Source organism: Dreissena polymorpha, chromosome 12, assembly GCF_020536995.1.
Source record: "Dreissena polymorpha isolate Duluth1 chromosome 12, UMN_Dpol_1.0, whole genome shotgun sequence".
Classification (NCBI taxonomy): Eukaryota; Metazoa; Mollusca; class Bivalvia; order Myida; family Dreissenidae; genus Dreissena; species Dreissena polymorpha.
The window spans coordinates 73,320,880-73,428,003 of NC_068366.1; the positions used below are offsets into that span (position 1 = coordinate 73,320,880).

The 107,124-nt window shown below is 35.2% G+C and overlaps 3 protein-coding genes and 2 long non-coding RNA genes across 5 annotated transcripts; 4 read left to right on the forward strand and 1 right to left on the reverse strand.

The window, feature by feature from the left end:
• The first annotated feature begins 1,456 nt into the window (after positions 1-1,456).
• LOC127853957 (uncharacterized) lies at positions 1,457-31,852 on the forward strand. The gene is made up of 3 exons (XR_008036812.1): positions 1,457-1,572; positions 31,183-31,221; positions 31,816-31,852. It is a non-coding gene; the product is annotated as an uncharacterized LOC127853957 (long non-coding RNA).
• A 513-nt stretch (positions 31,853-32,365) lies between these two features.
• Positions 32,366-33,799, forward strand: LOC127852869 (uncharacterized). Its single transcript, XR_008036321.1, has 4 exons — positions 32,366-32,417; positions 32,682-32,765; positions 33,050-33,095; positions 33,527-33,799. It is a non-coding gene; the product is annotated as an uncharacterized LOC127852869 (long non-coding RNA).
• A 24,378-nt stretch (positions 33,800-58,177) lies between these two features.
• On the forward strand, positions 58,178-67,452 carry LOC127854302 (spore coat protein SP96-like). The gene is made up of 14 exons (XM_052389394.1): positions 58,178-58,239; positions 58,824-58,989; positions 59,460-59,662; positions 60,149-60,244; positions 60,594-60,708; positions 60,968-61,103; positions 61,565-61,643; positions 62,131-62,217; positions 62,570-62,712; positions 62,946-63,095; positions 63,432-63,581; positions 64,375-64,522; positions 65,134-65,253; positions 65,362-67,452. The coding sequence occupies exons 2-14, from the start codon at positions 58,890-58,892 to the stop codon at positions 66,010-66,012; spliced, it is 2,178 nt and encodes a 725-aa protein (XP_052245354.1). The 5' UTR covers positions 58,178-58,239; positions 58,824-58,889; the 3' UTR covers positions 66,013-67,452.
• A 7,450-nt stretch (positions 67,453-74,902) lies between these two features.
• On the forward strand, positions 74,903-87,589 carry LOC127854303 (peptidoglycan-recognition protein SC2-like). Its single transcript, XM_052389397.1, has 5 exons — positions 74,903-75,070; positions 82,623-82,817; positions 85,696-85,866; positions 86,413-86,548; positions 87,473-87,589. The coding sequence occupies exons 1-5, from the start codon at positions 75,019-75,021 to the stop codon at positions 87,489-87,491; spliced, it is 573 nt and encodes a 190-aa protein (XP_052245357.1). The 5' UTR covers positions 74,903-75,018; the 3' UTR covers positions 87,492-87,589.
• A 3,462-nt stretch (positions 87,590-91,051) lies between these two features.
• On the reverse strand, positions 91,052-104,065 carry LOC127854304 (26S proteasome complex subunit SEM1-like). The gene is made up of 3 exons (XM_052389398.1): positions 103,932-104,065; positions 95,201-95,297; positions 91,052-92,180 (listed from the first exon to the last, which is right to left on the reverse strand). Exons 1-3 carry the CDS (start codon positions 104,014-104,016, stop codon positions 92,123-92,125), a joined length of 240 nt encoding a protein of 79 aa, XP_052245358.1. The 5' UTR covers positions 104,017-104,065; the 3' UTR covers positions 91,052-92,122.
• Positions 104,066-107,124: the final 3,059 nt, after the last annotated feature.

Below are 107,124 nucleotides of genomic sequence, written 5' to 3' on the forward strand. Positions count from 1 at the left end.
ACGCAATCAAAAAGTAACTTGTAGACTAAATGTGACAACTTGTTTTTGAACGACATAAACGGTAAGGACACAATTACATGTATACTAAACGAAGTCAACGCAGTCGATACAGCTGTACTGCTTTCGCGTTTTAGAGCAATGTCACGTGTCAGTTAAGTACACTGTGTAATCTACACCCTTTTGTGTAAAAACCGGATTTATCTTGATCACGTAACAGGCGGAGTATGTATGCGTGGATTACGTTGGATTTTAGTGCCTCATGCCTTTGGTAGTTCAGTTTTAATATGTTCAAATTTGGAACATAATTGTTCGTTAGGATCTTGAATTCGTCAATCGGTCGACTGACGAAATATACGAAAGTTAATGCCTGACGATATATAATGGTTTCACAGTATTAACTGTACGCATATCTACGATCTCCCTAATGGTGGTGCCATCATACAGTTATGATGTATGTGAAAATTGAGGTAGAAATTGCCAACATGACGGGCATTGTTTCTCATCCAATTCTAAAACGGTAAAACATTGAACACCCGAGGAGCAGCACAGTTCTTCTAATTGCACTTAGGGACAAATCGTTCGGATGAAATCATATGCTTCATTTATTGGACAAATACTTAATGAATACGGTGGGAAATTTAAGACCTGTTCCGATGTTGTGTCCTAAAGATTAAATTTCAAAGTAAATATTTTTATTCAATGCACAGACAGGACCGTTGCCGATATGGATAAACGCGATTGAAAATAGCAATACTCATAGCAGATCCTTTGTTTGCCAAAAAATGTTATTTTAAGCAAGATGTCCGTTTCAGTACGTCACCTGTACATGAAAATAATTGGTTTGATCCAGTTTGTAAAACAGCTCGCAATAGTTATTTGCATGCCCTCAGGCAGTTCAATTTAGATATGTCGCAAGAAAATCCTATATGTTTATGTGAACGTAAAAAGCATTATAAAGGTATTATTCGGAAAAAGAAAAACGCAAGTTACAAAAGGAAAATGAATGAGATTGAGGATCTTAGAAGAAAAAAAACGAGAGATTTTTGGAAACACTTTAGAACAAAAACAAAAAATAAATCTGGAAATACCTTTAGATGATTTTCGCGACTTTTTTAAGAACTTAGGAGGAAATGTTTTTAATTGTGAAAATGATGAATCTGAGTTTTTTAATGAACATAATAATTTTGATTTGCCGAATAACGTTTATCCGGAGCTAGATAGACCTATCTATGTCGAAGAAATTGTTAAAGCCGTTAAACTACTCAAGCGGAACAAAGCCCATGGACTTGATAATTTGTTGAATGAATACTTTATAGAATCTATTGACATTTTAGCTTTGCCTTTGAGTGATATGTTCAATAAGATAATATATATATATATATATATATATATATATATATATATATATATATATATATATATATATATATATATATATATATATATATATATATATATATATATATATATATATATATATAGACTCTTGAGTTTTATCCGAAGCGTGGACAGTCGGTATTATTGTTCCAGTACACAAAAAGGGCTCCGAGTCAGATGTAAACAACTACAGAGGTATTACACTTGTAAGCTGTCTTTCTAAACTGTTTACCTCAGTTATTCATAAGAGAGTTGAAAATGTCTGCAATGAAATAACAATATTTCGGACGCCCAATTCGGATTCGAAAAGGACGTTCTACTGTAGATGCAATATTTATACTTCAGTCATTAGTTCAGAACTATATGTTTGAAAATAAACGTCTGTATGTTATTTTTGTCGATATGTTGAAATGTTTTGATTCTATTTATAGAAACGGCCTTTGCTTGAAAAAAAATATATATATCGGGAATTCAGGGTAAAGTTTTACGAGTTGTAAGAGATATGTATAACAATGTTGAATCATGTGGTAAGTCATTTTCTTGTTTTTTTATATTATATCTCATACTCAGTAGGCTTGCGTCAAGGGGAGGTAATGTCCCCTTTGCTATTTTCTCTCTTTGTTGAGGACTTGGAACTTTATCTCCAAGATGATATTAATGCAGGCATAAATTTAGATGATGTTATGATTGTATTACTTTTGTTTGCTGACGACATGGCTATTATAGGTAAAAATCCAACAGAAATTCAAAACCATTTAGACCATTTGTACACTTACTGCAATAATTGGGGATTGCAGGTCAACATAAATAAGACCAAAATTATGGTTTTTCGTAAGCGAGGTGGATTACTGACCTCAGAGAAGTGGACCTACAATAGTCAGCCAATAGAAGTTGTTAGTGATTTTAACTATTTAGGAGTTGTTCTAAATTATACTAGTAGTTTCAATCTTCAATCAAGAATATTTAGGTGGTAAAGGGCTTAAAGGGATCTTTTCACGCTTTGGTAAATTGACAAAATTGAAAAAAGTTGTTTCAGATTCGCAAATTTTCGTTTTGGTTATGATATTTGTGAGGAAACAGTAATACTGAACATTTACCATGCTCTAATATAGCCATTATATGTATCTTTTGACGATTTTAAAACCTAAAAATTATAAAGCGTTGCAACGCGAAACGATTGAATAATTTGGAGAGTTCTGTTTTTGTCGTTAAATTTTGTGAAACTACGAAGATTGCTTATATAAGGTATAAAATACGTTTAGAATGTGTTCTCGGCGGAATAGCTCAGTAGGTTAAAGCGTTTTTACTTCAGGAATCTGGCAGGACTCCAGGGGTCACTGGTTCGAAACCTGCTCCGGGCAATGTTCTTTTCCTTTTTTAATTTTATTCTTGATTTTTTACTGGAGCTTTTACGATCCAATGTTTACATTTATCAATATAAAGCATTTAATGAATAAGTTAAAAAAATGCCAAAATCTGTGAAAAGGCCCCTTTAAGGCAATGAATGTTTTACTTTGTAACTGTCAGGATTATGATTTGAAGCCTAGTACTCTTTGTCGATTGTTTGATGCCTTTGTTGGCTCTATAATCAATTATGGAGCAGAAGTTTGGGGATATACTAAGTCAAAAGAATTAGAAAGGCTGCATCTAAAATTCTTAAAACGTCTATAAAAAGTTAGACTTAATACATGCAATAATATGGTGTATGGCGAACTTTGGAGATATCCGCTTTATATACATAGATATGTACGTATACTGAAATATTGGATTAAGCTGCAGTCAAGCGACAACATCATTTTAAAATATGTATACAACGAAGCCGTTAGATATTGTGAAAAGGGTTGCACAAATTGGGTATATAATGTTAAAAGATGTTAAATGATTATGGTTTTTCAGATGTATTCGAAAATGTGCATGCTTTTGATATAAAATCTTTTTTGTTTGTATTTAAATGTAGAATTGCTGAATCTTTTAAACTTAAATGGTACAATGCTGTGAACGAAAGCTCTATGATGGATATGTATAGGCAGTTTAAAGCATCTCTAGTATATGAACCGTATCTAAATATTTTACCTAAATCATTAAGAGCATATGTTAGTGGATTACGTTTATCTGTACACCCTTTGAGAATTCAAACGGGTAGATACGCTAGAAATGTAGAGGAAAGATCTGTAAGATACTGCATGTTCTGTGTTTTAAATGACATTGAGGATGAATATCATTTTGTTTGTGTATGCCCTTTGTATAATGATTTTAGAAAAAAAATACATAAAAAACATTATTATATCAAACCATCTGTTTATAAATATTTGAATTTGTTAAAAACGGAGGATAAAATGGAACTTATTAATCTGTCACTGTTTGTCAAAAACGCGCTATCTATACGATCAAGACTGATAAATGATATGTCATAATATATTCATCTCCTGTATACTTATAATGAATGTAATATATTACCAACTGCATTTGTAACAATCTTATTCTAAAAACCACGAGTTTTGCTATCTGTGTTGTTGGTTTTTTTATCTAACATATTTTGTTCTGCTTATTTATTTTTTTTGTATAAAATCACGTGACAATATATATGTACGATTGTATATATATAGACGATGTACTTTGTATAAGTCTGGAATAAAAAATCTGTCTGTCTGTCATATTAACGTATTGTGCTCAGGATACGAATTAGGCACAGTTGGAAAGCTTTTCTTTCTATCTTCAATTACGAAGTAGCTTGTTGAATTTTATTATAATGCATGGTATATAAAACTGTTTCTCAAACGTGTGACAAAGGTTTTACAAACTTACTAAATGTTCTGAAACTGTTTCACATATTTCGTCTTTACGAAGTAAACAGTTCCAGTATGAAAACCATCACGAATATTATGAGTCATAGTATCTGACATTAATAGTTTACTATGTTCTTACTTAGATATACGACGTACATGTTTTAAAAAATATTTTGAAACCAATAACTTTATCGAGTAGGATTTGTTAATATGTGAGCGCTATACTATAATGATCATATGAACCTATGACATAATCTTCAGAGTAATAAAATATTAGCGTTCTATTATATTCAGTTATGCTCAGTTTTGCATATAAAATAATAAGCTAAGAAATCGTCTTATTAATATCTCGCAAGGTTTATTCACGTGATAACATGTCATGGATGATTCGAAGATGCTTTGATGTGTAAATAAAAGAAGAAAAAAGTAACACAATATAGAAAACTTGTTTGCAAAATCGGAAATATGTAGAAACAAAACAATTAAAAAACATACGTAATACAAATGTATTACGCTAATCAATTGTTCAAATAATACGTAATTTAACAAGTCATATTGTTTAGACTTAGATAAAAGACTTACTTGGTTTTGAAAAAAAGTGTGTGATGTCGTACGCAGATTTTGTGTGTGTAGCAAATTACTATATAAAAAGTTTTGAATAGAGATGCTTAATTCTTTATTGATCATCTGAATAAATTAGCGTATCTCTGGTAAACATAATAACATGTTCTTATTAAATTTCGATTCACTCTTGCATATAAAATAATCAATGGGAAAGGTTCTTTTTTAAATCATACAAGGTTTATAAACGTGATAACAACAGGCCCGTACGCAGGTGGGCCTGTCCCCCCCCCCCCCCCCCCAGCTGGCTGTCAAGTTATGATTTTTTAAATAAAGGACTTTCTGCAATTGTTCTCTCATGAAATTGCCCACGGTACACTTCCCCTCAAGACAAAAGAGGAGATGTGTTTTATTTTCCCTTATAAACAAGGGGTTTAGCGCTATTTTACTCGCAAGTGGAGATAAGCCCCTTGGCAATGTTTTTTTTGGCCTTGTACACAAATCCTTTATCAGTCAATTCCCCTTTGTGATCCTGAATGCTTCATCTATCGATGGTTGATGTAACACTTTTTTGATTGGCCAAGGAAAGAGAAGCAGCGAATGGAAGCAAACACTACAGGAGGTCGTAGGCCTGAATATTGCTGACGTTAATAATTTGTGAAAAACAAATAATGTTGGAAGCAATTAGAGAAAATTATATGATATGGAAAATTATTCATTAATTTGAACCGGCAAGTTTCTTCGTCAAAGACCAAGGCCCATAACTTCGCCAAAAATCAATGAACCGGAACGAAAGGCATACTTTATCCGAAAGTATTGTAGGTAGACTCACACACCAAATATCAGGTCAATATCTTAAAGCGTTTTGAAAAAAAGTCTAGATAATAAAATGCCGCACAGCGGGACAGTCCAACTTCTATATGCCACCCTACCGCGGGCATAATAATAATCAGCTGAATATCTGAAAGAGTTGCGAAAATAACATCAGGAAAACAGATATTACAGTAAAAATTTAGCCAAAAGTCCAAGGCCCATAACTTTGCCAAATAAAATGGGCCGGAACGAAGTTCACACTTTATCTTTCGGTCACATAGGTAAACTCGCATACCAAAAATCAGCTCAACATCTGATATATTTCCGTAAAAAATCCTACGGAAAACGGTTATTATAAAAACTGTTTCAAGGTTCAATCTAATGTCACAGTTGTTGACAATGTTGATGGTTTATCTGTGTTGATGGTGGTGAAAGTAAAAGGTGTAGTAGATGATAGACATTTTATAAGGTATTTACTTTGAAACTTTAGAGAAGGCTTGAATTCAAAGAGAAAATAGTATTATGGCTATATCATGTCAGTCATATTTTGTGATACATTTCTTTATAAAGGTGATTTTCAAAGTTTGCTTTCCTTCTTCATCAAATATCATACATTTCTGAAAATTCTGTTCACTGCAATATTAAAAGCTTTAGACTTCAGAAAGGCTGATTTACTTTTTATATTCCATAAATTTATATTACAAAATAAGTTTTGTTAAGCATTAAAATTAACCTTGAAAAGTGCCAAAATAAAAAAAATGGTAAAGGAAGACCCCTCTCGCACCCTCCCTGGATGAGCTCCTCCCTCCCCCCCCCCACCCCCAGGCAAAAATTCCTGCGTACGGCTCTGTTACATGTATTTGTGAAGGTGTAATGACATTATTCAGTATGTTTTTACGGATGTTTTGCTATGCTCATAGGCACACGAGGTACTGAAATGTTGCGTCCATGGAATATCCATTGTGTGATAATATACCTTTATAGTATTAGCGCGAACACTCGTATCAATTATTTTGTAAGACCACAGTGGTGCATTTTTGACGATGCTGGAACAGCAGCGTCTAAGGTTTGATAACCAGTAAAAAAAAATCTTCACAATGGCAACCTATGTAAAAGACCGAGCCAGTCCGATTTTTCAGTTACTTCCCTTGGCATTCGCCACAGCGTAGGAGATTGCTCGTTGATTTTCATTGATAACATTCTCCTAGCTGATTTGTCGTTCGTGTTGATAAAGGTAAATATTAATAGAACAGCATATCCTGGGGAAACAGATTCAATAAGTGTATCAGAACGTTAATTTCAAATTAGTAATTTTACATCCATTTTATTTTTATGGACCAATGAAACAACTATATATTTTCTTAATTTTATTTGATATTTGCTCTCGATTTAGTAAATAAATTGCGAATAAAAACATGTAAAATTAACTTTTTACGTGATCACAAAACTAAAGAATGCGAACAATTTCGAACCTGCAAATTGTAAACGCTGCACTGCTAAGATATATATAGATAAAACAACATTACTTCGTGTAATTGTCCGTCTCGCTAGCGCAGTGGTATGGACGTTCGCTTTTTCACCTTTACGACACCGGTTCGATTCCCGCTCCCGGCGCAATGTTATATTTTGTCTGTTTTGTGGTCACCATTCCGGACAGGTGTTTTTTTCCGGATAATCTCATTCCCCCGCAGCATTTGACCATATAAAAAATTACAAAGTATTTCAGTACAAAACAAATAGCTGGAAATTGCAGCATTCTAAATTCGTTCCAACTGTCGTCAATCTAATCTTATTAGGTAGGAGATCTGGACACACTCCGGGTCCCAACATTATGCAGTCTCAGCGCGGAGGTAACTCATTACCTTGGAAAAACACAAATACACACACTGGGTGCAGCCTAGGCGCGTATTGACTCAAACAAGGCAACAAACTCAAGTGCGGGCACAATCATTTAAAATTTACATATTGAATACGATATTCTAACAGAAATTACACAACCACCTAAGTGTACATACCATGTTTGATATTTCGTTCGATTGTTAGATTTTAGCATATACATGTATAAGGTCATTTCGCTATTAGTTAATCCATATGTTCGTGGGCGAACTCGGATAGTCAAGTGCTCATACGATTGAGCTCACATGGTCCGGCTATGTGCTCATACCTACTTTCGAGAATCATCATGAAGGTATTGCCATACTTAATGAACAAGAATGTGACCCGCCTCCCAGTTTCGCTCAATGGGTCAAGTTACCCACGGGTACTACTTCCCCGTGCCCCTAAACTTTTTTTCGTACCAAAAATGTTTCGTACGCAAATTTTTTTCGTACCAAATTTTTTTTCGTACCCAAATTTTTCGTACCCAAATTTTTTATCGTACCCAAATGTTCGTATCAACATACACAATTGTGGTGATATAGATAAACTTAAATTGATGTTTTATATCCATCCTTTTCAAAAGCATCGTCACACCAGTACTGCCAGTACTTTGATTATCACATCCTTTCAAGAGTGCCAATGGGAAATACTGGCTCTTCTTTTTAACGTTTGATTACGGCAGATTAAAAGGTTGCGTCCATGGAGAATTCATCTGGGTTCACACTTAAATTACCAAATTTTCCCAATAATCTGATGACACCAATCTGTTAATGGTTTTACATTTTGTATCTAGGCTTTGGGACACAGACTATTGTCAGAGTTTGAGTGCTTAACAGCGATCTCAATGTGTTTGTGATCTCAAAGAAAAGATTGTGTCTGTGACTAAGTATACCCCCTGTAAGGAAGTAAAAGTGGTGTACTAAAATCACAATGGACGTCTCACCTTCAGTCTGTGCGTACATATAACATGCATTTATGTTAAATTTTTACTGAAACTGATGCTGATTTCCAAGGTCAGTTAAGTGCTCGAAGCAAATGCTTGCTAGCCCTCAATTGAGGCAGATGTTGATGGCACTCGTGCAGTCAAAAAGCCTTGCCAAGCGACTGGAGCTTTCCATGCAGGAACACATCTTCACTGAGTTTGCTGAAAACTGTCTAGCGGTAGAGAAAACACAAAGGGTTACAAAGAATTTGCAACTGTGATCAGTTTATGTAACAATGAAGAGTGTCAATGAACAGCTTGCACTCCATTGTGAATACAAAGTCTTGGTTACTGAAATTGTTGACATGTATCCTATAGTACTATCGAAAACAGAGTGATGGTAGTTTATTAGTTTATCTTAGTCTCATCTACAATTCTTCATAACAATTATTACAATCAAAGATACATAGCATGTATGAATGTGACCATTCTTAGAGGATTATAAGAGACTATCTGTATAACAATCTCATAAAAACTGACATAAAATACAACATAACATAAAATATCACACTTCTCAAACTGAAATGTATCTATTTAAGGCTATATAATTATTATGTTTAATGTAAGGCTATACTACTTTTATTTACATATTAAAAACTTGATTATTTTCTGCTTATCAGGGCATTAAGGTATTTGTTTAAAATGGTATTAAAACATGACATTAAGAGTTAATGTTTTCATGTAGCTTTACAAACTATTTTTCGGTAGAAAAAAACAGTATAAAAATATAATCTGTTATTTTCCCTAATCAGATATGAAAAGAATAGATTAGCAGACATTTTCAGATATAGCATAAGAATTATCATTATTATAAACACAAATTACATGCAGCATATAGATTAAAATATGTGATTCAGTTAAAAGATCTACTGTACAGAGTAGTATTTCTTATTTTCAGTATGTTACAGCAGGCTTTGGCCAAAGTTTTTATCATATCTGGATGGGTGAAAAAAAAACTAAGTTTATCTCCTTCACACAAAATTGAGAAGTTTACATCAATCTGATCGGCTTAATAAATTAATATGTTTCATATTCATAAATTGGACATTCTAACAATACTTGTGCTTCAGATTCTACATTAGATAAACATAATGGACATAATCTATCCTTTTCTGGTAAATTTTTATAACGTCCAGTTTCTATTCTAAGCGGGGCTACCCCACATATGAATTTGGCTAATGCGGATCTATGTGGAAATGACATATTCAATTTACAATATTTTTCTACAACATATTCATTTATGAAAGTTCAATTGGTTCTAATGGGATATAAGTACAGGTATCGTCTTAGAAATGTAGCTGAAAAGTGAATACACAGTGTGTTAACAGTGGATTATAAGTCATAGGAGTTTGTTAATCATCTTTTGCTAACCAGTCTTGGGTTGGGCTGCTGAAGTGAGAGATGAATCATTTTCAGCGATATGGTGAAACAAATTATTTTATTGTGGATTAACACATTTTGTAAGGAAGGCTGTTGTCCAAGACCAAATCTATGTACGCTAACTTTTATGGTGCAGGGACATTACATCCATATATTTTCCATATTATTGTGTTAGCAGTGTTAACATAGGTTATTCATTCATAACAAGTTTTCAGAAACTAAAAATTTCAGTGAGAAAAACTTTATCATTCTTTTTAACAATGTTTCATGCTTTGTTCAATTTACGGTTTCTCGTAAACAATGTGTCATATATTTTTATCTTTTGCTTCTTTTTCAAAATATAAAACCTTCATTCTATTTTAAAGGGGCCTTTTCATATTTTGGTAAATTGACAAAATAAAAAATAATGTTTCCGATTCGCAAAGTTTCGTTTTAGTTGGTTATTATATTGTGATGAAACAGTAATACTGAACAGTTACCATCTTTTGAGGATTTAAAAACCTGAAAAGTATAAAGCGTTGCAACGCGAAACGATTTAATAATTTGGAGAGTTCTGTTGTTGTCGTTATATTTTGTGACACTTTGAGGATTGCTTACATAAATTATAAATACTTCGTTCGTTGTATGAGCACGGATGGCCGAGTTGTCTACGTGTGAGACTTTTACTCCAGGGGTCAGTAGTTCGAGCCCAGTTGAGGGTTACTATTTTCCCTTTCTTTAATCTTATTCCTGTATTTTAACTGGGGCTTTTTAGATCCAATGTTTACATTAATCAATATAAAGCATTTAATGACAAACTTCAATACATGGCAAAATCTGTGAAAATGTCCCTTTAAAATGTTAATAAATAATAAGAATTAATTTTAAATGATGTCTTTCACCAAAATGGCATCATGCAAGCGGTGAGTCATAGAAGTTGTAAGCTAATACAAATGCGATAGCGTTAGAAATGGCTGTTTTACATGGAAAACATTAAGCTGCATTCGATCAGTGTGTTTTGTGTTTATCGGTTGTAAGAAGTACAATTGCTTCCAGAAAATATCCGGATACCGACCCCTAAACGAACTCCCGCTCACGGTCCCGTCGTCTGAAACAGCAATTACTGGAAACAAATTAATGTTTTAGAACTGTTAAACGTTACTCAATTATTTGTTCTTTCATTTCCTATTACCAGGGTAGTCTTCATCCAAGTCAAAGTGTAAGAAAAAATACCGAACAATAAAGGATTACGAGACCTTTCAATTTATCAAACCCAAACGTGCTTTCCCTTGTTTCATACAAATTTAATTTCCTATTTCACTCATGTGAACATAAATATTGATACAGCAAACCTTATTTGGTATATGTTTACACATAAATGCATTGTATATGAGATGTATTAAATGGAATAAAGAAAAAAGCAATAACACCAGTGTTATTATTCCTTTGTGTGTGAGACAACAAAGAATGAAAAACAAATTAATTAAAGTTATGCATTTATTTGTATCAAAAAGCATTACTTTAATAACACATTTTTCACTTAAAATAAAGTGTATGATCTAATTTCTTGCCATTTGATGTTATTCATGTTCATGTATTTACAGTAAAGTTTTACAATTCGATTGTGGAAGGTCGCATTTAGCATATAGTCAGCTCCTGGTTATTTCACCAGCACATAGTTCCATCTGTGGAACAATCCTTTTCAGGTATTGTTGGTATTAAACCCAACCTTTAACACCGCCCTCTTATGAATTCTCTTCACTGATTGGACATTAGTTTAGTTTAAACCTATTTATTTTAGCTCGATTGCATCGAAAGCCTAAGGCTTATATAAACGCTCTCGAGTCCGTTTCCTGGGCCTAAAACCAGTACTTGGTGTCTTTGGGGCAGACCTAAAGAACGCTCCCACGTTGGGGATCGAACCCGTGACCTCCCGGTCGCTAAGCGGACACCATATCCATTACACCACGGCGACAGAATAATTGGACATTGAACATTACATATTGGCGAAAGGAAAGTTACCCGAGAATTTATCGTGATGCATCTGTATCGACATACGTGACTGATATCGCGTTTGAATATTCCATATTCGTGTCATGTTATCTCTAATAATCCTTAACTGCTCGTGGTGTTTATGGCGATTACATGTGGAATACCGTATCGATTGATGATCGTTTAAAGCGGGCAATAATGATAGAATTATAAAAATATATTGCTTGTATTTTTGGAAATCGCTATTTTCATTTACATTTTTAACTTAAAGTCGATAACTGGTAGATTCAATCGAATTTGACGATTTTGGCGATTGGAAACGTTAACAAAATGATGTTCTTGCGCAGAAATTTCCTGATCCTGCTACATACAGTTGTATGTGTGCATTCAATGCTTTTTAACGGTAGCTATCCTGGTGAAAATTACACGTTCATTAGTACGTTTGTGGAGGAATATCGGAGACTTTGTCCTTACACAGACACTTGTTACTCGGCGGCGAATGCATATTGGACCTTAAATGGTTTAAGTGAAAAAAGACCTTGTTGTGGAAACTGTCTTTGTAACGACTCATGTGGAAACGCTTGCTGTCCGGACCGCTTAATTTCACCGTTGACCAACGACCAATTGGCTGTCAATAAATATGCTAGTTGCGTGTATCCGCAGTTCCGTCAAGTAGTCCGTTGTGTAATGCCGAATATCCATATCCCATGATTGCTCAATGTCCTCCCGAATATCAAGACGTCAATGAAACTCGAATGAAGTGCGAGAGGGTTTATCATTAATTTGACTTAAATGACAGATTTGAGATGATTCTGCCAAGATTATCTGTTCGCACGACTATCGGAAATATACTGTTACATATAAAAACGGACACTGTGCAGTTTTCCACGGAGCGGCAGACGCATTTAAGCTATGGATCCCGTGATTGCATGTTTGGAACCTTTGCCTGATTTTGTATTTACTAATCCAAGAGACTTATCAAGGTTTGTTGAGTCAGAACCACACTGTAATGTCGTCTTCAGATACCCGGAATACACTTATGCCGACCTTGTGCCTTGCAAAGTGATGATGATCGACAAATGCAATATGACTGGCAATTGGTGAGACTATGACCGTTACATGCAAGAAGCATGCCTATCGTACGAGTCTTTGTGTGAAGGCATCTATAAAAACATGCATTGCTTTATGTGTAATGGATATGAGAAGGCTAACATAGAGGATACCTGTATTTGGACAGGTTCGGGACAGTCATCCTCGTTCATACCTAATGCCGCTCCTATGTTCTTCATCGCCGACAAAGACACGAATTTCGACATTATTGAAACAGTCAGACGGTGAAACGAACGCAGACATTATTGGAACAAAGTCAGAAAGCGATGCAAGATGCTCTTCGGACTCTATGTACGATCATTTCATGGTAATTTACTCGATAGATCTGCACATAAGCTTAGTCTGTCTTAGCTTTATCGTAATTTTCACAAGCAAAAAGTTTAACATCGGAAGGTGGCACAACATTAAGGAGTTAAAATGGTAGTTTCATGCGCTTTATTATGCTTCATTTTAAAACAGTCTGTACTTTTAGTGACTAGATCTAAAATGCGGAAGTTTGTTTGTTCATTTGACCTGTTCAATGTATCAAACAAAGATGTAAGTGAATTCGATGAATACCTCATAGCCATCTACAGGATATCACCGTCTATCATGCTCATTATTGTAACAACTAAAGTGAACGCAAACTTACAACCCCTATTCAGAACTACTACGATTTTACTGAATCACACGATTCACGCTCGACACATTAAATGGAGATGTTCACAAGTAGGTCAATTGACGAAATGGAAAAAAAAGTTTCAAATTTGCAAATTTTTGTTTAAGTTATATTAGTTGCGAATATACAATATTACTGAACATTAAGAATTCTCAAAAATATCCATTATATAAATCTTTTGGTGATTTAAAAACCTAAATATTATAAAGCGTTACAAACGAGAAACGATTGTATAATTGTGAGAGTTCTGATTTTATCGTTGTATTTGTGACACGACCAGGATTGCTTATATAAAGTATATTATACATGGCATATTGAAATAGGACGGATGGCCAAGCGGTTATTGCGCTAGTCTTTTACTCCAAAGTTCAGTGGTTTTAGCCCAGGAATGGGTAACCTTTTTTTCTTATATTTTATTCATGTTTTATACTGGCGCTGTTTAGTTCTGATGTTCACAGTGATCAATTTAAAGCATTTATTGACAAATGTCTTAACATGCCGAAATATGTGAACAGGTCCCTTTAGGTTCCGTTTGGAGCAACCATATAATTTTAAAATAAAAACATTACCTAATAATAAAATGTTAAGAAACTCTAATGTGATAGTCAAGCGACATTTAAACAACTAACGTAAACAAAGTACATGTATATGCAAATGAATCGTAGCTCAACTATGAAAAGAATTGAAATGAGACCATTATTTGAACGTGTTGACATTTTGATTACCACAAAATAGTTCTTGTCAGTGGAATATCTATTTTATTCGATATTACAGAAAATGTCTCTGATCATTCGTACAATAAAATTGATGTTCTACATAAAAATATATTATCTTGCATTTTAAAGATTTAAGTATAATGTTTGTCATAATAACAATTACAATGTCATAATAACAATTACAATAAAATGTGTCATATAGTGTAGGGTAATGCGTAACATAAGAAATTGTAATTGTAAGTTTTATTCATTCTATTAGTTTGGATAGTTACCAAGCAGCACGACTGTGTTGTATAATTTATACACATTGTATTAATCATGTGTTGTTTTGTACAAGCGTGTTTCCTCGATAAGCGCTAACGTCATATACATCCGAATATTTTTGAGGCAGTATTATATTCTCTCTTCAAGACAGTCGTGTTTTGATTATTAGTTTGAATATGTCCATAGGTTTGAGCTCGTTGTGGACGCGCCTTTGGTATGTCATTAATTCTGGGGTAAGTGAGAGGTTCGGCGCGCCCCAGGAATAATTTCAGTCATACCGATATCACTGTATTTGGCCGTACAATTACTTATAATGTACTAGTATGTTGGAATAGCATTAATAAATATGTAATTGCATATTGTGTTCTATGAATGTGACCACTGTTTTTTTTTTATTTTCGCCTGTATGAACTGCAAATACAAAAACGTTCACTGCTTTCTGTGGCATATCAAATCTGACCTAACCGACACATTTATTGTGGCTTTACTCGTTAAATTCCTCCGTCCACCACTGTTCTTGACTTAAAAAAGAAAAGACGATTTAAACAAAGAAGACATCGATGATAAGTTACTAATACGTGTGTTTCAGACTCGGTTTTGGATCCGTATAGGGTTTACATTATCAACATGTATAACTCACAAGATCAATTACATTTTTAGATATATCAATTAAGAGGATACTGCATAAATAAATACATACATATGTATGTGTATTTGTAAATGACCAGTATACGTACGTGCAATCTGTACTGGTTAACCGCGAATTAAAATAGGACAAGATAAGTATTGATGCAAAGCATCAAAGGGCGTCGGGAATTTCAGTGTAAAAGGAACTCAATGAAGTTACATGGAACACTTTTTTCTACTGTAAATATTAATATATTGGCCAATTATTTTAAACAAAATAAAAAAAGATACTGGTATAACCATTATCTATGATTTTGTGTTATAATCCCCCAATTAACCATTATCTATGATGTTGTGTTATAACCCCCAAAATAACCATTATTTATGATTTTGTGTTGTAACCCCCAAATATTTCATAGTTCATTTTATTTACTTTGGTTTCCTTTTTTTTACTGGCACCCGTGTGCAGTTTTCATTAATGGAACAGAACTGTGAAGGTTTTAAAAACTCTGCTTCATCTTGTAAGCGTAATTTCATATTTTTCTCAACTTCAAGGGGAGATGATTCTAATCTTATTCTTACGTTGCTCATTTACGATAGTGGTTGAGAACTGATTGATATGGAAACACTGTGAAAGTTTTAATGTGTTTACGACCCCCCCCCCCCCCACCCTCTCACACATATATTTCATAGGCATACTAAAATCTAAAAATGGTTACAATAAAACAGTATATTTATTTAAACTAAAATGTCTACATAAAAACAAAAAGTTAACATAGAACACAAATAAAAAAAAATAATTCTACTGGGGCTCGAACCTTGGGCCTCTCACATGTGAAGCGAGCGTGTAACCACTTTACTACGGAACCGCTTGAATATCACATTCTAACTAAGATATTAATAAGCTATTAATAGTCGGTTTAAATGTAAACCCGGAAGTTTAAACGCTGGATAGTTAAAGGTCGATACCAAAGGGTCCATACCACTGGCAAGATACGGGTCAGGCCTGCGGTCTTCTATATGTGGTTCTTAAAAAAACCTGTAGGAGGACTTGATAGTAATGAGTCTGGGGTGCTGTGATGGTGCTCTTCATTGATAAGCGGCTGCTTCCTTTATCAAGACTCATTATTACAATTAATAATACGTGTCGCGCTTCGCGCTCTATAGCGCCTTTATTAGTAACGAGGTGGTTGCTATGATAGTGGAACAAAGAACTTTTAACCAGAACGTTTCACCGGTTCGCGTATTTGCCCAGTCCCTGTGATCTTTTATTATTGTCCAGTCCCTGTGATCAGTTATTAATTAAAAGAATTAGCTTTGCATTATTAGCAATAAATGTTGTAGTAAATGTAATAGGCACAAATGCAGTACTTATTTACAATAATTTACACACTAAAAAAAACACCACTATGCAAGATATTCTGACAACAAAAGTATATGCATTGATCCATAAAATAACTTCTCCTCCCATAAGCGAAAAAAAGTATTACATACTAGTCACCGCACTTCAGTGCGACGCCAATAAGCTTGTCCAGGCATATTGTTAGTAGGTGACATGACAGTTGTATTGTAAAGCACGGGGTACAACAAGAAACCAAAATGTAGTCGGTGCAAAATATGTATGCATGCAAAACGTTTATTATTCATTTAGGATTGTATAACTACGCAAATGTTGAAAACGTGATTTTATCACCAAAGTGTAAAGAAGCAATATTGTATACTTCATACTATTTCACCAAACCTCATTTAAACAATGAAGTTTTACGGATTTTACAATAATTGTGATTAATATAATCAATAAATTTACAAGTCAATTTATATTTATTTGTAAATATATAAAATGTTATTCTTATAGCTTTCGTTGTGTTTAATATTTATTTCAGTGAATACTTAAAATATGACACGCTGACATTTAATTTTTATTTCAGTCGAACGCTATATGTATACCTAGATTTCATTTGTATTTTGGCGATATCAATTGAATTTCTTATAAACTTTCAAAAATATTATTGTAAAACATTGAATGATAAGCAATTTATATTTTTCAGAAAATGTGTCGCCAACTTTCGTGTGCAAAAGGTTTTGTTCTGTCAAAGACGTATAGCAGTCGATGCGTTGTGACAGACTCAGGTTTAAATTTCCTCAATTTACAACTTCAAATAGTTCCCACCACAACAACGTGGACGGCGTTATATGAAAGCACCTATTTCGCGGATGCGGTTCTTCCGGACTTTATGCGTGACCAAACTCTATTGTTATAACACGTAATTGAATCCTGCGGAGAGGAGTCATTCATTAAGTTGAAAAAACCTGTGATGTCTTCGGTGGAAGATATTCTAAGAGAAGGCAAATTTGATGAAAACATTGAAGCATTTCTCTTGAACATGTATTTTTATGCTGAAAACTTCCAAAATGTTACAGAATTAATGGGGGAATGCGGCAGTTAAAAGTAATGTAATTGGACATTATAAAATTGAATTTATATATTTTGATCCGGCTTGGTTCACGCATAGTATCAATAAAGATATGTCAGCATCTACATTAATGAAGATTGAGGACATACCTGATCGCGTACTTAAAGAGGCGTTCAAATACTCGCTCAATGATGCATCGAGTGGAAATGCTATATTGCCCCTTTATCCAACATATGCACATGGTTGCCATAACACTATAATTATCACACCTTCACCATTCTGTTCTCGAATAGAAATTACTACAGACGACGTATCTGAGCATAAACCCGTTTTCGGCGTAACATTACTTAACAAATTCACTATTGGTATTTTAAACATCTGACGAACATCCAATGCACAGCTTTGCATTTGTTTTTTAAACATCTGACGAACATCCAATGCACAGCTGTGCATTTCTATTTTAAGCATCTGATTAACACCCAATGCACAGCTGTGCATTTCTATTTTAAACTTCTGCCGAACACCCGATGCGCAGCTATGCATTTCTATTTAAGCATCTGACGAACACCCAATGCACAGCTATGCATTTATATATTAAACATCTGATGAACACCAAATGAACAGCTGTGCATTTAAATTGTAAACATCTAACGAACACCAAATACACAGCTATGCATTTCTATTTTAATCTTCTGCCGAACACCCGATGCGCAGCTATGCATTTCTATTTTAAACATCTAAAGGACACCCAATGCACTGCTGCGCATATCTGTTTTAAACATCTGACGAACTTCCAATGCATAGCTATGTATTTCAATGTTAAACATCTGACGAACACCCAATGCACAGCTATGCATTTATATATTAAACATGTGATGAACATCCAATGCAGAGCTGTGCATTTGTATTTTAAACATCTGACGACCATCCAATGCACAGCTGTGTATTTCTATTTTAAACATCTGATAACACCCAATTCACAGCTGTGCATTTATATTTTTAACATCTGCCGAATATCCGATGCGCAGCTTTACATTTCTATTTAAAACATCTGATGAACACCCAATGCACAGCTGTGCATTTGTATTTTAACATCTGACGAACATCCAATGCACAGCTGTGCATTTGTATTTTAACATCTGACGAACATCCAATGCACAGCTGTGCATTTCTATTTTTAACATCTGCCAAATACCCGATGCGCAACTATACATTTCTATTTTAAATATCTGATAAACACCCAATGCATAGCTGTGCATTTGTATTTTAACATCTGATGAACACTAAATGCACAGCTGTGCATTTAAATTTTAAACATCTTACGAACACCCAATGCACAACTTTGCGTTTCTATTTTAACATCTGACGGACACCCAATTCACAGCTATGTATTTCTATTTTAAACATCTGATGAACACCCAATGCACAGCTGTGCATTTCTATTTTAAACTTCTGCCGATCACCCGATGCGCAGCTATGCATTTCTTTTTTAAACATCTGACGAACATCCAATGCACAGCTTTGCATTTGTTTTTTAAACATCTGACGAACATCCAATGCACAGCTGTGCATTTCTATGTTAAAAATCTGACGAACATCCAATGCACAGCTGTGCATTTAAATTTTAAACATCTGACGAACACCCAATGCACAACTTTGCGTTTCCGTTTTAACATCTGACGGACACCCAATTCACAGCTATGTATTTCTATTTTAAACATCTGATTAACACCCAATGCACAGCTGTGCATTTCTATTTTAAACTTCTGCCGATCACCCGATGCGCAGCTATGCATTTCTTTTTTAAACATCTGACGAACATCCAATGCACAGCTTTGCATTTGTTTTTTAAACATCTGACGAACTTCCAATGCACAGCTGTGCATTTCTATGTTAAAAATCTGACGAACATCCAATGCACAGCTGTGCATTTAAATTTCAAACATCTGACGAACACCCAATGCACAACTTTGCGTTTCCGTTTTAACATCTGACGGACACCCAATTCACAGCTATGTATTTCTATTTTAAACATCTGATTTACACCCAATGCACAGCTGTGCATTTCTACTTTAAACTTCTGCCGTACACCCGATGCGCAGCTATGAATTTATAAATTAAACATCTGGTGAACACCCAATGCATAGCTGTGCATTTAAATGGTAAACATCTAAAGTACACACAATGCACAGCTATGCATTTCTAATTTAAACATCTGACGAACACCCAATGCACAGCTGTGCATTTCTTTTTAAAACATCTGATGAGCACCCAATGCACAGCTCCGCATTTGAATTTTAACAATTAACCAATATCCAATGCACAGCTGTGCATTTGTGTTTTAACATCTGACGAACATCCAACGCACAGATGTGCATTTCTATTTTAAACATCTGATTAACACCCAATGCACAGCTGTGCATTTCTATTTTAAACATCTGCCGAATACCCAATACACAGCTATACATTTCTATTTTAAACATCTGATGAACACCCAATGCACAGCTGTGCATTTGTATTTTAACATCTGACGAACATCCAATGCACAGCTGTGCATTTGTTTTTTAACATCTGACGAACATCCAATGCACAGCTGTGCATTTCTATTTTAAACATCTGATGAACACCTAATGCACAACTGTGCATTTCTATTTTAAACTTCTGCCGATCATCCGATGCGCAGCTATGCATTTCTATTTTAAACATCTGACGAACATCCAATGCACAGCTTTGCATTTGTTTTTTAAACATCTGATGAACATCCAATGCACAGCTGTGCACTTTTATTTTAAGCATCTGATTAACAACACCCAATGCACAGCTGTGCATTTCTATTTTAAATTTCTGCCGAACACCCGATGCGCAGCTATGCATTTCTATTTTAACATCTGACGAACACCAATGCACAGCTATGCATTTATATATTAAACATCTGATGAACACCAAATGAACAGCTGTGCATTTAAATTGTAAACATCTAACGAACACCTAATGCACAGCTATGCATTTCTATTTTAATCCTCTGCCGAACACCCGATGCGCAGCTATGCATTTCTATTTTAAACATCTAAAGGACACCCAATGCACAGCTGCGCATATCTGTTTTAAACATCTGACGAACCTCCAATGCATAGCTATGCATTTCAATGTTAAAAATCTGACGAATACCCAATGCGCAGCTATGCATTTATATATTTAATATCTGATGAACATCCAATGCAGAGCTGTGCATTTGTATTTTAAACATCTGACGAACATCCAATGCACAGCTGTGTATTTCTATTTTAAACATCTGATAACACCCAATGCACAGCTGTGCATTTATATTTTAAACTTCTGCCGAACACCCGATGCGCAGCTATGCATTTCTGTTTTAAACATCCGATGAACACCCAATGCTAAGCTGTGAATTTTAATTTTAAACATATGACGAACATCCAATGCAGAGCGTTGCGTTTCTATTTAACATCTGACGGACACCCAATACACAGCTATGTATTTCTATTTTAAACATCTGACGAACACCCAATGCACAGCTATGCATTAATATATTAAACATCTGATAAACACCCAATGCACAGATGTGCATTTGTAAGTTTAAACATCTGATTAAAACCCAACGCACAGCTGTGCATTTCTATTTTAACATCTGCCGAACACCCTATTGATAGCTGTGCATTTCTATTTTAATCATATGACGAACACCTAATGCACAGCTATGCATTTATATATTGAACATCTGACGAACACCCAATGCACAGCTATGTATTTATATATTAAACATCTGATGAACACCCAATGCACAGCTGTACATTAAAATTGTAGCCATCTGACGAACACCTAATGCACAACTATGCATTTCTAATTTAAACATCTGACGAACACCCAATGCACAGCTGTGCATTTCTTTTTTAAACATCTGATGAACACCCAATTCACAGCTGTGCATGTGTATTTTTAACATCTGACGAACATCCAATGCACAGCTGTGCATTTCTATTTTAAACATCTGATTAACACCAATGCACAGCAGTACATTTTTGTTTTAAACATCTGATGAACACCCAATGCACAGCTGTGCATTTCTGTTTTAAACATCTGATGAAAACCCAATTGTGCATTTGTATTTTAAACATCTGACGAACACGCAATGCACAGCTTTGCGTTTCTATTTTAACATCTGACGGACACCAAATACACAGCTATGTATTTCTATTTTTAACATCTGATGAACACCCTATGCATAGCTGTGCATTTGTATTTTAAACATCTGACGAACACCCAATGCACAGCTATGCATTTATATATTAAACATCTGATGTACACCCAATGCACAGCTGTGCATTTGTTTTTTAAACATCTGATTAACACCCTATGCACCTCTGTGCATTTCTATTTTAACATCTGACGAACACCCAATGCACAGCTATGCATTTATATATTAAACATATGATGAACACCCAATGATCAGCTGTGCATTTAAATTGTAAACATCTGACGAACACCTAATGCAGAGCTAGGCATTTCTATTTTAAACACATGACGAACACCCAATGCACAGCTATGCATCTCTATTTTAAAGATCTGATGAACACCCAATGCACAGCAGTGCATTTGTATTTTTAACATCTGACGGACACCCAATACACAGCTGTGCATTTCTATTTTAAACATCTGATGAACACCCAATGCACAGCTGTGCATTTGTATTTTAAACATCTGACGAACACCCAATGCACATCTTTGCTTTTCTATTTTAACATCTGACTAAAACCCAATGCACAGCTATGCATTTATATATTAAACATATGATGAACACCCAATGAACAGCTGTGCATTTAAATTGTAAACATCTGACGAACACCTAATGCACAGCTATGCATTTCTATTTTAAACACATGACGAACACCCAATGTACAGCTATGCATTTCTATTTTAAAGATCTGATGAACACCCAATGCACAGCTGTGCATTTGTATTTTAAACATCTGACGAACACCCAATGCACAGCTGTGCATTTCTATTTTAAACATCTGATTAACACCCTATGCACCGCTGTGCATTTCTGTTTTAAACATCTGATGAACACCCAATGCACAGTTGTGCATTTGTATTTTAAACATATGACGAACACCCAATACACAGCTTTGCGTTTCTATTTTAACATCTGACGAACACCCAATGCACAGCTATTCATTTATATATTAAACATCTGATGAACACGTAATGCACAGCTGTGCATTTCTATGTTAAACATCTGCCGAACACCCTATGCAAAGCTGTGCATTTCTATTTTAAACATCTGACAAACACCTAATGCTATGCATATATAGTTTAAACATATGACGAACACACAATGCACAGCTATGCATTTATATATTAAACATCTTATGAACAGCTATGCACAGCTATGCATTTATATATTAAACATCTGATGAACATCCAATGCACAGCTGTGCATTTAAATTGTAAACATCTGACGAACACCCAATGCACAGCTATGCATTTCTAATTTAAACATCTGACGAACACCCAATGCACAGCTGTGCATTTCTTTTTTAAATATCTGATGAACACCCAATGCACAGCTATGCATTTGTATTTTAAACATCCGACGAAAATCCAATGCGCAGCTGTGCATTTCTGTTTTAAACATCTGATGAACAGCTAACATCTAACAGCCAACTTCACATACCTGTAAAACTGCTGTTTCTTTTGACTCGTATATTCGCTCGCTGAGTGGTAATATATCGGTTTGCTGGGAAGATAACGTGGACAAACTCTCGAAATATTTTACTAAAGTGTCATCAAACCCTTCAAAAACCAGTACTATATTTGGCTATATCTCGTTGATATGCGTATCAATGTCAATAGCATCGCTGATAGCCACGCCTATCGTGTATATGCTTGTACCAAATCTAAGAACTTTGTCTGCCTTAAATTTAATGGCATTGTCTGCATGGTTACTCATGTCCAGTTCGCTGCTGTTTGCTAACAATTTCGTTATTGTTGATATCGAATTGCTTTGCAAAACACCCGGTCTTCTTTTTCATTTCACGTTGCTTTCTGGATTCTGTTGGATGTTCATATGCACGTTCCACATCACGCGAACTTTAACCACTGTGGCTATCTCTAGCAACTATGCCCCCAAACACAGAATATACATAAGATACATGGCCGTCGCGGAAATTTCGGCGATTATTTTGACTGTGTCTCAAGTAATACTGTCAATGCTTACGCATTACACACTTGGCTATGGTGGTCAACCCTGCTATCTCACCAATCCTCTGATGAAAATGTTCTTTGTTGCAATTCCCGTTTCTGTAATAATGGTCACTAAATTAGGTACATGTATGTACATTTCCGTGCTTGCGAAAATGATGCGCCTCCCGGAATTGGGCGAAAGCAACCCTCGGAAGAAAAATAATCTAAAAATAATCATCAAAACTGTCTACAATCACTGGCCTGACGTGGATATTTGGGATCCCTTATGAGCTTATCGACGTAGAGGTATTTGGTTATCTGTTCATCCTTCTAAACGCAAGTCAAGGGGTTTTGATTATGTGGTCAACAAACGGGTTGCAAGCTTGCTCTGCAAAAAGACCTCTGCGTCGAAAGGCTGATCCGCACAGACGTAAACTCGTCCCATCAATGAGATTACCGAGACATACCAACACATGAAGAAGGTGATAACAAGAGTTGTGGTAACGATTGTAAGCAATTTTGTTTAAAAAAAACAACAACATTGTATTGTGGTTTCTTACTTTATTTCTTGCAGGGGGAATTGAAAACAGTACAATTGTTGTGAGTTCGTGTGCTTATCATGGTTCGTCGTTTATGTATATTCGACTTAGCAAAATTATTTGACATTTCTTGTTTTAAAAACTTTTCCAGAATTTTATTTGGAATTCAATCCTGAGAAACGCTTATCAAGTCTAAATGCATTTTATACAGATTTGCATCTAAGAAATTATTCTAAGCATTATTGAACTTTTTAATGTTATTATTTTACAATTATTTTCTGCAAATGACTGCCTTAATGTATGTTTTGTTTTGATTTATTGTAGAATATTGTCAATAAACACGTTGTTTCAAGTAAATCATGCATTTGTGATCCATATTTATATTACAATGCAGCCAGTGCAGTACACTTCTCTCATCCTGTGCCTGCACTATGGGCTGTTGCTATTTGTGTATTGATACTCGTAAATATAAAAAAAACGAGATATGTGTTTTTGTGCATGCATTTAAAAGTGACGCGTGCGTTTTTAATGGTAAAACTGTAATAAAAATATAAAAGTAGGGTTACATAAACACTACATAAGAGTATATTTATTTCGCGGAAAATGTCAGCAATTTATTTTAAAATGAAAGTTTAAATTTATTCGTAAATATTCGTCTTATACTAGCTTTTGTAGTCCGCACAGTCCAATCAGGGACGACGCCATCCGCTTTTATTGACTTTTTTGTGTGACGGGAGTCTCGTCTAAACGAAAATCTATTTTAGTCGGAAAGAATCGATAACCGTCCATATTTTAGCCCTTGCGGACTTGTACTACAATGGTATCAATGCTCAATGGCAAATCAAAGATCTTGTCAGCATTCGTAAATGAATTTAGTATGCAATTATAAGCACAAAACTTTTTGTTTCTTAAGACGTACCGTCATCGAGAGAATAAAGCAAGTAAGATATATACGGAATATTACGCTAGTCAATTGTTCCAAGAGTTTGTATCACTCGAGTGGCTTGTGTGATGACGAAGAGCGCAAGCCACGAGAGTAATACAAACTCTTGGAACAATTGACTAGCGTAATATTCCTTTTATTATATACAACAACTAACGAAAACAGTTAACAATTGTATTTTTTACTTTAACAAAACTGACACAACAACGACTACAACGGTACGGCATAGTTTATTTAAGACGCGCATGAATACAGTTTATGTAAATTAACGTGTAAACATTCGAACCGGGAAAACAAAGGTTTCCGACACGCTTACTTTAATGCCATCGTTAATCCAATGTTTGTAACAATTAAGTTGACAACTTTAATCCGATGTTTATAACAAAAACGTTGAAACAATATGCACTTCCACTTCTATCTTCCATGTCTTTATCGAAACTTAGTTTAAACCACCATATTTTATTGTATTCATATCGAAATATACATTTATGCATGATAAACACACACTCCAAAATACGTTTTGAATTCGTTCGCTGTTTTTAAAAATAGTTTACTGTTAAAAAACACCACGTCCGACAGGTCCTTAAATTCCATAGAGTTTAGATAAAACTATTGTGTTTCGTCACAGAAATGACGTCACACGATGTACTACGTAATATATTTCGTAATATAAAATATTTCCATTTTCGGTGCGCGTAATGTGACGTCATTAAATGGGTCGAAGTAGTCCGGCTAGTATGGTAATACGGAATTGGAAACAGCGAGTAGCGTAATACGGGATTTTTTATTTCAACGATGGATAGAACCTTTATTTTGTTAAAAGCATTAAACAGGTATATAATAAAAATAAATATTTATTTATAGGTTTAAGGATCAGAGCGTCAAGTTATCTACTTTAGTAAACTACGATTCCAATTTAGGATCTAGGATATTCGGTGAGAGGGTTGGCGTAAACGTTGTTTTTGTAAAAACCACTTTGTCACATATTTATTTCAAGTGATGTATACATGTATAGAATATGACGCTGTAACTGTGATGTCAGTGTCAATATCGCGTTTTAATACTTATGTTACTATATATAGTAACAAAATTGTTTACGGCCTTCGGGGCGATTATTCACTCTGCGGGCCGATTATCACTTCTGGCCCTCAAGCAACGAGGTATTAACCTCTTATTAAAGACGTTTGTCAGATGAATATGAGACTACTGTGGTCTAACTGTTTTATCGAAATACGCGATATAAAAGGTACATCGTTGTCACATGTTTATAATATACACGTGACCCGAATGGTATTCTTGCGTGAAATCTGGCAGTACTGATCACTCTTACTTCGCATGAGCCGAAAGGGAAGATGGAACCCGGGTATTCGAAGTAAGAAGACGGAGTACGAACCACTGCGCGTTCCGGACAGTATACCAACAGAGAACATTCATATGTTGTAAAATTCCTCCACTAAATTATCAAGCGTTATGCCTTGTTTATGTAACTTAAGCTTTAAATAATAATTTAACGTATATAAATATTTGTTCGCGTGCGTGTATGTGTGCGTGCATGCAAGCATTTGTGCGTTTTTAGGTGAGTATCTGTCTTTAATGATATTACATGGGTTTCGAACGTGTGCAGCGAACCTTTAAACACGAAATTCAAATGCAACTTTTGCTGAAAACATGAATCCCGCATTGTCAAACAGCTTACGACGACATCAGCAGGGGTGATCCGAAAGATGGATACCAGAGCTCTTAAATCATCGATATGGACGTGCTCAATACCGATTCGAATACCAAGTCGTTGTCGGCATCATGAAGCCCGACTGGCGATCGGAGGAATTTACCAATATGACATAATCGGCAAAAGTGTGGGGTGGGAACAATCTGTTAGTTCTTAAGTTTTAGTTTGAAGACAATGACAAAAAACGACCTTACATTGTAGCGGCGATAGAATCTCTCACCTCTCTTATTCTCTATTAATGTATCTCTATTATTCGTGTTGAAGCCATCAGATTTATATATTTTCTTCTTTCGTGTTTGTTTTGCTGACCATACTTGCACCCATTTCTATAGACCTCAATTGAGAGAAGAATTTTGTCAACCCGGACAAAGAACAATGTGAATTGAAAATTTGTTTCGGTACTCATTTAGCGTTAATTACATAATTATTGCGTTCATTTTTTCCATGAAATTGTAGAACAAAAAAGTTCCTTCGACACTTACTTTATGCCGATTAACCTGTTATTTTATTGAAACCATCAGGAGGCGATATGCTACTGTCGGTATTGTATTGACTAGAAATAAAATACTAGTATAAGCATATCTATCGTGGCAAGTGTATTATTTATGATAACTCTCTAAAAGAAACTCGGTAAAAGAAAGCTTATTTATCTTCAATCCATCGACAAAATAAATAAGTCTGGCTGTCCCACGGGCTTCGTAGATGGAACCGTCACTCTAACACAGCCCCAGCACGCCGGCAGCGGACCCGTGGGATTGCATCTACATCTAGACGGTAAGAATGTGTTTTGTAACTTGTGTTACATGGCAGTATGCCTTTTTCACGAGTTCAGACGACACTATTATATTTTTCCTCTACTGAATGATATTCCTTCTTCGATTCATTGCTATTTATCCATCAGGACCCAGTTGTTCGTACACTGGGTTATTTTATCCCCTTGGTTAGCGCTTAAACCGCGGGTTAAAGTTATCCAAGCTGGGTAACTAACCAGGCTGGATAAATGCGTTGCTGGAAATATTTACCAAGGCTGGATAACAATCCATGTTGGGTAAATTTATCCACTGGTTAACTTGTAACATATCCCATAATCCATTGTAAAAGCAAAATGGCCGACATGTCGTCAAGCCAGACGTCAAATTCTATTAATATGGATACGGCAGCGAAAAAGAGAAAAAGAGGACCAAATTATACGGCCTCTGAACTTTCAGTTTTGGAGGAGGAGTTTGCCGAGAACCGTCCCTTATTGGAAAGTAATTTTTACGATAAGGTGACGCAAGCAAAACTAAAACTTTGTTGGCAACAAATCGCCGATAAACTAAATTCGGTTGGAAACCACTTCCGATCCGGGATAGAAATAAAAGAAAAGTGGCGTCAAATGGTGAAAAAGGCTTAAAAAGAATTTAGCGAGTACAAGAAGGAGTCCGCGAAAACGGGTGGCGGAAGACCCCCAAGTGACCCGCCGTCCACATCCTCTAGAATTATAGAGATGTACCGAGACACGGCTGGTTGTTCCGGTATCTCAGGTGCGGCGGACCTCGAAACCTTAAACATGTAAGCCGCTCCGATTATTTTTGTACAAACAATACCCATAGAAAAACACAGATACATGTACTAAACAGACTCCCAGAGCATGTAATCATTGTTGAAAGGGGTTATAAAGCTGAGCGTTGCATAATTGCAACTAAAAAGTCTGTAGACATACCTCATCGTAATTAAATCCCAAAAAAATGAACAACTGTATAATATTGGATTTACACTTTTCCACTGTCGATGTAATTTTCTGTCAGCACGTTTACTAGATCTAACATCTTACTAGCCCAACAAATATATCTACGCTATTAAGCAAATTCTGGGTAGTAAAATGCCACAACTACGTGGATTTTGTTTTCATTTATTTAGTTCCAATGTATAAATTTGGTAATGCAACAACAGTTTACTGTTTTGAAATCTTTATTTTAGTTGATATGTACACAACATTTGCAGGTTGTTGTTAACTTTAGAATCCGACAAAAACAAACGTAAAACTTTTTTTCTATGTAACTTTAAAAACTATTATCGGTGTTGTCCTGCGTTATTTTTTGTCGGCCACGGGACTGATTTAGATAATTATATTAGACCATTGGGCCCGTATTCATCAACGTTTTAAGTCTAAAATATAGACTCAGATTTAAGACAGGAATCGAAATAGTGTTATACCAAAGATTCTTATCACACAACAATCGCATTCAACGGAGAGATAACTAAACAAGGATCGCTTTTCACATGATTTGCTTTCTCTAGAAAATTGATCATTGTGGTTGTATAAGTTACTATAGTAACATTTTGTGCATCGAACATGTTACCAAGTATATTGTTTTGCAAGTAGATCTTTGATAAATGTATAACTCTGAGAAATAAAAATGATCATACATTTATAATACTAGTTGAAATGTGCATATTATAAATTCATCGTTGTATATCCCTTTTCTATACATATATAGATTATATACATCCTATACATATGTATTATGTATGTTTGTCAATACAATTATAATGTTCGTCGAGTAAAACTTCGTTTACATATTCCTGCAAACTTCAACAATTATAAAAACTTTTATAACTTCGATATTTTCTTCACAAATCAAAATATTTAAATTGCAAAGCAATGCGACAAGTCTTCTCGTGCACTGTTCACGTAACAGTCTTTCACTTAAAACCCACACTGCATCGTTGCATCGGACCCTTACGACCAAACTTAGACGGGCGGTCTTTCGCCTTAAAATATAAGGCGCCGTCTACGAACCTGAAGACAATCCCAAGCTTAATTGCATCTTCTTTTCTGGCATAGCACAGTTGCCTGTGAAATGTTGCATCGCTGTAGACTTTTTTTTGCGGTTTTGCGGCTCCCGGCAACAAAAGAACGGTGTTCCGATTTCCAACTCGCTAGAAGCCCAGCGGTGCATATGGCCCTATTCCACTACGAAAACAAGCCCACGATTCGCTACGATTTATCACATTTATTGAATCGGGAATACTCTTGACGGTCTACGATTCAGTTACGACATTGGTACGATTGAGTTACGACGAATCGTGGGGTTCGGTTGAAGTCAATCGAATAGGGTCGCGCCTTCACTACGATGTGTAAGAATCTAGTGCGATTGTACTACGAACGATGTAGATCGGTCACGACAAAGCTAGGACTTCAACGAACGCAGCCATGAATTAGGCGCCAATATCTATTGATATTGATCTAAATCGCGAGAATCATAGCAGACTCGCAACTCACTCGGGGTGAACTCGTGTCGGTGAGAGTCTTGAAAAAGTAGTAGCTGATTCGTAGACATATCATGTGATCACCGATGTCCCGATTGAGTAACGATTTTATTACAACACCCAAGAATGCACTACGACGCTGTTACGAGTAAACTGCGATTAAATTTAGTCTTGGAGGTCCAGGCCGAATTTTAAACACGTCTTGCCACGATTTTTCGGGACCTCACGAGTTCCATGAATCACTTACGACCGGCCCACGACAAGCTACAAGTGTGAAAGGACCGTCGCCGATAGAGCTACGATTGTCCCCGATCGCAAAATATTGGAAATCGAGACAAATCTTGGGGAATCGGGTCGTAGTGGAATACCACTAATACCGAAAAATGTATACCCCATACACAATTACGTTCTTCGTTCTATAAAAAGTAATAATCCTATCATAAAAAATATTGGGTAAAACATATGCACACTAATTTGCAATGAAAAATATCGATGAAAATTAACTTATTGTAGCTAAAGATATAATGGCAAAGTAAAGCTAGGAAAAGGGAAACAACTCGCATATGAATGAGAACACCAAGTATAGTCTCTGCAGCCTTAAGACTCTTCTAGAAAAGAGATTGTGCGAGGCAACGAACTTTATTAAGCGGGAAAAATTGACTGTCCGACATTTTCCTGAACGATTTTTCAACAGGGATAACTCGGACAGTGCATTTTTTTCTCATTTAATGTTAATAACATTCAAGTTATCCATGAAAATGTGTATCTTAAATGCTCTCTATTGAAAAAGGATCACTTTTTATACAAAATTTGGTATTAAAGTGTTATATTACCTATAGGAAGTAAAGTTTTTCCTTGAACGGATTTTAAAGTTTTGGATGGCGTTGTTTTGGTTTATATTCGATAATTGAATTACTGTTATGTACGTCGTTACAGATCTAAATGAATCACTTTATATATTTTTTTAATTGTTTTCAGTCCTACAGGACGGTGAATTATTGACCAATTCGCAGACTGGTAAGGCTCATAGGAAGCAATATGCCATATTTTCCTACTACTTTTAAGCTTTTAGCACGAATACAAATATTGTAGTCTTGCTTGTATAAAATGCTATTTTACATTGTATGATTGTGTGTTTAAGACTAATAGACTGCTTTAAAAATTGAACAATAATATACTAGTAACTTTATTAATGAACGTGCAATCATGCTCGTGTGTGTCAGTTTGGTGTGGTTAACAAAATCATTATGGATTCTTCAGAAGTCACTGGAGAATTTATATTGGACTTCATTCTGGAACAAACAGGCGAAGACACCGTCAATGGTATTTTTATTGATGTAACTGTTTGTGTTGGCTCAGATAATTGTTGTGCCTCCTTTGCGTATCATCTTATTCATTCCACTCGTATATTGTTCTATTAAGATATTCATAGTGGTATTAATGTTTCATCGTTCTTGCGCACAATCGTCGCAAGCTGTGTTTACTCATTTAAATAAGCAATATACGCAAATTTTTTCACAAAAACACCCTTTTTTGAATATCATTCATTAAATTACATGAAGATGCCTGTAAAAGTGTGATGAGTGAATGCTATTTTGTATTGTGTTTTAGAGAAAACTAAGTCACATACAGTTACAAGGAAACCAGTAGGTGAGAAAGAGACAGGGTGAGTATCAACGTATAAATAGGATGGCTTCATTAAAACACATTTTATACAAATCACTGAAACTCAAGTTTAAATTGAAATTGTTACTTATTGCGTGTAATGAACAGACTGGTGTAGTGATTAACATTTAATCAAATAACTTCTATTTAACCTACATCAGCGCTCATTAAGTATCAATTAATGACCTCCAAATTTACTGCGTAGATGTCGATTCAAACATACACATGCTGGTTAAGCTCGCGTCAAGGCTTTCTTTCGACCGTGTTAAATGAATGCTGAAAATATACTAGTATATCTGGCTTAAACAATCCATGTGCATTTACAGCTGAAGTGTGGTTGTGTGTTGTTTGTTTTTTTGCGAATTAAGAACAGTTATGCCTTTTATCAACTTCTGCTGTAGATGATGTCCAAACCATAATTTTTAACATGCGTTCGTTTCTTGTTGAAAATACTGATAGTATGATGTTTAATATTTCACGGTCATCGTTTATTCCAGCGACAAAAAAGTCTCATACAATGACTTGTGAATCCGTTGACCAAATGACGGGTAAGTTTGTAATAAATATCTAGAAAAACATAGTTTCTTGGATACAAATGTGCATTTTCCCACATAAACAGAACACATTTAAAATAGTCGTCGCATGCATTAAATATATGGTGACAAGTCTATTAATGATGATGATAAGATTCATCTTGCCCGTCCGTTTGTGCGTACACCAAACCTTACATTACTAAGGATGCATGATATGATTTATTCGTGTTATTGGAAATGTTGTTCGATGACATTTTATTAAATTATGGTGTATTTCAGAGAAAGAAAAAGTGCAGAAGTCAAAGCAGGTCTCATCCGACAACAGCAGAACCAGGACGAACGATCACGACCGCTTGACATACGGTAAAACTTTTTTGCGTCGATTAAATATGTTTTAGAAAAATGTTCTGTTACTTTTCAAGATCACTGATTACGAAGTTGTAGTATACTAGAAGTAGTAGGAGGAGGAGGAGTAGCAGTAGAAGCAGCAGCAGTAGCAATAGTAGTAGCAATAGTAGTAGTAGTAGTAGAAAATGTTCTTTATTTCTTGTGGATATATAAGTCATGAAGATATGATTGTTGATAGTGTTAGCAGACAGGTTTATTGATAACTTTAATATTAAACTCTCTCTTTTTTTCTTGTTAAGATCCATGTTCCAGCAAGCCAGTGGATACAAAGAAAAAAATGAAAAGGTATTTATGATTTGAATATCCAGGTGCAGTCAGCCCCCTTGTCAGGTATAGAGACTATCAATCAACTAAAAAGTCGCATTCGACGGAATGTATCAAAACAAGTAATCCCGCAGGACAGAATTGTGTCTGTATCTATAACACCATTACTGCTGCAGAAAACTCATTGTCGCTAAAAAGCCAATATGAAGTAACATCGCCAAAAATTAAGGGTTGATAGGGCGACATTTCTATATAATTCTAAGATGGCACAATCATACTTCTGATAAAGTAATCCTGTTTACAACATTGCTTTAAAAACAGTTAGTTTTTGGTTGTAAAATTGAATTCAACTTGCCCAAAAACATTCTGATCGACACAAAATTACGGTCGGTCGGGTTAGTGGAAACAAACAACTTTTTTAGGCCTAATCTTTTAATGCATTTATTTTACAGGAGCGATGACCTAAAGGCATAACAGAAGCAGTACTTTGTAAGTAAGTTGAGGCTGCATGATGAAAAAATGAAGCTGATAGCAGCGAAGATGGAAAGGGTGAAGAACCAGGGGGATTTCTACCGGAACATGACTAATGTACTAGCGCAGACCAGACAGATGACGGAAAATGAACAATAGTACGCTTTTATTAAACTTGTATGCATTATGCGACGGTTAGTTCTTTTTATGTGATCAATAACCACTGTCACACACATGGGTAACTGTTGTTCTGTTTTAATACACATATATATATAAATGGTATTTCAACTTAAGTTTGTTTGTTTTTTCCATGTTTGCTTTCTATTCATGTGCACATTTCATCGTGCAAAATAGTTGTTTGCGATATGGTCTCGTATGCCACGACCATCCTGATGTCCGATGTATGCCGGGGTTTCCACGTAACGCAGTTCGTCTTCAGGCAGTACTTCCGGCTCACCCCATAGTTTGGCAAGATTGTGATATACAGCACACGCTATAATCTCCTTGCTACATTTTTCTGGTTTCAGTCTTATCTGGATGAATGTAACATAAAAAAGATTGATAATGACGATCAACTAGAACACGTTGAAAAATGTGAAAATATGGTTTTCCAATAAAACTTGATGTAATACATCATCACACATTTTGCACATAAAGGAAATATCACTTGTAAATATAGAATAAGTTTATGTGAGGCTTAGACAACGTCTCTGCGTATAAGATATAATTGTAATATTCAATCAGCACTTTCATCATATGCTACATATAAATATAAGATTATTTAACTGCTGAGACATAATTATGAGATAAATTCCTTGTATGTGATTAAACGGGGAGCACCTAGGAACGGTCAGTACAAAGCATCGAAGGTTGCGGTTTTGATTGTCCAGTGTCAGATAAAAACCTATTTCTTTTATAGAAACAGTTCTAGCATCGATAGCTTCGAATGTATACATATTTTATGTCTTAATCATTTCAAACATGCTAAAACACACGAATCGGAAAAAATGTATTAATACATTACACAAATAATAAGAATACGAAACTAAATGATATTAAAATACACCAAATGATAAGAACACGAACTTGAATGAATATATGGTCACGTTTAACATTTTCGTATTAGCAGAAATGATAAATACAAATCATTTTTATCACGCATACACACGGAATAGCTCATGTGTCCCATAGCTCATATGTAATTACTGAAAACTATCGCAAGCAGGGACGCTTTTTCGAAAGATAATTGCAAATATAGAAGCTATTTTTAGTACAGAAATAAGTTTCATTTTCTGAAATCTTGTGCTAAAATTTTAACCGGAAATCTTGAAGGAAATCGCACTTGCTAGGTATTCATAATTATGACCACCAGCCAAGCTCATTTGCGCCGGAAACGGGGGCCGAAATGGGATAGTTAATGGGCGAAGCGCGAACAAAACTACTAGTGCTGCACCGAATCAAAAATTTCAATCGGATCCGAATTCGAATCCAAAGGCTCGGATATCGAATATCGGTCCAAATCCTAATTTGAAAGTAAAAATACTCAAAATAAATTATAATTTATATTGTTATAACCAAAATTATGTTTTGAAACACCAGAACGTATACAGTATATGTCTAATGAGAAAAGTAATTAACTTTTATTATTATTATAAACTTTACAGCTACTAATATTTATACTACTTTAGCAGCATTGGTAGATGCAGCTGCAGCCGCAACAGCAGTAGTGGAAGCAGAAATAACGACATCAAAAACAAACAAATACTAAGTAGATGACAAAATTGACTTAAGTTGTTCGAACAAAAAATATACCCGGGTCCAGATTCCGCAAATTTCTCAAAATCGCACATACACGAAATAGTGTTAGCATTTTAACGACAAACATTAATAATAATGTTTCATATTAAACACATCTATGTCAGTCAGATATAATATGAATAACGCTGTATTTAAACAAGCAAAAAAACGCATCACACGCAATCTGCAATAAGTTTCAATAAAATACTTCGTAACGACCACTTATAAGCCAGAATTAGTATGCTGATAAAACCCGAAATGCTTCCACACCAAGGATTTTAATTGTTTAGGTGCATCGCGATTTTTCTTCTGCGCCATTTTGCACCATCGAAAACGAAAGAAGACTGTGTAGTACCACGTTTATGTCGAAAAAGTAGCGATAATTGTTACAAACTACATACCAGTCAGCCTTTCAAACAGAAAGAAACAATTTAAAGAAACGTATTAGGGCGAAAGAAACAATTAACGCAAACGAAAGGTTAAACTCAAATAAGATCCGGATTCGAAACCGATTTTACCAATCACGGTTAGATCCGCGAATCCTCGTTTGGATCCGCGAATCTGCGCTATTTCGGATATTCGGTGCAGCCCTAAAAACTACAACGCTAGCCGGAGTCAGTAGAATCCCGGTACAGACAGGAATAAAACAAAGAACGGCTACTTCTAAAATTATTGGAGTGCGGCTCCATGGGCACGGTTCCGTCGCCTTTGTACCTTTGACACGGTTTTGTCATCGTCAGTACCAGTATGTGTATCGGATAAAATATGTTAGCATACAGTAACCTACAGATCGCCCATACCTCAGCGTGAAGGATGTGAAAGCGTCTCTTCCAAACACCAAAGAGGCGCTCAATGCAGCATCGTGTCTTGCTGTGACTGTCATTGTACCGTTCTTGCACAGCGTTAGCATCGTTTAGGTACGGTGTCAGCAGGAACGTGCGACACGGGTACTCACTGTCCCCAAGAAGAAAACCATTTTTCAAACCTGCAAAATGGTATTAATATATTGGTGAAACAAAGCCCTAAACCGATTATCGCTTTTTTTTACAATACACGCTTCATGCTAGAGACGACAGCAAAGTACTCTTAAAGCAATGGGCGAAATGAGGGTTTCACTCGCATACCTCCGTGATGCCGATCTAAGTACGTTCCTATCGCTGAACTTCTGAAGACATGAGCATCGTGTGCAGCTCCCGGCCACGCTTCATTGATGCTGGTGATAAGACCATATATTGCAGAAACCAACAAATTAAAATATTTTTCAACGATAAGGATGTTGGTCATGTAAGGTTCTTTGAAATGTTTTATCTTAAAGGGGCCTTTTCACAGATTTTGGCATTTTTTAACTTATTCATTAAATGCTTTATATCGATAAATGTAAACATTGGATCGTAAAAGCTCCAGTAAAAAATCAAGAATAAAATTAAAAAAAGGAAAAGAATATTGCCCGGACCAGGTTTCGAACCAGTGACCCCTGGAGTCCTGACAGAGTCCTGAAGTAAAAACGCTTTAGCCTACTGAGCTATTCCGCCGAGTACATATACTTGAAGTATTTTATACCTTATATAAGCAATCTTCGTAGTTTCACAAAATTTAACGACAAAAACAGAACTCTCCAAATTATTCAATCGTTTCGCGTTGCAACGCTTTATAATTTTTAGGTTTTAAAATCGTCAAAAGATGCATATAATGGCTATATTAGACCATGGTAAATGTTCAGTATTACTGTTTCCTCACAAATATCATAACTAAAACGAAAACTTGCGAATCTGAAACAACTTTTTTCAATTTTGTCAATTTACCAAAGCGTGAAAAGATCCCTTTAAAGTAATAAGCTCAACAATAAAAACTTAACATTTGTTAATTCAAGCATAGTTCCGACAGGCACTACGGTTCAACGAGCGCAGAGCTAGTCTTTTGAGGCAGGCTGGCACTACGGTTTAACGAGCGCAGAGCTAGTCTTTTGATGCAGGCTGGCACTACGGTTTAACGAGCGCAGAGCTAGTCTTTTGATGCAGGTTGGCACTACGGTTTAACGAGCGCAGAGCTAGTCTTGTGATGCAGGCTGGCACTACGGTTTAACGAGCGCAGAGCTAGTCTTTTGATGCAGATGAGTACGTGACCATGCATGACCACGTGGTAATGTTTGAAGTTCCGTAAATCTTTAGTGTTATCCATTTCGATTTATGTATATGTATTCGTGTTATTTGTTATGTCCCCCAGTCTATACTTGGGGACATATTGTTTTTGCCTTGTCTGTTGGTTTGTTGGTTTGTTTGCGTCAAACTTAAACATTTGCCATAACTTTTTCAATATTGAAGATAGAAACTTGATATTTGGCATGCATGTGTATCTCATGTAGCTGCACATTTTGAGTGGTAAAAGGTCAAGATCATCCTTTAAGGTCAAAGGTCAAATGTATGGGGGAATAGTGTTTCACAAACACATCTTGTTTCCTTTTTTTTATATCTCAATTGAATTGAAAAGCGTACGCTTATTGAGATCTCGCTAGCTCGTGCCCTAGGTAGAACCATTGCTTTAGGCTTTTAAGTAGATCTGGAGAATGCTAACAGAGTGAGGATCAAACCCGGGACGTCCTGTAGGATGATGTGTAAGTCTATTTTGTTCTGATTTCAAACTGTGCAGGCTTTATATTTATTTAGCGTTCTCTAATTCATTGAACGACACGAGATGTTCATTCCGACAAATAAACCTTTCTCCGTGTTCCGGAACAAAAATGACTGACAACTGGTCCACGGCATTGTGGTCTCCGATGAGACGCTGAAATTGTAAAATGCCATTGGAAGTACCGGTCTGACTTACCTGACCAGAAGTTACCAGTTTGTGGAGACGGTCAGACAACAGTCTAACTATGGCGCCCTGCAGTACAAGCTGCAATACCTCCAGTATATCACTTTTTAGTAATCTTCGTATGGAATGTGTTAATATAGAATTAATGGTAATAGTGAAAACCACGATAACGCGTTGTCAAATGGCGATAATACAATGATGATAATAGTGATGATGGTGTGTAGGAGGAAGAAGAGAAAGATTAACGTTTAAATTCAACCTCGGTATTATTATAAGTTAAAGTTTTATTTGTGTTTGGTAAATTGGCACGTACCGGTAGGTCATAAATGTAAATAAAATGATGCTGGTCTATTCGATAAACCAATTTGTCAATGTCAATAAGATTCCTTTTATTGTTGTTTGACTTAATCGTTTCGACTCCGATACACGCGAAGACCTGATCAAATAAAAAAGAAACATTTTCGTAAACATTAATTGGTTAACCTTGCTAATCCTTAATATCTTATTAACTTCCCAAGTTTAAAATGTTGGCGGATTTTTAATTGCACTGATGGATTTAAATAGACAAACATTAATCATTAAATTTATTGAATGAATTAAATGCAAACCGAACAGTAATTTATGGGATACCAAAGGGGTCGAAACTTTAACTTCTGCTCGAGCAGAAAAAATGCTGCTCGAGCAGCAATTAAATGCTGCTCGACCAGCAAAATACTGCTCGACCAGCAAATTTACTGCTCGACCAGCATTTTTTCTGCTCGAGCAGAAAAATCCTGCTCGACCAGCATTTATTTTTAGATTATGGCATTAGCCAATCAGAACTCTTGTTATATTTGCCATTTGGTGCAAAACTGGTTTGTTTGGAAAAAATGGCTGCCGCCGTGATGGTGCCTTTTTCACATCTTCTGCAAGTTTATGTGACGATCTGTTTAAAGTTTAACATTGACACGCGGTAAGTGCTTTATATTTTGGCTGCAAACTAGTCGATCAAAAAATTGTTGCCATTCGCTTAATGAGAAAATCGATCATAAATGTCTAACGGCTGTTAAAACTTTTGCGAAAATCACGACGATGACTGATAAGAATTGGTCAATGGGTGGGTTCTCTGTTTCTATCGATTTACTTTCTTAATGATGTTTAATTATTGCTTCCGACACAGGTGCCGATTGCCTGTGATTGTGCCTTTCTGGTTAACATTGTTTACGTTTCTCGTTCTCCCCATATATGTATATCTGCTGTCCTAACTTTTACAATTATCCAAAATATCATGTCTGTTAACCAGTTCTCAGTGCCCCAGATAAGCTGCGTATCTGCGTCTTTCACCCTATTAAAATATTTAAAAATGCAAAGAAAAACAATATCATGAGTATTGAAAAGGCAACCAATTTGACTTTTACGCAAATTCATCAAATTAACGATACAAAACTTCGATTAAAAATGCTATGCTCATTTTAGGTATTTTCTCTTTGGAATTATTATCATAACGCGGTGACGCTTACACTCAGTAAGCTTAGCAAACGGTCATAGTTATTCAAACGCTATGCGTTTTCAATCTGACCTAATTCGTCGCTCATTGTGCATGTATTTGTAAAGCGTCTGTAGTTTCAGTTTCTATTACGATGCGAAATAAAAATAGCTAAGAGAGGTCGAAAGACGTCCGAGATTGTTGCGCCAAAATATCAGCCGATCGCAAACTTTTTCGAATCAAGAAAGCAAGAGCCAATAAGTGCCGAATCATTCGTGTTATCGATTTTGTTAGAAACTGTGCATACAGCATTTGAGTTGACATCCAAAAAACATGATGGAAAGTCTGTGACTTAACAAATCTGTCAAAAGTATAAAAAGGCATGTCATTGGTTAGAATTCTCGACATTTTTTAAAGTTTATATCATGGACAGTTTCAAGGATAAAAGATGTTACAAAACATCAGTTTATTAAAATGTATGATGATAGTTTACAGTTCTATTGAATCAATACAAGAGTGCAGCGTCAACGGAAGTAAATCAGCAATTATTTAAAGGTATGCATTTTTATTACTCATTTCACTCTATATGAAGAATGGAATCACCCTATTTTTTAAAATCAATGGTTGAAAACCCAATTTTCCCAAATAATTATCTGGGGCACTGAGTTCTCGAGGACTTTTCTCAATTTCAATGTAAATTATTTTTCACCGAGGCCTATTAGCTTGTTCAAAGCTAACAACAGGTAAAATGTGAGTTGTGTCTGAATTACAAGTTGTTTAATTTTTCATATTGAAATGTTTACAATTTACTATTTATTGAATAACTTGGCAGTGCATAATTAAGTTCTGGGATGTTATTTTCAGCTCTGAACTGCGAAAAAAATGCATAATAATTACATTGGTGGCACTATACTGTAATGAGTTACCTTTCATCTGTCCTTCCATTATAATGTCCCTAAAGCAGACTTCCCAAACTCTGCAGAAAGAGATTAGGCATTGTATTACACACTCATTTTAACCATGGCATGCTATTGTACAACATGTCTTGACGGAAATAATTTCGCTAAAAAATATTTGCAGGAAATAATTTTTCCATGGCGAATCGTTTGTATCTTTTTATCTTTATTCTGAAATGCCCCTCTTAAGAATAATGTCATGTATAGCTGGTTTAGAATTAAGGATGATGATATGTCCTAACAGGATTTTGTCATGTCATTTACTGTACTTTTTAACCTACATGTTTTTGAATATTCAGTCCCCATGTAACTACGCCCATATGTTGTGGACATTTTCATACAAGAATACAAACAGGAATATGTATATGAGTTTGCTGTTTAAATTTACAGTCAATCGGAGGGTAACAGGTTTGTTTTTAACCAGAAGTGAGGAACTAAACGCAATTTGCAGGGAAAAAAATATCTCTTTATACCACTTAAGTATATTTGCATCACAGGAGCTCTGGTGTCGTGAGGTTGAGGAAACTAGTGTTGAATCTAAAACATTTAGCATCATGGACTCAAAAGTGAGAAGCCAAGTCAGACACCGCAAAATGTAAAATAATCTGTCAGATGTTTGGTCTGACAGGCTACGAAATTCTGTCAGACTGAAGGATAATTTCTGGATTCCACTTATTAGCATACCTGATAATAGCATATTTCTGTAATTAGCATATAGCAGTGCTCCAGATAACATGTGTAAAGGCGTAAAAACAAATAAAATTTCTTAAATAACGATTTAGATTTAAAATCTTTGCATAAAGTTACGCATTGAAAAAATAAAACACGAATTCGACATTTTCGAACGTGCGTAAAACTTCCAGTAGCAAATTATATATGGTAAACATTTCATCCCGGTTCTGACAAGTCAAGGCGCTCAATTAAAACTACAGCTTTAAGTCAACGTCTCTTTGCTGTTAGGAAGGGCCACACTTAAGAACGGTCAAAAGGCCAAACAGTCTCGATTCTGTTCTCCTGGTATTACAGGCGAGTCATTACTGTTTATTGTACCTTTTTAATTACACTTATCGTAATTTTTATTCACAAGTAATAAACAATATACCTATTCAAAATGTCATTAAAATTAAATGTTAAATATATATTTTTGATATGACTTTAACGGCGCCCAAAATGCCATTATGACCTAAGCCGAATTGACAGTTACTGTTTTAAATAAAAATCAAAATGGCCAACCAAAGCGGTGTATCGAAGCGTGGAAGGCAAAAAAAGCAAGATGAGCAAGATAGATGTGGGGTCTTTTGAGCCAGAAAATCTGTCCGATTATGGGAAAGCAAGAAACAGAAAAGAAAGCCAGGCTTTTCCAAGACTATAAACCAAAATGTTGGATTGTTGATGTGTCAAAAACAATGCATAAAAATTATTTGGTAATATAGTGTTAAGAATTAATTTTATAAATAGGGGGTAAAATAAGAATTAATTTTTGAAATAGGGAGTAAATAAGAATTTGACCAAATTTTTATCTGGAGCTCTGATATAGAATGTCGAAGCACAGATTAATTCTTAAATTTTAATGTATTTTTCTTCTATTAATAGCATAATTTTTAACCCCAATATTCAGAATTCACTTAAAGTCTTTATAGCATAGAACATTCTCAGAATGCCAAGAAAATATGCTTTAAATCTGCAAAAATATGCTCAAATGCAAATACCTTAGAATACAATTCCATTTGATAAATAGTTATCTTAAACATCAATCATATACAATGTTGAATTTAAATTTCACTTTGACGATCAATTATTAACAGATTTGACTTATTGTATGCCCCCAGTTGCTATATTTATGCTAAAATGTGTGTTCCTGTTAATAGCATATTCCTGTTATTAGCATAATTTTTGCTGACATGGTATGCTAAGAACAGGAATCCACTGTAGCAACATATTAATCAAGAATTATGGTTTGAATCCGTGAACTATTATTTTTTATGGTGAAAGAAAATCTCCATGGCGCGTTTTCAAAAATTCCTAATCAAGCTTGGTAAAAGAACACACAGAATAGCAAATTTATTACAGCGCTAACTTCCGGGTAAAAATGATTGATTTTTTTTATATTCCTTAAAGACAAGTGCCGCATCATATCCTATGGGTGATTTAAAAAATAATAAAGCCTAAATAAAACATGCATTTATTTTCTTACCATTACAGGGGTTTTTATCTGATTTTGGGGAAAGGGCCTGGCCTTTTTTTTAGGGGAAAAAAATCGCGCGAAACGCCAGATTTTTTGGGGAAAAATCACACGAAACGCCGGATTTTGGGCAAAATAAGGAAAGTCTTAAATAATCAATAAAGCATATTTTACTTTTTTTAAAACAAATTCAAGGAAACAGAAAATTTAATTATGCAATATTTTTCTTTTTTCTACACTGGATCAGATTAACTTATATATTGAAAGGTTAAAAAAAAAAAAAATTTTTTTTTTGGAGGGGAAAATGAAATCTAGGGGAAAATTTACCAGCTGAGGGGAACAAAAAATCGGAGGGGAAAGGGCCGATGATCGGCGGGTCACAAAGAAGGGGAAAAAAACCTGCATTAAGCATGTTTTGAGTTCTTTTTCTATCTTACAGAAGTGTTTCCATGTGATTAACTTAAATGTGAAAATTCTTCTCAATAACTTGCTTCATTTACAAAATATATTGAAAAATATCCTTAAAAGTGTACTGGTTTTGCGTGACATTTTATGTAAAAGGCAATTTTCAATTCTATACTTCAATAAAACTTTCAGAAATATTAGGTATTGCCATCATTAAATGAATATAAAAATGCATATGCTTTAAGAAAAATAAAACAATGCTTCTAACTTAGGTTGATATCTCTTGTAGCAAGTGTTCAAAGCAATGATGTTTTTGTCAATTTTGTGCCACAATTTTCAACTCTCTTCACGTATATTAAGAGGTGGCATCATAAAGTGCTTCAATATTTATAGGCAAAAAGTGTCCCAAGTGTACATTTTGCAAGAAAGTTATTTTAAATTTTTCATAAGATAGAATTTTCAATGTTTTACATCATTTTCTTCAAACCATTAATGTTTATCACTAGATGTACTGAAAATTTGATGCCAAAACCTTGTGAACTTTTTTTGCAAGACAAATATCGCATTGTCCCAAGTGTACGAAATTTTTATCACGTTTGATAAACAGGTGATAGCTTTTAAAAAATAAACAAAGGCACCAATTTTCTGGAAAGAAGTACACAGAAGGGTGTAATCTCCAACAGAAAAAGGTGGTTTCTTCACTCTGGGGGTGAACTACTCTTATTATATGGGTATGTCTCCATATTTTGTCTTCAGAAGAAAAATATAAGCATATAAATGATAATGTGTGGGAACTTGGGAAGTATATTTGACTTTACCATAACATTATTACAAAAATGCATTTCCTCTTCTCAAATTAATGTCAATTTTAATCAAAATGTTTCTCCAATAATCTTCAATGTTAGCCTGAAGTTGGTTAACAAATGTTGTAAATGTACACTTGGGACACAAAATAAATGTTTTTCTTATAAACCTCCAGAAAGTGAAAACAAACTTACATTATAGCAGAATTAATGATTAAATTTCGATTTAATAAAGCATTCAAAAGCAACTGAAAAAAAAGCCAAAATAAAAGTTGAACATGGTCAAATGTCAAATATGATTGATGACAAAGTCTTTCAGACACTTATAATTAAACCACGCAGACTGTCACCCTTGTGGTACAATTCCTACACATCTAAACTAAAAACCATGTTAAAACCTTCGATAAACAAAGGTACAGCACTTATTATTATTTCATTCATTTTTAATGACACATTACCTAAATATATAGAGGATATATTGTATTACAGAGGAAGGTCAAGTAAGAGGACATCGTGTTTAATGTATAAAGTTTAAAAAGAACAAGGTCTAATTTATAAAGAACAAGGTCCAATATATAGAGAATATAATGTTTAATATATAGAGAGCAAGGTCTAAATATAGAACAGTGAATTATATGTGTGTTGTTATGAGAAAACTGGGCTTAATTCATCTGCGGAAAGTCTAGTCCCTGATTAGCCTGTGCAGATTGCACAGGCTAATCAGGGACGAGACTTTCCGCGTTTACAGTATTTTTAGTTTGAAGGAAGTCCCTTCTTACCGAAAATCAAGTTTAAGCGGAAAGTGTCGTCCCTGATAAGCCGGTGCGGACTGCACAGGCTAATCTGGGACGACACTTTACGCACATGAATTTAGCCCAGTTTTATCAGAACAAGACACATATTATAGAAAACGAGGTCAAATATTATAAAAAAATATAAACATGTATCATAAAAAAGAAACTTCACATATATTTGAAAGCCATCCTATATTTTGATAAATCTGAGTTTTTACTTTAAGATACACTGCTTTGAGGCCAGGAAAAAAACTTTTAAGAGTATAGTTTTGAAAAATATGTGTTAAAAAACATGAAAATTTCAATTTTTTCCATATTTTTTTTTAAAACACTTCTGATTTTGTATTTAAATTTTTCTTAAGAACATACTGCATGTTGACAAAACACACAAAATATTGATAACATGTTTTAATGGGTTTTTATTAAGTGCAAAAGACATGTACATTAATAAAAAAAAATTCAAAACATTTGGTTAACATCTTTATTTGTGAAAAAGTGATCACATCTGACAGAGCGGCCCTACTCATTTATAAAACTTGAACCCTTTCCCTATGCAATACAAACAAAACTGTTGCCATAACTTAACATCTAAAATTTGAGAAAAGTTTTCATTTAGGCTTCATCATCCCCACGCTTTTCGGAGAAAAAGTGGGGATATTGTGGTTATCTCTGTTGTCCGTCCGTCCTGGCCACTTTCTCCTCCTACACTTTAAGCACTAGAACCTTGAAACTTACACACATGGTAGCTATGAGCATCTGTGCGACCCTGCACTATTTGGAATTTTGATCTGACCCCAAGGTCAAAAGTTATGTGGGTTGAGGTGGAGCCGGGTCAGAGATTTTTACTCATTTTTATGCCCCCGGATCGAAAGAAAGGGGGTATATTGTTTTTGGCCTGTCTGTCATTGTGTGTGTGTGTGTGTGTGTGTGTGTCCCAAAACTTTAACCTTGGTCATAACTTTTGCAATATTCAAGATAGCAACTTGATATTTGGCATGCATGTGTATCTCATGGAGCTGCACATTTTGAGTGCACCATACTACACTGAATGTCTTCAAATTGATACTGAACCTCTCTTATGGCAATACGGATAATCTCAACTATGCATGGCCCCATTACCAACCCTGGGGTGCCCCGCCCACATTGGCCACGCACACATAGACCACGCCCACCCAAAATTGCCTTTTACTATAATTTCTTCATTTCTACACCGATTCACTTCAAATTGATACTGAACCTCTCTTATGACATTATGGTTAATCTCAACTATGCATGGCCCCATTACCAACCCTGGGGCGCCCCGCCCACATAGGCCACGCCCACCCAAAATTGCCTTTTACTATAATTTCTTCATTTCTACAACGATTCACATCTAATTGATACCGAACTTCTCTTCAATGCGTTCAATTTCAACTATGCATAGCCCCATTACCAACCCTGGGGCACCCCTGGGTCAAACATGCGGCGTGGGGATACACGTCGGCCTCTGACGCGCCATTTCTAGTTTAATATTTTTGAAATCACCCATTTTTGTGTAAAGTTTGGAGAAAAATCAAGAAAAACATATTTTAACAATGAAATACATTTAAGTTGTATGATGATATTTTCATGTATTTCGACGTTTCCAATGTTCAGATAAATACCCTATTTGTACCCATTGAAAACCTTTAAAACTTTAATTTTGAATTGTTATTTTGTGTTGGGCTTGAAGAAAAAAGATTGATCTGTATGCAAATGTTTACATTATATCTCACAATCATAACAATTTCCAATTTATCGACAGTGGTGACCGGGTTTTATCATTATTATATGATTATTAGTGCTTGTGATCATATTTCAGATGCCCAGGGGCCTTTATGGTTGGGTAAGGGAGGGGTGCTCCCTCCCTTCCTGAATTGATTTTTAGCTCCACTGGCCAAAGGCCAGTGGAGTTTATGTCATGGTCCTGTGTCCGTCATGCGTGCGCCCGTCCGTGCCTGCGTGCGTCCGTCAGTTTATTAACTTTTCCTTTAAACATCTTCTTCTCCTAAACTACTGGTCCAATTCTGATGAAATTTCTCAGTAATGTTCCTTGGGTGAACCGCAGGGGTGGCGAAATCTCAAAAAACTATACTTGTCCACGGACAACCATTTAGGAAATTTAACTTGTCCGTTGCTTAACTACACTTGTCCGTTAATGTTTATATAAATTATTAACGCATTTATTGATTAATGTAAAACAATGTGGAATATACCAAAATAAGTTTGATTTGCTAGTTTTATTTATAGTTGTATTTCAATAGTACATTCATTATAGCAGTATATTATAAACAATATAAATACTTTCTAAAACTTTAAATCTTGCAAAGCTAGTGTTATTAAAACATGTGTTGAACATAAGTACATCGTAATCTTAACAAATTAAACTAGTCCAATATGTCGACCTCATCAGACTGAGGCTCTGTGCCGCTACTGGTAGCAATTTGATTATCATCAACTGGTAACCATTGAAAATCTGTGAGCCAAGTTTCTTGAAAAGTTCTGGTGCGTTTACTTAGATCATATTTTTTATCATAATCTTTCTTAGTTTTTTGGGAGGTGGACTGCTCAAAGCTTCGGGTTTCTGCCCCGTTGTTGAAGATTTAAAATAACTAAATGTTCCATTTTTTACCATTAAAGTCGTCTTAAATAACAAGGTAGACCGTGTTTTGATTATCTTACTTTGATACTTTTTATTTCCGTCTGATTGTAAAAATAAAGAAACCAGTCTGTACACTGTGACTTTAGTTGAACCTCTTTTAAATTTGTTCAAATTATGCGCCTGGGGTCAAATTTGACCCTGCTCTGGGGTTACAAAATTGAACATATGCTTATATAAGGCCTATTTTGTGAAATCTTTCAAAATCTTCGCATCCATAACCATTTGGCATAGGGCTATCAAATTTGGTATGTAGAGACATCTAATAGTCCTCTACCAAATTTGTTTAAATTATGCCCCTGGGTTCAAATTTGAAACTGCCCCGGGGGTCACAAAATTTAACATATGCTAATATAGGGTCTATTTTGTGAAAACTTTACAACTCTTTTTGTCCATAACCATTGGGCCTAGGGCTACCAAATTTGGAAGATAGTGACATCTTATAGTCCTCTACCAAGTTTGCTCAAATAATGTCCCTGGGGTCAAGTTTGACCCTGCCCCGAGGGTCACAAATTTGAACATATGCTTGTATGAGGCCTATTTTGTGAAAACTTAAAAAATCTACTTGTCCATAACTGTATGGCATAGTGCTACCAAATTTGGTATGTATTGACATGTATTAATTCTCTTCTTAGTTTGTTCAAACTATGCCCCTGGGGTCAAATTTGAAACTGCCCCGGGGGTCACAAAATTGAACATATGCTTATAAATGGCTAATTTAGGGTAAACTTTAAAAATCATTCTTGTCCATAACCATTGGGCCTAGGGCTACCAAATTTGGTATGAAGTGACATCTTATAGTCCTCTACCAAGTTTGTTCAAATTATGCCTCTGGGGTCAACTTTGACCCTGCCCCGGGGGAGGGGGGTCACAAAATTGAATAAACGCTTATAAAGCGCCTATTTTGTGAAAATTTTAAAAATCTTCTAGTTGAAAACCATTCGGACTATGGCTACCAAATTTGGTTTGCAGTAACATCTTATTGTCCTCTACCAAGTTTGTTCAAATTATGCCCTTTGGGTCAAATTTGACCCTGACCCGCGGGTCACAAAATTGAACATTATATACACTTCTTTCTTGCTTATTTTGTGAAAACTTTTAAAATATTCTTGTCCTTAACTCTCGGATCTAGGGCTACCACATTTTGTATGTAGTGAGATATAGTAGTTCTCTATGTGTCCAATAATTATGTTGATGAAGGTGGCAGTGGTAATGACTTGATATGTCTGTGAGATATGAATGCCAAAGTCTTCGATTTACATAACATGAATTTTTATGTAAAAGTGGTGGTTCTTCATAAATTCTACATGTTCTTTGTAAATGATGACCTCTACAAAGTTGTTCCAGGAGTACCATATTGCCTGACAATCTTTTGTTTTATTGTTAACTTAAACTGTACTTGATTCTAGCATGCCACTATACTTCTTTGAAGTAATTTGAGCAAAGTTCTCACTGTTTAGTAATGTATACATTGTTTAAGGTACATTTTAATTTCACATTTTGTAGGTGGACTTCAATATGTATGATCTACTTATGCTGCCACAATGTAAAGGCAACAATCACTGGGTTTTGCTGGTTGCAAGTGTTATGTCCAGGACTGTAACCATTTACGACTCATTGGGTGGTAACAACAAGGCCTTGTTCGATTTGTTCTGGTAAGGTTCAAAGCTGAAATTCATTTTTTGTCTTACCTGCTTGATATAGCAGTCACAGTAGCAGTTGGTGTATGTGCATTTTATGTGTGTCTCTGAGCTTATCCAAACTGTGATTCGATAATTGAATATGCAATTTTTAATATACACTTCAACACCGTTATTTCGAAGTCGTCGGGACCGTTAAAAAAACTTCGGATTAACGATAATTCGAAATAAACATTTGACAGAAGACTTTTCTGATTCTGTAAAAATAAAACGTTGTGGAATTCGCATGGTTTTGTTACACGCTTACTTAAAAGCGTAAACTAGTCAGATAGCAAATAGATTTCCACTTGTAACAAACGGAGGAATAAAACGATTCTTTTTCTTGTTTTTATATTTGTCTTATTACAGAACATATAAAATATAAAGAATAGCACAAATTATCAGACATACATACATATGAATACATTTTCGGAAATTAAACATTTTTTTTTAACTAATACGCGATGTATCTCTGAACAACGGCGTTCGCGCAGACGACAAAGGTGTAATGATCGGCTTTTTACGCGCCACGACAAAGGTGTGAATTTACGCACCTTATTTTGCAGTTTTGACTTCGGATTAAAGATTGATAATTAGGTGCGAATTATAGTGTTGGGACCGACTGAATCACTTCGAATTAACGATTTCTTCGGTTTAACGAAGTTCGGATTAACAATGAAATTTTACATTAAACAAAGGAGAACCAAAATCGGGACCTGAAAATTACTTCGAAATAACGGTGACTTCGGATTATCGGTGTTCGAAATAACGGTGTTGAAGTGTAGCTTACCACATATGTTCTCCATGTAGAGAAGCTGCAGAGCATGCGTTAACAAGAGATCAAAGGTCACATTTAGGGAGCTTTTTTGGCCAGTTCCAGTTATCATTCATCAGGCAATATAGCAAACAAGATATTCAAAAAACTTTGTAAATCTTATTTGTTTTCTATATTTGGATTTTTATCTTAAATATTAACTTGTAATGAGCACCAACACTTAAAAATGATATAAATATATATAAATTTAAGCTTGCTTTCTTAGTTCATTCTTATTTATTATTGTGTCCTATCTCTCACACTTATGTGTTTCAAATAATGTGTTAATAGATTCACATATATATATATGTTTGAAAACTGATTACCAAAACAATTTGGTATAGATAAAGTACCGCTTAAGTATATAGGCACATGATTTTTGTTGATTTTTACCAACAAAATATTTGTTGCAGCCAGTTCATGTGTCAACGAGGGCAAATTGTGAAAGATGGCTTGGAAAAAATCAGTTCAGAGTTAAAAGCGCCACCTTGCAACAAACAGCGCCACGGAAACAGCTGTGGAGTGTTTGCATTGATGGTAATAAATAAGCTTTATATTTCTATATAGGTGTCACTTTGTCGTACTGTCGGTCGGTCTGTCTCGAAATTTCATCCGATCTTCACCAAACTTGGTCACAAGTTGTATCTTGATGATGTTTAGGCCAAGTTTGAATATGGGTCATGCTGGGTCAAAAACTAGGTCACGGGGTCACTTAGTGTGTTTTAAACCGAAAGTTTGTCCGGACCATAACTATGTCATTTATCGTTAGATTTTAAAATAACTTGGTACATTTGTTCACCATCATGGAACGGTGTGTTGCGTGAAAAAAGTACGTCGATATCCCCAAGATCAAGGTCACACTTGGAGTTCAAGGGTCAAATGCTTGTCCGGGCCATAACTTTATCATTTATTGTGAGATTTTAAAATCATTTAGCAAATTTGTTCACCATCATGGGGCGGTGTGTCGCGCGAAAGAATAACTTCAATATCTCGAAGGTCAAGGTCACACTTTGAGTTCAAAGATTAAAAATGGCCATAAATGAGCTTGTCTGGGCAATAACTATGTCATTCATAGTGAGATTTTAAAATCATTTGGCACATTTGTTCACCATCATTGGACGGTGTGTCGCGCGAAAGAATTACGTCGATAACTCCAAGTTCAAGGTCACACTTTGAGTTCAGAGGTAGAAAAAGGCCATGTTGATAACTCCAAGGTCTTGGTCACACTTGGAGTTCAAAAGTAAAAAAAAATGGCCATACATTTGGACTGCATGTCATGCTAAAGAATTCAAGAGTTCAAAGGTCAAAATGGCCATAAATGATAATGGCATTATCATTCTTAAAAATAGCCATAAATTTGATTCTCTTGTTTTGTGAAGACAGCATGCAAAATAGTCTGTGTCAATTCGGCCGTGGGGGTATTTGTCACGTCTGTGACAAAGCTCTAGTTTGCTTAGTAAAGATCTGCATTAACTTTTATTCAACAAAATAATGGGAGAATGTAGAATATAATCATCGTACCTTTCTGTTGGTGCATTGGTTTTTAGAGCCTTGCATTTTCTTTTAATTTATAAAGGACATGATATTTCATATGTAATATCATAACCTGAGGATCAAACTGTGTTATAGAGTCTTTTGTCAAATAACCCTGAAGAAAGGTTAAACAAGAAGATTACTCATATTTTAATTTATTAATGTGTCATATAATGAAAAAAAGCATTCTCTTTGCTCCAATATATTGTTTTGTATGAAAAGTTGTTTTTCAGTGTCTTAATGTGATTGTATATTTATGCTGCATAAAACATGAATACTTTTCACTGTCAAACTATCGTTCTTGCAATTTTATTTTCAGAAATAGTATTTTTTGTGAACACTTAATCTAGTGAATATATATGCTTTTCTTATTGCAAACAACTGTTGTTGTTTTTATGCCCCCCTTCGAAGAAGAGGGGGTATATTGCTTTGCTCATGTCGGTCGGTCTGTCGGTCCGTCCACCAGGTGGTTGTCAGACGATAACTCAAGAACGCTTGGGCCTAGGATCATGAAACTTCATAGGTAGATTGATCATGACTCGCAGATGACCCTTATTGATTTTGAGGTCACTTGGTCAAAGGTGAAGGTCACAGCGACCAGAAATAGTAAAATGGTTTTTGAATGATAACTCAAGAACGCATACGCCTAGGATCATGAAACTTCATGGGTAGATTGATCATGACTTGCAGATGACCCTAATTGATTTTTAGGTCACTAGGTCAAAGGTCCAGGTCACGGTGACCCGAAATAGTAAAATGGTTTCCGGATGATAACTCAAGAACGCATACGCCTAGGATCATGAAACTTCATGGGTAGATTGATCATGACTCGCAGATGACCCCTATTGATTTTGAGGTCACTAGGTCAAAGGTCAAGGTCACAGTGATTCAAAATAGTAAAATGGTTTTCGGATGATAACTCAAGAACGCATACACCTAGGATCATGAAACTTCATAGGTAGATTGATCATGACTTGCAGATGACCCCTATTGATTTTGAGGTCACAAGGTCAAAGGTCAAGGTCACAGTGACCCGAAATAGTAAAATGATTTTCAGATGATAACTCAAGAATGCTTTTGCCTAGGATCATGACACTTCATAGGTACATTGATCGTGACCCGCAGATGACCCCTATTGATTTTCAGGTCACTATTTTAACACAAGTATGAATGACTTTTACTTTATTTCCAGACTGCCAAATGTTTGGTCATTAAAAAGCATCCCACAATGTTGCGACAGGCCTATGATTCAGTTTATCGAGACTAGTCGTGAGAAGCAGACTTCTGATTCCTGGAGTGCGGCAAACATATCTGTGCGACTCGATCACTCCACTGTAAAGACCCGCACGGCATTAAAATGGATATTATCAATATGTGTTGTTGCTCGAAAATATGTTTGTGTAGCAGGAAGTGCTTTGGGCTCGATTAATCTGAGAACTCAACAAAATATTAATAAAATCCTTCTGTGCCTTTTAGTTCTGAAAACAGAAGTAGCCAGTTGGTATTACACATCTCCTAAACAAGTACAGCACGATAAAACTTATAAACCTAGATATTTATTTATGTAGTGGTGTATTTTTCAATGAGTGCCTTATGATTCCAAAAACATATTGACTTAAAATAAATAATCCCGATGGCGTAAATGACTTATCATTTCATGTTCATGAACCGGCTTTAAAATACTTTGTAGACTTATCTGCTAGGCGGTGAGGACTTTTAGACCACCTGATAAACTTCAACTTTATTTGCCCTAGTTCAGTAACCGACTAAACATATGCTAACATTATACTGATGACTGATGAGTCTGTTGTGTCTTATATTCTCATTGCTACTTAAAATATTTAGTCTATGTCAACGTTTAGACTAATAATAAGCAAATTCGTTAAATTGATATCCCCGCCAAATAAATTTTGATTATTGATGGGTGCAGAACTAACAGAAAAGTTTATTTGAAGGGTTGTACCCTTATCTCACTTATTTTATAGTAACAACATAAAAAAACAATTGGCAATAACTCTTATTTAAGAAAGTGTAGGGTTATAGATTTTGTGCATGACACCTCTCCTCATTGATATCTTAACGTCCATTAAATTTCATCTTTAAATCGTGTATAGTATCTGTGATATAGTCCTGTAAAGTAACATCAGACATGTACATATGTACTAGGGTTATGTTTCTTGTGCATGGCACTTATTCTCATTGACAATTATACACCCATGAAATTTCATGTTGAAATCTTGTATTTATAGTTTCTGAGATAAAGCCCTGAAAAGTTACATCATACAAAAACAACAAAGGGCAATAACTCTTATTTAAGAAAGTGAAGGGTTGTGGTTCTTATGCATGGTTCTATAAATGAGATATAGCCCTGAAAAGTTACATCATAAAATAACAATAACAAGAAAGGGCAATAACCGTTATGTAAGAAAGTATACGGTTATGGTTCTCGTGCATTGATAATTATACACCCATGAAGTTTCATGTTAAAATCTTGTATAGTATCTGAGATATAGCCCTAGTTACATCATAGAAAAACAACATAGCGCAATAACTCTTATTTCAGAAAGCGACGGGTTATGGTTCTTGTACATGGCACCTCTCCTCAGCTATATTTATACACCCATAAAGTTTCATGTTGAATACTTATATTGAGTTTCTGAGATAGAGCACTGACAAGTTTGTGAGTGACTGCACTGACAGACAGACCAACGGTACGTTTAAGTATATTTAGCGTACCTGGGGTACATTAAAGTATACTTAAGAGTACACGGGGTACTTTAAAGCATTACCCGAGCTGAAGCGACAATTGCCAATCAAGCTTATTGACATATTAAATAAATGATGATAGTGGTAACTATGATTGTATGAAATATAATAAAATAGTTTTCCTGAATTGAGTGTACATGTGAATTAGCTAAAATAATGATAAAAACACCGATTGGGATTATATATTTCTGGAACTGAATTTGGTTCATAATAAGTTTTTAACTTTTTTAAGCTAAAATAATATATATATATTATATAATCTGAAAATATTTTCTTCAATCAATGTGATATCTTTGTATTAAATAAGTGCAACACTCATGACTGTAAATTAGGCATTACTATATTTCTTTACAACGTAATGCATGTACATCATCGATATATATAACATTTAAAACGAAAATCGTTTTAAAATTCAAATGTTTGCATTGTGTTAGAACTACTGTTTCGATATCTTTGTTGTGAATAATGTGTTAAGGTTCAACGTCCGAAAAAAGATGTCCGAAAATAACTGCAAGCTGTAAAAACGCGAAATTAAGTTGAATTGAAACAACAATGCGTTAAATATTATTTTTCATCAATCTGACATTTTTCACGGCGACTGATCGGAGCAATATCACGGAGGTACTGTGAAATCGTCAGATCTCACGATCTGACAATATTGACGCTACACCGGTCTATTTCGTTTCCGTAGAGATAGCTAATGTCGTCCGTTTGTAAGCTCAAATTTGATTGGCCGACGGGTTCAATGGTTTATTCTAAAAATAAATGCTGCTCGAGCAGCATATTGCTGCTCGAGCAGGAATTTTGCTGCTCGAGCAGCATTTAAATGCTGCTCGACCAGTAAATTGCTGCTCGAGCAGCAATATGCTGCTCGAGCAGCAATATGCTGCTCGAGCAGCATTTAAATGCTGCTCGAGCTGCATTTTTTTCTGCTCGAGCAGAAGTTAAAGTTTCGACCCCTTTGGTGCGCCATAGTAATTAGTTTACTTCAAACAAATACTGTACTGTATAATGAAAACAAAAAACATTTAAAATATCGGGATTCGATTTAAACTTGATACAAAAATCTCATCCGCTTGCAATTTGACAATGTATTATTGCTGTATATTAAAGATTATACTGATACAAGTATTTGTAAATTACTGAGAAAAATTATCTTGAAAATTATCTTAAAATTGCCCTCCTCGATTGATGACTATTGATAAACGAAAAGAAAATAATTACATGTGTTGTCATGCAGTTCATATATAATGCACATTAAGGTTCAGAAATTTCAGAAATTATGACAATTTTTTTTTAAATTATCAAATATCCAATATATTTGCATACCCCTCTTAAATCGTCAAATACTTATCGAAGCATGTCTTGTTTCCGCTATGAATAATACCGGTAATTATGCGAAATCGACAACAATAGCCAAATAATTGTAAGAGCTTGTAGTGGTCAGACCATAAAGATCGTCATGCACTGACCAATACGCCGACTTTATTCAGATTTTCAATACAGTAGCAATCCATTTCGATGACTATACTGATAAATGATAGTCATGTTTTGCCCTGTAGTTCAAACGGATTGATTGCAATCTTCTGTCTTTATTTTTACATTTGCATAAGACAATTTTGCTAAGTTAGTTGGGTGCATGCTATACGATGAGCGCGTTGGTCTTAACGCACAAGACCTGTGAGACTCGGGTTCACTTTCCACTCCAGGCGTTTGATAGTTGATATTATGGTCACCATACAGGAAATGGCGGGATGGTCACTATCCGGATAATAAAGAAATACAGTCTCAGTCGCGAAAAGGAAACATAAACTTAAAAAAAAAACGCAACAGTGTGAATGCATGTGTTTGTTTCAAAATACATTTTTGTCAATTGTATGTTAAATAGATTGACATAGAATTTTGAGAATGATAATGAAGAGTTAAATGATGAAAAATAAGTATACGCGATACAAATACTACTGCTGCTGCTGTTGCTGCTACTGCCACTGCCACTGCTACTTCTACTGCTACTGCTACTGCTACTGCTACTGCTACTGCTACTGCTACTACTACTACTACTACTACTACTACTACTACTACTGCTGCTACTACTACTACTACTGCTACTACTACCACTACTACTATTAATAGTTATAGTAATAGTTATAGTAATAGTTATAGTAATAGTTATAGTAATAGTAATGATAATAGCATGATGAAGCATAATGAGGCATTTGTTATTATACGCCCTATGTTTCAAGTAGTCCGCTCTCGGAGCAATAAATTATTAAAAATATAATATATAAATAAAATATAATATAAAAAGTATTATATATATATATATATGTATGTATATATATATATAAACAAGCCAATACTGACCATCTTATGTGACTGATACAATGGTCTTTTTATATGAAACTTCTATAAACAGTTTTATATTTATAAAATATAACACTCCATGCCAAATCTGTGAAAAGGCCCCTTTAAGTTTTCTTAAATTGCAGAAAAAGGAGATTCCCAGACATTGGTATAAACAGTATATAAACATAATTTGTTTGCTGAATCAATCATTGGAATGACTGAAACTGTATTGAATAGTGATACATATAGCAAATAACGTTTAAAGATTGGACGAAACCTAATTTAAAAAAGCTACAGCAACCTAAATTAGAACACAATTATGTAGACACCCCACACCGCCTACGCACATTTGCTCCATTTTAATGACCAAGATTACACAATGGCGTCGACAGCTTTCCTTAGGCATGTAAAGTTTTGCCATGTTGATCGCGCAATTACAATTTATTATTATCTGGCTAATTGTTCCGCGATAATAATCTGATATCAATCTTATTTATCTTAATGAGATTACCGTAAAAATATTAAAGTGGTTGAATAACGTCGAATGTCTAAACATAACAAAAACGTCATCATGTGTTCAATAACTAACAGCAACATTTTATATCACTTTTGGATTTACAAAATAATTGATTAATAGGAATTAAACTTAAAGAAATTTGATAAATGAGGAAGGTAGGTTCCTGTAGAGGAGACCTTGACATTCAAGGCTGTCATAATTTCCGTGAAAACAACTGTTGGCGTAAAAACCGACGTGCTACTGTTGTTTTATTCACACTTAATTTTGTCTGATTGCAACTGTTAAGACTATTTTACGCTTAAAGTAAAAATTTTAAAAGCGTATTAAAACAATCATAGCATTTTTACAGTTTCGTTTAATCATGAACTGATTTTGGTTTTGAAAAAGTCTGATGATTTTTTTCTTGTCAGAGATACAACTTGTAGAATATGTTTAACCTGCCTGGCAAACGTCCTTTACTTCAATTTCATAGTATTCATATGCTATATACTTTTTAAAAGGGGGCAAATATTGCTCTAGCCCCTCACAACACACCGAAATGAAGAAATAAATGGGTTGGACAAGCAAATCATATTTATATAGAAAACCTGTTTTAAGCAGTAATAAGGCAGCGTATATCTGTATATATGTGTATATAAGTAACATAAAATTAATATGAATTACTGAGTGATAATATATATTTTTATACTTCATAATTCGTTTAAATTTTATTCATAGAATTGCTAATTTTGTTTTCGAAAATCAACAACATAACCATAACGACGAAAATAGCACGGTCAATTCATGCACTAGATTGTGTTTATTGAGCGGCATGTTTCGAGATTTTCAAAATCCCTTGGGGACAATTGTCTCGATCGATAATATTCGGACACCACACGGTGTTAGTCACGATGTTGTTATTTGCAGCCAAGCCTTTTAAGTAAATAGTTTATTGGTTGACAAAGATATTATAGCATTTGATTCTGTATGTTTCGGGTGATTGCACAAAGCCTGGTTTAAGCGACGAAACTCGATTGTTCTTTAATCACGAACATTAAATTGATTATGGGGGTCATGACGTCAATAAAGTGTATATATAAGTATATATAAGTGGTTTTTTTCATGGTAACAATTCAGAGGCGCAAAGGGATCTCGAACCACCAAGAACAAGTAAGTTATCATAGTAATAATAATTGTTTTATTATTATTATTATTGTTGTTGTTGTTGTTATTATTATTATTATTATTATTATTATTATTATTATTATTATTATTTGCATTAAGTAAAGTGTAATCAAAACTAATATCAAATAAATAATTGCGAAAGAATATAAACAATTTTTTTATATATAAATAAAAAAATTGATAAAGGAAACAAACTGACGTACATCTCACTGTAAAATATTAATGTTTTTGCAGTATTTATCTACTGGACTGGTTTCAATTTCATAACACGGATTAAGTAATGATCTGATAGATTTCCCCTTTAATGCCAATCTATGAAGTATTTCGCTCCGCGTAAAGCCATAAGTATTTTGTGTACAATTTCAATCTCAGCAGTACACGTCAGAGAATTGGGGAATTATTTGTTACAAAACAATTCGCACTAACCGCATACTTGGGATTGTCTTACAAACACGTAATTATAAGTGCTAAAAATAATAAGTGCTAAATCCATCAATCTGTTCATTAATGATTGTTTATTTACAAACAGAAACAGCAGATATGAAATAGTATTTTAATTTTTTTTTCAGATTGTGTAATCAAAATTTAATATTAAACAACTACATACAGAAGGGTTTCATCCGCACAACAGCACAATGACTAGACTATTGCTCGGCGTTTGTTTCATCTTAATTGCGACCACATTGCTGCAGACGACATTTGCTCGTCGCCGTGGAAGCAGAAAAAACGATGAAGGTATTTAAATTTTGTATGTAGTCAAGACAAGTCTTTTCAGAATACCTTTGATAACTATGCCATCATTGTATGCCTTTTTTAAATTTAAAATTGAACAGTAAAATTCAATGCCCTGAAAATAGTCATACATGTTAGAATAATCAATGTTTATACTAGTAGTTTTCGAGATTGAGATATATGAACTTATATCGTATACAATACGGTTAAGATCACAGATTGTTAATAATGTAGCGTTTTTCAAACTGGAATATGTTTCTTTCATTTCTACTCACACGAAGGATTTGTATGTGCAGGAGAACACAATGGTTTAACACACAATGGTTGTCGGGGTATGCCATTTTCCAGTTCAAAAACAATATGGCGCTATGTACTACAATAACAACGTTTTTGTAACAATATATAAACGACCAAGTGTCACATATAAGGATCTGAATGTGTTAAGTATTAAACCCATATCCATTTCCTTCCAGTTAAAGAAAGACGTTTTTCTTTCAAATCTCGTGAACAAAAGGAGTTTCGTAATAACAAACTTCCTGAAACATTGGAGTACGACATTGACATTGAGGGATTTCCAGTGACCGCGCTTGAACTCATTTTGAACACTAAGATGAATGTACCGGAAAGTGAAATTGGGAACGAACGAAATGGATTCCGTAAAGTTCAAAGCAAACGGGTGAGTTTAATATTGTTAACAATTTGCAATAAGTCAAACTTTTGTAATAAAAAGATCTACTTTGTTCACAGAAGATGTTAAAGAATGCTGACAATAGTAGGAGGCAAATAGGTAGGTATTGGTTTTGAATAATAAACGTCAAAGCGAAAACAAGTAAAACATTAAACGTCTGTAAAAATTTATAGGAAAAAAAACTGCTGCAAAGCGTTGCAGTAATAGAACTAAATTTAAAAACAATACAAATAGCAAAACTCATTAACTCATTTCATTAACTGTTTAATGTTATCTGTTTAGACTGTTTAACATAAAATGTAACAGAAAACGAATCAGTTGTATTTTTCTTGTGACAACAGGTAGCACAAAGTAGTTATACATAAGGAAGGTTAAACATTATAAATAATATCACAATGTCTCAATATGAACACTTTGATAAAACGAATGAATCTGCATTCCCAGTTAAACCCGTATTACTGTCTTTGTTTGCAGACCAAGCAGGTCGGCATATACACGGATAAGAACGGACACGGATCTTTCGCATGTGAAGCGAGCAAAGACAATAACTGGCAGTTGAACTGCGATCTCGTAAGTGGACGTTAGGGTGGTAACACTAAAATACATACCGATATAACTTCATATTCTTAAGCAGAAGGTCCTTTATAGTGCAAGAAAAAGTACACACACTACATTGTTCTAACATTTTCTTTCATACAAGTGTATTGAAGTTCGAGAAGTATGTAAAACGTTAAAAGCAAAAATGAAGTTGTTATTATAGAGCTACTTAGAAGTACAATGCATGCTCTATTGATAAATAATAGTAGGGATCTTCAGTCAATTTACATAAACACATATTTTTTATCAGCACATGCTTTAACTGTTTGTTTTGAGTTACGTGGGTATATATCATATAATTTATGTAAATCGTCATTTTTAGAGCGGGCTTGTTTACTTCAATAACGAAGCCTGCTATATTGGAGGCGGAGTACAACAGGCCGAGTGCGGAAATGCTACCACAGAAGGGGAACTGCTTACCTTCAACCCACCCGATGGTATAATAAATAGATAAATAAACGAACTCGTTAAATAAACTTAATGTTATTTGACTATTCTATGACATATATCTTTCAAAATCATATTCATATTTAAAAACTTGCTCAACGTACACTAATTACACACAAAGCACCATTCTTCGATGTAATATTGATTGTAGACGGTTACACTAAGTCGAAATGAAAACAATCAATCAGAATCGTAATCCTGTATTATTTGTGGAAAAGACAAAAACTGAAGCTTTCGGGTTTGTTTTAGTTGTGAGATCAAAGCGTTCAGTTGCAACGCAACATGTAGCAGATTTACTGACTCGAGACCGTCGCTCCATTCTCCCATCTCCTGGATTCAAGGTCGTTGAAATTGCATTCGCGTTGGATACCGCCTTCATGGACCAGTACGTAATTTGATACATTTATTGAAATATTGATCCTCTCGAAAAGCCTGCTTGCTTTAAATGATATTAAACGTTACTTCATCGTGATTTAAACATTTATTTATAATACGTTCATCGCACACGCCCGATTTTTTATCGTGGTGGATTGAATATTGTTACATTTTTATCATAGTTTTAAACGCTTTTTATAACATTATGCATATACAAAACAATACTCCAGTGACTTGTGTTTCGTCCTGAATATCAACATATCTACTTAAATGTATACACGTATCTTCAAATATTAAGAACAGTCTTTGTGGTGTTTTTTGGGGGTAAAACAAGTATATATCACACTCAAGTGTTCCTTAAAATACGTTTACGGCTACGAAAGATATTCACATGGATCCGATAAAAAAACATATGAAGCTTGAAACAGCACCGTGACTCTTACCGGTATTTCACAATTGTCCCAATTTTAGATTTTACGACCGCCACCCCGGCAATACGGCGGCGGCTCAAGCAGAAGCTGAAGTTTTCATGGCGCTATTGGTAAACGAGGTAAGCACTGGATTTGGTCTGACTTTAACCCATTTATGCCTAGTGGACTCTCCCATCCTTCTAAATTGGATCAATTTATTTCTAAAATTAGGGATGTCTAGTATGTGTATTTTTATATTTAGAATATTTCTTACAGAAATTCCTTTAAGCAAACAGCGCAGACCCTGATGAGACGCCGCATCATGCGGCGTCTCATCTAGGTCTACGCTGTTTGCCAAGGCACTTTTTCTAGACGCTATGCATAAATGGATTAAAAGATTTCTTAAAAGATTAGTAAGATTGCGTATGTCAGAATATGAAGCTGAATACATTTCGTAAAGCAACGCTCACAAACTATCACATTATCTTTGGAGTAATTATATAATCCTATATTTTTTGTTTTTATCTATCACTTGCTTATTCTGTAGCCAATGTTCGATTACTTAAATATTCATTTCGGTTATTTTGTGTTTGCAATGTGTTTAATGAGATATCAAATATAATGCAGATGAATGTTTTCTACGCATCCGTAAAAGAGGCGTCTGCCGGCGCCCTTGACCTTTACGTTTACCCTGCGGCCGTGGTCTACCCAAGTGTAAGTACATACCATTTGAAGCAAACACGAGTAGCTTAAACCTTTTTATTTTAGCTCGATTGCATGAAAAGCCTTATGATAATTTTAAACGCTCTCGAGTCCGTTTCCTGGGATTAGAACCAGTACTTGGTATCTTTGAGGGAGATCTTAAGAACGCTCCCGGAGTGGGAAGGAGCCATCTTGTTTGTCACGTGATTACCCCTCTCTCATAGCAACACATATTATTTAACACTAATCACGAAAAGACGGTTTGCAAATTTTTGACGATTCATCAGATCCTCATATACAAGTATTAATGTAAGTTGGTATGATCGATTCTATAATATTCATATGAATGTGTTACTAATTTCAGTTCGGGTCTGATTTCGCCTGGTCCTCAAACCACAAAAGTGGCACAACTCTTCGTTCAGGTACAGCATTTGACGCTGATCTGAGATCGTTTTTCAGCAGTGGTTTCACATCCAGGCAACATGAGCACGCCATGGCTCTTACAGGGTATTATTTTGTTTTTATTTATTTCGGTATTTGTCATACTTTTAACTTTTTAACACATGAACATTTTTCAATTGTGAATCGTTGTAAAAATGTTTAATTAATATTCGGTCGAAAACACATAAACTGTTTTAATGATGTCCAAACAGGGTTAAAATGGTAATTTTCTGTGGATGCATGCCTGTTCATGCTTTTTCATTCAGCGTCAATTTCTTATCGCAATTATATTGCTGCAGGTTAGATCTTCTTGGCGAAGATGGAAGCAGCGGGTTGCTAGGATACGCGTACGTGGGTACAGTATGCGTTAACACGAATTACAAGTACTCCATCAACGAGTATTCTGCATCAAACGTGGCATGGGTGGCGTCACATGAACTGGGACACGCGTAAGTGTCAATAACACATATTTAATACATTGATGCCTATTGGACTCTCCCATCCTTCTAAATTGGATCAATTTATTTCCAAAATTAAGGTTGTGTAGTAGGTTTATTTCTGTATTTAAAGTATTTCTTACAGAAATCCTTTAAGCAAACAGCATAATGCGGCGTCTCATCTGGGTACGCTGTTTGCCAAGGCCTTTTTTTCTAGACGCTATGCATAAATGGGTTAATACAATAACATACAATACACGAGGTCCTCATATTTACATATTTATGCTTTATTCTTCTAAAAATAGTTCTAAACCTATAAATAATTGTTTGATCTTTGCTTATTCCCAGACTGGGATCTGATCACGACCAGACCACCGCCTGTCCGGCCGGCGTGAACGTCATGTCCGCCTATCTGTTCAATCCGTCCGCCACGACCGCGGACACATACAGCAAGTTCTCCACGTGCAGCGCAAGCCAGTTTATCACTCATTTGAACGGGTAATGTTTAGCTTAGTATTGGCCAAAATACTGTCGTGATGAACGATAGCAATATGATGTTTTTAGGTCCAGATATCCCGATCAGAATTTCGAGTTGGCTAGGGGCGAAGTGTTCTTATCTGACGTTTAATTGTTTGGTAGACTTGTATTCTATGTGGTATAGAAATCGGACATTTTATTGTAAATCGTATGATTAAGGGCTACTTGCAATAAAAGGCATTTTTAAGAGACACTTGTAGAAAATAAACAAAATATATTTGCAGGTTCTTTGTCATGGATTGTCTCATTGCTTAATTATTAAAGGGACCTTTACACAGATTGTCTCATGCTAAGTTTGTAATCAAACGCTTTAATTTGATAAATATAAACATTTGAACTAAACCTTATTTAACAATAAAACAATTAAAGAAAGACAATGGCAATCCACAACTGGGCCCGAACCACTGATCCTTGAGGTAAAAGACTAGTGCTGAAACATCTCGGCCATCAGAACTGTTATAAAATGCGACGTATTTTATGCTATATATAAGCAATGTCACATAATATAACAATAACAACAGATCTCTCCAAATAATTCAACCGTTTCGCGTTTGTAACGCTTTATAATTTTATCGTCAAAAGATTCATATAATGGATATTTAAGAGCATGGTAAATGTTCAGTATTACTGTTTCCTTGCAAATATCATTACTACAACAAAAATTTGCAAATCTGAACTATTTTTCTTTTCAATTTGATCAATTTACCAAATCGTGAAAAGGTCTCTTTAATTAAACCCTTTATATTGTCAACAGACGAACCGACTGCACCGCCAACAATGGGTTTACGGACGAGCAATTCAGAGCCTCGTTTTGCAGAGGCCTTCTGGGTCAGCGAGACAACAGCCTTAACTATCAGTGTCAGCAGCGAACTGGCTATGCCGCAAGTGCCGTCTGCAGCGGGGTATGTATTTGTATCTATACTTAAAAATTAAAATGTTTTAAGATTACAAATGGCTATTAAGCTTTATATGCACGAGTGAACATAAGCAAATGTTACTGCTCACGGACGATACTGCAATGCTACTTATAGTTAGACATTAATGATATAAGGGACAGATGAAGGGCGCAATAGCATGATGACTCCTGCTCAACCTGCTGGTACCTCTTCTTTCATCTGAATAGCAACTACTTAAAACCATGATAACTTATGCTTGATAAAGACATTCAACTGATTTATAACATATATAAAAATGTCTCCAGACTTATCGGGTTTTCCACCTAACCACTTTTTGTCGACTTCTTGTACCTTTTGCGATCTTAAATCTTTCCCTTAAAAAAATAATTATCGTCACTGCATATGTTTTCAAATGCTTTTCAATATCTTTTACAGCATCCCTTCAACATTGATTTTCGATGTCTATTTTGAAAAACATCTTAGATCAATAGGATACCAGCGTAATCTTAATAAAAAAATATTGCTTGCATATCAATTTTTGAAAACTAGCAACTTGAATTTAGCGTTTACATTTGAAAGTAATTCCCTGATTCACATTGACAATTTTTTGTATTCAGACGATCAGCGGCGACGCGGGATGTTACGCCTACGGTCAAGTTGCGTGTAGAGATGCAAGCGGTGCATGCGGCGTGAGACTCGGATTCGTGTGGAATGGAACCCCGTGCGGTAGCGGAAGGGTGAGTGTGACCAAATGGTTTACGTGACATGTTGTTTTATTTCATATACGTTTGTCTTTTCATACAATTAATTAAAACGCAAGCCTGAATAAACCACTTGTATTTCAGATGTGCTTTAAAGGCAGATGCGTTGCTAACTTTGAAGTCTGCGACTCTGCTACAACTGCTGCACCTACAACTGCTGCTCCTACAACAGCTGCTTCTACAACTGCTGCACCTACAACGGCTGCACCTACTACTGCTGCACCTACAACTGCTGCACCTACAACTGCTGCACCTACAACTGCTGCACCTACAACTACTGCATCTACAACTGCTGCACCTACAACTGCTGCAACTACAACCTCTGCACCTACAACAGCTGCACCTACAACTGCTACACATACAACTGCTGCACCTACAACAGCTGCACCTACAACTGCTGCACCTACAACTGCTACACCTACAACTGCTAGACCTACAACTGCCGCACCTACAACTGCTAGACCTACAACTGCTGCACCTACAACTGCTGCTCCAACAACTGCTGCTCCAACAACGACTAGACCTACAACTGCTGCTCCAACAACGACTAGACCTACAACTGCTGCTCCAACAACCGCTGCCCCATGTAGCTGCTGTCTAAGCGGGGGCAGATATTCGGTTACATGCTGTAATCGAAATCTCATTTATTTTCGCCGGGTGTGCAGATGCTGTTCATACACAAGTCGTTTTGAAGAGCAGCCATTTTCTCAGTTTAAAGAGGATTCGAGCAGTTAAGGTGATGATGTCTAAAGCTCCGAATAAGACAGCGACGCATTCATTTCGATCATTAGGTATTGCGGCCAATAAGTTTACGTTCACTGGCTGTTTGTGTAAACCAATCAATACAATGCGTCTAATTTACACTAGGAATTTCAACAAAATAAAAACAATAAACATAAACATATCTAACATGTTTTAAGTTTAAACAAGTCGCAAAATAATTCTTACGGAATGCAATGATTAAATATATGTTTGCATTGTTTTGTATTTAACTCCATATCTCGTCTAATATGTAATGCCAAAATCCCGGCGCAATTGATCGAATTATGTTAGTGTACACATGTATTCAATTTAGTATCTTACTATTATTATTGTCCTTATAAATCAATAAACAATTGTTTATAAGTTTGATTTGTTCAAAAACATTAAACCCCGGTTTGATTTCGAGCTATTCTTTTTTAAGGGGAGGTTACCACTGCAAAACGTATAGAAATCCCGAATCCTTTATTTATCTCTTAATCCGGTCGCGAATGTTACATTTTGTGATGGGGCTGCAGAAGCTGTTGAGACGAGCGCGGCATGGTTGAGAGCGCCAGCAGCCTGGTCCAATATTTGTGCAGTTCCAACTAGTCGCAAACTTCGTGAACGTATTTTTGTTATATTTATTTGAATAGATATTGCCATTTTCAATGAATTAATTTGTTTATATTAATTTTTACTTGCTAACATTTTGACATGTCTATTAAAGACTTATTTCAGTTTCCATACAAATTTAGTGTTCACTGTATGTCAATCGGTGCTTGCAATCAAAGTATTAGTAATAAATAACGAAAAATTTCAAAAAGAAGAATAAGCAATCAGTTCTTTACCACTTGTTATGATTTTTTGGAGAAAAATAACACACCGTAACCGTAGCAACAGCTTGTTTTAATAAATGCATCTATGTCCTTTCATATTATTGTATACACGGAGTGTATATTGTAATCTATAGTCCGTGATTGTATAATAAATAAATTTGCTGTTAGATTGTTAGATTTGCTGTTGTTTAATGATAGAGTTTTATACCCGAGTTTAAAAGCAGCACACTCAATGTGTTTGTTGGATAAAACATTATGTTACTTATGCGACAAACTACATACTGTGGTTTACTTGTTTTTCATACATGTATTGAAGGGTTTATGATACATACATTATTGATTTATCGGTTGTTCCAATCTTAATATCACTTAACATGTAAGTAAATTTTCTCATACGTTGCTGACATTTTTTTTTTCTTATTGTTTTTATTTCAAATACATTTTGCTAAGTGTTTTTATCGCCATACATTACCACGCACTTCAGTTAACTGAATATACTAATATCATTTACATACTTATGCTAGCGTCTAAGCCTAGACAGTGGATGGTACACAGATAAATTGGCTTAAGATTACCGATATAAAATTGTGTATGCTTGTTGGATGTGTTATTTGAATGTTTAAAATAAAGAACCATGGATGATTTAACTTTGTGTTTGTTTGCAATCTATTCGTTACGATATATTTTGAAAACTAAGTGTATGCAGAGTAAACTATTATTTATTTTTCCTTTGGAATTGCGACAATATTTTAAACGTGCAAAAGAAAAAAAAACAGCGTGAAACATGTACTTATGAAATATGAAATATTTTAATTGCTGAAAAAATCTTTAAAAACAAAGGAAATACGTAGGAAAACACTGCCAATGCATAAAAACATCGTAAATACTTCACTGCTGAAAATACTTTCGAAACATTAACAAAAACTTGTAAAATACAACAAATAATTTATAAAACACTGCAAATACAATACATCACCGCTAAATTAAGCTTTAGAAAATATTGCAAATAATTAAGAAAGCATTGCAAATACTTTAAAAAACATGGCAAAAACCTTTGAACGCACATAAAATACTTTAGAAAACACTGTCAATACTTCGATAACACTGTAGACACTTTACTGAAAGTACTTAAGAAAGCATTGCAAATAGTTTAGAAAACATTGCAAATACTTTAGAAAACAACGCAATTAATTTTTATTTATTTTTATTTTCTCTGCATATACATGTACCCTGTTAAACACTGCATATACTTAAGCATACACAACTAAATATTGCAAATGCTTAACATATCATTGCAAATACTTTAGAAAATACTGCCCATACTTTTAAAAATATTGCACAGTCTTACGAAAATACTGTGCAAAAACCACAGAAAACACTGTAAATACTTTAAAACTCTGCAAATACTTAAGAACACACTTCGCATGCTTAAACATAACATTAATCCCATTTTAGAAACGCTGCTAATACTTTAACAAAACCTTTAAAATACAAAATTATTCATCGTTAATAAAAAAAATGCAAAAAGTTAGACAACACTGCAAATACTTATGAAAACATTGCAAATACTAAAGCAAACACGGTACCATTTTTATAAAATACTGCAAATACTTCAGAAAACGCTGAAAATGGTTAAAATACTACTGTAAATATTAAAGGAAACATTGCAAATAATGTTAAAGGCAATGCAAATACTAAAAACGCTGAAATCACGTTAGAAAACACTGCATATATTTTAGACAACATTGACAACACTTTACAAAATACTGCAAATACTTTAGAAAACATTGAGAATACTTTAGCAAACACAGTTAATACTGAAGAAAAAATTTCAAATGGTTCAAATAACAATGCAATTATTTAAGATAACATTGCCAATACTTAACAAAATATTACAATTACTTTAGAAAACTCTACAAATACTTCAGAAATCATAAAAAAATACTATTTAAAACAGTGCAAATACTTAAAAAAACACTTTAGAACACAAAGCAAATACTAAGAAAATATTGCAATAATTTTACTAACAAATACTTTCAAAACATTTCAAATACATAAGAAAACACTGCAACTACTTCATAAAACACTGGGAATGCATGTATTTAAGCAAATAATGCATATACTATAGACCAAATAGGAAAAATTTTAGAAATAATTGCATATATGTAACGAATCACTGAAAATAATTATCAACACACTGTGAGTACTTTAGAAAACACTGCAAATACTTGAGAAAACGTTGTACATTTGATAGAAAACACTGAAAATACTTAAAAGCACGCTGCAAGACTTGAGAAAAACAAAACTAAACATTGAAAACACTACTGAAAACATTACAAATACGTAAGAAAATACAATACCTTTAATACAATATTGCAAATACTTTATAAACGCTACAAATTGTTAAAATAACACTGCAACTATTTTTGAAAATATTGCAAATACTTTAGAAAACATTGCAAATGGTTAAAAAAAACACTGTAAATACTTTAAAACCCCCTGACATTACTTTAGAAAACACTGCAACTACTTAGGAAAACACTGCAAATACTTTTGAAAACACTCAAAATACTTTAGCAAGCACAGTAAATACTTAAAAAAAAACCACTGCAATAACATATAAAACATTACAAAATGGGCCTTGGACTTTGAAATCTACTTTATTATAAGAACATTTTCTATAATATCCGTTTTCCGAAGGTTTTCTACGAAACGTTTTCAGATATTTAGCTCATGTTTGGAATGTGGGTCTACCGACATGACGTACAGATGAAATATGAGTTCCTTACCGGTCCACTGATTTTTCGCAAAGTAATGGGCCTTACACTTATAAATTTTCTCTATAATAACTGATTTCTGGAGGTTTTTAATTAACGCTTTCAGATATGAAGCTGATTTTTGGGATGTTAGTCTTCTTACATGACTTATACTCCGCTCTGGTGGGATAGCGCGTGTAGTAAAGCCAAGCGAGAAAAATATTCGTTGCTCAGGCGTTTTCGTTGGTTGAATGAACCGGCCGATTTTCATCTGTACACAAATGCACGTCGGTCCTTCAAAAACTAATGTCACGCAAAAAGTATATGCCAAAATAAAAAAACGTAGTTTTAATTGACTCCCGTAAATATCCGCAGTATTTTTGGTCGGTTATTAAAGGAAATAGGTTTACAGCAACAACTCATGCACCTATCAATCCCAATGAGTGGGTTAGATACTTTAAATCTTTGCTATTTAAAGAATCAGAAAACCCACTACACAATTTTGATGTACATGCAAATGCGTAGAATAACGACCAGGCCGATTATATATTAAATTCGCCAATTACAGACGACGAAATAAAGCAAGTGTCAGTAACCTGAAGCGTGGAAAATCTCAAGGTAAAGACGGGATCGGTGCGGAATTTTACATAAATACTAAGCACGTTATAACCCCTATTTTAAATGTACTTTTCAATAAGATTTTATCTTCCGGAAGCTTTCCTGATGCTTGGAGTGAAAGTATCATCATACCTTTATATAAATCGGGTTCGCGAAGTGATCCTTCAAAATACCGAGGTATATCTTTAGTTGACGTTATGTACAAGATATTTGCAGGCATCATAAATGATAGATTAACCCGGTTTGCAAATGAATTAGATTTAATTGATGAGGCGCAAGCTGGGTTTAGAGCAGGATATTCGGTTACCGATAATATGTTTATTTTAAAGAGCTTGGTGCAAAAATATATTTCTAAGCCAGTGGATAGATTCTATGTGTTATATGTGGATTTCTTTAAAGGCATTCGATTCCTTGGTGCATCATAAATTGTTCACATGCTTTGTGCGTAAAGGAATCCAGTGCAACGTACTTAATGTCTTGACCTCGATGTACTCCAAACTTAAAAGTTATGAACGCACGAGCCCCGGCGCTATTTCGAGCCCGTTTGTTTGTAGCATCGGCACTAGACAGGGGGACTTGTGCTCGTCGATTATATTCAGTTAATACATAAATGATCTGTGTTCATTTATTCGACAAAAGTGCGATGCTGGAATCTTTGTCACAAACGATATCCCCGACATATTTCGTATACTTTTTGCTGATTAAATTGCAAATTGTGCAGATACTGCTGTAAATCTACAGTTGAAGATAAATGCTATTGCAGAATTTTGTACCTTAACAAGCATGAATTTAAATCTAAAAAACCCTGAGGTATTTAGAAATGGGGGTCCATTACGTCACTATGAGATATGGTATTTCAATAATTGTCCAGTAAATACAACGTCCGTCTATAAATATATGGGCATCCTATATACCCCAAAGTAATGCTGGTCGGCTGCAAAACTAAATTAGCCGCTCAGGGACGAAAAGCATTATTTGCCATTAGAGAATACCTAATGCCGTTCGGATATTTCTGCTGTACAGAATTCTTTAAATTATTTGATGCCGTGGTTACACCCATACTCACATTCGGATCAGAAATATGGGGATTCACATATAGTGATTCAATAGAGCGTGCACAAATAGAAGCTTGCAAGTATTTTCTGGGCGTTAAAACTGCGGTCAATAACTGTGTAGCTTTAGGAGAATGTGGCCGTTTACCAATGTACGTCATTTATCACTGAAAATGTATAAAATACTGGTGTAAACTTCTCCAGATGCCTGATAGAAGATAACCAAAAAAACTTATAAAATGTTAAAGGCATTAGATGATATTGGAAGGCGAAATTGTGTACGGATGTAAAGGAGCTTCTTTTTAAATATGGGTTCGGCTTTATTTGGCTCTCACAGGATGTTGGTGATATAGATTTATTCATGCTCTTTTTTATGTCTACATGATGTATTATTGGCCGGATATCTTTGTTTACAATAAGCTTACTTACTTACTTATAGATAAAGTGGGCGTTTTTCCGATCCATTGATTTTTGGCAAAGTTATGGGCCTTGTACTTATAACTTTTCTCTCTAATAACCGTTTCCGGAGTTTTTGTATATACCGCTTTCCGATATTTAGCTGATCTTTTGTATGTGCGTCTAAGTATATTACTTACAGATGAAGTGTGGGTTTGGTTGCAGTCCATTGGTTTTATTGGCGAAGTTATGTGCATTGGACTTAGAAATGTTCTCTTTAATAACTGTTTCTGGATTTTTTTACAAAACGCTTTCAGATATTTAGCAGACTTTAATGCCCCCGGTAGGGTGGCATCTAGCAGTCTCACATTCTGTCCGTCTGTTTCTCCGTCCAGCATTCTGCTTTCCAGAGGTTTTTGACGCAACGCTTTCATATAATGAGCTGAGTTTTGGTTTGCGGGTACCTACCTACATGACCTACAGATGAAGTGTGGAATTTGTTCCATTCTGTTGTTTCTGTTATGCAGATACAGGCCTTTGACGGATCTTATTTTTTCCCAAGGGAAGAAGTAAGCTTTAAAGTGAGATAATTTATATTTTTCATTTGGCAGGTACAATGTCTATTTTCGAGAAGGACATACCATTTTTAAAGGGACCTTTTCGCGTTTTGGTAAATGGACAAAATCAAAAACATGTTTCAGATTCGCAATTTTCGTTGTTATTATGCTATTTGACAGGAAACAGTAATACTGAACGTTCACCATGCTCTAAAATATCCAATAAATGCATCTTTTGACGATTTAAAAACCTGAAAATTATAAAACGTTGCAACGCGAAACGATTTAATAATTTGGAGGATTTTTACCACACTAGTCCCGAATATCGAGCTGGGGCGAATGTCGAGCCAGCTCTGACATCAACACTCGGCACTCCCAGTGGGCACCCAAACGTTGCTGCAACGTTGTATTTAGGTTGCAGTCAAACGTTGCAGTTTGGTTGTACCAATGGTGTATATGAAAGTTTTCCCGACGTTTTTTTTTCCAAACGTCGCTGCAACGGTTGTATGTAGGTCGCATTAAAACGCAGTATTTTAAATTCTATTTAAAATAATATATAAATATAATAATATACTCTTTCGAGTATTAACGGCAGTTATGGACATTTCCGAGTCCTTTTCCTAGAAAGAAAAGGGAATCGAACCCACCAACTCCCGATCGCTAGGCGGACACCTCATCCACTACACCACGGCGACTGTTGAAAGTTTTAGACAAAAATTTTGACTATTTATTTTTGGTTGAAACTTTGAAACTAGATTCTACCATTTTAATGCATAATACAACTTAAATAATATATTTTTTTCGGCGATTTTGAGTTAATGTTCATTTAGCATCTTTAAGTTTAAGCAACTGATTTGTAAAATTTTAAAAATTGAATTTCTAAAATTTACAAGAAATCATATTTTCATTGATGCTATGCGTGAACTGTATTATTATAAAGTACGATTTCTACTCAGGGAGCGTTTCATTATCCCCTCTATAGACACCAAGTACTTGTTCTTTCTAGGAAACGGACTCGACAGTGTGCATATCTCTGCCGATAATACTCGAAAGGGCGGTTGGCAGTAAATAGTTTTTATTTTTATATTATTTAAAAAAAAGAATTAAAAAATACAACGTTTGAATGCAACCTAAATACAACGTTGCAGCAACGTTGGAAAAAACGTCGGGACAACTGTCATATACACCATTGTCCCGAATGTCGAGCTGGAATGAAAGTCGAGCCAGCTCTGACATCGACATTCGACACTTGTCCGGAATATCGTTCTTCGACGAATATCGAGCTTGCTCTGACATAGGCATTAGGAACTAGTCCCGAATATCGAGCTGGGGCGAATGTCGAGCCAGTTCTGACAGCGACATTCGGCACTAGTTCAGAATATCGAGCTGCGACGAATATAAGAATCACCTTTATAGTAAATATGACTTCAAGATCAGAGTTATATTATCAAGGATGTCAGTAACGAAGAGCACGAACAATAATATCTATCACATCTTGATGAATTCCACGATGTTCAAGCCATTTCTGTCTTTAACAATCAATCAATCTTTGTTTAAATTACATTAAGAATAATTCCACATTTTCTTGACTTATCCAAACAAAACAAAACCCATAACGGTATAAAATAGTTTTTACAGATGTCACCAAATTAGTTCTTCCTATTTTGCCATGCTGTTTTAACAAAACATAACAATTTCTAGGATATCGACTTATTTTTATGATTTTACACTTGCTATGCTGCTTTTTTAATTTATCAATAACAAATGAAGTTCATAATAGGTGTTTAAAGGGATCTTTTCACGCTTTGGTAAATTGACAAAATTTAAAAAAGTTGTTTCAGATTCGCAAATTTTCGTTTTAGTTATGATATCTGTGAGGAAACAGTAATACTGAACATTTACCATGGTCTAATATAGCCATTATATGCATCTTTTGACGATTTTAAAACCTAAAAATTATAAAGCGTTGCAACGCGAAACGATTGAATAATTTGGAGAGTTCTGTTTTTGTCGTTAAATTTTGTGAAACTACTAAGATTGCTTATATTAGGTATAAAATACGTCAAATATGTGTACTCGGCGGAATAGCTCAGTAGGCTAAAGCGTTTTTACTTCAGGACTCTGGCAGGACTCCAGGGGTCACTGGTTCGAAACCTGGTCCGGGCAATGTTCTTTTCCTTTTTTTAATTTTATTCTTGATTTTTTACTGGAGCTTTTACGCTCCAATGTTTACATTTATCGATATAAAGCATTTAATGAATAAGTTAAAAAATGCCAAAATCTGTGAAAAGGCCCCTTTAAGGTAACTGTTGAGTTTTCGATAATTCTTTAAATCAATATTAATAGCAATATTAATGTTCACACACCAAGAATTGTGACCAACTTATCGATACGTTTTTGGAGATGTTGGTATGAAAAACGAGCACTTTTATTTTTCATAATATGAAATGCCATGGTCTTAATTCATAAACTTGTGTTGTTGTTTTTTAAATAAATACTTGCGTAAATATGTTGCTTTTGTGGAAGAACTTTCTTTTAATACCAATATTTTGATGCGAAATGTCGCTGTGATGATAAGCGTGTATAAAAGACACACCGTGCTGACAGACTAGTCCGAATCCGGTTCTAGAATCTTCGAGTCACGTCAATGACATTTTAAGGCGACAGTTTTAAACTTTAAGATTGCAAAACGCATCTAAGGACGCAGGTATATATACTTGTGCGACAGATATTGACACTAAATATTTAAGAAAAGCGTTGAACATTTATTGACGAAAACTACAGGATGATTTTCCTTCTGTGTTTTTCTGTTGCATTGGTTATTCATGTTACGGGCGGTAAGTATAAAGTCATGTTGTATTTTTAACGTTTTTTTTATTCTATGGCATTGTTTGGTATATGTGAGATGTATTGCCTTTTTCGGTATATTCTATCTTTCCATGGCTTTTGTAACTTGATCTGATTTAAAGGGAATAGTGTACAGAATGTCATAATGACAATAAAACGTGCAACAGATTTAAAAAGATGAATGTACAATATTCAAACAATAAATCGTACGATTCCCTAATTTCGAGCATAACCTAATTTCGATCACTTTGTTAACATTAAGACCGCGGCTCTCGTGATTACGTCACAGGCATGCGCTCTGAGTATTTTTTTTTTACTAATATTACTTCGCTTGAAAATAATTACAGACACGACTAAAATAAGGAAAACAAAAGCTTAATTGTATTTAAAAATCTTACTTCAACTAAAATAATCCAAATGTATGCCTATTTCGTGCATGTTTTTAGTACTCTTCATTAAACTTGCACATAAATTGCAATTGTTTTGTTGACCTTCTGCATATTGCAATCGAGAACTCTCGCTTTTCGGATGTGACCTCTCGACTCAAGGTAAACAACACGCGTAGTGTGTCATTTGCGGGTGTGTATGGAACTATCGGCTTTGCGTGGTTAACCACGCTGTAAATAAACAATTTTGACATGGGCTGAACGGGAATGAAATAAATCTTAAAAGGGGCCTTTTCACAGATTTTGGCATTTTTTTAACTTATTCATTAAATTTTATTTTAAATTGTATTTTATACGATATATAAGCAGTCTTCGTAGTTATACAAAATTTAACGACAAAAACAGAACTCTCCAAATTATTCAATCGTTTCACGTTGCAACGCTTTATAATTTTTAGGTTTTATAATCGTCAAGAGATGCATATAATGGCTACATTAGAGCATGGTAAATGTTCAGTTTTACTGTTTCCTCATAAATATCATAACTAAAACGAAAATTTGCGAATCTGAAACAACTTTTTTCAATTTTGTCAATTTACCAAAGCGTGAAAAGATCTCTTTAAAGGTACATTGTTTATTGCGGCATTGTTTGAATTAATTCAGTAATTATTTTAGTTGTTTCCTTAACCGCTCGACTCAAGGTAATTGGAGGATATATCTTCTGAGTCATATACTATTATTTTTTCTTTTATGCCTAATGATAAAATATGACATTTCTGCAGTGAAAAGAACAAATTGTTATTTTCACCGGTGAAAAGAACAAATTATCGGAACTCCTTTTTCTATTGTTAGATTATCATAAATAATTTTAAATATTTTCTATGTTCACGAGCGAATTAAAATCGACATTCCACCGAATCCAACAAATTTTCTTTTTATTTTATACTTTTTCACCCTTTATTTACATTGTAAAAAAGATTAACTGAAGAATTTCGCTGGAATAATGACGTCATTTCGTCATATTAATGACGTCATTTTGTGTTTTGAAATGCCTTGAGGCACGCCACGGGAGAAACTCCGAGAAAGGGTAACTTTTCAGCGAAAGGGAAACAGCTGTTAATTATTTCCTTGAAAAAGTGGCATAAAAGAAACAGAAAATGTGTTTATGTCAGTGTAAGATCGTTTATTATTTCACTCGTGATTTGCAAAATAATATTTTCACTCGTGGCTGCGCGTCTCGTGAATTTTTTTTTATGATCACTCGTGAAACAACGAACGATCTTACACTGACATGAACAAATATCCTCTATATATCGGTGCATTTATGGATAATCATGAGTTGAAATCGGTTTGTAGTTATGTTCATGAAAAAGTTGCAAAACAAAGCGTATGGTAACTATGGCCTTTAAAATACGCCATCTAGGCAAATAGTAGGCCTACGTGTGTGTCCAGTTGTTGCGCGTGTTCTAGCGTGTGCTACTTAAGGGTATAGGTTTAAATCCAGTTCTAAGCTAATACTTTTGTTTTCTTTTTTTTTCGGATTAGCCTTTTATAATTATTTTAGACAGTTAAAAATATTTTGTAATAACTATACATCCTGAAATATTTCAAAAACGTACAAATACGTTAACAAGTCCTGTCATGGTGAAACTATCAAAGAGAGAAACCTGGGTGCAGGATCAATGGGGTTTACACACGGACTGGACAGAATGAAAACACACCATTAAGAACTTTGCAATTATCTCAAGTTATTGAAATATGTTTGCAAACATCTTTAGAGCATACAATACAGGTTTTTCTTGCAGTGTGTGTCGATATCTTAAGATTTAAGAATTCATTATTGAATACGTCTAAATCGGTGCCAAAATTTCACGTCGCGTGCAGCATAATCGTGCATATGTATGGCTGTAAACATCGCGTGCAGCATAATCGTGCATATGTATGGCTGTAAACATCGAATTTTGGCCAAACGCACAGGCTTATTTATTAAAGTAATTCTTACGTTTTTCACATTGCCATAAGCTTTTATGCACTAGTTGAAATTCTTACGAAAAATTGTTTTTAAAAGTTTTACTTTTTAACACACTAAAAACACAGGTGGTTAGCGTGTGGCTATGATATTAATTAGTGAAAACATCATTTTGAATGATAAATAATCATATTATAACGAAAAATTAACTTTTCTGAAAAAAAATATTTCACTATCAAATATATATATAACAAGGTATGCAACTCAAAATCACCCCAAAACGGGGTGCATCGCTTTGAACAGCCATATCTTCATCAATTTTGCAGCGATTTTCACGATCTCGGTCTTATTCAACGCAGAAATGAATTTCATTTCTGGAAATGTATATGTCTTGCAATATTTTTACAAATGCTGGGTCAACTTTTAAGAAATAACACGATACACAACACGCATGACCCAGTTGACAGTGATCATGCTGTCTTTAAGACTGAAATCTTCACGAAGTAAAGGGCAACTTCCCTACAAAGTTCATGTAGTTCGATACCATAATTCAATAAAACGTATGAAAAAACATTATTACCGTTCTTGTCGTTACATTCTGCATCAAGACTAACTGTCCAGCGCCGTTTGAAACCTTTGTTTACATACATTTCAACTAACTGACATTTTAAACATACGAGTGATTTCATTGGTCCAATGCGGAGGTGTGTCTTTACAACTGGAGATTTCATTCATAAAGAATACATGATCACTGTCAACTGGGTCATGCGTGTTGTGTATCGTGTTATTTCTTAAAAGTTGACCCAGCATTTGTAAAAATATTGCAAGACATATACATTTCCAGAAAGGAAATTCATTTCTGCGTTGAATAAGACCGAGATCGTGAAAATCGCTGCACAATTGATGAAGATATGGCTGTTCAAAGCGATGCACCCCGTTATGGGGTGATTTTGAGTTGCATACCTTGTTATATATATATTTGATAGTGAAATATTTTTTTTCAGAAAAGTTAATTTTTCGTTATAATATGATTATTTATCATTCAAAATGATGTTTTCACTAATTAATATCATAGCCACACGCTAACCACCTGTGACTAAAAACACACTTACCAGTGTGTTTACATCCATTAACATCCATTTTGTGAACCCAATCAAGTTACGTGATCCTTCACACTGGAAAAGTGCCCAAGACAAAGTTTAATTCTACTTTTAATGTTAAATGCACTGCCCTTGTAAGATTTAGGTAAAAGAGTGCGAACGAAAGCATTTCTAAAAATACCCATGTTTTTTATTATTTTAAAATACCTGTCAATCCGTTTACGATAGGCGTTGTTATCTACAGCCGCTTGTGAAGCTTCAAAACATTAGGGATGCGGATGGGACTATTATGAGAGTGTTTTTCCCCTCCGGACCAATTTGTGTTTTATGTCGATGTTTTTCACGACGTTCCTATGATTTTGTCTACCTATAGATGATATATTATACTTAATTGCATTATGTATTTCGTTATATCATGATCAGATAAATTCTTAAATGGAATACAGATGCAGTATTTAACAAAATGAGTCATTTAAGTGTCGTATTATAATATGAATTAGAGTCTATATGAATTATTTAGATAGTATGCAGAAGACACGAGCTTTGCAATAGTCGATAAAATGACCTGTGTATCATTACAATATCCCTACCCGGCGTTTACGATACCAAATTATCGTTGAGTAACTTTTAAGTAAGAGGTAATTACATTGAGTTTTAGTTCGGGTTATTCGCTGGTTTTCGAAAGCTTCCTGATACGTAGTGTACAGGTTTCTTGATCAGGGTTTTGCGAAATGTATATTATTCTGTAGTCGCGGCCCCAATCTTTTTAATACCATGGACCTTTTTTGCTACAATTGCGAGCCAGTGATTTTTTTAAGTTATTTAAAAACAACAACAACAACAACAACAAAATATGCTCCCAAAACATTGGAGCTGCTACTATGCGCCGGATCTATTATACATTAACATGTTTCTTTCTCGTGTTCAATATGACAACAATCACGCCGGGTATGCGAATACTTCGTTTACGGATGGCACTTCACTAACAGAGAACAACAAAAGCCACGCGCGAGAGGTGAGTTCTTCAGCTTTTTTGTATTAATGTTCTGTTTATTTGTTTTTTAGACACAGAACATTGTTTGGGTGATTAATGGTATAACACTTCGTATTGCGAAGAAAGAGATTCGCGGAAAAACGGTGAATTATTTTTAAAAAACGATAAAATTCCATCGATAATCAGCATGAATTGAATGATCAGTACATATTTTAACAAAATAAACATACTTGGAAATAAATCAAGAACGTGCTTACTATTCGAAATAAAAGATCAATATATCCAGTAATGTTACAACATGTTACATTTTAGTTTACTAATGTATTTGAGAAAATTCAAATGTTTTAAGAGTCGCATGCACATTTTTCATCTGCACTTCGTTTACCGATCATCTAAAAAACAATGGCACTTCGTTTCCCGACATCTAGATACGTTTTTCCAGATATAACACATTCGTTTTTTGTGAATCAAAAATGCAGAATTCACTGTGGAATACTTTTAAAGTAAGCAGGCAATAAATAAAAATGTATGTACTTAGTACGCAAATAAAAAACGAATTACCGAAGCATGTTCTTATCCCTTTGAAATATGATTATGCTTTGGTATAAATGTGAAAGATAAATGTTAAACAAATTGGATATGTCTAATGAGTAAAATCTATATGACCATATATTTTAAATTACGTTCTAAACAGTTGTCCAAATGAAGGTACTAAGGCTATTTACAGTGATTTAGGGTCAGGTGAATCGCACTTCGAGCAAACGTTAGCGTTGCGTAAAGGGAAGTGCTCCCTATAAGCAGGGCTCACAATTAAGGGAGTTTTACCATTCTCTTTTTAATTTTGTTGCTACGCATAAGTATCGTCTTGATGATGCGATTCAAATAAGCACAACCGACATAGGATTTTATGAAGAACAAATGTGTATTTGCCTCATAAAGACCCCTTCACTACCGTTATCTAGAGCCCTGCTATAAGTAAAATTGAACACGATTGTGTTGATCCGCATTATCCGTTGTATTTTCATTTCTCTGAATCTCAAGTTACCAATAAAAACAAGTTCATTATGTAAACATTCATTTAATAATAAATATTATCTTATTTGAAAATTGCAATTATAATAAACATAGTATAAAATTAATAGTAGTGTGATTTTTGAAAAATATATTTTCAAAATGTTTCGTATGAATAGCCATAATATAAATAACTGCATTTAAGGTAGAAGATAAAACTCAGTTATTAGAGTGCCCGCTTTAGTGAAAGTCTCCGTAATCTGAAGTGCCCTTTATCGGTAAACAAAGTGCCTGCAACTTTATGTATGCCACCTATTACAACATGCACTATCTTTGTTTATATTTCATTGAATACTATCAAAATTTCAGTATTTGAAGCAGTGATTACTCTACATGCTGGAATAGCAAACAATTTCTTGCAATAATTCTAAGTAGTTTTATTTTGTTAAAATGTTTACTGTTCATCCAGTTTATGCTGTTTTCCGATCGAATTTTCTATTTTTTTGGCAAAACTGTACCATTCTTCCGTGAAAGTGTGTATTCCCAATACAAAAGGATACACCATTTATCAACTCGACCATGTGTCTTGTCTTAAAAACTAATCTTTAGGATATAACTTTAAATAAAACAGAGGAACTTACCTCTCGCGCGTGGCGTTTGTTGTTCTCTGTTAGTGAAGTGCCATCCGTCAACGAAGTATTCGCATACCCGGCGTGACAATTAGAACACCAAAATCAGAAATTGTTATACAATTGTATAGTTAATAAAAAGCATGAATGATTTAACAGCCGTTGAATAACGTGTTTCAACAACTATCGTTTTCAGTAAATGGTGATAATAATATTTGCTGTAGCCGGTGTATGAGACTCGCTCGTGGTTATTGAAGTCTGTTTGTTTCTCTATCTCGATCGAATGATTGGTTCCGAGAATTCTTCAAAGTCTGTTGGTAAAATGAGCTTCGTTTTAGGAAAACTGGGTTTAATGCATGTACGTAAAGTGTGATTCCAGATTACCCTGTGCAGTCCCCACATGCTCATCAAGAGCGAAACTTTCCACCTCAAACGAGATTTTCGTTTCATAAAATCGGAAATTGTCGTCCCTGATGCGGATGACACTACGCACATGCATTAAGCCCCGTTTTCCCAGAACGAGGCCCCTTTCGGATGATAATATGAGTCGCGTTCTGAGAAAACTGGGCATAATGCATGGGCGTAGAGTATCGTACCAATCCGCACAAGCTAATCAGGGACGACACTTTCCGCTTTTGTGACATTTTTCGTTTTAATGAAGTCTCTTCTTAGCAAAACTCCAATTTAGGCGGAAAGTGTCGTCCCTGATTAGCCTGTGCGGACTGCACAGGCTATTCTGCGACGACACTTTACGCACATGTATTATGCCCAGTTTTCTCAGAACACGACTCATAATAATAGATACCTCAGCATTACAACTCACTCATTGAACCAATGTCTCGATGTCCTCCAAAAGCATAATGCTCGCGCTTGTGATTGGTTTAGTTGATCACTGGCTTAGCGTCCTGTCAGTATACAAGTATTGTCTAATCGTTCATTAAAGAATATATTAAATCATATGATGCGAAACTTTGGTAGGACCTGTCAGAAAAATTGTCTAAATAGGTTGTAAACATGTAAGACATTTGGTCGATTTGTCAAAAACTAATAAATAATGATACATGTTACCTGCGAACTTTTCGCGTTCTCTGTAATATAAATTCGTCCCAATGCTTCGTACCGTAAATGTTGTATATTGTCACTTTTAAAATTATATGTTTACTGACTACTTTGTAAGTACTAAGTTTAATATAAATGCTAGAAAAATCATGCGAAGAACTATCGAGTTGTCCTTGTAACTACATCTCCGTGGCATAGTTGATATGGTGTCCGTTTAGCGAACGGGGGTCATAATTTCGATCCACACGTTAGAAGCGCTCTTTAGATCTACCCCCAAATACGCTAAGTACTGGGTTTTACTCCGGAAACGGACTCGAGAGCGTATCAATTACTTTTAAGCTTCCGATGCAATAGATCTAAAATAAATAGGTCTAAGTCCATCTAGTTGTGCGCAGATACCAGCTGCCCGGAGGTGACGATCGTCTCACGCGCAGACTGGGGAGCACGTGCGCCCAGCAGCCCCTCTCCTGCGCTCCGGGGCCAAACGAGGGTAATCTTCATCCACCACACGGAAACTTCCTCGTGCACAGACACCGCCACGTGCAGCGCCCGCGTCAGAGAGATTCAATCAGCTCAAATGGAAATCAGACGTATGTGGCTTATCGGTATTATAAACAAGGGCCGTTTGTAAAACATGCATGCCCCCCATATGGGCTGTCAGTTGTAGTGTCAGCCATTGTGTGAATACGTTTTTTGTCACTGTGACCTTGGTGGTGGGTGAGAGGGGGTAATAATGTGGGGTGTGGTAATTAATTAGATGTTTAAAAAAAAAATTTTTTTTTTTTTTTTGGGGGGGGGGGGTGGGGGGGCTGGGGGTGAGAGGGGGGTATAATGTGGGGTGTGGTAATTTGTAAGATGTTTAAAAAAAATTGGGGGGGGGGGTGGGGGGGTGGGGGTGGGTGGGGGGGGGGTAGGTGGGTGGGTGGTGAGCGGGGGGTATAATGTGTGGTGTGGTTATTTATAAGATGTTTAAAAAAATTGGGGGGGGGGGGTAGGGGTGGTGAAGGGGGGAGGTGGGGGTGGGTTGGGGGTGAGAGGGGTAATAATGTGGGGTGGGGTAATTTATTAGATGTTAAACAAAATTGGGGGGTGGGGGTAGGGGGGAGTGAGAGGGGGGTATAATGTGGGGTGGGGTAATTTATAAGATGTTTAAAAAAAAATGGGGGGGGGGGGGTAAAGGGGGTGGGGGGGGGTGAGAGGGGGTAATAATGTGGGGTGTGTTAATTTATTAGATGTTTAAAAAGAATTGGTGGGTTGGGGGAGGGGGGTAGGGGGGAGTGAGAGGGGGGTATAATGTGAGGTGTGGTAATTTATTAGATGTTTAAAAAAAATAAAAAAAAAATTTTGGGGGGGGGGGCTGGGGGTGGGGGGGGGTGGGGGGTGGGGTGAGGGGGGGGTGGGTGGTGGGGTGAATAAAAATGTGGGGTGGGGTAATTTATAAGATGTTTAAAAAAAATGGGGGGGGGGGGGTGGGTGGGGGGGGGGTAGGGGGAGTGAGAGGGGAGTATAATGTGGGGTGTGGTAATTTATTAGATGTTTAAAAAAATGGGGGGGGGGTGGGGGTAGGGGGAAGTGAGAAGGGGTAATAATGTAGGGTGGGGTTATTTATAAGATGTTAAAAAAATGGGGGGTGGGGGTAGGGGGGGTAGGGGTGGAGGAGTAGGGGGGTGGGGGTGAGAGGGGGGTATAATGTGGGGTGTGGTAATTTATAAGATGATGTTTAAAAAAAATGGGGGGGTGATAATTATCCTCTATTCATTAAACATGAAATTTTAACTTATTGCATTTGTTTCCCCTGTATAGAAGAAAGATATAATAGTGTATTACCTCCCCTGTCCTGCTTATATTTATATTAATCATCAAAATTAAACATTAACACAATATTTAATACACAAAATATACAAAAAATATCATATTCTGATAATATTTTTACTGATCCACTTTATTTTACTCAAAGGATGATGTTTCATTGGACTGATAATTATAGATAAAGGATTACAGACCAGTTGCTTCAGTTATATTGTTCAGAGTTCGCCCTGTTGGCCGCGTATGCATTCTTGAGTTATCATCCAAAAACCATTTTATTATTTAGGTCACCGTGACCTTTGACCTAGTGACCTCAAAATAAATAGGGGTCATCTGCGAGTCATGATCAATGTACCTATGAAGTTTCATGATCCTAGGCCCAAGCGTTCTTGAGTTATCATCTGACAACCACCTGGTGGACGGACCGACAGACCGACATGAGCAAAGCAATATACCCCCTCTTCTTCGAAGGGGGGCATACAAATATCTTCAAGTGTGGCATAAACACAACGCTATCAAACGTGCGCTCTTTTAGCATTTGCGATGAGTGCTTTATTTATATACCATTATAGATTATTGAGCTTAATATTACAGTATTAAGCTAAATAGTACAATGCAATATAGCAGATTGTATATTCACATGCAGATTATGCTTGGTTCAAATAAAAAACGTATTATTGGGTGCTGTGCAAAAAATAATAATACAACACCACGTGGGTAATGATTGAGGGGGGGGGGGGTATGACCTTGTTTCCAGACATTTGCCAAATAGTTTTAAGATCGAACATGCACATTGGTTTAGTGTAAGTAAACAGGTATTTCAAACCTCTTTTTCTGAACAGGTCAACATTTAACCTGCAAGTTACAAGTCGGAATTCTAAACAAACAATTATCTGATAATTTACGGACATTAATCTTTTCGGCAAAACTGTATCAGCAAAGTTAATGGTCGGACAGGGTGCGGAAACGTAACAAGTTACTTTTGTGTGCAAACTTCGTGCGTTTCTAGTCAGCATAGACAATCTTTGGACTGTTCGGTCGATGGTGTTGCATACAGATTATTCCATTGTTTTTTTTTGTTCAGACTGGAGCGACATTGGTTACAACTTCCTGTAATATCGATGGTTTTACATACATTTTCTCCTGATTTCTTTCAGACTGGAACGACATTGGTTACAACTTCCTGTAATGTCGATGGCTTTACATACATATTCTCCGATTTCTTTCAGATTGTAACGACATTGGTTACAACTTCCTGTAATGTCGATGGCTTTACAATTCTCCTGATTTATTTCAGACTGGAACGACATTGGTTACAACTTCCTATAATGTCGATGGCTTTACATACATATTCTCCTAATTTCTTTCAGATTGGAACGACATTGGTTACAACTTCCTGTAATGTCGATGGCTTTACATACATATTCTCCCGATTTATTTCAGACTGCAACGACACTGGTTACAACTTCCTGTAATGTCGATGGCTTTACATACATATTCTCCCGATTTCTTTCAGATTGGAACGACATTGGTTACAACTTCCTGTAATGCCAATGGCTTTACATACATATTCTCCTGATTTATTTCAGACTGGAAAGATATTGGTTACAACTGTCTGTAATGTCGATGGCTTTACATACATATTCTCCTGATTTATTTCAGACTGGAACGACATTGGTTACAACTTCCTGATCGGTAACGACGGGAACGCCTATGAGGGGCGGGGCTGGGGCGTCGCCGGGGACCACACTTCCGGTGGAGGCAGCCGAGAATTCGGGATAGCCATGATTGGCAATTACGAGAGCAATCTGCCGAGTGAAGCGGCGTTGAATGGTAGACCACATTAACCAATTTATGCCTAGTGGACTCTACCATCCTTCTAAAGTGGATCAATTTATTTCCAAAATTATGGATGTCTAGTATACTTCTGTCTATATTTAGAATATTTCTAACAGAAATTCCTTTATGCAAACAGCACAGACCCTGATGAGACGCCGCATCATGCGGCGTCTCATCTTGGTCTACGCTGTTTGCCAATGCTTTTTTCTAGACGCTAGGCATAAATGGGTAAAATTTAAAATTGTTTGTTAGTTGACTAAACGGGATGAGATGTACATGGGTACAAACAAATGCTAATTGTAGGCAAACAAACGCTTATGGCGACAAGCAACTAACCATTAACTTCTAATTAAACCGCGTGATAGTTAATAAGTATATACAAGGCTGTACGAAAGTCATGTGTTCGCCTCACTCTTCTGATTAGCGAATGTAGCCATGTTAATCTGTAGAAATAGTTTGTGTACTCCTTTTCGTCGGTACACTGATTCATGTTTATATCTTTATCTGTCACGTATATACACATTTGCTTTCTGGTTACAGCCTTGGACAACATCCTGAAGTGTGCCGTCAGAAAGGGGCATTTGTCGAGGAGGTACTGCCTTATGAGCCACAGGGACACGGACTCGCGCACCTGCCCTGGCACAGCCATGCACAATGAAATCATCTCATGGCCGAGGTTATTAGCATCTCAAATAATCCGAAGTATGCATTTGGGTCTTTTGCCATTTGCTGTCAGTGTAGATCCAAAATAAGTTGCGCGGTCTGGCCACAGCTACCCTGCTCCTTTATACAGGCACGCAAGGTTTTGTTGTCACATAATCGGACAGGGTAGCTCCTGACTAGACCACATGAATGCACAGGTTGGTCTGAAGCTATGCTGGCATATGGCATAAGGCCCATTTTCGCAGGAAGCAGCTCAAATTATTTCGGCTTGAGACGTTCTTTAATAGAAACTTGCTAAGACTCTGATAAAAAAAATTATTATTTAATGGCAGGACCTCAAAGGATATACTATACACTACTACTATTTTACTTTTAAACAAAAATACAACGGTCTATTTGGTTAAAAGATCTTTTATTGTTTTGGGAATACGTTGCGCCACATTAAGATTACCATAGTCAGTTAACTGGCAATGAATGTGGCGTAGTCAAGGCGATACTGGTGACACAAATTGTAGTATCAAAAGTTCAGTGTGCTGCCATTAAGAAGCTGAATGGAAAGTGAGAAATGTCTGTTATATTTTCCCATAGTTGGTTCTGTGTATATTGTTGTGCAATATGTGTATTCAGTGTTAAGGCATTTTTCTTTTGCGATAGGATGTGTGAAAAATATATATTACATTTTAAAACTTTTTGTGTTGACCTATCCAGTCGGGAAGCAGGGAGGAAGCAGGGAGGAAGGGGGTTGGGGAAGAAGGGAGCAACAAGCAGCTTTTTCCCTCTAGATATTTCCCAATTTGCAGTGATATGGCATTGTCCTATTGCTTTGGTTGTTGAGAATGCAAGTTTAGACACATATATCCTTTAGTAAATAAATTCCCAATGAAAAAAAGATCTCCATCATGTGGCGCTTAAAAATGTGACCATTATATCGTTTCAGGTACTGCTGGCGCTGGTGAAGTGGACAGGTACAAGGCATCTTTGAGTGATTTTCATATCATTCTAAAGAGAGTTCAGATTTCGAGTGACATGATTTAATAAACTGTTCTGCATCCCACGAATGCCTTTGTTGTGTCTTGGTTTCCACATTTGTTAATAACAGGGACTTTCATAGTACGTGTATAAGGAGCCGTGGTTTTGATGAGCAATGAATGCTTTTGTTGCGATTGTCCTACCATTTATATCTGCAACGTAATGCCGGTTCAACAAATAAGCAACTAGGCCGGATGGGGTCTGTTTAAACCCAAACAAGAAATATCTTTAAAAAAGATATAGGGCGTTGATTGTGGTTGGAGTTTATGAAAGGTAAAGAGTTCCATGAATGAGATCAAGGATAGCGAATGTCTTTTTCTGTGCAGTTCTTAGCTGCATCACTCGCAGTAAGCGATGTTACGCGGAGTTTTCGCGGCTTATTTTACATTATTGCATATTGCTGGGTCATAAACCTATAGATACAAAACAGAAAAGCAAAAGAAGAATGGAAGTGAAATTAAAACATACAAGTCAACCGGCCACACGCAAAGTATCCGTACATATTTTTAATATTTATACGCGCGTTCTTCGAACAAACCTGTTTTAGTGGTTTGTCGGGCATTGCTATTTGATTCGATTATTAACAGTATCGACAATCATCGCGCTCATGTTTAATACATTAGTCAATATGGTAGAATAATTCTTGTGAAATAAATAAAAAAAAAATATTTATCATGGTATTGTTGAAAACACATTAAATATCTTTTATTGACATACCATAATTATATCGCTGGATATCTTCATTTAACATCTTTCTGGTCTAAAGGAAATTCCAGTTCACCTAGTTCACGCTATAGCGTCTTTATTATATAACGATTATTTTACTGGGCGCGAACTCCGGTCAGCACATAAGGAAGTCGTGAAGACGCAGCGATGACCTGTAAATAAACTCTGGCATCGACACACACTGGCCGCGAATTGACCTGATACCTCGCGGGTTGAAATGCAATGCATTAAAGTGAGGCATCCCTTCCACTGCTCTTTATTCTTTTACATGTTTACATGTTGACAGAAATATGGAAGTTAGTACTAAATATGAGAACATAGCCTTTAAGTACAAACGTTCTTGCGCTGGCAATCCTCTGAAAATAAAAGGTGCACACACAAACTGTATTGATGTCGAGATTGAGTGTAAAACTGTTCTATCTATTAAACCTTTTCATTAGAGATGAAATTGTTTCATGCTGAACACGCAGTTAAACAGTGTTACAAAGACGCGGACATGTTTCCAATGTTCTGGTCGTATGCTCAAATCAGCCTATGGCATAAATAAAGTGTATTCGTTCTGACCTAGCCGCGGGAAATTTTATTGGACAGTTACAAAGGTCAGGTTAGGTGAAAAGCTGGCGTATACAGCTACGCCGAAAAAAGGTTAAACTCTGACAGCTTCCACCAGTAACCGGTTGCACTCAGGCAAACATTTTCTGGGACATTGAGTTTAAAAAAGCGTTGGTCAAGCATCTCTTACAGGTTATTTCCTACATGATAAAGATACATAAGGCATGCTGTATCAGTTTTTAACAGGAACAAGGGCTGTTTGTAAAACATGCATGCCCCCCATATGGGCTGTCAGTTGTAGTGGCAGCCATTGTGTGAATACGTTTTTTGGCACTGTGACCTTTGACCTAGTGACCTTAAAATCAATAGGGGTCATCTGCGAGTCATGATCAATGTACATATGAAGTTTCATGATCCTAGGCGTAAGCTTTCTTGTGTTATCATCCAGAAACCATTTTACTGTGTCAAGTCACCGTGACCTTTGACCTAGTGACCCGAAAGTCAATAGGGGTCATCTGCGAGTCATGATCAATGAACCTATGAGGTTTCATGATCCTAGGCGTAAGCGTTCTTGAGCTATCATCCGGAAACCATTTTTCTAAGTTGAGTCACCAGACCTTGACCTTTGACCTAGTGACCTGAAAATCAGTAGGGGTCATCTGCGAGTCATGATCAATGTACCTATGAAGTTCATGATCCTAGGCATAAGCGTTCTTGAGCTAACATCCGGAAACCATTTTACTATTTCGGGTCACAGTGACCTTGACCTAGTGACCTGAAAATCAATAGGGGTCATCTGCGAGTCATGATCAATGTACCTATGAAGTTTCATGATCCTAGGCATAAGCGTTCTTGAGTTATCATCCAGAAACCATTTTACTATTTCGGGTCACCGTGACCTTGACCTTTTACCTAGTGACCTGAAAATCAATAGAGGACATCTGCAAGTCATGATCAATGTATCTATGAAGTTTCATGATCCTAGGCATAAGCATTCTTGAGTTATCATCCAGAAACCATTTTACTATTTCAGGTCACTGTGACCTTGACCTATGACCTAGTGACCTGAAAATCGATAGGGATCATCTGCGAGTCATGATCAATGTACCTATGAAGTTTCATGATCCTAGGCATAAGCGTTCTTGAGTTATTAACTGGACACCATTTTACTATTTTGGGTAACCGTGACCTTTGACCTAGTGACCTCAAAATCAATAGGGGTCATCTGCGAGTCATGATCGATGTACCTATCAAGTTTCATGATCCTAGGCGTAAGCGTTCTTGAGTTATCATCCGGAAACCATCTGGTGGACGGACGGACATACGGACAGACATGAGCAAAACAATATACCCCCTCTTCTTCGAAGGGGGGCATAAATATTAGCGAAAATAACATTTCTAATGCATCGTTTAACAGAACCAAATAAAACGCTAAGATAATTAAAATATCTAACATCAGAATCAGAATTATACTTGCAACATTTAAAAGCATAAAATTATGCCTTTATTTTACATTTTACAGAAATCAACATTAAATATATCTTTCTTTGCTCATGAAGAACGTCATTACCCATGTTTTGTGGAGGTTTAAAACCTCTGCAAGACTAGCATATCGCAAACTTAATCTGAAAATGTATGATGAAACTGTATTGTGAACGGGAAAAATGGCATAAAGGACCGTTTACGGTGTGACATTGCAATTGTTATAACCACACTACACTCATATATCACAGAACAAAAGACGGATTCAAAGAATATCAACTCTATAGGTTATATTTATAACATTTTTATAGTTGAGGCACCATTCCTCCATGGGTAATTGATTGGGTAGGTTTTGGATATTTCATTTCCATTTGCTGCAACTTGTTTGGTTGCTAAGAATTTTTTATTGCTTTAACACATTTCAAACACTTTTCAAAAGTAATAATCCACATGATCCCTGGCCCAAGGTGAAGATTCAACTTCAAGGTAAAGGGTAATGGACTTTTGTTTTCACTAAAGAAACTTAAAAGGCTATGCGATAATGTAACTTTATTAACACAGGTTTTTAACATAACTACATGTACATTACTTCATACTTCCTCATAACAACACAAAGTGTTACGTTCAAGACTTAGCTGGTGAAATTTCAAGGTCATAATAGGGGGTTCTAATTCTTTTCTACCAGGCCACATACCTTTGGTGGCAAGAACACAAAACAAAACTGCTCTTGGAAGGATGTCATCACAGTTTATTAAATATGTACAACAACAAGAGATGTGTTTGTCAGAAATACAATGCCCCCTATTGCGCCGCTATGAAATAAAATTTAAATATATCATTTGGCAGGTTTAGAAATTATCACCCTTTTCAAGCTAATTACTTACCTTGGATTGTATTTTTTGACTTGTGACCTTGAAGGATTACCTTGACCTTTCACCACTAAAAATGTGCAGATACACATGCATGCCAAATATCTAGTTGCTATCTTCAATATTGCAAAAGTTATGGCCAATGTTAAAGTTTTCGGACGGACGGACAGGTCAAATGCTATATGTCACCCTACCGGGGGCATAAAAACTTCCCCTTCCCCTGGCAGCCAAGTTAGCCAAATTGTTCAAAGAAACAGGATTATTTTCTAACTCTGAATATATATAAGAACACAATTGTTCAATGTTCTAAGCAAGTTTTGTAATTGGTGGGTCAAAAATGAGACTACTACAGTTGTCTTTTTTTAAACTTTTGACATAAGAATAACTGCATTGTCTCTTAGGGGCCATGATTTTCAACAAATCAGAGCCATTTTCCATCTGCAGTTGATTTATTGTTAAAAAATTATTTGTGGCAAGTTTCATTATGAGTATGCAAAATATGTCAAATCTAGTGATCACAATGTTTCACTACAGCCATGTATTAGAGTAAAATGTTAGCCATTTCTACATACCAGAACCATTTTGGAACTTTTATGAGAAATTATGAAAAACAAATAATCAACAATTTTTAAAGCAATTAGGCTAAAAGTGTCCCTATTTGACTTTGTAGTTCTAACCTTTTTGGAACTTGGATGAGAAATTATTTCATCAAATGTGATCTGATCAAATTATGGTCAGATTGCTGATGGGACACATTACAAGCATACATGTACATACCATAAGCTAACAGAGCACTTTATTCGTGAAGGAGCTAATACAAAACATAAATTCAGACTAAAATTGAAGATTTTCTAGTTTTTAATGAACAAGAAAACAAAATACGAGACAATGAATATAATAAATGGTGAGGGGTTCCTGGTTGTATTTCGTTATGTCTTCATTGGTTCTGGAATATCAACTGCTTTCCCCTGCTTTTCTAACTCGGCTCTGAAATACACAAGGTGTGATAATGAAAAATAAAAAAGCCCTGCAGCGCTCGCCTGAGTTCAATGTACACAATTGTGCCGCATTCTGAGAAAACTGGGTCTAAGGCATGTGTAAAGTGTCGTCCCAGATTAGCCTGTGCAGTCTGCACAAGCTTATCAGGGACGACACTTTCCGCCTTAACAGGATTTTCGAGTAGAAGAGACTTCCTTTAAATGAAAAATACCATAAAAGCCGAAATTGTCGTCCCTGATTAGCCTGTGCGGACTGCGGACACAAGCATTATGCCCAGTTTTCTCAGAACGCGATCCAATTGTGTAAGACTTTGCCTGGTGACTAGTTCTTAATCCCACTTGACCCAGATTCAAACATGTCCTTGATTATGTCAATATAAACATTCTGACCAAGATAATCAAGAGTGAGTCGTTAATCTGGCTTATTGAATAGTAATATGGGTTTTCTAAGATTTGCTCAGGTTTAAGTCACACATGTACAAGATTCAAACTCAGCTTGGATATCATCAAGATACACACATTATAACAAAGGAAAAATAGTTAAATAAATAAAGATTCTGAAGCAGTAGTAAAAACGTTTTTCTAAGACTTGACATGTGACCTACTTTTTTGACAAAATAGACTTGAGACACAGTCTAGACAAGACAAATATGCTGACCATGTTCAATCAAGTAATAAATATAGCCTCTAGAGTGGTAATTAAGTTATTATATGATTTGACCTGATGATCTAGTTTTAGTGTGAATGTAATCCAGATTTGAACTCCAGCCAGATATCATGAATATAATTATCCCCACGCTTTTTGAAAAGTGTGGGGATATTGTGGTTATCTCCGCCGTCTGTCCGATTGTTTGTCTGTCTGTCCGTCCGTCCTTGCCACTATCTCCTCCTACATTATATGCACTAGAACCTTGAAACTAACACACATGGTAGCTATGAGCATATGTGCGACCCTGCACTATTTGGAATTTTGATCTGACCCCTGGGTCAAAAGTTATGGGGTTTGGGGCGGGGCCGGGTCAGAGATTTTCACTCATGTTTTTAGGTTATTTTACTATAATTTCTTCATTTCTACACCGATTGTCTTCAAATTGATACCGAACCTCTCTTATGACAAACGGTCAATCTAACCTATGCATGGCCCCATTACCAACCCTGATGCGCCCCGCCCACATAGGCCACACACACAAAAAATTGCAGTTTTACTATAATTTCTTCATTTCTACACCGATTCACTTCAAATTGATACTGAGCCTTTCTTAAGACAATACGGAAATCTCAGCTATGCATGGCACCATTACCAACCCTGGGGCACCCTGCCCACATAGGCCACGCCCACCCAAAATTGCCTTTTACTATAAATTCTTCATTTCTACACCGATTCACTTCAAATTGATACTGAACCTCTCTTATGACAATACGGTTAATCTCAACTATGCATGGCCCCATTACCAACCCTGGGGCATCCCGCCCACATAGGCCATGCCCACCCAAAATTACCTTTTACTATAATTTCTTCATCTCTAAACTGATTCACTTCAAATTGATACTGAACCTCTTTTATGACAATACAGTCAATCTCAACTATGCATGGCCCCATTACCAACCCTGAGGTGCCCCGCCAAAAATAGGCCACACACACAAAATTGCCTTTTACTATAATTTCTTCATTTCTACACAGACTTACTTCAAATTGATACTGAACCTCTCTTATGACAATACGGTCAATCTCAACTATGTATGGCCCCATTAACAACCCTGAGGCACCCCGCCCACATAGGCCACGCCCATCCAAAATTGCCTTTTACTATAATTTCTTCATTTCTACACCAATTCACTTCTAATTGATACTGAACTTCTCTTATGACAATACGGTCAATCTCAACTATGCATGGCCCCATTACCAACCCTGGGGAGCCCCTGGGTCAAACATGCGACGTGGGGATACGTGTCGGCCTCTGCCGCGCCATTTCTAGTTGTCAATATAAACATTCTGAAAAATTAAATCCATATTTAGTCATAATGTCACAGCCTGGCTCCATCTTTTTTGGAGATAAATAAATAAACTTTTTAATAATACTTCAATGGTGGCAATAAAGGACCCGAGTTTTAAAACAAAAACGATTAAGGAATCTAGAGGGTGAGTGGATTGTTTATGTTTTCCTAAACATGTTTCACCTAAGTAAAAATGGGGGTTAAGCAGCACTGTTCTGCAAAGATTAATTTACAGGTATACCTCAATGCACAGAACTATTCAATCATAAACAATTAAGAAATGTGAGAACCTTCAACAGTTTTGACATGATAGAGTCAAATTGTTGTTTTTGCATTTGTGAAGAGAACATTTTCACCAAAATTAAATCGATAATGACAACCAATTGCTTTTTAAATATACAGGCGCTGCATTTACCAAAGCCTTGGCTCCTGCTCGATCTACTAGATATTATTAAAACAAAGGTGAAATATGTTGAGAAAAAAACAAAAAAACAAATCAAGGTAATTATTCTGGCAAATTATTCTGACAGACCGACCGACATGTTCAAAACAATATACCCCCTCTTCTTTGAAGGCCCAAGGGGGGCGTAAAATTCAAATTAGGAGACCAAAATCATATAAATTATAGGTACATACTTTGTTAGATGTTTATGAAATAAAATCAGATAAAATAATAATAAGACACTTCTTTCCCAAAAAAATTAATTATTAGTATTTATTTTTTTTAATTGGGATTTTATTTTTAAAACAGGTTTGGGTCCTTTTTACAACCTTCTTAAAAACCATTAGCTGGAAATTAGTCGTATTGGCTTTTACAGCCAAATTGGCTTTTACAGCCAATAAGATCACTTTTGGTGTTTCATCTTTTTGCTTTTATGGTAGTTTTCATACAAAGGAAGTCTCTTTTTAGTGAAAATCCAGTTTAGGTGGAAAGTATCGTACATGATTAGCCAGGAATGACACTTTACACAATTGAATTACATGTGCGGTACTAGTTTTTTTAAAACATCATACCTGAGTTGGATGCTGAAGTCATCATCCACATTATCATCATCCCAATTGTCCTCCCAAACATTAACATCTTCTTTGTCCTCTTTGTCATCCTTCCATTCTGAAAGCAAAAAAGCAAAACACTGCTTAGGGGTAGAAATTGGATCACAAAACAATATGAAACAGGTTTCTGTTCAAATGAAGAATTGTTGAATGCAAAATAAGTCAGCTGACATTTTCAAATAATTAGCTTGCACAAGCAGGGTATTTTCATTCAAATTTGGGTGTGGAAGGGGGCAGATTCCAAATTGAAAAAGTATATATTATTCCCAAACAGGAACTAACAATTCCCAAATTTAGAGCAATTTTAATTTCAAAAAATAAAAAACACTTATTTCCATATTTCAGCAGCGTTTTCATTAGGAGGCGGCCGGCGGCCGATTTGACCGCCTCAAATGTTATTTGGGCCGGCTCAAATTCGGAAAAAAAATCGGCAAAGTCTCAGGGCTTCCGCTGCCGTTCGCCAGATTGGCCAATGGCGAAAATTTAGCAAATTCGGCCAATAAAATAATCGTTTGGAGAAAACGTACGGCGAACGATTTTTGTCAGGAAAAAAATTGTTCGCTGGACGTTTTTGCCAAACAATTATTTTCCTGACAAATGCCATTCCAGATAGTAAACTCTTTCAGCTTAAAACTGTGCTTCAATACATCGCCGTATTATTGACCCGCAAAATTGATTCGCAGTCTGCATTAACACCTGTCAGAAACCGGATATCGAGACAAAGGAAACTGACTGGTGTAACCGTCGATCTTATCAGCTTAAATAAACAATAACATCTGATTAAAGATTGCTGCCGATTTCAATCAATTTGAGTAAAAGCCGTTAGTGAATTATCAACTTAGTCACACAATGAACGTAAGTAAAGAAGTTAATAATTGATTTTAATTTCGAGAAGTTCGTAATGTTTGTAATGATTAAAGGCTTAATGCGTTACAATTGTGAATGACGATAGATGAAGGGGTATAAAACCCTTGACATTTACGGCGAAGGTGTCGGAAATTGTGACCTCCATAATGGCGACCATAGGCAATAAGCGTCCTTTGGACTCTGAGGAATCTAATGACCCGGTCTCAAAAAAAAACAAATCTGATAATAGATCATTTAAAGATGTTTGGCTTTAGGAATTCATGTGGTTAGATTATAATGCAAAATCAAAAACGATGTATTGCAAAATATGCATACAGTTTCAAAAGTCAAATTCATTCACTTCTGGGTGTAGTATGTTGAAAAAAGACAACATTTCAAAACACGAAAAATCTAAATGTAATAAAAAAGAATGACAATCATTAATATTAAAATGTATATACATGAATATTTTTTATATTATTAATAATATATTAAAAATAACAATAATAATTTATGTTCATAATAAAATATATATTTACACTTTTCAAAATGAGCTTTTTGTTTTGAAATTTAGCATATTTGATTTTGTTTATTTCAGATCACAAAGAGGCCTCACAAGCGTCTAGTCTGAAAACATCCATGACAAATGCGCAGGCTGCAGCAATATCCAAAAGTGAAGCGGCTGTAGTGTCGGCTATGACTTATGTGTACTTTGATGCACAACTGTGTTTCTTTTGTTATGCACACATGATGATTATAGTAATAAACATATTAAAGCTTCTTTGTTTAGTTTCTTCTTTTACACTACTGTAGCCTATACTTACAACAGGCGGTTCCGAATGCTTTGCTAATACTTTGGCTACAGTTTCTAAAATTTGGCTACAAAAAAATCCATTTGGCTAAAATGTTGGCTACAGAAATGTTTAGGCCAGGGGGAGCCCTGAATGCTCACGACGATGACAAGATATTAAGTATTCGTTTATAAATTAACTGTCTGAAATTGAAGTAAACAACCGTAACCGATATATGTTAACCGTTTTCTCATTGATCGTTTTGGTATAATTGTCCAATCGCGAAGCGGGAAACATGAGTGTACGACTTTGATTAAAGGTCACAAATTGACAACGTCAACATGTCTAAAAAAATAAAAAATAAATGACTTTCTTTTGTGTTTCGAGTAAGAACGATAGTTCGCTGTTGAAGTTATTTTGTTCCAGTTTTGTTAACGTTTATCATTTACCGGCACCTCCGGATGAATGCACTTTCCTGTTACATTTCGGTTTTATTTTCGACAAATTTCGTTGATGGTTCCGATCATGCCGATGTTTGGTTTCTCCGCAGAGTTTTTAACATCCGAACGGTAAGTGGATTTATTTATAACCTCATTTTACAGGAGAAGAGTCTTTCATTAGGATAAATGAAAATCTCGAGCCCCAAACTCTCCTGATATTGTCATGATTAAGGTTGGAGTTTGCTAATTATATTGAATTGGCACTGAAATGTTTAGCTATATCCAAATTTGTATTGTAAAATATTGACCAAAAGAAGCTTCCTCTGCGACATATTTAAATCCTACGATTGCCTAAGCTGGGGCAACCTATGCTCGTTTTTTTTTTTTGGGGGGGGGGGAATCTGCAATGCCAAATTGTCAAACCTTTCTTAAAATTGCTATGCTAGGAGAACCTTAAAATGCCCAATTTTTATGCATCTTTTCCAGAGGGCTTCTGACAAAATATTAATGTCACCCATGGTTTTGCGCATTGTCTTCTATAAGAATGGACCATTTATACTCCAGGGCTCGAAATTAACACTCGCACACTCGCAAAATGCGAGTGAAAAATACCGATTGCGAGTTAAGTTTTAAGCCACTAGAAATCTTTTGCGAGTGAAGAAAGAGTGAAAAAAAAAGGGTTATATTGCTAAATGCGCTCGACGTTGTAAACGCTAAACCCCAGGTCCATTAATAGAACGTCCGAATACCCATATGCGGAACATCGCACTTTGTATGTAGACTGGTATACTTATAGTACATATATGCGGATGGTATTGGTACAAAGAACATGAAACAGTTGATTATCCACACATGTTCACTATAAAAGACATAAAAACCTGAACAGTCATGTCGTCGAAGCGAAAAATAACTAGTTTCTTTTTGCCCACATATTGAAATAACAAAACGAAATATAAAGCAAAGTTAACCGTTGAGTTGAGAAAAAAAAACGGAAATTAAATTCTTCCACGAAAACAGTGAAAAAGTGGGAAAAAGAACTTCATATATAACACCCAAACTTGTGGTTGATGTCATATTTTATTTAGTTTTAATAGTACTAAACTTATGTACAAACTTGCTTTTATTTATGTTTCCAGCAAATTTTGCGAGAATGTTTTTGATTTTGCGAGCTGGTATTTAAGCTGCTCGCAATGTTTTGCTAGTATGGGGAAAAGTTAAATTCGAGCCCTGATACTCTTCTTTAAAAACAAATAAAGTTCAAAAGTAAAATTTAATCTGAATTGAAGTTCAAAAGTAAAATTCAATCTAAAAAAACATGCTACATTTCCATATTGATAAGTTCAGCAGTCAAGCTGTGGCATGACATAAAATAGAGGCGGAAGATTACCCCGAAGCAGCCAAGGGCCTCAGCATCAGCACCAGTTCTTACACTTGTGGATGCTGGGGTCCAAACCGATGTTACTGAGGGGAATGATAAGCTGAGCCTGATTCAGACAGCTGTTGATATAGCCATACAAAAACTTAACCTGGCATCAAAGGAATATGACCCAGAATCAGATTAGAATTACATCAAACTCTGTTTTATTTGTAAAATTAATTATTAAAAGTCGAATTGGTGTTACTTTTTTTATGTTTTTTTATACATTTATATCTGTTTTTATTAAAATCTTGATAATTGCAGAGTTGATGTTAACTGAGGACTTTATGTTTTCTTTGCCATTCACATAAATATCCTCTATTTTAAATGAGCAAAATCATGTACATTATGTGCCCAAAATCGCTCAGAGGCCATGATTTGGCACCTTTATTTAACAAAATTTTAGGGGAGCATGCCCCCGGACCCCCTAGCAACTCGCACCTTCGGTGCTTGCACAAGTTGGCCTCCTCAAATCACTCAAAAACCTGCTACAAAAAATCCTTATGAAAACGCTGTTTCAGTAAGAAAGACGTGATTTTTCCCAATCCAAAAGACCTCTGCCCCAATTCCAATATGGTGAGAAAAAACTGATGGAAAATTTCTGATTCTGACAAACACTTGTAATAAAGGTTGTTGTTGTTTATTATGGAACACATGTTTTCATTTAAAAGTAGATTTTTTAAAACAGTCAGCAGGGGAGGAGGGGGGGGGGGGACACGAAGACTTTATTGCACTAGAAACTAGACACTTGCTCTAATTTCTACACGCAGTCATTGTTTTTGCAAGTACATGTAATCTAAATCAGGGGTCTCAAAGGCCCACAAAAAGTTGTGGCCTCTTTTTTGGAACAAAAAACATTTCCATGCTGCCCTGCTGGTAAATCCAACTTATAATTAATAACAATCATTCAATCAACTGTAACCATTTAAAACATTTTTTTTATCAGGATTGTACATTTTGTGCAATATCAAAGACCAATATTAACATTTATACAAAAAATTGAAGCAGACAGATAATTTTTTTTCAAAAAAAGCAAATTGTATTAAGTGTCACCTCTTTTCAATTTGGCATAATATAGTAAATACATTAATATATGGGTTGTTTAATTTGGCTTGTGTCAGTTTTAACAGGATTTTACAGTTTAAAATCAATTTACCTTGCACGCAGTAGTAAATTACCGAAATAACTCTATGTTCTCGAACACTAACAATTTTTTTTTTTTAAGTCTGACAATTTAGATACAAAATATATTTAAAAATTACAGGAATCCGAAAATTTAGAGACAAAAGTTAAGGTGTACGAAAATTATAATTATATTGAAATAAATGCAATAAATCAAAGTACAATAATCCTCTTGTGATAAACTCTTCTTTTTCTGCTTAAAAAAATAAAAACAACTTCAGAGCTTTGCTAACTCTTGCCAGAAAGGATATAGAACACAAATTTAAAAACAGAAAACATTCTTCTTCCTTAATAGGACAACACTGTTCCAATGCTGTTGGGTAAATAGATTACTTTCTACCGCTATACATGGTTATTTACCCAAATATGCGAATGTAATGGTCCATCACCCCCAGGCACAAATCTGCAAGGTTTTATGACCTTTATCCCGTTGTAAAAAATCCATGATCGAAGTGTCACAAGATAAGCGAAAACAGGGACGAAGTCTGTAGAACGGCGCGGCAAAATATACTGTCCAAAAATTAAGAGACATTAATTATGGATGAAAACTTGAACGTCCTAAATATAGAGTCACGAAAAGTAATTATTTTCTCTAAAAAGAGAGTGTCTGAAAACTTAAAGAGGCCAAAAACTTAAAGAGTAATTACGGTAATAAAATGTTTACATGTGTATTAATAACTATATAACATATTTAGCATCATACATCATACATGTCACATTTTTTAGGTCAAAATCGGGACATTCCATAACAAATATTGGAACATTTGACCAAAAAACAGGAAACTTAAAACAATCGATCATGCTAACTTAACTGTAGTCAGTATATTACTTACAAAAACTCATAATGTCTGACCAATATTAAAGATAAATGTGTTTAAGAATTTCATAAACACAAACATTGTTCATTTTCTGAAAGTAAACATACATGGGCACTATGCGGATGACCTCATAAAGTGAAATGTGGGACATGCCTCTATTTCACATTCAAGCTGGACAGGGGCCCGAATTTTACATGTATACATCATTTAACATGATGTGCGCGCATCAATCACTGTTTTAATTCAATCAATCATCAATTAACTCTAAATTTTGATAGATGCATTATATACATTTTTTTCTGATAATCAGTGGAAAAACGAAAGTAAATTTATGTGAAACATCAATGTTTATCAGTCAGCACTCAATTTGTTTCATATACAAAATCTGTTTTAACAGCCTGGTGTTGAGCTACAGGTGCTATAACACACTCAGAGAATACAAAAGCAGTTGGCTTTTATTTCACTATTATGCATCTATTGATAGCAATGAGCGACCCTTAAGTTATCATCACAAGAGATGTGTTTTTCAGAAACACAATGCCCCTTTGCGCCGCTTTAAAGCCATATATTTGACCTTTGACCTTGAAGGATGACCTTGATCTTTCACCACTCAAAATGTGCAGCTCCATGAGATACCCATGCATGCCAAATATCAAGTTGCTATCTTGCTAAGTTATGGCCAAGGTTAAAGTTTAGTGACAGAAACACAGACAGACAGGTCAAAAACAATATACCCCCGAACTTTCAATCCGGCATAAAAATTCCATGGTGTGAATGCTGCCTGATCAATTATTTGCCAATAAAGCGCAGTTAAGGTGTCAAAAACAACACTGGTTCACTAGAGTAGTAAATGTGGTTTGTTAGTTGGGGACAATAAAGGGATAAGGCTAAGTGATGGTAAATTTAAGTCTGACAGTGCATGAACAGCCAATTGTATTGTGTTGTTGCTTTTACAAATGTCGGGCCTAATTGTCGCATATCAAGACGCTAATATTTGGCATTTTAGTATCAATATGGTTTCAACAAAGACACTATTAAAAGTTTTTATATCTTGTAAACACATTTTTTTTTACGTAGAGTCAATCATAATAATAATGAAGGCAGTATTATTATGCTGTTTTTGACACATGACCACAAATGAACATGGTATTTAAAATAATATAATTATGGGCAATTATTTAACTTTAATTGTGTGCAAACTTATTGTAAGTTAACCAGTTCAGAAAAATTACTTGTGGTGTGTAGAACTCATCAAGGTGCAGCTACATATGAAGTTTCAAACAGCTACATATGAAGTTTCAAAGTTGTAGGTGGAAGCACTTTGATTTTAGAGCCAATGATAAGGTTTTAGCACGACGCAGACAGCGAGCTGGCTATGAAAATACCTCGGATTTTCTCCTAACAGACGAGCTAAAAACATAAACAATTGAAAATAAGTGAAATTATTTTAAAATAATTGGGATTTTGAAAACTGTTTCATCCAAACTACATTATCAGCCACATGTTTAATATTTCGCTAGCTTATGGATATTAAAAAAAGCAATTTTTTTAATATTGACGAGAGGTGAATGGGGTGCTGGAGGTTTCGGTAAATGACAAGTTCAGTAAATTGATTTATATAGTAAATGCCGTGGAGGGTTCGGTAAATTGATTTATATAGAGATGGTATACCTACAACGAGGTGTTAATGACACCTATTATTGGCTTACAATAACATTAGGCGCATTTATTTGCAAATTGTGGATTAATTTTGAGTTGAGTAATTAATGCTATGCCTACGGTAAAGAATTAAGGGAAATGAATGAGCTACCTCTGAAAAACGCATTCTGTTAGGAAATTGTAGGTAAATTTACGATTTAAATAACGCAATACTGTTGTTTTTTTTATAATTGGTGCTTTTATTTAAATAACATAATAGTAATAATAAATAATGATTTATGGTGGAATCAATGTAAGATCTTCAATTAAGTTTAATGCTATTTAAAAAAGTTTCTTGTAAAATATGATTTAATAAAAATGATTTCAGTTTAAATATAAAGCGCAATAGTATTTTAGACCACCGATAAACACTCAATTTCTCAATTTATAAACATGGGGTAGTTTGCCAACATAATGAATATGAAACCAAAGCTCTTGCCACGTGGAGGCCACCTCTTGTAAGAGCCAAATGTTGAATTTTATATTACATGTTTTATTATTTCTTTCTGGTTGAGAAAAACACAAGAAGAAAAAAACAATATATAAAATCTAATACGTGTACGTAATTAATAAAAAGTAATATAATGATACGCTGCGTTAAGCGAAGAGATACACATAATTGAAAACTGATAAAAATTAAATCTAACACAACGCCAGCAGAATGAATACACTGTGTAATGGCAAGCTGCTGTGATGATCACTATCTTATCAACTTAATACACAGGCACCTGGCTACTGTACTGGAACAATGGGTTTTACGGCCAAAATAAGTGATATCATTTTTAGCCTGAACAAATCCGTTGAATAAAAAAATAACTGATTGACTTTGTAATCCGTTTTATTTACCATATATTATAAATAGGCAACAAGTAAAACATCGATACAATATATATATACATTTATGACACAGTACAATATTACAGAATTTCCGCATGCTGATTTAATTTAATTTCATTTCTGTGTCAAAGCATGTTCACGATCTAAACATACATATCTAGATTATTTTAAGAATACTACCTTATGTGCTGATCTGATTGTAGGAAAAAGAAGCGAGAAATTTATTTATATAAGAAACAAACATATTTGATCTTAGTATTTTAAACCACCGAAAATTTCTCATTATATAAACATGCAAACATCTCTAAATTGATAAAATCAACTCCGTACATTTCAACAGATAATTTAATTAGTGCCAAACAACTCAATTAATGTACACGCTTATCGACAAAAGGTGCGATAATCCCTATTTATACCAATTTACCGAAACCTCCACGGCATTTACTATATAAATCAATTTACCGAACTTGTCATTTACCGAAACCTCCATAACCCGGTGAATGTATACAATATGAAGTAAATACCAGAAATGGCACTTACTTTCCTTTATATCCGAAAATATTAGTCCGAAAATATATGAGGCAACAACTTGTATTAACTTACCGTCACGTTTCAATCCAGAACAATATACTGACGACTACGCTAAATGAATAGATCTTATACCTTCAGCTGGGAATTCTTCAAACTCGTCGTCTTCTTCTAAAAGGCCTAATTCTGCTTTCGGCTTCTGATCTTTTTGCTCACTCATGTTGCCACTATTTTTCTAATTCGTGTGATTCGCCAATGCAAGTTGCGTTCAATCGTGATACATCGGCTATCTCGGATTCCTCCGTGAAATAAATCGTCTGCTGATCCAGAGTGAAGTTGCGTTATGATGGGTATGACTAAAATACGTATATGACTCATATCCGCGGATATGAATGGAAAGTACGGATATGAACAAATAACGGCTTATTAGATGGATTTTCCAAAAAAAAAAATGGTTGAAAATCATTCTGCGACAAAAATACACGTCGCTTATGTGTTATGTTACGATCGAAATAATTTAAAAGCGTTTTTATTGGCATTTTTAATTTCATTAACTCTCAATTCATATTCGCGGATATGAACGCCAAGTCAGAGCACCGCTGTTAGGCTACACAACACCAATACCAAAATTGCACCAGTAAAGCCGGTATTTGTATGATTAATATATAAATTCTATATATTTTATGGTATTTATCTTCCGATAAGCACATACTTTATTTCGCATAATATGTCTATTGAATGTACTTTGTTTTAAATAAAGTCTTGTTAAATTGATGTATAAGCGTAAATCTATGCATATATCTTTATTGTTTATAAATTATTATTTTCCCAAAAAGAATCTTTATCTAATATATAAACTATATAAAGCTATAGATTTTTTTTTATTTTACAAATAGCCCTGAATCATATATTGACACATAAAATTATCTAAAGCGTTTGAAAAATAAGAGTTGTTTAATGAACGTAGGCCTGTGTTATATTTTGGACTATTTGCTCCAAAATGAATACATATATTAATCCTATCGCCCTGCTTCTTGTTTGGATAATGCCTCGAACAGTATTGAATGGAATTTAATGACGTTAAGATAACGATAATATAACAACCGTTATAAAAGCTCATTTGTAACAAATTAATGTTCACGTCGCATGACTATAAACGTGGATTTTTGTTATATATTAGATGGATATGTCGTATGGTGCATTTGTATATAATTATTATCGCTCATGAATTATAATCGGGTTATTGTTTTTCATTTATGTTACATCTTGATGTATACAGACATGATTTGATATGTAATAAATTATCTATGATATTTATCTACATTGTTTCATGTTAGTGCTTTTCATTATGTTTTGTCTTTGATTGTATCATGTGATTGTTCAAATCTTGTCTGATAAGTTTATTCTATAAGCTATTATTCGTTAATTATGCTTTTGTATCTATCCTGAAACATCAATGCACCTGTATTATATGTACTTGTTGACCTGTATAATGTGTAATGTATGTGTGTATATGTTTATATGTTTTAATTATTGCACTAAAACAGAATGTGAACAATATGCGCATCATCGTTATTCATCGGCAAAGCGACAGATCTCTCTTGTTCTGATCCGATTTGTAGCTATCATACAATTGAAATTATTTACTCGTGTTTAGGTTTCTACGTTTCATGACTCCAAATCAAAATTAATGCCTGATACGCACGCTTAGTAGAACAGTATTTCGTAGGTGTGAACATGTTACGTTATTAACAGTTCAAGCATTATCAATAATGATATTTTCAGAAGACGCGAATCTTCAGAAACGCGAAAAACAAGTACTACGTAAAATGGGTGTCTTCTGCGACATTGCGGAGATGTTATACTTATTAAACATTAATGTGTTAACGGAAATGGAAATTTTATATGTCTTACCTCGATACTACCATTTTTTTAAGGTAAATACGGCAGAACGTATTTCGGAAAAAAATGTGGTATTCGAAAATCACGCTTTAAAGAGGCGAATAACTCAAAAGAGTGGTGAAACGGCTCAGCTCATTATCTGAAAGTGTTGCGTCAATATCCTCCGGGAAACTGAATGCCGAACTGACGAACGGACAGCGCGACTGCTATATGCCACGCTACCGGGGGCATAAACACTAAAGTAACGATGGTTCGTAAGGTAGGAGGGTAGGTGTAAACGACAAATGGTTTTATAATTACCAAGAAGTAAAAGTCTTTACATTTTTCAACGACTTAGGGGTTGTGCTTACCAGCGGTGGATCATTCGCTCTAGCTACGAACACGTGCGAAAAAAAGGATAACGATCCTGATATGCACTATTATTTTATTAAGAATAACAAAATACAAAAAAATATAATGTTCAATCTGTTTGAATTTTATGTACTATCAGTCATAAATTACTGTTCGGAAGTTTTGGGTTATGATCAATGTGATACTATAGAAAGGGCACACTGTTTTGTAAATGGGCTTTTAATGATAAATCCTCTACAAATACGTTTGCATTGTATAGCGAATTGGAAAGATTTTTATTGTATATTGAAAGATACTTCAGAAAGATTAAAGGGGCCTTTTCACAGATTTTGGCATATTTTGAAGTTTTTCATTAAATGATTTATATTGATAAATGTAAACATTGGATCTTAAAAGCTCCAGTAAAAAATCAAGAATAACATTTAAAAAAGGAAAAAAAAGTAGCCGGTACCAGGGCTCGAACCAGTGACCGCCGGAGTCCTGGAATTAGTATGAAGTAAAAACGCACAAGCCCTCTCGGCTATTCCGCCGAATATACACAGGTAGAGTATTTTATACCTTATATAAGCAATCTTCGTAGTTTAGTAAATTTAAACGACAACAACAGAACTCTCCAAATTATTCAATCGTTTCGCGTTGCAACGCTTTATAATTTTTAGGTTTTCAAATCGTCAAAAGATACTTATAATGGCTATATTGGACTATGGTAAATGTTCAGTAATAGTGTTTCCTCACATATATCATAACTTAAACGAAAATTTGCGAATCTGAAACAACTTTTTTCAATTTTGTCAATTTACCAAACCGCGAAAAGATCCCTTTAAAGGGGACTTTTCACAGATTTTGACACGTATTAAAGTTTGTCAATAAATGCTTTATATTGATAAATTTAAACATTGGACCTAAAATCTCAAGTAAAAAATACAATTTAAAAAATGTAACCCTCAACTGGATTCGAACCACTGACCTCTGGCGTCCTGAAGTAAAAGTTCTCCGATTCGACCACACGGACATCCATGCTGATGTTATCGGGAGGTGTATTTTTACTTTATATATGCACTCCTCGTAGTTTCAC

Coding starts and splice junctions, on each gene's coding strand:
- LOC127854302 (XM_052389394.1), top strand. CDS start 58,890: ATGACTAGACTATTGCTCGGCGTTTGTTTCATCTTAATTGCGACCACA. Junction 58,990..59,459: donor AAGCAGAAAAAACGATGAAG/GTATTTAAATTT, acceptor ATTTCCTTCCAG/TTAAAGAAAGACGTTTTTCT. Junction 60,245..60,593: donor GGCAGTTGAACTGCGATCTC/GTAAGTGGACGT, acceptor CGTCATTTTTAG/AGCGGGCTTGTTTACTTCAA.
- LOC127854303 (XM_052389397.1), top strand. CDS start 75,019: ATGATTTTCCTTCTGTGTTTTTCTGTTGCATTGGTTATTCATGTTACG. Junction 75,071..82,622: donor GGTTATTCATGTTACGGGCG/GTAAGTATAAAG, acceptor AGTTGTGCGCAG/ATACCAGCTGCCCGGAGGTG. Junction 82,818..85,695: donor AGCTCAAATGGAAATCAGAC/GTATGTGGCTTA, acceptor GATTTATTTCAG/ACTGGAACGACATTGGTTAC.
- LOC127854304 (XM_052389398.1), bottom strand. CDS start 104,016: ATGAGTGAGCAAAAAGATCAGAAGCCGAAAGCAGAATTAGGCCTTTTA. Junction 95,298..103,931: donor TGAAGAATTCCCAGCTGAAG/GTATAAGATCTA, acceptor TTTTGCTTTCAG/AATGGAAGGATGACAAAGAG. Junction 92,181..95,200: donor GACTTCAGCATCCAACTCAG/GTATGATGTTTT, acceptor TGTGTATTTCAG/AGCCGAGTTAGAAAAGCAGG.